At 42.9% G+C, this 139,721-nt stretch overlaps 2 protein-coding genes across 2 annotated transcripts; one reads left to right on the top strand and one right to left on the bottom strand.

Moving 5' to 3' along the window:
• Positions 1-9,565: 9,565 nt before the first annotated feature.
• Positions 9,566-13,610, top strand: GDF7 (growth differentiation factor 7; the record flags this gene model as incomplete). Its single annotated transcript, XM_080939142.1, has 2 exons — positions 9,566-9,935; positions 12,622-13,610. 2 exons carry the CDS (start codon positions 9,566-9,568, stop codon positions 13,608-13,610), a joined length of 1,359 nt encoding a protein of 452 aa, XP_080795268.1.
• A 12,772-nt stretch (positions 13,611-26,382) lies between these two features.
• On the bottom strand, positions 26,383-102,476 carry LDAH (lipid droplet associated hydrolase). The gene is made up of 7 exons (XM_080924841.1): positions 102,418-102,476; positions 91,967-92,122; positions 84,760-84,903; positions 72,409-72,578; positions 42,419-42,653; positions 35,228-35,310; positions 26,383-27,954 (listed from the first exon to the last, which is right to left on the bottom strand). Exons 2-7 carry the CDS (start codon positions 92,118-92,120, stop codon positions 27,763-27,765), a joined length of 978 nt encoding a protein of 325 aa, XP_080780967.1. The 5' UTR covers positions 92,121-92,122; positions 102,418-102,476; the 3' UTR covers positions 26,383-27,762.
• Positions 102,477-139,721: the final 37,245 nt, after the last annotated feature.

The following is a 139,721-nucleotide window of genomic DNA, read 5'->3' as shown; positions in this document are numbered from 1 at the left end:
CCTCCTCTTCCTCCTCTTCCTCCTCCTCCTCTTTCTCCTCCCCCTCTTCCTCCTCCTCCTCTTCCTCCTCCTCCTTTTTCTTCTCCTCCTCTTCCTCCTCCTCCTCTTCCTCCTCCCCCTCTTCTTCTTTTTTCTCCATTGCAGAATGAAGTGGCATCAGAAAGGCCTTTGCAAAGGAGCAGTTTCCTAGAGAAACAAGATTTGGTAAACTCCGGATATTGTGTAGAAAGTTCCAGGGACAAGAAAGGACTCAGTGGGGCCTGAGCAGAGGAGGGAGGCAGGAGTCAGGGCATGAAGTACTTGGTGTGTTTGAACTTAGGACTTTGCACTGACATTAGTCATCAGAGAACTTTGCACAGAGGAACACCCTGAGGAGCTAAGCTGTAGGCAGTGGTGTAGAGGAGCCCAGAGCAGGGAAGATGGCTGCTGGGGTGCAGAATAGAGAGCAGGTGTGAGAGCCCCAGGAGATGGGGATCTGCATGAACATGAGCAGAGGAGTCAAGATGCTGCTGTACAGCTGAGCTGCACCTCTTCTCTTACTGTGCTTGCCTCCCACACACGAGTACCATGTAAATCCATGGCCATAAGCTCAGCACTCAGAGGGTCTGAGGAAGGAGAAGCAGAAGTCTACGGCCATCTTCCACTCTATAGCGAGTTTGAGATCAAGTCAGCCTGAGGGCACGTGAGACTTTGTCCCCTTAGTGTGTGTGTGTGTGTGTGTGTGTGTGTGTGTGTGTGTGTGTGTGTGTAAAAGTTACAAAAGATGCTGCTCTGGTTTGGCTCATGTGAGTGGCTGGATGGTGGTCTCTTGTGGCTGGACATTTGGAGGACCCTGGCTCGGTAAAATGATGAGTCTGTTCTGGACAAGAAAGGTTTCAGGACCAGGGATATAGAAGCCAGTGAGATTCGGATGTGGGGTCCTGGGTGGAAAGGAGATAGTCTTTCCAGCTGCTCCTGCCCCCTGAGAGCCATGAAAAGATATTTTGAGGAGGTCTTGGAAAGTGGGGACCATAATGGGGACTTGCCACGAGACCCCAGGCTGCTAGCACGCCTGCCACTAATACCTTGTAGGCTAATGAGCTGGGCTTCCTGGTGACTTGGGCTTGTCCCATGCACTACAGGAAATTCAGCACACCTGGTGCCTGTCAAGAGCACCCCAGGATTCCTGTGGAAGTGACCCACTTCCTCGATAGCAATCCCATTTTCTGCTTCCATGGGTCCCGCAGGCTCCAGTGCATAATTATGTCCAATACCTGAAATGTGGGATCTGAACCTGATACTGTGTACTTCCTGCTCAGCGCCACAGCTAAGGCAGTGGTAACAAAGACCATGCTACACAAGATTTTCCTCCCTCCCGTCTCACCCCGGGGGGACACTCCATATGTGCTTCTCTCTGAGGGCCAGACCTCCAGGGCTGTGAGGAGTGTGAAGGACACTGAGGGTCTGCAGGGGATGTCTAAATGCTGGCCTAGCATTCTGGCATCCCGTTTGTTTCTAGTGGGGTGGGTGGTCTGAGGACCAGCCCATTTTCTCTGTCCGCACAGGAGACAATGGTCCAGGAGTCTGTAGCTCATCTCCATGTGGTGAAGTGGGAAGGACCACAGGTTTGCTGGTCATCCAGCCAGTGTTTACTGGAGCAGCTCAGGCCTGAGGCTGCAGAAGTTGACTCTACTTTGTCCCGTGGTGTTCACTGACCACTTGAGGCTAGCTGGAGATTTCCCCGAGAATGCAGGCTCTGGGGACAAGAGGACACCCTGGAGATGGAGTGTCCATGAGTAAACAGCTTGAAGTAGGGAGGGATGTAGAAAGAACTCTTCCAGGAGAAATTGGTACAATACCTAGGAAACAAAAAAAGTGAATATTCTTCTTCTAGCTTTCTCTGTGAAGAAATGTGAAACAGAACCACATTCGAGAGTGGCCAAAGCAATGGAGCGAGACAAAATGTGTGGCAGGTGCTGGAGGTCAGAAGCCACCAGTTGCTTTCTTTCTGCTTTGACTGTCACATTCCCTGTGGCTCAAAGGACTCATGAGGCCCCCTTCTGGAATACATATAGAAGTCTCTGCTGCTCCAGAGGATCTGACTTCTATTCCCAGCACTCACAGAAGATCACAACTGCCTGCAATTCTATCTCCAGAGAATCTGATGCTCTCTGCTCTCTTCTGGCTTTTGCAGACATACACACAGACAGATAGACACAGAGACAGATAGACACACAGACAGACAGACAGACATACAGACAGACAGACACAGACAGACACATAGGCAGACACAGACAGACACACAGACAGACTGACACACAGACAGACAGACAGACACACAGAGTAGAGAATACATTTACACAAACACAAATAAAAATAATTTTTTTTTCTTTTTTTGGCTTTTGAGACAGTTTTTTTCCCCTATGTAGCCCTGGCTGTCCTAGATCTTGCTTTGTTGACCAGGCTGGCCTCAAACTCACAGAGACCTACCTGTCTCTTCAAAGGAGCACACCACCATTTCCATCTCTAAAAATAAGTTTTTTAAAAAAATGTTCTGAATGGAGGTGGGGAGGCGTTTTATTATTAGGAGAAAACTCCTGTCTTCTACCTGAAGAGAGCCTTAATGCTGGAGACGTAGACAGCCATCTCATGAGTCTGAGAAGCAGACGTGAGTTTGGAGCCAACGTGTTGAGGATGGAAAAATCCGAGATCTGATGGGACATCCCTGAAGCAGAGGAGCTGGATGCTGTGGGTTATATGGAAGAGTTCATGATCCTGAGAGGAGAGAGAGAGAAGGGTAGGAGGAAGGGGGAGAGGGGAAGAGAGAGGAAGAGGGAGACAGACTGTTTTTTAAAAGCAGCAAAGATCACTTTTCACTTAATGGCTGACTTGACAGCCAACAATGCAGCAGAGCCCCCAGAACTTGTTGTTGGGGAACATGGGTTTAGGGAATAGCATCTTGGGGGACACTATGTTGAAAGAGCCCATCATTGGTGTGGGGAGAAACCAAGCTATCGGTGTTCCCCGAGATGGAAATGTTGAGTGCAACCATTTAAAGTTGTTTATGTACTTAGAATATTTTATATGCATGGTTCAAGGTTTTACAAGTAAATCCCATTTATGAATGTGACCCTTGGTGGTTTCAACAATAGAATGATACTTAGACAAGAATTCCAGACCCAGCCCTGTCACTGCGCATGTGTTCCCATAATGTACCTATTGTGTTCATTTTCCATAGTCTTGATTCACCTGAGATTAATGTGGACTTATATCATAAAATCAAATTTGTAGGTGCACTGTTCTCTGCGGGACAGCCTCAGGGTACCTTCTACAGACAGACTTCCCAGAGGTCTTTGCCACATGGTCCCAAGACCTGAGGCAGTTTCATGACTAAAAGCAACTTGGGGAAGGTGAGGGTTTATTTTCCCTTACAAGTTACAAACCATCATCAAGGGAAGCCTGGGCAGGAACTCAGGGCAGGAAGGAACCTGGAGGCAGGAGCTGGAGCAGATTTAAGAGGAACACTGCTTACTGACTTCCCATGATTTGTTTAGCTTGACCCCTGTCTTTAAAAATGTGGGGTACTGGGCTGGAGAGATGGCTCAGTGGTTAAGAGCACTGACTGCTCTTCCAGAGGTCCTGAGTTCAAATCCCAGCAACCGCATGGTGGCTCACAACTATCTGTAATGAGATCTGATGCCCTCTTCTGGTGTGTCTGAAGACAGCTACAGTGTACTCAATAAACCTTTAGAAAAAAAGAAAAAGAAAATGTCCCTCAGACATGTTGCCAACTAATTTCATGGAGACAAGTCCTCACTTGAGGTTCTCCTTCCCAGGTGACAATAGTTGTGTCAGGTTGGCAAACACAAACCAGTCTGTCCTCTTCATCTTTGTGTATCTAGAACAGGAACCCTGAGTTCTTTGACCATGGTTGGAGGAATGGGCATTCCAAATTACTGCATAACAGCAGTTTTGATTCTAAAAGTCCTTGTTGATTTTTTTTTTTTTTTTTTTTTTTTTTTTTTTGGATGCTGTCTTAGTTACTGATCTATTGCTGAGAAGAGACACCATGGCCAAAGCAACTCATAAAAGAAAGCATTTAATTGAGAGCTTGCTTACAGTTTTAGTCCGTTGTCACATGGTAGAAAGCAGACATGGCACTGGAGCAGTAGCTGAGAGCTTTACATCCTGATCTGCAGGTAGTAGGTAGAGGGGGAGCGGTAGGAGAGGGAGAGGGGGAGGGGAAGAAAGACTGGGCCTGGCTGGGCCTTTGAAACCTCAAAACCCACCCCCCAGTGACACACCTCTTCCAATAAGACCTCACCTCCTCCAACCAGACCACACCTCTTCCAGAAAGACCACACCCCTTCCAGCAAGACCACACCCACTTCCATTTAAAGAGGCTAAGGATGTTAGGCTTTGCTTGGAGAGTGTCTCATCCAGCAGCCCAGGTTGGCTGGAAAGTCCAAATCGCTTTGTTCCCTGAATGCTGGGACTTTGGATAGCGGTCAACTCTGTCAAGGTCAAAAAGGAAGTCTAAAGTAATGGTATTTTGAAGCCAAGTTCCTCTTCCATAATGCAGCGTTTGTTTGTTTGTTTAACTTCTCTGGATGTGGTCATTTCAGTTTAGTAGTCCAGGGCTTAAGCAGCCAGGTGCTGTTACATACTCTGGCCAGAAGATGGCACTATTTACAAGTCTGCAGTTTGTCCGGACTAGGAGGCACTGATGTGTACCCAGAGGAAGGCCTCTGGGAAAGAAGCTACTCTTCTATCTTCTCCCATTACCTCTCCTCCCCTCCCCCACCGGGTGGTCTAGGCCACAGAGCAGACCACGCCCAGAGGCCTGGGGCCAGGGCTTTTGAGGACCCCAGTGTGAATGCCAGAGCTGTTGCTGGGGGCAACCTGTGCAGCCTAGTTATAGGTTAAGCATGGGAAATTCCTACAGCTTGAGGAAGCCTGACCCTGGGCATACACCAGTGCTGTGCCAGAACCTTCTGGAATTCTTATTTCTGCTGTCCCAGATCTTTCTGAAAGAGACTCAGAAAGCTTTCCTAGGGGCTGAACAGAGGAGCTCATGTCATCAGAAGAGAAGGAAGAGGAAAATAGATGTCTCTGCAGGTTACCTCTTCTCTCCCTCCATCTCCTCTCCAGGAGAGCTAAACTGGTACCCTACTTCTCCAGACAGAGGACATACTCCTGGTCCCTCTGTCATGGTTCCTCCACCCTTCTTTGTCCGAAGTCTCACTAAAGCAAGCAGGAGGCATAGCCAGGAAGATTGAGGGCTTGCAGCCAGAGATTAAACGGGTGTCTTGAGTTCAGGTCTCTTGGCTTTCTGGAGCACACATTTAGCATTTTAGGTTTTCGAGGCTGCAGAGACCCAGAGCCCCTGACAGTGGCCAGGACAGAGCTTCCTGTTGCTCCTCACTTCATTCACTAGTACCCTGAGCACAGCAGAACCAGGACCTCTGGGCCTCAGTGGAGAGCAAAGGGTCAGCTAGACACAGAGACAGCTTTAGTGCCAAGTTATAAGCTACAAGTCACCTCTCTCTGCTGCAGGACTTGGTTTCTTCTCATGGATCATGTGGGCTGCAAAGCAGTTCACTTCCAAGGGACCCCCTGTTCCCGTCTCAGAACATAGGAGGGCTAGATATCTGGGTGTGGCTGGACGGCCAGGCCATGACCATCGAGGCTGAGCGGTTACAGGCAGCGCAGGTTTTCTCCAGTTCCAGTACCCAGAAGCCATCAGGACACCTCTTGTGATGGGATTTAAGATCAGATTTCAAAGTAGCATGGTCCCAGGTCATAGCAAACCTCCTACGGTCCCGGTGAGTTTGAAAACCACTTTGAAAGCTCTCATGGGTGCAATCCAGGAGAACTGCCTTCCAGTCTGTTATGGGGAAGGTTGCTTGGGATATGCAAATGTCACTTGGGCCTGGCATGGGAAGTTGGCCTAAACTAAGAAGGTTCTGTGGCTGAAGCAGGGGCTTTGTGCTCAGAATAAGCCAATAGGTTTCTGCAGGGGCAACAGACAGAGAACTTATCCCCATAGAAAATACATAGGGATGAAAATGTGGAATCCACCCTCCCTGACTGTGCTGGGACTAATCATCATAGAGACAGGAACCGAAGGTGAAGACTTCCTGTCTTGTTTGCTCCCCACCATCCCTGAACTCTGCCATCTGCCACTGGGATGCTGCGGCCACTTTCCAGTGAGTGAGTCCTGGGGCAAAGCCAAGGACAGGCACTTAGCCAGTGGCAGAGCACACCCCCAAAGTCTTCTGGCTGGGATCCCAGCTGCCGAAGGTTCCCCACACCAAGGTGGGCCCCTCAAGCATGGTTTGGGACTGTGGATCTACAAGGGGCCATCTATTCAGCAGGAGGATTTGAACAGTGAAGAGTGAACTGCTCAGGGAATTCCCTGATTTTTTTTCTGTCTTCTGAATTTTCACCCCAGAATGATGCTCATTCGCAGGCCTTGGGAGCCCTGGGCAAGGGAGCCAGAGACCTAGAGGACAGAACCCTGCTACTTACCCTCCAGGCGTTTCCCAAGCACAGTTCCCAGTTCACAGCAGAGGCAGAAAGGAAAGCCCATTAAGGACTGCCCCCATAGCCCTCCCCAGGACTTCACAGTCATTTTCTTTGCTGAGAAGATTCCAGAGAGCCAGAGGGTCATGAAGAAGATTAGCAGATGTTGGTGAGACTTTCCAGTCTCACCTCCTTAGGGTAGTGGAAGTCAACATCTGAGACATATATTATACATACACACACACACACACACACACACACACATACACACGCACACGCACGCACTAATCCCTGTCACAGGATAGAGCTGCAGAGAGGAGAAGATGACAAATATGGCAATGGGCAGATGACAAGCGGCTAGTATGACTTAAGCAGAAGAAAGAGGGAAGGAGCCAGGCTGGTCTCCAACACCCTCATGCCTTCCTCTTTTGGGGCTCTGCTTCAACGTGATCTCTGCTGACAAAAGAGATCTCTCCCACCAAGGCACTCAGAGTATCCTTGATGGTATGTTAGCAATATACACGTGTGCATTACTGGCTGTTGTTTCTTCTGCACACCCTGGCTCTCCATGAGTTTGTCTCGTGTACTGATGACTTTTTAACACACGGAAGAGTGCCTGGTAATAAGAAGTTGCTACAAGAAGAAACAGTGCAGATGGATGGGTGGATGAATGGGTCTGGACCAAGAACAAACTACGAGGTTACAGCACACTTTCCATATAGCCGGCAGGTTGTGTTGAGCCTCCCATTCCTCCCGTCCTCCTCAAGGGCTTCCGGTGAGCCAGTGAACCCACTTCTCTTGTAGACTCTGCTAGTGGCCAGAACATCCTGGGGGACAGGAACAAGCCACTGAGCCACCTCTGTTTCAGGCAGCATCTGAGCCACACACAGAGTCACAGACCAGCACATTTAGTCTCAAACAAAAGCTGTGTGGCTTACTTGAATTCACCACAGGAAGGATCACCGCTATCCTAACATCCTGAGACCCAAGGTAGCCTAAGGGCAGGGGTGTCATGTGGTCAAGAAACACTTATCACTTTACTGGGCTTCCACTCCCCGCCCCTTTATACAACTGGAGAAACAGAAACCAAGACAAGTGGCAGAGACTTGCAGGGACTGTTAGTGGCCAAAGCCAGAGATGGAACAAGGGCAGTGACAACCCAGAGCTCTCTGTTTCCTAAACATAGAATTGATTTGTAAAACACTCAAAGTCTGGACATGAGTGGCTCCTGTAGAAAGAAGGCCAGTGAGGCACCAGGACCCAGTGTCCCTCTGAGCAAAGAGACCCCTGGCTGGCCATTGTGGGTAGTGCTGGGTGGGTCGCCAGAAAGTTACACCAGGAAATCTCTGCCTTACCTAGAGCTACTTCATCCAGGCTCCCAAAGAAAGAAGCCCGTACTTATGGCTTTTGCATCCGCTCCCTAACCTGGCCATCAAAGGTAGGTTGCCATCCCAAATGCCCACCATCTGAGTACCAGCAGGAAGGCCCTGAGTAGGCAGAGAGGACAGACCATGGTCCAGGTGTACACATGCTTGCTATAGATTGAGTTAACATCAGATCTTTCACTAACTCCAACTCTCCATCTCCTTCGAGCTCCTAGACAGAGGCCTGGCCCAAGTGTCCCTGAAGGTCTCTCCCTCCCTTCCCCTCCCCTTCCTTCTCCCCTCCCTCCCTCCCTCGGTCTATCCAGAGGATGGGTGGGGAGTATAAGACTCCCCAGAGCCTGGGCTATAGTTTATTTGGAAGAGGCTTTTAGATAACACCTCGACCTGTAGACTCACAGACCCGGCTTAGTACTTTGGTATCCAGTGCAGTGCTAAAGGGTTTGGAGTCCAGGCTTTTAAAGCCTCTTGACAATTGGTTGTCTGTTTCCTGGACATTCTTGCTCTGGGGTTTGCCTTAACTAAACACACACCCTGGAGACTTCGCTGCTCAGAGCAGGAGTGGGGAGGAAGGCATGCTCAGGCGTCCCCCAAGGTCCCCCAGGCATAGGCCGGAGGTGGAAGTCCTTTCCGCCCATACTCACAGAATGCTACAACCACTCAGGCTTCAGAGCGCTACTCCGTGGCTCTGCTGCCCAGTCTCTGGACCTGTGATACTGGACTGCCACACCTGTAGTCCCCTTGCCTTTTGCCCTGCAGGCCTTGAAGAAATGTGGTCGCCTGCCGCTCCCACTCCGGACTGAAGATTGAAGGTCACCACTTTGGTTGTACATTCGAACCCTGAGACCTCTTTTGCAGGGGGGTCCGCTAGTCCCCGCTTGGCTGCCTTCCTAATTCATTAAGCCCTTTAAGATTTTGGCTCCTGCTTTGGCTCAAGATGCCCACCCAAAGCTTTTTCCTTTCTGATAGTGGGTCCGTACCCATCTGTCCCTCCAGCCACTCATTCTTCATCACAGATCCTCTCCCTTGCTCTGGCCTCCCACTATTATCCTCAGAGGGCTGTGGACGGGAGAGGGTGGCATCCAAATGTGTACCGTAAACATCCCTAGTAACTCCCTAATGAGCATTCATCAAGGGGGCGCACGGCGAGAAAGCTGGATGGGAGGGGCCCAGTCTTGACTTGGCTGGAGTCTGGCATCCCTAGCACTCGTAAGATCACGGAGAGGGCGGTGTTTCTCCGTAGAGGAGTGGGGAAGAAGCTGGGCGGGTACGCGCGACGCCCCAACTTCCAGCCAAGGAGAGCGCTGAGGTCTTGGGGCGGGGAAGGGGGGGGTGTCCTTAGTGCCTTAGGGAGGAGAGGCGGGGCACCGCCTTGTGGCGGGAGCCTCCGGCGGATGGCCTTCACTTGGCAAGGACAGGGACCCAGCTTTACTGCGAGGGGAGGCGGCTCCGACCCTGCAGTGCGCGATAGGCCTGAGTTGGGGGGCTCAGCGCTGCGGGTCGAGCGTTCAGCAGGGGGCGCTGCTCCGAGCGCTGGGCGGGGGTGGGGTGGGAGAGGAGGGGGGCAGCGGCTTGCTGCGCACACTTCCCCCATTATTAAACACTATGTTCAAAAGGCGTCGGGGGACTTCCCGGAGCCACGGAGCCCGTGTCGCGCGGCCGGCCGGCCCACGGAGCCCATGGACCTGAGCGCTGCCGCCGCGCTGTGTCTCTGGCTGCTGAGCGCTTGCCGTCCCCGCGACGGGCTGGAAGCTGCCGCGGTGCTCCGAGCGGCGGGGGCAGGACCAGCCTGGAACCCCGGGGGCGGCGGCGGCGGCGGGCGGACCCTTGCCCCAGCTCCAGGCCCTTCAGCTCTCCAGGCCGCTGCGGTTCCCGGTCCCCGCGCTGTGCGCCGCGCTGCGGGCTCTGGCTTCAGGAACGGCTCGGTGGTGCCACACCACTTCATGATGTCGCTTTACCGGAGCCTGGCGGGGAGGGCTCCGGCCGCGGCAGCTTCAGGACAGGAGCGCGTGGACACCATCACCGGCTTCACAGATCAAGCAACTCAAGGTACTTTACGCGTCTTCTGCGCACCAGCCCATCCGGTCCGCTCCTGGCCCGAGACGAGCCGGGGGGAGGCTGCTCCATTCGACCCTGAGCTATGGTCCCTCTAGCTATCCTCAGGTGCTGGAGAGAAAAAGTCGTCTTCGAAGTCATGGTACACGAACCCCTAAACCTAGACTGTGATGCCAGTCAAGGCTTGGGCTCCGAGGGCTGAGGGGGTGGGGGTTGCTCTTTAGAACAGCAGACTGGCAGGTTCCCCTCAAGCAGAGCGGAGTTCAAGATCCGCTTCTTTGGGGGAAGGGTTTAGTGGAGACTCCGGGCCTGGAGCCCTGGGAGAAGAAAGAAGGGCAGGGTTTGGGGCCTTTGAGTTCCCGCCAAGAGGGACGAGGAGAGGTGGTAGTTCCTTGTTTCCAACGGGGGACCGGGGACGATACACAAACTGAAGCTCAGGGGAATTCAGGGCAGAGAAGCTGGTAACCGATTAAAGTAAATGGCCTCTCTCGGTTTTAAGAGGGGCCCATCTCAGGCAGGCCGCTTCGGGTGGATGGTGGCTTGTGTGTGGGAAGAGAGTTTGGGCGCCTGTGTTCTGTGGCAGTAGGCCCCAGCAGCCAGACTCCAGGACCTCGGCTGTGTGGGGAGGAAAGGGATGTCTGGAGCTCAAGCATCACGTCTTAGTCTGTGTTGGGCCCTCCAAAGGTAGGATGTGGGTGGGGTTGTGGGGTAGTGTGTGTGTGTGTGTGTCATCTGGCTTTTATTAATCTCCATTGAAGTCATTAAAGAAGACAGATAGGGAAAATTTAACTAATTTCAGGCGGAAATGCAAGTAATTTTGGCCTCAATTCTGTCCAGCCAAAGGTCTAGCTTGGAAATCAGGAGGGAGAAGAAGGCAAGTAGGGCTGCAAAGTAAGGCGAGGCAGCCTTTGGTAGTCTGCAGGCCTTTGATACCAGCGTGGGAAAACAAGCCGTGACTGCGGCGTATCCCTCTTCCCAGAAACACATCCAGCACACAGCTTGTCTGCACAGAAGTCCCAGGTCCAGATGGTCCTATGGGGCACTTAGGCCCCGCGTGCATCTTCCAAGGGTCTGTCATGGCACTCCGCGCTGACTGGTGGGATCCTTACAGGAAACCCCAACCCCAGTACACGGAATCAGGGAAAACTCCTAACCCGTCCCTGCACAGGAGGCTCCCAAGCTGCAGATGGTGGGAGAATGGCAAGGGGTCTAAGGTAGCAGAAGCATCAGACTTTGTTAGGGCTGAGCGTTCAAGGTTGTAAACCAGCTAAACCCTTCCTGTGTACCTCTGCTTGACCAGCAAGACCCAAAGGCGGGCCACATTTCTCTCTCCCTCCCGGGGGAGTAGCAAAGCCGAGGAAGCAGGCTGAGGTGGAGGCCACAGAGAAAGGTCTTTGGGGGAAACGCAGGGGCTGGGAACGCGGCCCAGGACCTCTGTCTAGCTTGCAACCACCAACTTCAGTTTAGAACACAGCCAGCACACGACACTCAGACTGTAGACGGATAACACGAGGGCCTGGCGTCCATGGTTGGAGAACAAATCCCAAAGGTGGGGGGAGTTTGCGTGGTCTCTCCGATGGGGCAAAATGAAACCATATGACCCCCTTCAAAGGCATCGCCTTATCTGCTCTTTGGTGGAATTTAAACTTTTTTTTTTTTTTTTTTTTTTTTTTTTTTGCCTGAGTCCGCCCCAAAAGAAAAAGGGCCCATGACCAGAAATAAAACTCCAAGCCCGAAATAAATCACACCAGAGCAAAAGAAAAAGCAAGCCTTCACAGCAGCAACCATGGTCTCCCCTAATCTCTCCGTGAAGGGTCTCTTCGTCCCACAGTCTTTTCCTTTCCGCTTGATGGCTGCGGGTGCACCGGAAGGAGCCAAGAGCAGGGTTGATGTGGACGATGGCGACCAACAATGAAAGCTCACTGAGGACTTGGGAGAACCTGTCACTAACCCGGCTGAAGGGGCAGGGTGGGCTGGAGCGGAGGGTGTCTATGCCGTGCTGTTTATGCGTTCCGTTTCTGGACAATTCTCAGGGCCCAATTTGCACGGAAAACCGTGGCCAGCGACGGTGTCTAGGCTGGGTTGCGAGAAGAAAAAGGAACCAAAAGGGAAACTGTTTTTAGGGAATGAAGAGTTTTCCTCACAGCTAGGGGTGCTTGCAGCTCTCTGGGGCGCAGGGCTCAGCAGTAAGGGGCAAACGCCATACAGAGCAAGTTCTTGGGAAAACTTGTGAACACTTTCTGTCGTGCCCCGCCTTGTCCTTCAGGTCACTTCTGCCCAGAAGATTGGCATACCGTTTCGGCAAACGTAGGACGTTGGAGCAGGCAGCCGACCTAAAGACTAAGTCTTAATTTCTCTGGTCCTGGGGTGCTGTGGTGCGCTCTTGGACCCCACAGTTCAGCTATTAGGTGTGTGTATCCGTAGCTGTCGCGGTGGTCAAAGAATCAAAGCTTCAGGTGTAGGAGGGAAGAAAGAATCCCCCACCCTCACCCCGGGCCAGATTGACAGCTTTCCTGAGGGAACCCAGAAGCGGGGACGCCTGCCCGCTCCTAGGATCCTTTCTGGGTGGCTTTATGCATCAAGGACAACCAAACCAAACGAAGCCAAGCTGCCCTCCCCATTGCTGCGTGTACCAGCGTTACCCTCACCCTGCTGTTTCTGTTTCTGTCCTTTCCCGTAGAGGAATCGGCGGCCGAGCCGGGCCAGAGCTTCCTATTCGACGTATCCAGCCTCTCCGACGCCGACGAGGTGGTGAAAGCCGAGCTGCGCGTGCTGCGCCGTAGGTCTCGGGAGCCAGACTGGGATAGCGCGACCCTCCCTGCGCTGCTGCTTCTGTCCACGTGCCCGGGCGAGGCCGGCTCAGCACAGCGGCTGCACTCGCGGGCCGCCGAGCCCTTGGATGGCCCGCGCTGGGAAGCGTTCGACGTGACGGACGCGGTGCAGAGTCACCGCCGCTGGCCGCGCGCCTCCCGCAAGTTCTGTCTGGTGCTGCGCGCGGTGACTGGCTCCGAGAGTAGCCCGCTGGCCCTGAGACGACTGGGCTTCGGCTGGCCGGGCGGTGGCGACGGCGGCGGCGGCACTGCAGAGGAGGAGCGCGCGCTGTTGGTGATCTCCTCCCGTTCGCAGAGGAAAGAGAGTCTGTTCCGGGAGATCCGCGCCCAGGCCCGAGCCCTCCGGGCTGCCGCAGAGCCACCACCGGATCCAGGACCAGGCGCTGGGTCTCGGAAAGCCACCCCGGGCGGTCGCAGGCGGCGGCGGACCGCGCTGGCTGGGACCCGGGGAGCGCAGGGAAGCGGTGGGGGCGGCAGCGGTGGCGGCGGCGGAGCAGGCAGGGGCCACGGGCGCAGAGGCAGAAGCCGCTGCAGTCGCAAGCCACTGCATGTGGACTTTAAGGAGCTGGGCTGGGACGACTGGATCATCGCGCCATTAGACTACGAGGCATACCACTGCGAGGGTGTCTGCGACTTTCCGCTGCGCTCGCACCTGGAGCCCACCAACCACGCCATCATCCAGACGCTGCTCAACTCCATGGCGCCCGACGCGGCGCCAGCCTCCTGCTGCGTGCCCGCACGCCTCAGCCCCATCAGCATCCTCTACATCGACGCTGCCAACAACGTGGTCTATAAGCAGTACGAGGACATGGTGGTAGAGGCCTGCGGCTGCAGGTAGCATGCGGTCTCCGGAGGGTCTTGCCGCCCAGGACCCTTAGCCGAAGAGCACATGTTACCAGGCCCGAGGGACGGCGGACTACGTTCTCTGCCAGCAGAGGAGAGCACACAGTTAACACTCACATTTACACACTCCTTCACTCACGCCCATGTTTACTGTGGATGCCAGGCGCTGAAAGCCTTGGGCAGAGATATTATGCAGCTACGTGATGTCACAGCCATGCTTATTGCTAACATCGACACAAACCCCTGTCCCTTTTGGGAGAGGGAAGGGCGTCTGTGTTTCTGTTGCGGTGATTGGCACTAAATCCAAGTAGAAACGGGTTAGCATTGGATTCTCCTTTTAGTGGGAGGCGGTGTGGCTCTGCTAGGTGACTGGATTCCTCACACCGTGGGGCTGTGATACCCAGATTCTCTGGGGGGGTGGGCATCGGAATCTTCAAAACGCAAGGAACCACTGGGGGTTGGGAGGGAGCACACATCTCCTAAACAAGTCTGATGTGGTACTGTCTCAGTTTTGAAAAGGAAGCTTTATCCAAAAGAATGTGTGCTGCAAATGCCAATACCGACTTAAAAAAAAAATCAATTCCAGTTAGGAATGATCAGGAAAGTAAAAAGAACCGTTTTCTCCTGACGGAAAGCTAGGCTAGGGTCTGCCAGGTTTAGAAGCGTCTAGAAGGCAGTAGCAGGAGGAAGATAGAGCAATGGCTGAACAAGGGGTAGTGGAAGATTGTTCCAAGAGGATTTCCCGAGAGGCTGTCAGGGCTTCGGTGACTTGGGGCCATCAGGAACAGCCCCTCCAAAAGGCAATGAGTGTTTACGCTTCCTATCAAATTGGTGGTGGCCTGTGTGTGCCTTACACTGTATTTGTTGCTTTTGTTTTTGTTTTTTGTTTTTTTTTGTTTTTTGTTTTTTTGTTTTGGCAGTTTGACAGAGAAGCACACCGTCTGGACCTGCAGGGCAGGAGGAAGCGGGTCCTTGTTCCTGGGTTGTGGAAAGAGCATGTTGCAGGCCTGTCTCCCATCTCCAGAGTAGAATGTGTTTGATTTCTTGGTACCCATCCATCCTTTGGGGCCTCTTGTCAATGGCCTGTGGAACAGAAACAAGCTGAGCTGCACCTGTTGGAGGGCTCTGAGGACCACTTTAACATGACGCTAGGTTTTCTACTTTAGGCTTTGGGAAAGGAATTAATTCTGCACTTGTCTTGAATGCCAAGGCCCAGGACAGTTTGAAGGTATTTTAGTTCTTCATGGATACTCCCGAGAGACAGAAAGGATGACAATTTAGAGTCAGCTAATTTATTTAAGATTCTCAGCTGAGTCCTTTTTGTAAAATTTCCCCCCAAGGGGAAAATAACCCATGTATAATTTATTCTTGAACTGAAGATTTCTCTCCTTTTAGAATGTGAACCTATATGACTGGGGATCTCTGGCCAGAAACTGCAACACCTCCATCTTTTTCTTTTCTTTCTCTCCTTTCTTTTCTTCTTTTTCTTTTTCTTGTGCCTGGGCAGAGATGTGTATCCAGATTTCTGGATTCTGCCAGGGAAACCTACTCCTTCTGTTTTAGATGATTTAATAGTGGCTGTTCTGATGTCACAGCGGAGAATAAAATGGCTGTAAAGCTAAAAGCTGTATTAGAAAGTTTAGAAAATCAGTGAAAACTACAGTTGACTATTCTTTTTGAGAAAAATTTAGACTGGTTATTACTTTTGTATAGAAGCAAACTTGTTAATTTTTTTTTTTTTGACTAGGCCAAACAACTTTTGGGGGGAAATAACTTGATTTAGCTTGGTTGTTATACAGTAGGGAAATATTCATTGGCCCTGCCCCCTTTTAACTTGATGACCTCTTTCTAGCAAGACGTGTTGTGTGATGTTTGCAAAGTGGGTATTGCCCTGTGCTGAGGTTGCACCCACAGTAGGGTGCTGTCTTCAGAAAGGTCATCATTGTCCTCTGCCTGCCTCTGAGGCGCTCTTTGTTTACTGAACTATCTGAACTTCTCCCAGGTTTCCCTGGAATCTTTGTGGAACCCTCACTACTAGTGACAGTGCCTTTCTTCTGGTTCTGCTTCCTAAGGCCATCTTCTAGAGGATGTACTTTGTGACCACAGAAGGGCCCACCGCATGTGAGGCAGATGGGATGTGGTTAAACTAGCTTGCCAAGAGGTGGAGGAAAGCTGCTGCCTGCACAGCTGGGCACACCCTTCATCATCTGCCTGTGATCGAGGGTTTAGGAGGGCTGGGTGAGCAGGACAAACTCAGGTGTGTCCTGGAATCCCCGGCTGGATGCTGTAGTCAGCACAGACTCTGTCAGTTAGGCTGTCCCTTCATCCCCAGTCTGAGATCACCAAAGTCTCCCTGCTAAAGGAAACAGAATTCCCCATGTTGCTGGGGAACAGAGTGCACTGCTACTTGAGACAACCTGAACCACTACTTCAAGTGAGCGAAGGCTGACAGCCCCCGCTCAGAAAGCAGGGACAGGCCAGCTGGACCTACAGGCCTGCCAGACTCCAAGCTGGTCTGCCTTGCTGCTTGAAGCCATACTTTTTGGATTAAGGTAACCTCCTCCATTGGCAGGAAAGCATTTTCAGGATTCTGAGACTCTGGCCTTGTGGGATCTGGGCTTACCAAGCAGCTGGGCTGGACCTTTGCAGAGAGGGTGGTCAGCTACTTAATCTTATTGTGAGGAAAAGTGGCTATTGCTGTGCTGGGCTGTAGTGTTCGTGGTTGGCCTTTGCCCACTTCCCTGGCATTTCCATGCTCAAGTGGCATGGGGTGATAAGCTTGCGCATTGTGGATCTCTCTGTCCTGTGCTGATCTTCCCTGGCAATCATCATGGTGTCAGCAGGGACAGAAGCTGCATGTGAGTCCCGAAGAGAGCCTGGGCATGCTCTGGATGGTAATCCTCCAGGTCCGCATCTCACCAGCTACTCCCACTCAAGCCCAACACAAATTCAGCGTAGATTGCATTCCTTCTTAAAGTAGGCTATCCAGGCACATTCTTTCAAAGAGCATCTTGTGCCCCAAGAGGCTAGCTCCTCCTTTGAGTCTGCCCTGAAAAGGCTGTGGAAAGTAGAGAACACACCGTCAGGCGCCTTGATGGTTCTCCAGAGAGTGTCCTCTTGGGGGATCACATTCAGGGAGGCGGGGCCTTTCTAATGGAATCAGTGTGAGGGGCCTCAGCAGGTGGGTTGGGAGGACAGGGGTCAGGAGGATGGGGGTCTGAAAGCAGTTTTCTGTCAGGGAGCAGTGGGTCTCCATTTCCCTTTCCTAAGTGTCAGGGGTGGGAAGGGAAGAAAGGGTGTGAACGGGATGACGAAGTTGTTATGCAATTTGAGGAGTGGGTGAGACATCACTAGGTCTCCACAGGGTGGTCAGCTGATATCTCTGGTTAGTCTTAGAGTGAAGGCTTCTGTACACCAAGGAGTCAGCTCTCTCCATGGTGCAGCCTGGGCTACCTTGTAGGAGGCCATGCAGGTCTCAGGGCTCTGCAGTGCATCTCTTGAGAGACACCTGAGGCAGCTCAGTCCTGAGAAGTCACCTCCCTGCCTAGATCTTCAGCATCTGTCCCTTGCATGACAACTGCTCCAGTCCCAAGGTTCCAAGAGTCTTCTTAGAAAGTTGTTCGGACATTCCAAGGCAAAGGGAATCATCCTAGTCACGGCCACTCCACCACAGTTCCGAAAGTGTGGGTCTGTGCAGGACCATCATCTTATCTAAATGCTGGAGCTTAGCAAATGTTTTCTACCCAGGGTGAGGCAGGTGCAGGAGAGGCCAGGATCTGGGGCCTGGGGGTTGGCTCCCTACTGGTCAGGAGCTGTTCCGTGCCCCTTGGTTGGAGAGTGTGGCTCCCTGGTTCCATGTGTATCCAGGCTGAGCCTGCCAGATGACTGCTGTGAGTCCCCTCTGGTGACAGCAGAGAAAGTGAAAGCTGTGCTCTGTTGGCAGCCCAGGTAAAGTGAGGGAGCCAGGGTCTGGCTGAAGCTTACCAGCAGAGTGATTTGGTGTGGGGCATCAGATGCCCTTATCTTAGTTTATAGGACCTGGAAAATGGAGGCGGAGTTAAGCATTAAGAAGCACTGAAAGGAAAGGGTTCAGAGGAGGTTTATTTAGTCCCCCACCCCCAGCTCTGAGTTTTGTAGCAGATCTCTTTTTAGCTTTAGGCTGAAGCCAAGTTGTTGTTGTTTTCCTTCTTTTGTGCCAGAGCTAAGGACAGCACAAGGAGGCATTCCAAGTGGGGCAGTGGTAAGGGAACACTTTGTTTTTTTTTTGTTTTTGTTTTTGTTTTTTGTTTTTTGTTTTTTTTACAAATGTCAAAAATGATTGTAATATGGATTCTCTATGTTTTCTATTAGTACAGACTTTTTCCTTCCTTCCTTCTTTCCTTCCTTCCTTCTTTCCTCCCTCCCTCCCTCCCTCCTCCCCTCTCTCTTTCTTATTGGATAGTCTCTGTATTTACATTTCAGATGTTATTCCCTTCCCCCATCCCATTGCCTCCATTAAGGTGATCCCAACCACCCTTTCCCACCTCAGCACCTTGGCATTCCTTTATACTGGGAAAATGGGCCTTCGCTGGACCAAAGGCCTACCCAGTCGTTTATGCCAGACAATGCCATCCTCTGCTGCATATGCACCTGGGACCATGGGTCTCTCCATGCGAACTCATTGGTTGGTGTTTTAGTCCCTAGAAGCAGTGCTGGGTTTGGTTAGTTGATCATTTTGTTCTTCCCATGGGGTTGTAGACCCTTTCAGCTCCTCAGTCCTTTCTCTAGCTCCTTCACTGGGGTCCCAGTGTTCAGTCGGATGGTTAGCTGCGAATGATCCTCTGTATCAGTATGGCTCTGGCAGAGCCTCTCATCCGTATCAGGGGGAACCCTGTTCTTAAGAGGGCCAAATCCCATCAGTGGCTGTGAGCTCTGAGATGACCAGGGACTGAGGGATGCTCTGCTTCTGATGTGCACACATCCATCTTAACTGAGTCCCGCCTGTGCTGTGCTTGCAGACAGCTTACAACTTGGCTCTAGACCTCCTGGCAGCAGTGGTAGCCATTACAACCAAGTGTAAGTCAGCATGGGCAGTGGAAGGTGTGAGGTCACTTAAGACCAGTCTGAATTTCAAGGCTGTTTTGGTATTGTTGGTCAGTCAGTGTTCTCTCTTAGCAGCAAACCTGCTGGCCTGACAATATTCCATTTCTACTTGCTCAGTGCTGAGCTTACAGGCCTCCTCCAGCATCTGTGAGGCAAACACAGGACTGGCTTCTTTCTATGCATCGCTTTCAATGGTAAGAGGGCTGTGGTGACCACAGACACTTCCTGAGACTCGTTTCTGTGTTTGGTGAGAAGGTGTGAAGTGCACATGTTGCTCATCAGGTGAACTCCCTTCCAGAGTGGAAACTTTGCTTTCAGAGGCGGGTGGTAAGAGAGAATCTGTAGTCCAGAACTTCTTATCCCTTTCAGTGGACACTGAAATAAAATGCCTAAGGAAGTCAGAAGAGACTGAAGGCCAAACCGAATGGTGGTAGCTGGAGATGTGGCCAGGCAGGAGGTGGGCATGGGGTCGTCATTCTGGTAGTCATGTACTGTTCCATCTGATCAGCACTGGAATCCACCATCCCTAGTTCCAGTGTCTGGAGATGGAGTGAGATGCCATGTTTTGTATCTAGGGCCCTCAGACTCTCTTCTGTCAGTGTCTTGAACTATGTCTGGCTTTTGTAGCATACACACATGGTGGACCAAAACAAGAGTTGTGGGAAAGGTGTTGCAGAAGTCCTGCTGAGTTAGAAGCAAATGTGAATTGATCCCTCCAAAGCACACAATCTCAACTCACTTCGTGTGTGTGTATGTGTGTGTGTGTGTGTGTGTGTGTGTGTGTGTGTGCATGTGGCCCCATGCCTGCAAGCTACTTGTCCGCAGCAATTGCATATAACCTGTCCCTACTTAGACAGTCAGTACTTCCAGACTCCCTGACAGCCTGGCTCCTTTAAGACAACTCCTGGGCAATAGGAAGCCCTTGCCTGACTTCTCAGTGGGTAAAGTCTGCAAAACAGTGATGATCTGTTCTGGGGTTGGGGGGTGCTTTCCCTGAGGCAGGAGCGAGGTCCTTGATTCCTCCTGGGATGTAGCAGCCATTTGCTTTGGGGATTGTGGGATGGTTTGAGGGATGGGTCTCACTTTTGGAGCCAGCCTGTCAGAGTCACGCAGAGTCAACCAATCTGCACTCTGTTTAGAAACGATGATCCAGTTTGGTGAGAAGTGTCAGCATTCAACATGCTTCCAGGCTGGGCAACAGGCTAGTCTTCCAAGCTGGGAACTGAGACTCTTGAGAGGTGTTTCTCTGGCATTCCCCGCCTCTGATCAATCACAGACTAAATAGAGCACCCCTAGGGTAATTTTATTTTTGCATTTTACATTATATGGTAGGACAAACAGCTTTTATGTTTTGGGTTCTTTGATAAAGAGTCATAATTAGGTCTTTTAGCTGGAAGTTTCTTTCTTTCTTTCTTTCTTCCTTCCTTCCTTCCTTCCTTCCTTCCTTTCTTTCTTTCTTTCTTTCTCACTCCAAATGAACAGTTGACACAATAAAAACCAAAAACCCAGGCTTTAGCACACTGCCTGTGACTTACCCTTTTAGAGGATGAGGTAAGCCATTCTGAAAAGTTTGGGATTGTTTTCCATCCTGCCTTATGTATAAATAAAGAAGCAGATCCTTCCAGTCCTCTCACTGGGAAGGTGGTTGCTGAATCCTGAGCCCGCTCATGGCATGACGCTGTGTAAGCAGGTTCTGGGTGGGCAGTGGAATGCAGCTCACGGTGAGTGGCCCGCAGCTTAAAAAGTAGATTTAATCTGATTCCAATACTGTTATTTCAAGGAAATGGCAAAACTGAGCGATGGTAATGCCACCAAAGCTCAGTTCCACGCTGTTCCCTCAGCGGCTAAAGACAGAATTAATTAGTTTCAGGGGAAGTAGCTTTCATTTCGCAATGACACCTACTGTTCCTCAGAAGGTGGAGCAGGCGCTGAGAGGGAGAGGTTTTGAAAACTGAAATCTCCTTGCTGGCAGTCTTCCAGCTCGGATTTGGCCAGAGCAGAGCTCTGGAGCTTGCAGGCTACAGTCGAGCATCTGCCTCCTGCCCAGCCTGGCCATGTGGGCAGTCCCCAATGACGCTGCGCAATGCTGCTGTGACCAGACGAGCTAGCAGAGAAGCCCCTTGGAGGGCGGGCATGAATCCATGTGTATATGCATTCTCAGATTTAAGTAGGTTGTACATATGGACATGTAAATGACCTGTAAAACAGCGAACTATCTTTTCTTAACCTTTTACAAAGCAGTGTATATTTGTTAAACAGCTTGGACGCTCATCACTCACTATTTTGTACAGACAAGTCAATTAAATATTTTATTCATGACACTGCTTCTGACTGGTGTTTGGAGATGGACGTTTGGACCACTGCCGTTTAGCATCCTTAGTCTAGTTCTGCTCTGCCTTGGAATGCATCAGAAGGACGGGGTTAAAATGACGTAGCTACATGGTAGGCCCTGCCCTGCTAGTCTGGGCTGACCATGGTGCCCTCAAGCAAGAGGGTCTCAGCGCGGCATCAACGGTCAGGAGCCCTAGGCACAGGGCTGTCACTGTCACTGTGAAACTGCTGAGGTCCCTGTGCATAGCCCTGTACTCCACAAGGTTCACTGAGCAGTCCTGGGTTCAGGGGAGAAGAGCACAAGAGGCTATAGAAAAGGTCTTTCTCTCTAGGAAATAGAAGGAGTGAACAGTCATTGGAAAACACAGTTGCAAGGGAACTTTGGCTTTTGGATACTCCAGGCTGCTGAGGATCTAGCCCACCACAGAAGGCATGGGTCCTCCTGCTCTGGAGCCTGCATGGCCTAGCCTCTGAAGGAAGTCTCAAGGCATAAAGACCAGTTGAGTGGCTTCCTCTTTGAGACCAAGGGCATATTTCAGAGGATCAAGTCTTAGGGAAAATCTGACAAGCCAGCTTGGCTTTGTCCTCCACGTACCTCCTTAGCTGCCTCAGCTCCTCCCCGGCAGCTAGTGTGCTCTCTTGGCTCTTCTGCCTGACTTCTTCCTACATCTGAAGCCACTTCTTGGTGTGTGATCACTGAGAGGAACAGGTGTGAGACCTGACAGACCAGGTCCTCATGAAGGACTTGTGACCAACATGACCTTTTTGGGGACATAGGGTTCCATCACTGTGACCCACCTCTTTTGTCAGCAACAGCAGCACCTGCCCAGTTTGGATCCAGTGTTTCTCTAGTATGTTGATGGTCCCTGTGGTCATGTTTCCCTCCTACCAAAGATAGATCTTGAGACTCTGTGCTTAGTTTCATTATCAAATGCCTTTTTCTTTTCTTGAAATAATATCTATCTTTGTAACTAAATACTCTGGTAGGTACAATAAATGTGCCTTAAGACCCTTCCAGTAGAAAGGTGTGAAGCCTTGTCATGTTCATTACACTCCTAGGCTAAAATTTCAGTTTTTAGTTGTCTACACGGCCCACTCCAGCATGCTGTGGAGAGGCTCACATATTCACAAGAAAAGGGGCACTTGTGGGGAGAAAGTCAGGGGATTTGAAATTGTATCCAAATACTGTTGTAAACAGGTCTAAAAGGCTCTTCGGTGGCTGATACTGAGAAGGCCAAATTCAACTTCTGCTCCCTCCCTTGCTCTGCTGAGCACAGTCTGCCCCCGATGGCATTTGTTTCTGAGCAGAGGTGAAGGTGTCCTCAGTGCTGTTCCACCGGGGACGGGGGCTCTGAGGTCACAGATGCACAGGGCTCATGTATCCTTGGAACCTACACTCATCTGGTTAGAGGGATCAGCGGTCTGGGGAGAGATGTGTCCGCTGGGATGTGTCACCATCGCTGACTTCGGTGGGGCTGTGGGTGTCTGCCGAGTCCTAATCACATGCAGGTGTACAGTGATGGTTGGTAGGAGGAAGCCCAGATGTTCTGCGGAGCTTGAGCTGGGTAGATTTGCAGAGGTGGGAATCTAGTCCCTCTGTGAGGGAGGGAGACCTTGCAGGTGCACCCACACCCTGTGGCTCTAATGGACGCCCAGTCAGGGGTCACATTCCCATCCCGGAGAAGAGGGATTTTCCCATAGACATACCCAGGGAAAGAGATCCAGCCCGCGGTGGGGAGGTCAGAGCAAACCCTTCACCAGAATGTTTGAGGAATGCAGTACAAAATGAGAGTGCTGTACTCGCTCGGCCATGGTCCTGCGCATTGTTGCTGTAATTCCCATTTGGGGCACTCTGCAGGGTTCATGCTCGGTAACTAATAAGCCACATATTCGCTAGTTGCCAGTACCTAAGCCTCAAAGGTTTCCTAATTACATAAGAAGAGAAACAATCGCTGTGGTTGTACCAGATGAGCTGGGCTACAAGGGTTTCTGGCCTTGTTTTGTATTCCGTGCCCGGGAGTAAGAGTTGTCTCTGAATCCACTCTGCTTTGGAAATGCATACATGGCTCTGTGTGACACTTTTGTTGACATCCCTAGTTGGAAAATGCAGAGCTCCTCAAATGTGACCTCCTGACAGTCTGTCCAGCTGAGAACCTGTATTCTGTGAGAGCTTTCTTGCTAGTATGAAAAGAACTTTCACTAACATAGATAACCAAATTTATACTGAATCCCAGCGGCAGGCCCTATTCTCTGGTGATGATTGCAACTCCAGTCCACCTTCTAGAACTCTGTTGAAGGACATGGAGGAGGGGTGACAGTCGGGGCCAGGAGAAGCAGGCTCCTGCTCCTGCAGGAGTGATGCTAAGAAATCCAAGTCATGACTAATCTTCCTGGCTGGACTGGCAAGACAGAGTTAAATGGGTGCTCAGGAGGTAGAAGCAGTTGGTAATTTTTGGGCCAAATCTCAGATTGGGCACGACTGAAACCTGAAGCAGGGATGCTCAAGGCTTAAGAGCAAACATCTGCACAGAATTTCTGCGTTAGGCACCGAGCACCAGGTGTCCAGAGGCTCGGCAGAGTGAGCTTTTCTCCTCCCCAGATGCTGCCTGCTGGAGCTTCTGCCTGTTTGGAGTGTTACAGCTTTCAGTCTCTTACAAGCCTCATGACCCACCACCTCTGTTCACTTCTGCCTAAGTGGGGAAGGTGCTCACTCGCCCTTTATGCGACTCCCTTTCCCATCCTTCTGCTTTTGCAAGTTTGCCCACTGTGGCCTCCAGGAGGCAGTGTGGTGCAGTAGAAAGGAGACAAAGCCCTGGTCTAAACTAGGACCTCAGCTCCTGTCACCTACTAGCTAGTAACTATTCTTTTAAGTTTATTTTAATTATGTATATTTGTTTGTGTGATTGCAGCTTTTCATACAATCTCCCTGCAGCTGAAGCTGTAGATTCATTGTGAGCAGCTCCACAGGAGTGCTGGGAACCGAACTCAGGTCCCCTTGCACCAGTGGTTAAGTGCTTATCCACTGAGCCACCTTTCCAGCCCCAGCAGCTATGGCATTTTGAGTGACACAGGACACTTTGTACCTCAGGTTATTTGAACATTGGGCAAGTCAGAGCCTCCAAGGACTGGGGAGTCTACGTGTGACACAGCACAGGGGATAACTTTAGACGTGTCCTCTTTATGCCAAACTGACCCAAGTCCTGCCTGCTCTTTATGAGTAAAGGGCTCTCCCTTCTCCCTCGGGAAGCTTCAATTCACAGGACTATAGCAAACCGTGTCCTCTATGGTCAGGGTGCCTCATGCTGCCAGGGTGTCACCCGGAGCTGGCAGGGACCCTACAACTAATGCTTCACAGCTGCTCCCTACCTGGACCAGTGTGATCACTTACCTCCATCCATGGGGCACAGACAGGAGTCACAGCCTGTGAGACATGCATGAGTGTGATCACTTACCTCCATCCATGGGGCACAGACAGGAGTCACAGCCTGTGAGAGACATGCATGAGCGTTTCTGTCCTCATCAGAGGAGCTTTGCTCACATCCTTGGAGAAGTACTAGTTCATAGAACATGCTTAGCTCTAACCTTTGACCTCTCTTTAAGCCCCAACCTTCAAGTGGAGGAGCCCAAGTATACCCTCTCTTCTGTGTCCAGGAAGGGACCAGAAACAGAGATGTTTCATATTTTCTGAGAAATGCTGTCTCTGGCATCTTTTCTAAGCCCATCCCGAGAGAGCATCCTAGACTGTGTGTGTGGAGGCTGCATGACCCAAGGCCAGAAGGTTGAGCTAAATTAGCATGTCACACCTGAATAGGAGCAAGGTCCAGAGGCTTGGAGATCACATCCTTACAACCTGGGTGATGGCAACCTGAAGTAGGTACCTCTACTTCACTGGTGAGACTGAAGGGAGTTGCCAGTTTTTCCCATTAGGAACTGCTAGAGCAGGTTGGCCAGATGCTCTGCTGACTGCTGCATAAATGGACTAATTGTTTTATAACAAACATCTTTGATCTCCCCAAGCAAACCAACAAACAACAAAAAACCCAACCAGGGAAGTGCTGGGTATTATCCCAGCTTCATAGGTGATTAGCGAGGAGGCTCAGGGAGGGATGGAATCTTTTTGGAGACAGGGTTTCTCTGTAGACCAGGCTGTCCTTGAACTTATAGAGACCTGGGCTCTGGGCTCTTTCTCCTTAGTGTTGGGATCAAAGACATATGCCACCACTGCCTGGCTGGGATGAACTCTTAGGCTGCACTGTGAAGATATAGACAAAAGGCCTGGGATTTGAACTCAGTTTGCCCTTTACCGCCTAAAAGAAATCTTCTGTCTAGCAAACAACAATGGGCGTGGTAGAAAGCTTTCTGTTTTTAAAATATTTTATGTATCCTCCAAGTATGGCAAAGCTCCAAAATATTGGTAGAGCCAGAGGAAAGTATTCTCTGGTACATTTGTGAGAAAACTGGCAGGGGGCACCACAGTCCCTAGGTGTGTCCTGGCCTTCTCAGTGTGAAACAGGCTTAGGTTTCCACAGCGCCATCAGAAAGTCAGAAAATTAACACTGCCATCTTCAGGCGCCATCCAAATAGTTCCCCAGTTTATTTTATAATAAAAACATTCAATCTGGAGTCAGGGGTTGTTAGCTTGCCGCACCCCTTTAGTCTTATTTAATCTGAACCGTGATGGCTTTCGTAAGTATGAGAGAAAATCAAAGCACCAAGGTACGGGGTTGTGCAAGGGTCGATAGGTTGACTGAAGTAAACTGTGAAAGGACCCCAGACATGAGCCCATATGAGCTGCCTCTGGAGCTTCTTTCATGGCTCAGGACAGACTAGGAATCCCCCGGATAAAGGTTCTAATGCTTTTCACCCAGCATTAGACAGCTTTAGAATATGCACTAGGAAGACAGGGCGTGCTGTGTGTAACAAACATGCGGCAAAGCTCCTGCAAAGCAGACCTCAGCCATTCCATATCTACTTTTGTCTTTTGCCCTCTTCTTACGTTTGAGACAAAGTCTTGCCACGTAGTTCAAGATGGTCTCAAAGCACGTTTCTGGTGCCTGGGGAAGCCAGAAGAAGGTGTCAGAGCCTCTGAAGGAGGAGTTACACACTTGTGAGCGGACATGTGGGTTCTAGGAATTGGGGTGTGGGTGCTGTCCTCTGGAAGAGTAGCTAGTATTCCTAACCACGGAGCCACCTTTCCAGACCCTCTGTGTAATTCTCAAAGATTCGATTTTTATCCTAAAACCCTCTTCGAAAGGTGCAGCAACAGAGGCACATTTAAAAGCTGAATTCAGCCCAGGCAAACTGCTTCCACTGTATCCCTGCCGACAGCCCAGAGATCAGACCAGACACAGCAGTGACTGTGGGTGAGACATTTATTATAAAATATCAATTGGTGTTTAGGTGAGGAATAGGAATGAGAAACCAGGGCCTTGGAGGACAAAGAGTCATGTAAAATAATTTCTAAGAAAGATCTATGAATGCTATTCTTTTGTTCCTGTAGGTCTGATTTACCAGGATTTGTTTCTATGCATTGACTCCCACTACTGATCAAGCCTGTTCTATAAGCAAGGCACTCTGAGCATGAATCTTGGCTTCCCAGGTCAGCTCTCCAGGAGGCCTCCTTGTGCAGACACCAGTGTCTTCCTGGACTGAGAACACTCCTTGTCTGACTTGCTTTTCCCCTCTGAGAAGTTGAACTCTATGCAGAAGCCATGCCAAACAGTAAGAACTTATTCCTCTCTCACCACTGAGCTGGCAACACACCAGAACCAAGTCTTTCATCAGTGCCTTAGGTTTTTGAGAGGAAGGACCATCTCACCGTCCTTGAGGAATGATACTGTTATGAGAGCTTTTTTCTACAAGAAAATGGAATGCTTCCAAAACTGTCACTACAGACAGTTGGGTTACCGGCCTCCGAGATCTCAGGATTGAGTCAGTTAAGGTAAGGGAGCACAGCTGTTCAGTACGTTTGGAGAGAAGCATTCCTCTACTTCTCAGCCACGAGTATGCTTTTCTACTAGACTTTGAAGTGAAGTAATACAAACTTAATGGCTTGCAGCATTCTGTTCATTCACAGAATCACTTCTTTCCAATCAATAAAGTTTAGGCAAATGGGGCATGAACCTATGCTAATGTTTTTTATTCAATAATTTAAAACACTTTTCCAAAAATTATTTTCTAGGAGAGTTTCAGAGGGAAGTCACCACGAGTGGCTAGAGTGGCTCACTGTCCACGGAGCATCACTGGAGGAGCCACACTGGCCAGAAACCCCATGCCCCAACACTTCATCCCTCTCTTCTTGCTCTGGAGGAGCCTGTTGGCTATCCTGTGGCAGGATAGTCAGGATCTCCGGCAACTCGTCTGGTTGGTTGAGGAGTGTCAGGCAAACTTGAATTTTGGTTTACTGCAGGTCTATCACGAAGCTCAAGCCAGGACTGTATGAAGTCGGAACTGATTTGCCCCTGGACTGGGTTTCCCCAGAGTGCACGGCAGCACCCTCCTCTGCTCATTGCTCCTCACGGAATGAGTCATCAGCTGTGTTCACTTTAGTCTTAACACGGGGCGTGGGAGCCCGTAATCTGTAAGCCAAGCGGGTCTCAATTTTTCTTTCAAGCACTAGGATTAAACATTTACCCCTAAGCAGAGCACACCTACAGCTTCCATGTGTTGGCTGTAGGTGTTTTTTTTTTTTTTTTCTTTTGTTTGTTTTGTTTTTCTTTTCCTTGGGACAGTACTTAGTTTTTGGGCACTCTATTATTTATCCAGTCAGCAACTATGGTAGCCATCTCCTGGTTAAAACCAAGAACAAAAGCATGTGGCATTCCTTTCTCACAGAGGTGAATGTTGCCTTCTGGAAAATCGTTCTTTATGTCTTCATAGAACTTTACTGGACACCAGCCATCTGTTTTACCATAGTAAAACGTAAGCTGAAAGAAAAGAAACAGCATTTTATCTTCCCAATAGCAATTGATACCAGTGGTCTGCAGTGCCTTGAGGGCAGCACCTGTCAGACTCTGCCCACCGGTCCTAAGGGCCTCCCCCAACTCCCCTATCCACCCCCAGCCCCCAGCCCTCAGAGACCACAGGATTCATTAAGGAATGTGTTGGGAAGAAACCACCTGGAGACTGTGCGGCAGATCTCTCTAACTTACTAAAGGAACACCTGGAAAGGTCATGCATGTGAGGCTGGAGTGAAATGGTGGGGGGAGGGGGGGACTTAAGCAGACAGAGTCACTGAGACTAGTGACCATGGGCTCACTGCTTTCATACAGCCCTTCAGTAGGCACATGGACAGGTTTGCTGAATGAACACAAAGAAGTCAGATTGCCTCTGGCTTCTCAATGTAGCTGATGCAATGTGATCAGCATCCTAAGAGTCTGTGACTCTGTAAGGAGGCTCAGTATGACAGGAGTGTGTGCTAAGTGTAGGGAGAGCACATTACCTCATTCTTCAGGTGATATCAATGTGCATTACTAAGACTGTTCCTGGAGATTTATCTAGACGTGCACATAAAATAAATGTGTGTGCCATACAGATGCTACATTATGAACTACTGTACTCTATGGAAAAACTGTTAGGTACTCTATAAGTCTTCACAGAAAAGCAAAAAAGTAAAATCATATTTAGAATGTTACAGTGATTAAATTTTTTAAAAAATGTGTGTGTGTGTGTGTGTGTGCGCGTATGCGAATGTCAGTGGACTCTGTAGAATTGGTTTTCTCCTTTCACTTTTATGTAGGTCCTGGGGATCAAACAGGTTATTAGACCTTCACAGTAAAATATCATAGTAATACTAATTTATTAAAAAAAGTACAGACTATATTTTAGGGACAGAGGAGAAAATACAATGTGTCTTACTCGTAAAACACTGCTTCCCTTCACTGGCCCCGGAGAAGCAGTGGGAACAGAGGTACCAAGGGAGCAGGGCCTATCCTGGTTCTGCCTGATGCAGCTTCTGACAGCTACCAACTCTGCATCCGAAGGGATGCATGCTTAAACACTCAGAAGGCCAGTTTCTTTTCTTGTACAAAGTCATCTAGCAAGTAGCTTCTTCAAAACTACTTGGGGCCATGGTGTGACCCAGGACGTACTTTCCTCTGCAGAGGCGGCCGAGTATGAGCTCTGGGAGGCAGCTTGTCCTCCTACATTTCTGTTGCTCTCTCAGACAGATGTGCCTGAGTAGTCAAACTACACTGAGAAACAACACGGTCCAGCTCATTGGCATCCCCTGCACCTGAGGACTGAGCCCAGACCTGGTAAAAACTCAGCAACAGTTTCCCCACATCACAGATCCCAAAGTACAGTGAGCTCCCTGAGGCATCTCTGTGGAGTAGTGGACTGGACAGTCCAACCACACACTTAATATTAGTAACACCTGCCTTCCAACAACCCTCATTACAAAAGTATGCAAAAGTGACCAGTCTTTTAAAAATGTACTCAGAGGTATATCTAGGCTATGACTAATTTTATATGAGTAATAATGAATGTTTACCGAATGCCTGATATACACTGGACACTCTGCAAGGTCTAAATTATAAGTATAACCTACCATTTTAGCACAGCTATCTAGAATGTATGTTCATAGTAAATGACTTTATTGATGGGGAACGGCTCATACAATGAAGCACATGGTGGAGCTTGAGTTTGAACCTGGGCTGTGGCACTGAGGACTCTGCTCTCCAACACTTACCTCTTCTCAGTCAGGCTCCCCTAGAGAACCCAAGAGCCTGCTAACGCAACCCCTCTGGATGAAGTGCCCGAGGTCATCATGGCGGAGATAAAAACAAGCCTATCTGTTTCCAGGATGATCACGACATTCTGGCCAGGTTTCAAGTTAAACAGGCAGAACTAACACAATCTGTTTCAGAGTGAGGCCTTGGTGGAAAGGCAGTCCTGGTGAGCTGGTCCAGGGAGCACTTTCCTATGCTCCACCAAGCGGGACGTGTGCATGTCAGAAGGATTTGCATGGCCATTGTGCAAATGTCGGCACTGTACTAGGGCTGTTCCCACAAGCGGCACACACCTCTGGCGAGGCAGGCTAAGCAGAGGGTGGGAACAGAGCTAGGGCAGGCCCCCCTCCCCCAACCTTTGAGTATTTTGCCTCCTTTAAGCCTGGCCTAGGGCAGAGGTGGTACCACCTTGCCCTGCCACAGCTGCCTGCCTTCTCCCAAAGGCTGCAGCCACTGTGCTCTCTGAGAACAACTGAGGAGTCCTGTGGCCCAGGGTGATGTTTGGGGTCGGCCTGGGAGTAGCACACAGCAGCTGTTTCCATAAGCTTGGGCCAAGGATGGTCACGGCAGTTTAGAATTTCCCTCCTGAGTGAGTTTTAAATGAAAACTTCAAGTTTATAAGCAAACACAAGTTCACTTTCCTATGAAGCAGACATGGATCTCCTTGTAGTTTAGAACAATGACAGAATAAGGAAGCGCTGGTCTTCTTGTTACTTCAGATATACCAGGTGCCCGGAAAAGCACAGCAGACCCCAGAGGCTCTCACACAGATCTGGGTCATAGCTTCAAGTCACCACACAGGTGATTTTCCTCCCTTGACTTACTCTGTTTCCGAGCTCACCTTAGGCCCCTCTCTGCCTCTCTTCTCATATTCACTGGCTCCTTTCCCCTAACCTTTGACTTGAAATGGCCAAACATCAATCTGTATATGGTTTCCTTCTTTCTGTTGCAGACTTGTGTAAGTAGCCACTGAGCATGCTCACAGCTTCAGCTACAGGCCTATCATGCCACAACCAAAATGGAGCCCGGAGTCCTCTTTTTGAGCTTTACAGACAGCACACATCTGGGCATGTATTCACTTGGATAGTCCACAAGTGCCTCATACACAAGTGCCAAGCACTTCCCATAGCCCGGGGCTACTTCTCAATCCTCCCTTAGCACCAAATCTGCAGCAAAGGGTCTCAGGCCCTTCAGCCCACCTCCTAACCTGCCACTTCCCTGGTGCCTCTGAGTCTTCCTCTCCAATCTTCTCTTTCTTTTTAAAATTTTTTATTGGATATTCTCTGCATTTACATTTCAGATGTTACCCCCTTCTCCTTATCCCACACCTCCATTGTCTCCTTGAGGGTGCTCCCTTTCCCAGCCACCCTCTCCCACTTCAGTACCTTGGCATTCCCCTACACTGGGAAAATGAGCCTTCACTGGACTAAAGGTCTCTCCACCCATTGAGGCCAGAGAATTCTATCCTCTGCTACTTATGCCCCTGGAACCATGGGTTTTTCCATGTGTGCTCATTGGTTGGTGTTTTAGTCCCTGGGAGCTGTGGTGGGTTTGGTTAGTTAATAATTTGGTTGTCTGCTGTGGGGTTGCAGACCCTTTCAGCTCCTCAGTCCTTTCTCTAGCTCCTTCACTGGGGTCCCAGTGTTCAGTCTGATGGTTAGCTGCGAATGATCCTCTGTATCAGTATGGCCTCTCCAGGCACCCGTTGTCTCCTCTTACAATCCAATGTGTTACTAAAGATGTACATAGTACTATATCGCAAGTTAATTTTTAAAACATTGTGCTAACTGTACTTCACTACACGATTCTCTGTGGAAGCTTCCTGGTGGATCTTTCTCCACTCAGCTACCTGGGGCACTAGGACTTGACTATGCACCAGAGGCGGTGAGCTGTGCTGAGTCCTCGGATGATGACAATAGTTCCTTCCTCTGGGGTGGGGTGAGAGGAAGGCTGCTCATTTACATACTGTGTATGGCAAACGTGTTATAGCTTTAAACAGGGAGACAGAGAGCCAAGGGGGAGGCCTGCAGCTGGGGAAACTTCCTGAGAGGACAGTGTGGGCCAAGTTAAAGGAAAGTGGGATTTAGCCAGGTGAAGAGATGGTGAAACCTCTGATGTCACCTGGCTGCTGTACTCTTCAGACACAACTATGATGCTGCATTTTCTTCTGGAAAGAGAAGAAGTTGTCTACTATCGGAGACTAAATCAATACAGCTGTCCAATGCTGGGCATACAGTCTCCAGTCCTTGCAAGGAAGACAGTTGGCCTAGACTTCGCAGAATTAAAATTGGTCAGTTTCCCTAAAGAATATTAAAACCTCTCTGTGTGTTAAAAATGGAAATCAGTGGCAGAAAATCTGAATTTGACTTTCAAGCCAATGCCTGTGAATCAGGGTAGAAGATGAGTCCAGGAAGCTTTTGGCATGATGTGGTAGAAAGACTATTTTCAGAGTAGTTTTTGAGTGGCTTCTTGGCTAGATGGTACAAAAATACTCTGTAACTGTTTTGAAAAATGCAAAAGGTTTTAGTATCAATGCTGGTTCAATAACTTCACACTGGGCAATGTGAACAGGCAAGAAGGTTCTGAGTTCCTCTGCTTAGGTGGAAATATGGACAAGGGCATCCTTGAAAACAGCAGCTAAGGTAGAGGCATCTGCAGCCTCAGGACAGGGCTTTCAGCTCTGAATGATCCCTGGAAATGGGGAGACAATGCTCACCTTCCTAGAATGATGTGCCCTGTTAAGTTCCCTTACTTCCCTAAGCCACAGGGACATGTTATGCTGAGCCACCTTTATCAAAATTAAATTACACCACACCTCCCCCTTTTTCATTATGGAGCAGGAAGTGGTCTGTGGTGGCCTTGTGTCTCTGTGCTTTGCTTTGCTTAGGAATGCTGAGGAAGTGGGACAAACTATCTGAGAGCAGTTGTTTACCATTTCAGTGACTGGCTGTAAGGAGTTACTGTGTGATGGGAAGGCAGCTGCATACCACAAGGCTGAACAACACACTACTTGCTCTAAATACTACCAGTGCATTTAATATTACCATCACAGGGGCACGATTGTTCCCTGGAGTTGGACAGCTCATTCCTGAGCCTGTGTTAATACTAACCTTGAAATGCTGACTATCCACCAGAATATTCCCAGGTTTCTCTCAAGAAAGTCTCAGGAAACTTCCAGTCCTGCCACAGTTGCCATGAGCAGACCTCTGTCTGGTAATGATTATTCGTGCATATGGGTTGAACTCAGCACAGGAATAAGCTAGCACCTTTCTCTGACCTCTTTCTGAGCACAAGCATACAAACAGGATCCAGAACGAGTAGTAGTTTACAGCAGCTGGCTTCCCCAGGTGGTAGGCCCAGCTCTAACATGACAGGCCCTGTCATTCTCCAAGTGTGAATTTTGGAAGAGAGCACCTGTCAATCTTACTATAAAGCAGCTGAATTGCTTTTACAAACTTCCAACCTGAAGAAGTAAAATGCATTTTGGAAACAGACTCGGTTATAATTTAACTACAAAATAAAATGCTGTTTTCTGGTAATTTCACAGCTTCAATGCTGGAAGTATCTGAGCGCCCTGGAGAGCAGGCTCTCGTAGCCCAAATTTCTCCGTCTAGCTAATAACAGCCTCCTCTTCATTCAGAATGTCTAGCTCTAGGCAGCTGCTGCTTAAGAAACATAAAGACTGCATGGGTGCAAACCAGACAGACATGGCATCTTTGAAGGTCCTGTCGGAGGGAAGATTTTTAATATTGTAAAATCTTTTTTAAGCAACACATATAACACCTGCTTTCAGAAAGTTGTATTGGGAGGTTACAGACCTACGAATTAACCATGGACAAGCTTCAGTCTCATCTCACAGCTTAGGAAGAGACCCTCAAAGCCATGGTGATCTGGGTGCTGACCTGTAGGCTGTCAGAGTAAGTTGTTTATCAGGATCATTCTGTACCCAGCAGATGTCAGTGTTCCACGCCAGCTGTGCAGTTCTAAGTCAGTGCTGTCTTAAAAAGCCTACGGCAAGGTTCATATATTCTTTAAGGAAATTTCAGTAATGATGTTAAAAAGAGTATGAAGGAATGAGTAAAATTATTTTAAATGCAGTTTAAATATTTTTACTACAATATGTCTAAAATATGTCAACGTGTAAACAATATATTAATTTTTTCTTTTAATGTTTTCCTGCCTGTGCCAGGGTTGAACTCAAGCCTCGCACAATACCAGACACTAACTTTGAAACTTAACTTGCATTTATACTTATGAAACACCTCGACCTAGACTAACTTCAGAGAATGCTTGTGTGAGTGTGGGGTTTTAACCATGCAGTTCTGGGCTGTGGGCAGAGTTCAGCAGCAGGTTGTGTTGCCCTTAGAGTGTGCAAGGCCTTGGGTTTGATGGAACCAAAGCCATAGAACAGAAATAGTGCAGACGTGAGTTGGAGAGATTAAGCTGACGAGATTAACTCAGCAGTTAAGAGTACTGGTTGCTCGTTCAGAATTCCCAGGACCTATAAGCACCTATAGGACAGCTTACAACTGTCTGTAACTCCAATACCAGGGGACCTGGCACCTTCACACAGGAATACATCCAGGTAAAACACCAATGCACATAAAAATAAACAAATCTTTAAAAACACAAACAAACAAACAAACAGTGCAGATCTACCCTCTTCAGGGTGATGCAGACAGACGGTGTCCCAGAAATGCCAATGGCTGTCCGTATACTAGGATGTTTGAATATGTTCCAAACCTTGGTGGCTTTATAACTTCAGAGCCTTGTGCTTCCAAATAAATTTGTGTGTTGAGTCTCATGTTTGCAGGTGCCACATATGTGATAACTCAGAAAGCTGCTTCTGCTTTTATTTTTTGTTTTATGAACATGGTGTAGAGGTGCTTTGTCTGCATGTATGTCTATGCACCAGTATCTGGTGCTCAAGGAGGCCTGAAGGACATAAGAGCCCCTGACACTGGAGTTACAGATGACATGTGGGTGCTGTGAACTGCACCTGGGTCTTCTGGAAGAACAGCTGGTGCTCTTAACCGCTGAGCCATCTCTCCAGCAGAAAGCTGCTTTTTATGTGGCGACAAGATAGCCTTACATGTTGGAGAATGAGGAAGACAAGCTACGTGGTCATCAGGTCACATGCAATGTTAGTTCTTTCCTGCTATTTTAATTATTATATTTCAATATCACTCACTTATTTTTCAGACACTACTGAGACTTCTTAGCACAACACATTGTTAAACCAGGAAAATATTGGTTTTAAAAATAAATTCAACTAAATAAGTGGCAAAATATACATATGGAGCTGTAATCAGCCTTACTTACCCAGTATAACTCAAGGATAACAAAAGAAGTTCTGCTAAATTGGTAACTTCAGCATCTTAAGTTCTTAGCCAAGTCTAGCCTTGTATCCTGAGGAAGTATTTCTAGCAATCAACTGACATGCTTCGAATAACAACCCCCAAATGTTTACCTTAGGTAAATGTTCCTTTATGATTTCATCATCTCTCTTCACCACACGCATCATTTCTTGGCCCCCGAGGTAGGCAGCATTAGCTTTATTAAAAAAAAAAAAAAAAAAAAAAAACCCATCCAACTGTTAAACACTTAGAATATACAGAAGACACATCAATGTCCAATTAACTTTAGCAAATTCACATGCTTCATTTTTGTAGATGCCAAGTGCTATCTGACATTAGATGCCGGGGGGGGGGGGGTTAAAGGAGGCACATTGAGCTGGCTGGCAGGCTTGCAAAGGTAAGGTGTGTTTACAGAGGGCCATGTCTAAGGTTTGGCTAACCCCAGGAGGGGTAGCCTATCCTGGCCAGAAAGACCTTCAGAAGCCAATGCACCACAGAGGCAAAGAGCAGGAGCCAAAGACTGTCCCACTGAGAGGAGCTCCACAGTGGTCTTCTCCCCTGCACAGCAGCCTGAGAGACGTCAAGCAGAAGACAACCATAAAACTCACTCAATAGCTTCCTCTTTTCTCAGAATCTCTGCTCTTCACTGTCCAATGTCCAGTGTCTTAAAACATTGTTTTCACATTTTATTTGGTTTTTTTTCAGTTGTTTTAGGCAAGAGGGCAAATGAGGTCCTTATTATGTGTCTCAGAAATGGAGGAGCTATGTGAACTTATTTCCATTTGAAATAAAAAAGTCTACTTGTGATCTTCCCAATAGAAATATTTTGGAAATAAGCAATTTAAACAAACTGGCTGCTACTTTTACAATTCAGAAGTCTTCATTAAGAGATTATACTTTCTGTCTTTGGAAACATCTAGAAACATGACACACTTCAGATTTTATGAGGAAGGCTTTTTTTTTTTTTTTTTGGCTCTGTTTTACAAATTTAATTCAGAAACAGTTTTTAGAAATACTGGCTAAAGTTTAGATATTTTTTGGCCACAAGATTTTATTAACAAATACCAAACGCAAGGCAGCAAGTCACGCATTTAGTGCTACGAAACAGCAGAATTCAAGCCACACATGTGGGACCTTGGAAGGCCATGGCTGCTGTGTATTGGCTAGGTCATCTCATAGCCCACAGGAGAGCTTATGGGTCAACACACACTTCCAGCTGGTCTTTCTACCGCACTGGCAGGCTGGAGTGTTATCAAGGTGGAGGATATCTAATCAAAGCTCCTATGCCTGGTTACTAATACTCTGTAGGTCAGTGACAGAGATTCTTCTGTGAACATGTGAGCTAACCCATCAATCTCAAACCCTAGGTATTTACTCTTTGGACAACTTTGACAGAGCAACCCCGAATCATCCCATTCTTCCATCTGAAATCACCCCAGGGCTAGGTACCAGACAACCAGAGGCCACCCAGAGACTTTAGAATTTCTAAGTCAATCCTAGGTCTTCCCACTCAGGTGCCCAGCCTGCTTCATATCATCCTTCCAGGGAATCTACAAGGGGCTGTGGGTCATCTGTCCCTTCTACTTCCTAACCTAACAGGGTACCTCCCTGTGCGATCCTGTGTATGTGGGAGCTGTAAACGCTAAACTGTTTTCAACACCGATCATGTCTGACTGAAACAAACTAGCTGCATTCTGCATCAAGGACAGGTGCATCTGGGTAGCTGAATGCGGTAGCTTTGGTGGAGGTGGAGTAGAGGAGTGGAGAGGAGAGAGCTATGGTAACCTAAAGCTCCAGAGAGTTACAAAGGGTTGCCCTTGAGCTTAACCTGAGTACTGAGCTGCACAGTCATGTGACCAACAGTCAGAGTCCAGGGAAAGAACCCTCTGAAGGACTACAGGAACAGTGCCTGATGGTTTCTGCCAGCCTAGGGGGAAGCCTCTTAATGAGCAGCACAGTACACACAGGACTCAGAGTGGCCTTTGGAACCCCAGGTCAAGAAGTCAGAACCTGAACCATGGCTAGGTTAGCAGTGGCCACATTACATAGGAGGGTGGGGGGCCCGATGGCTGCCCATCAGGGTCTTCTGAGAGAAGCTGCCTGTTCTGTGAATTAGGAGAGCATCTACAATATGGAGAAAGATATGCACCATATGGCAAAAGTACTGGCATCTGGACATATTTTAAAACTTCTAGAGACCAGCAAAAAAAGAGGCTGATGACCAAACATCAAAATGAGTACAGTCTTAAATAGAGAAAAAAAAAAATTGAACACTCTGATAAGCTCATATTTCTGAAAATCAGATTTTCATTTGGGAATATACTCCAACCTATTTCCACTCTTACTTTCTTTCCTTGTCAGTTTCCATCTAAGTGAGAATACCATCTTTGTCATTCCTCAGCAACGTTCCCAGTGAGTGCAGTGGTCATAGAAGTGTAATTTCCTCAGTGAAAAACACACTGCCCTTGGCAATGACTGCCCACAGCATGGCTGAATTTCAAGTACTGTGGAGAAGGAAGGACTCAGTACAGGACGATGGAAATGGAGGCACTAAGGGAAGGCAACCTGGGAAATGTTTGCTTATTCACTTATGTTTCATCAAAAGCCTAAATGCATCTGTAAAAGCCAGTGCTGTTTCTTTGCTATCACCATCTTCTAAAATGTTTAAACTTCAAGGGATGTACAAGAGAGAGGCGAAAGGGTTCATGGCAGCTGAGAGAGGGCTGATGGCCAAGGACCATGAGGGCGTTCACTGTACAAGGGAGAATGTCTCTACTGTTTATCGCCAGACTTGGCTGGGCAGAAAAGAGTTGGTGTGTCCATCTCTTCCTAAGGAGGAAGATGACTGAAACTTATTAGCACTAATAGAAATCAAAGAGTAAAAAGTTATATTTTAAACTTTTAAATATATAAATTATTATAATCATGGTATAGAGAGGCTCTGCTATAGCAGGTGCCTCTATGTAAGTTTTCCAGAGGGCTAGAAGAGATGAGATAAACAGCTGCCCAAGCCCGAGTTTGTCATGCTAGGATGGATCAGCTGTGGTCTCAGGGAGTGGGGTTAGTTGGTTTAGTTAGGGTTAGGAAGGTGGTTGGCTCTACGAACAGGGAATCTCAGGATTAGCTTAGGGTGAGGATGTGGCAGTCACTAAGTAATCATCCGAAGATCAACAGGAAGGCCCTCATTTCCCTTGAATTCTTCCATGGGACTCTCCAAGTTAAAACCAGTGACTTCAAATTCTTTACACGGAGGGATACAGCTTCTAGTCTACAAGAGGACTGTGGGGAGCACGTTTCTTTCTAGCCAGGAGTCAATCTTTTGCTTTATTTCTATTCTTTCCCCTTCTTTCTGTTGGTGCTAGAGAGGAGGTTGAAAGAGCCATCCTGTGGCCACGGGATTCGGAATTCCAACAGATAAAAAAATGAAGCTGGAACCTCTGAATTTTCTGGGTATTTTGGTCAGAGCAAAGAGGATGTGGTGCTTAACTGTAGCAAGGGAGGAGGGAGGCATCATTGTGCATCTATATTCATTGGAGTTTTCCCTTAATGGAGGCACAAGTGTCTTGGACAAAAAGAGCCTTTCTAAGGATAGCCCCTCCCTGCACATATTCTGACTGTTTCTAGGACTGGCAAGGCTGCACAGCAGCAAAACAGTAGAAGGTAGACTTGGGGACTGGAGGGTCCTGGAGACAAGAGCTTCAGTTAGAACAGAGGTCCAACCTAGGAAGTGCACAACAGCATGAACCAGGAGGCCCTAGGAAAAGACTACACAGAACTAGACACACAGAAACCCAAAGACATTTAGCAGGGGACCTTATGTAGCCTTCCTTGTGTGCACTGTTTCATCTTCATCAGTGTTGCAAAATGTGGTATATAACAACTTAGAAAAGAAGTTTATCCATTCTGAAATTCCTCCATCATTTGGGAAGACGTTTCTTGCTTCTGCACTCCACTGTGTTTCTTTATAAGCCAGGACTGCAGTAACCACCTATGAGAGGGAGCCGCTGCACTGAGAGTGCTACCTGATGTACAACCTCATCTAAGTAACAGAGTGTTTACTACAGTGAAAAATGTAACCAGAGGTCCGAAGGTCAGTCACAACCACCACAGTTCAGACTAGAAGATAACAAACTCTTTCTGCTCCATTCTTTCTGGATTTTAGGCTGAGCACCTCCAGCCACTCAGTCCTCAGGTGGGTTTTACGAGCAGATGGAACCTGCGCACCCGAGCTGACAGAACAGATCAAATGGCTGTCTGGCTTTATCAAAGTAAAAAAAAATTATTCTAGGACCAAATGAAAATATTCTGAGAAGAAATCTGTGATCTGTAGTGAAGTCTACTATCATTAGCTCATTAAACATTTAAAAGAGTCATTTCCATATTGATTTAGGAAGGGGAAAGATTATAAAAGTTCCTTTCACAGAGTTATTTGACCAACTACCATAACCTGGTAGGAGTTCTTCATGTCTTGGGCTATGTTTCTCTTGTTAGGTAATGGAAAGGAGTTAAAACATCAGTTCAGCCTAACAAAAAGACCTTCAAACATTTTAAACAGTTAACTGTTTGACCTGTCATACTGTTGAGTTAAAATATATTTTCTTTTAGCTTTGATCAGAAAATCTAATTTAGCTGTCTGAGTGGGAGCCTATTTCTCATGAGACGGAAGCACATCTACTCCAGGGAAAATATGTAGTAGCAAACATTCCGGAGTGAATTAAGGGGGGCAAATCCATGTATAGTCTTTAAAAGTAACATTTCAGACAATCTCGTTACAATCTAATTACCCTGATGAATGCAGAGGTAATGTTTATACTATATGCTAATTGAGTTAGAGCCACTCTCTAAATGGGAAGTGACATTTCTCTCCCTCCATTGGAGAACTCTAAAGCCACAGAACCCAGCATGCTAGAGTAGAGGGTTTGGGATGCTATATTTGCTAAAGGGTAGCAGCATTTGAAATGCTTGAACATTTCAGTTTTTAAAGGTTTCAGAGCCGAAAACAACAAAAATGTGTGCACAGACTAAAGGACACTGCCCTATCTAGACGGGGCAGGATTTATAATCTACTACTTGGGCTGACAAACTTCCTCCATTTGTTTCTGTAAGGTCTCTCCTGGAGCACAGACATTACATAATTCACAAACACTGCACGGCAGCCTGCAAGTCAAATAGCAAGTTAAAGGTCATTCTCTGCAGGGCAACTAGGGCTGGAAGCAGGCCTGCAGTGAGTCCGGAGCTGGACTAAAAGCAGGACTGGGGATGAGATGAGTTTTGACCTGCCCTTCTTTACACGTATCCTGACAGGCACAGCACTGGGATGGCTGCTATGAATACTGGTTCCTTTACCTACAAGGAATATGATGTGGCAGGACTCACTAACCAGCCTTACTAACCAGCCTGAGGCCATCTTTTACGGGCATTGTCCTTCAGAAGTCATCAAAGGGATGGCTGGACAGAGGCAGTTTATGTATGTGATGATTGTTTTAAGAGCGTACTGGCGAGCCAGAGGAGAAAGGGGATGCTCTGCTTAGGATGTCTGAGACACGTGGCAATGATCACCTCATAGGTTGAACTAAATATCAAAGCAATCATGAGTGGAGGATTCCAAGAGGATGCTTCATGCTTCCTTTCCCTGTAACCAAAGTTACAGAGACCGGGAAAAAACTGAGTTCACCAAAGTACTGACCACTTGGATATTGGAAATGAAGATCCAGAGCCAAGGAATTGGAAGACCAGATGAAACAGGCAGCAAGAGAGCCGTGTGCATAGATTTGTTTGCAAGTTGGTCATATGAAGAGATGAGATATGTTCATTCTAGGTTTTAGGCTCTACTTTGAAGGTGGTGAGTCAACTTTGGCTGTGGAGAAAGCCTACAACAATGTGGCTGGAAGGCTCTGGTTGCCCTTGCTGAAAAGGGGAATATGTACTGTTTAAACTGCTTTACTTCCTTTGGATACAGCAGAGGCTGCTGGAAGACATGGCTAGGGGCCGATCAGTCAACTACAGGGAAGAACTGTTCTCACTTGTGACTTCTGGGGCCTTGTTCTCTAAGGAGGTAGTTATAACTCTTGTGTAGAAGCGACTAGAAAATGCCTTTACATAAGCACCTGCTTAGACAAAAATTAAGTGCTCCAGCACTTGGTTGCACAGTGCCCCCTGCTGTCCCTGGGGTCACCTTCCTGTCTGGATGGCAGAGTAAGGAAGAGGCATCCATCAACCTCATCGCTATCAACAAGTGTCTCCTGCTGAAGCCATGGGCCTTGACTTTCCCCTATGGCCGAGCCCTGCAGGCCTCTGCTCTGAAGGCCTGGGGTGGGAAGGAGAACCTGAAGGCAGCCCAGGAGGAGTACATCAAGGGGGGCCTGGCCAACAGCCTCACTTGTCAAGGAAAGTATACCCCAAGTGGTCAGTCTGGAGCTGCAGCCAGTGAATCTCTCTTTGTCTCTAACCATGCCAGCAGATCTAAGGCTGCCCCATCACTTGTGCTTCCCTTGTGTGTGTGCTGTTGTCTGTGAATGCTAACTCTGCCATCCCTCCCAGCCCACTGCCAACAAACAACTATTTAAGGGGGAAAAACTGAAGTGCTCATATATGTATTACACACTCACTAAGCATACAGCTGTCACTGATTACTGTACTTAGACTTTATCTACACAGAGAAACAAAAATGTTTTCTTATGTTTCACATCTAGATCTCCTCTTCTGGCCTTTAGGGACACTGGGCAGTGTAGTTCAGACACGCATGAGGGCAGAACACCCATACACAAAAGAAAAAAAATTAAGTCATTTATAAATACTAGTAAGTAATTATTATCCAAAAATACAGATTAACAAAACTATTCCCTGGTATACTCAGAAAATAACACAGAGCAAAAGCATCCAGTACCAAAATATATTAGCATGGTGATTATTTACTCTCTTTGTAATGTAAACTTTCTAACCAAAGACATGCATCAAGGCTATAACCTGCTGACTCCATGAGGCTGTTTTCGCAGACGCTGAACCGCAGGGTGCTCTGGACTCCTGGGAGGACCCCGCATGTGCTGTGTACTATTCGGGGCACATCTTGCCCTGCCATACCCACAGTACAGAACCAGGAGCAGAAGAGGACACTAAAGACCCATAAAGCTTCCTCTCCATTTTTATTCACGCTCCCCTCACCGAGTCACAAGTTCTCTTCTTACAAGAAGCTCTGTGATAGAAAAAGCTGAACAGTGAACTGCCTGATCTTCATGCACTGTCTGAGACTATTCTGCAAACATTTCCTTATACTACGAACACACACCTTAAAAAAAAAATCTTACCAAGGCAGAATGGTTGAAGAATGTCCGTCAAAGGAAGTTCAGACTCAAAGCTCATTGTTTTCATGACTTTTTGGATTAAGAAGGACTTTATTATTTCAGGACAGGGCTTAAGCAGTAAGTAGCTGGTAGCATAGAGCATGTATCGAAGCCAGCACAAAAATGGAGTGGCAAACTTGCCATTGGGCGATTCAGACATTCGCTCGATAGTCGGAAACAGCAGAAAGGTGTGGACGACCTATGAGAAAGAAACATACTTGGATGAGAAGTTCAGGAGTAGCCACACGTCTGCTCTTCTTCCTAGGCTCTGCTGACAGCGCCCAGGCTTGCAACACTGCTGAGACCTGGTCAGACCAAACTGAAGCTGACTGTGCTCTTGCCCTGTGACTACTCTGGGTAGAACCTATGCTCATTCTTGGGAGGCATTGGGGCTAACTACCAGATAATTCTTTGACTCTTTCTAGACAGTGAGAGTAAGGATTCCTGCAGCAGGAACCAGTACTGAATGGTAGTAGTTACACTGATTTGACTTTGAGGGTCACACAAGGGGTACCATTGCTGTCAGCATTTCTGTTAGCAGACAGGAAAAAAAGCATTAAACCAGCTTCATCAGAAAAACAGAAAATAAATTCAAATACTTCTGTGGATGAAAATGAGCATCCCTGAAACCATTTTAAGTCAAACACTATTTACCACATGGTCATTATTAAAACATGTGAAAATGATCTCTACAGAAAATCAGAAAAGTTAAAATAGTTTTATTACACTATCTGTTAGCAGTAATATAAATGGGAGCCTTAATAATATTAAAAGATCATAGAACAGAAGGACGAGAACAGAGGTAATAGACTTTTAAAGTTTTTATCTTATGTGTATGGGTGTTGTGCCTGCATGTATGTTCACACACCATGTGTGTGTGTACAGAAGCAGTAACAGGGCGCTGGCTCCCCATGGGACTGGAATTACAGAGTTTCGAGCCATTATGTGGGTACTGGGGACCAAACTCAGGAAGGTCCTCTTAGAAAGCAACCAGTGCTCTTAACCACCCTCTACTTTTTACTGGATTTTGAAATTTGTTTAATGTATGTGTGTGCATGTGTGTGCCATGACACACGTCTAGAAACGAGCGACCACTTGTGAGAGTTAATTCCCTTCTTCCACTATGAACTTAGGATGTCAGATCGGCAATAGGCCTGGTTTTATCTTTAAATACTGTAAGTTGAACAGACACATATAGCTAAGCATGTCAAATATAAACGTGCACATTGCATTTTACAGCAAACAGTGAGGCAGGGGAAGATGGAATGCGCACAGCCTGTCTGCACCTCTCAATGGCAGCTCCTTTCTTGCCTCTTCCCGGTGCTCAGCATCTCTTTGCCACTAGGAAGTGGCTGGCGAACTAATTTTATGTAACATAAGCAAACCTCCTAATTTTAATTAATTTATTCAATTCAACCTCATGTTTATGAACTTCATATATGTTGGCCTTATCTTTGCTAATTTTCTACATGTATGGATATGCAGACACTACTTCTTTTACAGATAGATATTGGAGTTGTTTTCAATCTTTAGTTAGATCTTAGTTTCTGATCCAGTGTTTTCTGTCAGAAGAACGGAACACAGTTCTTGCAAAGGCAGGCACTGACGGTGGCTGTCCTCAGCTGCTTCCTCTGGAGTGTCTTTATTTTCCTTATTCTTGGAAGGATAATCTCACAGGACAGATAATTCCAGGTTGGTGTTTTTTTTTCTTTCCTCCACACAAAATCTCACATCTTTCTTCTTGTTTGTGTGGTTTCTGAGAAGCTGGAAGTAACTGTTGTCTTTGGTTCTCTTTAAGTAGGGTGTGTGTTTTTCCCCTTGTCTTTCAGGATTTCATTACTTTGACTCTGTAGTTTGGACATGCATGCCTAACTATTTTAGGGAGGCGTTAATCCTGGGTGGTGTCTTCTGAGGTGTGTGACACGAGTTTAGTCATTATCTTTTAGAGTGCTTTCTGTTTCTTCCTCTCCCTACAGTTTTCCTGTTACACAAGTCACATCTTTTGCAGAGCCTTCAGACACTTTGTTTCTGGCTCTCTTTGCTCTCTGACTATAGAGGTTTCTATTGAGATATCTTCAAGTTCAGAAATTAGCCATGTTCGAGTTAGTCACGTACTTAACAAAGGTCATGTTCATTTCTGTTACAGTAGTTTGGATGGATACTATCCCCACACCTTGGACGAGTTTATGTTGGCTATTTGTTCTCTTAGAATCTTTAGTGTTCATCATAGCTGCTCAGAATTCTTGGGCTACTAATCTTCACATCCCTGCACATATGGGTCTGTTGCTTACTCCCCTTCTCACTGTGCATTTTGCTATTTAGCATGTCTTAGTGATTTTTTTTTTCTTGCTAGCTAGACATGATGTAACAGGAAAAGAAACTGCTCTAAGTATGGTGTTAGCAACACCCTGTGTATTTTAGTTGCTCCTGGGTGTGTTATTCTTGTGTATTCAGAGTGTTTTGTCTCTGCTTTCAGCCGGAGGTCCAAAGGGATATTAATTCTACAATATCTACCATGATAGCCTGACTGAGCTTTTGGGAGACAAATCTCTAAATACAGTTCCCACATGTCTAGGGCCTTCTGGGACGTTTTAACTTCAGAGCTTTCAACTCTCAGCCTTTAGGAATTAGGAACTACCAGGAAGCTTTTCTTATCTTGGCACTGGTGCCCACCAGAGTTTTAATTTGTGACTCTATGCTCTGGTAAGATGTCACACCGTATACACCCATCGTTCACTCTGATCTCTGGTGGCCGTCAAGCCTGCTTGGATTTTACATGGGATCTGGGAATCTGAAGTTGATCCTCATGAATGCATCGTCAGTACCCTGTCAGCTGAGTCACCTCTTGCTTTTTAAATAGCTGCTGTGTAATTAAAACAAACAAACAAACAAACAAACAAAAAAAAAAAGAAAGAAAGCAAAGAGAAAAAGACACTCACCCCATACAGGGCATCAATGACAGAGACAAGAGACAAAAATGATTTCACCCAATGAGCTTACCTGGAGTTACTTTCAGGACTTGTGGCTACACTAAGAAAAACTCTCTTTCCTAGCAAACTGTCCACAGATTCTCGGTGTGGGTGTGGGGTTTGTGAGCTCGTGGGCTCCGTTATGTATCTCCTGCCAGTAACCACAGCTGCATACTGTTGAACAGGGCAATGGCCATGTCATGTCTAGAGGACACTGTGCCACAACAATAGTTATCTTAACACATCCTCAGTGATACAACTTTGTGGCTTTTATTTGAATGTCCCTGCTGATTAGTGATGCTGAGCAGTTTCAGATATGTATTGGTCAGTGACATTTCTTTTTTTTTATTTGAAGATGTATCTATTTAAATTTTTTGATAATTTCCAAATTGGGTTTGGTTTTCCCTTTTTAAAACATTTTTGACTGGGAACAGCGAAGATCCAGGGACAGAAGCCTGGTGAGACTGCACTGCGAGTAGATGGGGTGCAGAGAGGGCTGGGCCAAGCTCGAGGAAAGCACGCCCCCCCACCCCGATTGGTTCAGGGGAACAGGAACTCTGCTGTAGGGACTAGGTTTCCACCCGCAGGTCCTGTGCGCGTGGACCAAACGCTCAGGCCATCTGCCACCAGGAACAGAGGAGATCCAAGGAGATGAGGGAATTGAAGAAGGAATTTAAAATGGAAATGTAAACAATAACAAAAAACACCAAAAAAAAAAAAAAAAAAAAAAAAAAAAGACAACCCTGGAGGTAGAAAACCTAAAAAAGAAATCAGTAGTCACAGACTCAAGCATCTCCAACAGACTACAAGAGATAGAAGAGAGAACCTCAGGGGCCGAAGACAACATGGAAAACATAGACAAAACAGCCAGAGAAGATGCAAAAGCCAAAAAGCTCCTAACCCAAAATGTCCAGGAGATCCAGGACACAATGAGAAGACCAAACCTAAGGATAATAGGAATAGAAGAGGGCAAACAATATCAACTAAGAGGCACAGTAAATATCTTCAACAAAATCATAGAAGAAAACTTCCCTACCCTTAAGAATGAGATGAGCAGGAGCATAAAAGAAGCCTACAGAACTCCAAATAGAGTGGAGCAGAAAAGAAATTCCCCCCAACACATAATAGTCAAAATGCCAAGTGCCCAAAGCAAAGAAAGAATACTAAAAGCAGTAAGGGAAAAAGATCATGTAACATATAGAGGCAGATCAATCAGAATCACACCCGACTTCTCAACAGAGACTATGAAAGCTAGAAGATCCTAGATAGGCATCATGCAGACCCTAAGAGAACACAAGTGTCAGCCCAAGCTGCTATACCCAGCAAAACTCTCAATCACCATAGATGGAGAGACCAAGATATCCCAGGACAAAACTAAATTTACACAATATCTGACCACAAACCCAGCACTACAAGGAATTATAGCTGGAAAACACAATACAAGGAGGGAAAACTACATCCTAGTAAAAACAAGAAAATAACTAAGCAAGAAAACCAAAAGAAGAAAGACACACAGGCACAATTCTACCTCTAAAAACAAAAATAGCAGGAAACAGCAACCACTGTTCCTTAATATTTGATAACATAAATGGACTCAATTCCTCAATTAAAAGACATAGGCTATCAGACTGGATACATAAACAGAATCGAGCATTTTGCTGCATACAGGAAACTCATCTCAGAGACAAAGACAGACACCATCTCAGAGTAAAAGGTTGGGAAAAAACTTTCCAAGCAAATGACCCCAAGAAGCAAGCTGGAGTGGACATTCTAATATCGAATAAAGTAGATTTTTCAACCAAAAGTTATCAAAAAAGTTAAGGAAGGACACTTTTTACTCATTACAGGGAGGATTTGTCAGGAGGAACTCTCAATCCTTAACATATATGCTCCAAACAAAAGAGCACCCATATTCAAAAAAGAAACTCTACTAAAGCTCAAAAAATACATTGCACCCCACACAATAATAGTGGGAGACCTCAACACCTCACTCTCATCAATTGACAGATCATGGAAACAGAAACTGAACAAGGACGCAGTGAAACTAGCAGAGGTTATGAACCAATTAGAATTAATAGACATCTATAGAACATTTCATCCTAAAACAAAAGAATACACCTTCTTCTCAGCACTTCATGGCACCTACTCCAAAATTGACCATATAATCGGTCACAGAACAAGCCTCAATAGATATAAGAAGATTGAAATACTCCCCTGCATCCTATCAGATCACCATGGTCTAAGGTTGGTCTTTAATAACAACAAAGACAACAAAAAGCCCACATACACATGGAAACTAAACAATGCTCTATTAAAGGATACACTGGTCAAAGAAGAAATAAAGAAAGAAATAAAGGATTTTCTAGAATTTAATGAAAATGAAAACACAACATACCCAAACCTATGGGATGCAATGAAAGCAGTACTGAGAGGAAAACTCATAGCTCTGAGTCCTTCCAAAAAGAAACTAGAGAGAGTATACACTAGCAACTTGACAACACAGTTGAAAGCTCTAGAACAAAAGGAAGCAGATACACTCAAGAGGAGTAGATAGCAAGAAATAATCAAACTCAGAGCAGAAATTGACCAAATAGAAACAAAAAGAACCAAGAGCTGGTTCTTTGGGAAAATTAACAAGATTGATAAACCCTTAGCCAAACTAACTACGGGGCAAAGAGAGAGTATCCAAATTAACAAAATCAGAAAGGAAAGTGGAGACATAACAACTGAAACTGAGGAAATTCAAGAAATCATCAGATCCTACTACAAAAGCCTATACTCAACAAAGCTGGAAAATCTGGAGGAAATGAATGAATTCCTAGACAGATACCAGATACTAAAGTGAAACCAGGACCAGGTAAACCATCTAAATAATCCCAGAACACCTAAAGAAATAGAAGCAGTCATCAAAAGCCTCCCAACCAAAAAAATCCCAGGTCCAGATGGGTTCAGTGCAGAATTCTATGAGACATTTATTGACGACCTAATACCAATACTCTCCAAACTATTCCACAAAATAGAGTCAGATGGAGCTCTACCTAACTCATTATTCGAGGCCACAATAACTGTTGTTCCTAAACCACACAAAGACCCTACAAAGAAAGGGACTTCAGACCAATCTCACTTATGAACATTGATGCAAAATTACTCAACAAAATCCTTGCAAACCGAATCCAAGAACATATCAAAATGATCATTCACCATGATCAAGTAGGCTTCATCCCTGGGATGCAGGGATGATTTAATATACGGAAATTCATCAACGTAATTTACCATATAAACAAACTCAAAGAAAAAACACACATGGTTATCTCACTAGATGCTGAGAAAGCATTTGACAAAACTCAACACCCCTTCATGTTAAAAGTCTTGGAAAGAACAGGAATCCAAGGTCCATACCTAAACATAATAAAAGCAACATACAGCAAGCCAATAGCCAACATCAAACTTAACGGTGAGAAACTTGAAGCAATCCCACTAAAATCAGGGACTAGACAAGGCTCCCCACTCTCCCCCTACCTCTTCAACATAGTACTGGAAGTTCTTGCTGGGGTAATTAGACAGCAAAAGGAAACCAAAGGGATACAAATTGGAAAGGAAGAAGTAAAAACATCACTGATTGCAGATGACATGATAGTGTACTTAAGCGACCCCATAAATTCCACCAGAGAACTTCTACAGCTGATAAACAAGTTCAGCAAAATGGCTGGATATAAAATTAACTCAAACAAATCAGTAGCCTTCCTCTACTCAAAGGACAAACATGCGGAGAAAGAAATTAGGGAAAGGATACCCTTCACAATAGTCACAAACAATATGAAATACCTTGGTGTGACTCTAACTAGGCAAGTGAAGGACCTGTATGACAAGAACTTCAAACCTCTAAAGAAGGAAATCGAGGAAGATCTCAGAAAATGGAAAGATCTCCCATGCTCATGGATTGGAAGGATCAACATTGTAAAAACGGCCATCTTATCAAAAACAATCTACAGATTCAATGCAATCCCCATCAAAATTTCAACCCAATTCTTCATTGAGTTGGAAAGAGCAATGTGCAATTTCATCTGGAATAACAAAAGACCTTGAATAGTGAAATCCATCCTCAACCATAAGAAAACCTCTGTGGGAATCACTATCCCTGACCTCAAGCTATAACAAGGCAATAGTGTTAAAAACTGCATGGTACTGGTACTGAGATAGGCATGTGGATCAATGGGATAAAATAGAAGATCCAGAAATGAGCCCTCACATATACGGTCACTTGGTTTTTGACAAAGGAGCTGTAAACATTCAATGGAAAAAGGACAGCCTCTTCAACAAATGGTATTGGCCCAACTGGCACTCAGCACGCAGAAGAATGAAAATAGACCTTTTCTTATCTCCTTGTACAAAGCTCAAGTGCAAGTGGATCAAAGATCTCCACATTAAACCAGGTACACTGAAACTATTAGAAGAGAAAGTAGGGGAAACCTTAGAACACATAGGCACAGGAGAAAATTTCCTGAACAGAACACCAATGGCTCATGCTCTAAGGTCAAATATCGACAAATGGGACTTAATGAGATTGCAAAGGTTCTGTAAGGCTAAGGACACTGTCAAGAAAACAAAATGGCAGCCAACAGATTGGGAAAAGATCTTTACCAACCCTACATCTGATAGAGGCCTAATATCCAAGGAATACAAAGAACTCAAGAAGTTAGACACCAGAGAATCAAACAATCCTATTAAAAAGTGGGGTACATAGGTAAACAAAAAGTTCTCAATTGAGGAACATCGAATGGCTGAGAAGCTTCTAAGGAAGTGCTCGGCATCATGAGCCATCAGGGAAATGCACATTCAAACAACCCTGAGATTCCACCTCACACCAGTCAGATTGGCCAAGATTAAAATTCAGATGACAGCAGATTCTGGTGAGGATGTGGAGAAAGGAACACTTATCCACTGTTGGTAGGGTTGTAAACTGATACAACCACTCTGGAAATCAGTCTGGCGATTCCTTAGAAAATTGGACATAGTACTACCTGAAGATCCAGCTATTCCACTTCTGGGCATATACCCCAAAGACACTCCAACATACAATAAAGACACATGCACCACAATGTTCATGGCAGCCCTATTTATAATAGCCAGAAGCTGAAAAGAACCCAGATGTCCTTCAGTAGATGAATGGATAAAAAAAATTGTGGTATATTTACACAATGGAATACTACTCAGCTATCAGAAATAATGAATTTTTGAAATTCCTAAGAAAATGGATGCATCTAGAGAATATCATCTTGAGTGAGGTAACCCAGTCACAAAAGAACAGACATAATACGCAATCACTGATAATTGGATATTAACCCCAGAAAGCTCTGAACACTCCAGAAATAACTTACAGACTACATGTAGTTCAAGAAAAACAAAGGCCAAAAAAAAAAAAAAAAAAAAAAAAAAAAGAAAAATCATTATGCTCAATCTTTACACACTAAGAAAACTTTGACTATTTCCAGGTTACATCTTGTTTTACATGTACTTCATGCTCATTGTAACTAGTAAGATTTTAAGGCATACTATCAAACCTTTAAAAAAGTCAAGTAATGACAAAAATGTATTCATATACTGTTATGCAAAAATGCTTTTAAAATCTGTACATTTATCTTTGTTTTTTAAAATAAAGTTAGTTGTTCAATTACAAAACATTTTTATATTCAACATTTATATTTATTACGTATGTGTGTGAGGGGCATGCATACACAAAGTGCACATGTGAATTATAACATGTGGGAAGGAATTGGTTCTCTCCTTCCAGCATATGGGCTCAGGGATCCAACTCAGGCTGTCAGGCTTGCTGTACCATGCCTTTATTCAAAAGCCAGCTAGCACACCTCGTCTTTCCATTTCACGTTATTTTTTTTCTTTGTTTTTTAAAAGAAATTCTTCTCTGACTCTGAATTAAGAATTTGTTTGTCGTTCAGAATGTTTTTCTTTATAATAAATTAGACGTGCTGGCTCCTATCTTCTCTACAATGGCTCTATTATGTCAGTTGTGGGTCTACTCTCTGATTTCAGATACCAATGACCGTTTGACCATTTCCTTCATGTATTTCTACGTATCAATGCACTTTCCCTGTGGGCCTTGAGAGGTAAGGTTCAAGCTCTTTTTCATCTGCTGTGGGCAGTTCCTTTCTTATAGTAACCTATTTGATGACAGTGTCCAAACGCTAAATTTGGCTAGGTGTCCCTGGAATTCCTCCTTTGTGTCTCTTGCTAATATGGAACAGGGAGGGATCTGGGAGTGAAAACCGAGGAGGGTTTTTTCTTTCTAGTTATATCTTGTTTTTTCTTGGTCCCTTCTCTCAGCTAAGTATTCAGCTATTTCCTGTAGACTTTTTCTCCCACAACAATAATTAAGATATTTTGTTTTCCGTTTTGGTCACAATAATTTGAGCTTCTCTGGCTTTCCTCCTCTATTCAGTAAGGAGGGATTGCTCCTGGAGTACCTGTACGTCCTAGACGATGAGTAAAAATGTTCTGGGAGGAAGGGGGCAAGAGCTTTGTCAGATAACTTAAAATGCTACTTTGGTAGTGATGCCTTGTAAATGTTTCCAACATGCTTTTAGTACATTTTGTACATTTTCTAAAACGTAAGAGTCTAATATGGGAATCTGGCATGCTGCTTGAACACCAAACAGTATGTTTTAGGAGTCTGAGGAGTAAAAATGGTTAAAAAAATCCTTCAGGAATTGGAGTAGCCTTTTATTAACCAATGACTTTCTAGTCCCAATCCAGAGTTCTATCTTTTAAGTAATTCTAATGCCACAATTTCATTGTGAAAACCATAGAGACTAAATTTAATGAGACTTGACAGGTTTCAAATTCGTGTGTTTGTGCAAAGTAGTTGCTGATAATGAGACAGGAAGGGCTTCTTCTATGTCCTGCTGAGGCTTCCCTGGTGGAGAGCGTCCCTTCCAAACTAAGGAGCAGACAGCTTGGGAGTAGCACAAAGATGTAGAAACTGAGACTTCTAGGTCCTGGGGGCACAATGTGGTAAGGAAGCCAGGCTGGCCACAGCTGGCCCGTCAGTATTGTTCAGTAACATGCAAGTAGATTTCTGGATGCTGGTAACTAGGAATAGTCTGCCTCTTTCTTTTCTCATTTGTGTCTAGGTTTGTATATAAAGACTTCAAGGAGTTGCAAAGCCCTTTCCCACTATTTAGAAGTTTAGTAAAATACCACAATTATTTATGTTCTAAACGTTTAGTGATGCTATTTGGTAATTGATTTTTATTTTCTAAAGAGTATGGGCTATTGATCGATTCCATTTGTTTAATAGTTCAAGCTTATTCAGGCTATTTCTTTTTGAATTTACTCATATATGTTCCCCCCTCTCCGAGTCTTGAGTCTACTTCATTAAATCCCCAAATTCATTTGTATGATGTTATTTATAATATCTGGTTATTATTCTTCAATCTCTGGACTACCAGAATTGATGTCACTACTTTCATTTCTTATATTCCCTGAAGTGCCTGAAAGAGTAAACTTTTATAACTATAAAGAAAGTCACTTCGTTTTTGGTTAGTTTTTTTCTCTTGGGGTTTATTTTGTATAACATTACACAGCTTAAACAGCTTTCTTTTGGCAAGAAATACAAGACATTCCTATTCTTTTACCTTCTACACTTTACAGTTGGAATCCCTCCCCATTCAATCTCATAATTAAATTAAAATACATTTTCATCTAATGCTAGTTAGTGTTTTAGGTATGAACCCAAAATTTCTTCTCTCAACCTCTTTCAGCTTTCTCCGTATGTCTTTATCTTTCTTATCACATTTTAATAGGGAATAATAAAGGCAGTATAAATCTATGAATACAACAGGTCACACTCAAAAAAAAAAAAGGAAAGCAAAAACTACATGACCATACCAATAATGCAGAAAAATCATCAGGCAAAATATAACATCTCTTTATCGGCCCCGCGGTCTCACTCCGCTGTGCCGCTGTTAGTATAGAGCCGTGCGTACAAACTGCGCCACTCGGCCCGCAAGCCGCCGTCTCCACACTATTCCTTTCCCAAGCCGTTCACTCCGCCTGCCCTGCTGCTTCCGTCCCGGGTGGAATTACTGCCCCGGCGTCTTCTTTCCTCCACCGCCCGTCACAACGTCACTTCAAAGCTGGTAACTTTTCAAAGGGGTTTATATAATGGATTCTCAATTCATTCTCAAACCCTCTACACAGTAATTACATCCAATAGACAAAGATACAAACTGTCCTTCCATATGAGATAAAGACCTATAGAATCCCTTTAAATATTTATATCTATCTATGTCCTATTACAGCCACCAGGATCTAAGTATGCTTTCCCTGGCTCCATCTTGATTTTTTTCCAATCTCCGTTCCTCTTCCGTTTTCCAGCTTTTCTTCGCCTACTTCTTCACTGTCCAACCATGTATCACCTTAACATCAATCTACATAACATTTCACAATAAATTAGGTATAGAAGGAATGTGTCCTCAGCCATGTATGAGGACCCTGGTGCTAACACTATGTTGAATGACTGGAAATTAGGTATGAGAAGCAAACAGAAGGTATACAAATCAGAAAGAATGGAGTGAAACCGTTTGTGGACAGTAGGACATCAAAATCTCTTGAAAGTAAAAAATGAGTTTAGTAAAGTTGCAGGATAAGAAAATCAACCTTCAAAAGAAAATTGGTAATGTTTCTATACACCGACAACAAGCTAGTCCCTAAAGGGAAGGTATCAGGAAGACAACTCCACTTTTGTTAAAGGATGAGTTTAACCAACAGGGCTGGATACATCGTCCAGCATTTAAAAGCATGGACTGCTCGTCCAGAGGACCCAAGCTCACTCCCCAGCACCCACGTCAGGTGGCTCTCAACTGCAACTGCACCCTAAAGGGTCGGACATGCTCTTCTGGCCACTGCTGCTACACCATGGGTACCCTATACTCCATGACGTATACATAAAATACAGTGTTAAAGAAAGAATGCATTTAGCAAAGGAGCGGAAGGCCTGTATGCCAGAAGTACAAAACATTAAAGATACTGAAGACATAAATAATGAAAAGCTATCCCATAATCATAGCTTTTAGAAGACCACGGTGAAAATGTTCACACTTCCTAGGGCAATCTACAGATTCAAAGCAATTTCTATCACAGACACAATTTTTTTTTACAGGAAAAAAATAGTTAAACTGTGTACAAGGCATAGAAGATCCAAAGATCCAAAGCAATCTTTAAAACAAGAAAAACAAGACAAAACAAAAAACAAACAAAGCTGGAGGCGGCACATTGACCGACTTCAAAATATCCTACAAAGCTATAGTAATCAAAAGAGGGTTACACTGACATAAAAGATAATTCGGCCAATTAAACCAAGTATGGTTAATATACAATACAACTTGTATAAAAATGTCCTTATGCAATACCACATCGTAAACAATGAACATATACAATAAAAAATAAGACAAAACAAAGAACCTTTTACAAACTTGATTTTTAAAAGGAAGATGTCAAGAACATGCACTGGAAAGGGACAGACTCTTTAGTGACTAGAACTGGGACACATCCAAAACAATGAAATCAAATAGTCATATCATTGGAAATTTAAAAAAGGATTAAAGATTTAATTATTAGACCTAAATCAACAAAACTACTAGAGGAAAAGCGAGAGAAAATTCCCATGAATTTGGTCTGAGAAGTGGGAGAGACTATCTACAGAACAGGAGGAAACATTTACAAAGCATGATTTTAAAAAAGGATAATTACCTAGAGCAGATAAGGAATTCCAACCAAGAAACTTGATTGAAAAATGAGAGAAAAGGGTAAGAAATATGGCTTGGAAGTTAAAAAAAATACTTGTTGCTTTCCCGAGGGCCAGAATTTCATTTCTAACACTCACATCTGGTGGCTCATGACTCCTTGCAACTCTAGCACCAGGGGCTCTGATGCCTTCTGACCCCAACAGGCCCCTATACTCATATGCACATAAACACACAAGTTAAAAATACATTTTGAAAAAATAAGAATCGGAACTGAATAGACATAAGTCAAAGAGAGACACACAAATGGCAGACAGGTGTATAAGAATGTTTAACACCATTAATCGCCAGTGAGGTGCATGTTAAAGCCACCGTGGACCACCACTGCCCATGGTGAGCGTGGCAGTTATGTCTGCAAGGTGGCAGAGAACCACCTGCACCCACACTGCCGCTCTTCCTGTAGGAGAGAACAAACCCTACTGTATTCTGAACATGGGAAAATATGCTAACACGTGTCACAAACATTTCACGTGGTGATGTGAAAAATAATTTTTTTTTTAGCTTTCCTGGTACATCTACAGCTAACCAGTGTGCAATCAATTAATGAAAACAATATGTTTTCAAAGAAGTCTGATAATTTAGTCTTGTTTGGAAACTCACTGTTCATTTTAGTTTCAAGTTTATTTACTTCAAAATCAGATGCTTATGTTTACCAAACTGTCTTCAGAGATTTGGAGACTATAAATGGTTAACTCAGTTACTACCAAATGAAAGGATCACACAGATTCCACACTAGCTGTGTAACCCACAGTACTTACAGACCTTTGGGCTGATCAAATCAGCTGGCAGAAACAGGAAGCAATCCATTATCTTTACAAATGATCCTTCACTGTGACCCACGTTAAAACAAAACTGCATGCAGGGGAAACTAAACACACAAGAGCAACCACAGGCTTACATTTGGTTGATCTCTATCGAAACAAATTGAGAATTAAAGTGCACTCTGAAATCATGGGAATGGACCAAAACAATAAGGAAGTCCTAATATTTGCTTTGAATGCCTCATTGCCTCGAAAAAACACAAGACTAGAGACTTTTTGCCACAACCAATGCTCAGTAGATGGGCAGGCTCTCCTCTTCTGCCTGTGGAGAACAATTAACCATTGCTCAACTGAAATGCACTTTTCTCAGACATTGTAAGATAATTCCAGTGAAATTTACAGTTTAAGTGTGGTAGAAAAAGTCACTGTTGAGATTTCTTTTATTCTTCACATAGAAACCTACTTACCGAAGAAAAGAATTGACTCAGGCCGAGGACGTGGACCTAATTCTCTAACACACACAGGGCAGCTTCCCAAACTGGTGTGTGACACTAACTTTTCCTATGTTACAGCCCTGTTACACAAAGAATGTCCACACTGACCAGCTCGGTCTGCTCCATGGAAGCACGTTCATCAGAAACCTACCAGAGTGAACCTCGAAAAATTATTTGTGGTTTGTTTGTGCATGTGGACACACACGTATAAGTCAGAGAACAACTCTGTGTAGTTGGTTCTCTCCTTCTATCATGTGGGTTCTGGGAATTAAATTTAGGTCACCCATCAGGTTTGGTAGCAAGTGCCTTTACCCACTGGTCCCAGAGGTGTTTCTTTTTAATTTTGTTTTGTTTTTCTCTTTGGAGACAGGGTTTTACTACATAGCTCTGGGTAGCCTGGGACATGCTATGGAGTAGGCTGCCCTCCAACTCAGAGAGGTGACCCTGCCTCTGCCTGCTCAGACTGGAATTAAAGGTGTGTACAATCACACCTAGCTCAGTCAAGTTTTGATAATAAGGCACAATCAGGATATTTTTGGACATTAGAAAAAAGAAAATAAGCATTTTAGGACTTTCTATACTGGCCACATTTTGGGGTCAGTGGCAGTATGCTGGCATTTGTTTTTCTTTAATTTGCCATTATTAATCACTCTTCTGAGAAGAGGTTAGGAAGCATTCCGGGGTGTCTGTGGGAATGGGAGCATGATGCTTAGATGTGGCACGCATCTCGTTAAATAGCATTAATTTTCCACAGTATCTGGGAATCAAACATGTCATAGAATTCAATATTAAAAATAGTAAATCTTAAAAGCTTTTCATACACCACCATTTGGTTAACTTATTACAGAAGCACCCACTGTTCTGGAAGAGCAACGGATGCAGCGTGCCGTGACTAAGGGAAGCCATGACAGTAACACTGGCACCGTGAGGAGAACGCCCTTACTGTTTGTTCTTTACAGTTCCCACTGGGTACAGTAGTGGTTGCGAGCTTTCTTCCTCCACGACAGGCACAGAAGAGACAGTACACGGCCTTCCTTCTATGACTGCCAGCCGTTCTCCGCAAACATGCACCAGAAGCCTGCCTTCAAGAAACAAGCTGCGGACACTGAAGTGCCGGCCTCCAGGTACTCCTGTTCTGCTTCCCCTCTTTTGGTATAAAGTCCTATTTCCCTCTCCTTAGTGAAACTCTGGAAACATAAGCACAGTGGCCTACTTGGTCAGGATGCAGTTTATAAATTCCAAGTGTCACTTAATTTTAATCATCGAGCTTACTTTTGAGGTATTATTCTTCAAACTTTCATATATCAGAACGACAGAAATATGGTCTACATTAGGCCAACACTTAGCATAGTACTGTGATTATCTGCTATTTTCTAGGCATAACATGGATGCACATTAAACATTTTCTCATTTAACACACAAAACAGCCTTATGAAGTAGGCGCCTTCCTCTTCATAGATGAAAAAAAAAACCTGAGGTTTAGTTACAAAGTAACAAAGATAAAAGCATAAACCCAAGCAGGGTGACTTGGGTGCTAATTAAAAGTAGTGCCTATGAGAAACTTCTTTGTAATAACTCCTGTGTCCTCATGATGGGACAGTTACCGCCACTACCGTCAGGCCATCTACACCAGGCTCTGAAGTCACTCAGCATGAGAACAAACTAGCGCCACATCTTAAGAAGGTTGAGGTTCTTCACCTCATTATTTTTCTACACTTCAATTACCCAAGTGTAAAAGAAAAAAAGGCCATTTTATGCATTTAATCTACAGCTCGGAGCTGCCAATTCACAGGGAATACATGAATATCTGCAGAGATTCTTCATGACTTAGTATGTAGGCATTTGAAACTTTCTCTCCAAATCACCCTACCCTCTCAGGCCTTAAGCTTTTATCTGCAGAGCTCACAATTATTTTACTTGGAGAGCAAAGTATTCGCTTGAGATCTCTTGAAAGGAATTTTCCTGATGCTGCCATCTCTAGAGATGTTTCCTGCAGATCACACCTCAGAGGCTGCTCTAAGCACAAGAATGTCTCAGGAAGCACCTGCCTCTGAGTTAAAGATACTTTCAGCTGGGTGGTGGCAGTGCCTGTGTCTTTAATACTAGCCCGTGGTTGACAAAGGCAGGCAGACTTCCGGAGGAGTTGGAGGCCAGCCTGGACTGTGGAGGAAGTTAGTTCCAGGATTACATAGAAAAACCCAATCTCAGAAAAACAGCAACAACAAAACAAAAATAAAACCATCAAAACAATAGAACCCCACTGTGCAGGTGGCCCCAGGATTCATGAGTGGTGACAACAGCAAGTCACCCTCTTATCAGCTACAAAACTCTCACTTCCTTTTCATCCAGCACTCACTAAGCTTGTGAGGTCAGAATACGTTGGCCACTGGCTAAGGAAACTGAAACAGGTCAAATGAGATTCCAGTCTTCTAAAGAGGAGATTGGGAATGAGGAGCAGCTGGCCTACTGGCTGTGCACTGGTTTGTTCATTGACAACGTTACTGGGTGTCCTTAATATGACAGATGTTGCACAGACTGACAAACAATGGCAGGCAAATCTCTATAGATCATTCCCCCTTTAACTGCTGATAGGCAGTGCTAAGCACTTCTGTACTGAACACAAAACTGCTGTTTTACAGCCTGTCCGAAGGTGCAGTAGAGGAATCCTTCACAGTGCCTCAGGCTAAGACAGAGACAATGGAGAGGCACACACAGGGGCGGGTCCTTAGCACACAGTACAGGCTGTGTATGGACTCACAGCTTCCCAGAGGTGATCTGGAAGGCACAAAGCAAGGCTTTCCAGTTCCATTTCAGCAAAGAGAGACCCATCAGGTGGGACAGCTAACCTGAGAGACAGAGATTGCATGTGAAAATTAACTCACGGACCAAACTTATGCAGAAGCTATGGGAAAAGCTTATGGATTCTCATACTAGCTGTGATGAAGAAACAGGGGGAACCGTCCTGTTCAGTTGGGGGGGGGGGGGAGAATAAAGGCCCATTAGAGACCCAGTCTGGAATAACTTCCTCCTCAAAGGTCTTTGAGGGAGCTGTTCCTTCTTGCTGCCTCCACTCACCAGCTTCAGGAGGTAGCTCTTACTGCAGGGCTGCTGCCTCATCTCCGAGGCCCTTCCACTGCCTCCCTGACCTTGAGTTCTCATAGCCTCCAAAGAGCTATTCTTGTGAGGCAGCCTTCACTTGTTGCCTCTTAGGCTTTTTCCTTCAGGGAACTGCTGTGTGGTCTCCATGGTGTGTCGTTTACAGATTTTTTCCATACAAGCAAGAAGTGAGTAGAGACAATATCACAGTACTGCGACTGTGGCAGACGCCTCTTCCTTCCCCAGAAACCATGTTTGCTTGGTCTGGATGGAATAACAACAGAAGGCAGTTTCACAGGACTCTCATTTGTTTCGGCTCTCTTCCTCTTCACCTCTGTCCTGACAGTTGCGTTCGCCCACTGAGAACCCACAAGCTGAGTGAGCGTCTAGGGAGTGTCATGCGGGGCAAGGTGCAGGTTGTACTTCTTCATATTTACAGCCATCTCATTGCCAAAGAATTCACAAAGAACGTATTCTGCCTTACCATAGGCCACCACTCTCTCCAGGGCCTTTTCCTATCTCATGGCAGAGAGACTTGAATATGGACACCTTCCCCCAACCCCAGCTGTATTAACTCAGCAGAATGAATGATGCTTATCTCTACTTGTGATATTTTAGGACTTTAAAAGCCAACTATAGGGCTGAAAATCACAACTGGATGGCCTTTGAGGAAGGGCTATTTTCAGATGACCTGAATGTACAGCAAAGGGATCAAATCCTTTAAATTAAAGTTTATTGACTTAATACAATAAATAATTTTATATATTTTAAAAAAAGGCAGCTATGGGGCAGACAAATGGAAGATGTATGTCCCGACCTTTCTGGTTATCTGGAGGCAACCATATAAAGTAGCAGAGAAGACAGCTAAGAGCAGGTTGGATAGGGCAGAGGGGAAGGTAGCAGGGAGAGAAGCTGTGGAGGCTGCAGTTACCAAAGACACTGATGCTTTGGGCCGTGACTGGGCTGAGTGTTGGGGCTTTCTGCAGAGAAATCTTTGCTCTCTATTCTTACTCCGTAGCTACCTGACAAATTACTAAGACTTTTGTAAATTAAAATAATATACATGTTGTTTCTGTGAGTCAGTTAGGAGTTCAGGTGGAGCTTAGCTGGGTCCTCAGCCAATGACCTCTCAGAAGGCAATCGAGGTGTCAGCGGGGACTGGGACCTCACATGAGGCCTGACTGGGACAGGATCAGTGATGCAGCCAACAGGTGTAGTCCCTTGCGGTGTAGGACCAATGGCTCTGGTTTTTGCTGGCTGTTGGCTCAATGTGCTTCTAGCTTCTTGAAGCTGCTGTACTCCCTTGCCATGTAAGCAGAACAGCTAAAAGCATGGCCATTTGCTTTTCTAGGTAGCAAGAGGGACAAACTTCAGCAAGACATGCTATCTCCTTACGTATGGAATCCACACAGCTCCTCCGTGTTACTGTATCTTATTGGTTAGAACTGTAAACAAGGGGACGACTACGTACAAAGGCAGATGTAGGAAGTGGTTACTATGGGGGGACACCCACAGTCTGCTCACCAGATTCCCGGTCACTTTCTTCTTCCTTTCATAGTATTTTGCACAAAAGTTGGTGCTGTGAAAATTACATCTTTAGCTAGTTTGAGGCTACAATATTATTCAGTTCAATCTTGTAGTAGTTGAATTGCAATCGTTATTTTACATATGCCCCGCTGTTCTCTCTTCCTGACAACAGAACAGATGGTTTCTGGATCAAGGCAGGTATCAGAGTCTTTACGCAAAGAGAAGAAATCAGTGGAACTTAAGAACATTGACAAAGTTAACCAGCAGAGCTGCTGACACGGTGCCTGTCACATGTGTTCTTTAGTTTAATTCAATTAGGAAAAGAAGGAAGGCTTGTCTTCCTTTGGGGATATTGGAGAAATGTAAGGCCCCAAACTCAAACTTGCAGGGGTACAAAGATGAAAAAAGGTCAGCATCTTTTCTTATGTTTGTAACAAAATTAGACCCAAGCTATAAGCTAACAAGTGCTAAGCCAAACTGGAAAGATAACAGGAAATATGTTTCTGTTTTTGTTATAACAAATGATATATTTACACATGAGTATTTCCTGTATCTCTGAGAATATTTTCTTCATAACCCAAGGAACGGATTAGTAAAGTTAGAGGTTTGATCACCCTTTATATAAACTGTTTCCCTCAATTATAGAAAATAGTGAAAACAAGGGACTCATCACTCCAGTGAGAACAACCGTAAGCCACCTGGGGCCTCTATGTTCAGACTGTAAAAACTGTATGCAGAAGACACATGTCCTGGGTTCAGTAACAGTGGTTGTCCATCTGATAACTGCAGAGCTCCAGTCACCAGACACACGGCACTGGTAATTCCACAGACACTAACTGGTTAAGTCCCTGTCACACACTGTATCGTCACAGTTGTCACTCTTTCCAGCCCACTATCTGTTGCTATCCTTTGCATCTTTATTTGGGAGCTTCGAGTTCTTTTTATGGATTTCTAGAAACCCTTTGTAATAAGATGCCAGTTACTAAGTGTGTTGTATAACAACGCAGTGGGTTCAAACCCCAGCACTGCTCCTCACTGGCTGCCTGGACCTGAGTTCATTACCAATGTTCTTCTGAGTCTCCCTTTCCTCCCCCAGGAACAGGATAATAAAAGCGTACGTTACTGAAAGGATTAAAGAACGTTCCTCATTATAATGACCACAGTAATGAGAATTAATAAAAACATTACTTTTAAATAGCCACCAGGGAATCGCATATTTGAAACAAAATTTATATTTTTAAAGTAAGAATGTTAAGAGTTCAAAATTTCTTTTATTTCTCTATTAAGTAAAAATAAACAGGAGGATACTACAGTATTTCCTCGGTTCTAAGCACAGGGAAAATGTATATATGTATGTATGTGTGTGTGTGCATGCCTGTGTGCCTGTGCATGTCACAGAGCACACGTGCAGGTCAGAGCACAGCTGTGGAAGTCCTCTCCAATCACATGGTTTCCAGAAACAAGCCTTACACTGTCAGTCTTGGCAGCAAGCCTTTGCTCCCTGAGCTATCTCACTGGCCCAAGTTAATTCTCTTCAAAGTACCAGGCGAACTAGTAACTCTCACCACAGACATCCTCAGAATGCTTCCCTCTCAGCAATGTTGCTCAGGAGGCCACTTGGTGCACTAGAAAAGCAGTCAGTGTGGTACAGTACATGAAGTCCCTCTGGATGCTTCTTTACGGGTGGGTACTTTGCTTTTTAAACTGTTTTTCCTATCTTTCTGGAATCTGAAAATACCTTAGCTTTTATAATTAAAAGTTAAGTTTTAAAAAGAAATATTGTAAAAAGAAAGTCTGAATACAAAGAAAATCAAAACATGGATTGTAGCTGACATATCAAGGGATTGCCATTAATTCTGAAACAGATGTAAGGGTGGACCCCTATGACTGCACCTCAGATACTCCTGGAAACGGTGAGGAGAAAACAGCCAAGTGTTAGGACCTACACAGCTATGGGTGATGGGTTCTTGTAGATCCATTACATAATTATTTTAGTTCTGAAAATTTCAAGTATCTTAATTTTTATAATTAGGATTTTTTACATTTTGAAAAATGTTGTGGTAAAAACAAAATTATAAGTGAAGAATTTTTTTTATTTATCCCTTGCCTTCTATAATAGCATATATTGCTATTTGGCTGAGATGGTTTGTGCTAAATATGCTTACTTTTTAAAAAAATTATTTTTTATCTTGTTTTGAAACAGGGTTTTAATTGATAGCCCAGGCTGGTTGGCAGTGGCTACATCAGTCTCAAACTCACAATAATCCTCCTGTCATGATGCACGGACATTCTCAGCTGTGGTAAGGAAGTGTGGCATCTGTTACATGTGATACCATCACTTTTGTGTAAGGAAGGAAATGAGCCATTGGCTAAGTACGTACAAGGACCATAAAGGTGTATTCAGAATCAGATGGAGTACACTATACCTGTGATCTCAGTATTCAGAGTGCTGAGGCAGGAGGACTCAGGTTAGTTTGAGGCCAAGCTGGGCTACACAGTGAGTTCCAGACAGTCTTGACTTTAGATAAAGACTCTGCCACAAGACAAAACAAAACAAAACAACCCGGAAGCATATTTAGCAATTCACCCTCCCAGTGAAACATACGGTAAACAAATGTAGAGGAAAGGGAATCCTAAAGAAACTTCTGTTAATGGCTAATTTTACTTTTATAGTATGAAACATTTTCAAAAACTTTAAAGATAAAATTTAAGATTTTTTAAATATTTTTAGAAATAAAAGTAATTTCTCCTGGACCAGAAAGTGGTATCACAAAAACTGAATGAACACAAGAGGTGCTCAGCCAGCAGCCACTTCGCCTGTCCTGCCTTTTAAATGCTCCTCACCGAGAGCTGGCAGGACGGGGAGACTCTCTGCATCTGGGTGTAGCCCGAGACCTGCGCAGTGCTCAGAAGCCCTCAGATGAAACCTGTTAGATAAAACGCAGTGCTGACACGCTTGAGGAATGTTCTATTATAAACCCGTTTTCACTTTCTTGCAGCTTTCCAAAAAAATGAGCCTTTCGTGGTGAAATTTTCCATGCTTAGTTTCAGCCCAAAGGTGATTTTTTTTGCAAAGTTTGAGAAAAATATATTAAATAGTTTTTGAGTTATGAAAAGATGAAAAAAAAAAAAAAAGAGACCACATAAATTTTCCACTTTGAAAGCAGTTTCAGGATTTGCAAAAATATTCAGATAGCTAACAATGGCTGAAGTTGAAAAGTTGAAATTTTCCATGTGTCCAGTTTTCAACAAAGTAGTTTGGGAAATTCAGAGGATATTCATACACACGCATAAACAAATATATACTGGATCTGGCAAGATTTCTCAGTGAGTAAAGGTGCCTGCTGCCAAGCCTGCTGACCCGAGACCACATAGCAAGAAGAGAATTGACTCCTGCAAGCTGTCCTCTGACCCCCACATGTGTGCAGCGATGGCATGTGTGACCACACACATTTGCATATCCAGGCACATGAAAGACATTTAAGATGTGAAAAATGTTCATGGCTGACCAGCTGATCCCTGTGGATTCACACACCAGGACTGCTAGTGGCCACATGACAGATGACTGTTCACCGCTGTACTGTCGTATGTGCCCCATCTCAATTCTGCAAGTCTGATGCTGTTTTCAGTTCAGTTTTTGCCCCTAGCTATGCCACTATGCTAACTTCCTTTATTCTCTGCCTCCACAACTCCAATTCTCTCTAAACCCAGTGCAAAGCAAACATTCACTTACTTCCCATTAGACTTGTCTATGTACTTGAAGAACTCAGGCACCGAAGAAACAATAGTATACGTAAGTCAAAGGAGCTGGAGAGATGGCTCAGTGGTTAAGAGCACCAGCTGCTCTTGCAGAGGCCTGGGATTTGATTTCCAGCACATGTGGACTCACAATGGACTGTAATCCAGTCTCGGGATCCAACAACGCTGGTCTCCTCTGGCTCTGCATGCATGTGATACACAAACACACACAAGCAAAATACCCATACACATACAAATAAAAATAAAAACAATGTTCCCTCGACTAGTTTTTCACTTCCTACACTGAATTTCTCCCCATAGGTCAGCTTTTAGATTAATACCTATCACTAAAAATTCTGCAGCTTCTGTCTCTTGTTTCACTAACAGTGGACTCTCCATGGTTACCCCTAATTGTTAATTCCAGTAAAGTGGTGCTTCCCACCTCTTAACCTTATTAGCCAGCTGTTGGCTTGTTTCAGCTCTAAGTAGAGCTCTGTCTCAGGAAGAATTTAAATGGGGCTCAGCTGGATGGCTGTGTGGCTCCCTGTATCTGCTGGGGGTCCACTGAGAGTGTTCAGTGGTCTAGGAGGGCTGCTCTGCTAAGTGCCTCAGGACCCTCTCATGCCAGCCAATGCCAGCACAGCTGGACCGTTTTTATGGCAGCTACCTACTGACATGGAGGAAGGAGGTTCCCACACTTCTGAGGCCTGGACTTGGAGGTGCCAGAACCTCACCTCCAGGTCACTGCAGTGACTTGCTGAAAGTAGGTCAGGTGCACAGCCGCAATGGCAAAGAGGAAAGGAGAGTAACTTCCTTTTCTGAGGGATGAGTGACAGGGAAGCGGGCTTCTCAGTCCTGCATCTCACTGCACCTTTCCTGACCTCCTTTTCCTTCTCTCAGCTTCTGTGCTCTACAGGTCTGGATGAATGGTTTTCAGAACTTTAACTCACAATTAGATATACATTCCAGAATGTAATCTGAGATAGAAGCACACATTTATAAAATGAGAAACAAATGTCTCAGGATAAATACCTATATTGCAATAAAAATATGCACAGTTCTGTTTTTTATAAAGTGCTGTTTTGTCTTCCACAAATGCATCTCCCCTCTTGGGAAAGGAGTAGACTTCCCAGCTCATGGACCAACACTGGTCACATGACTTGCAGTGGCCTGAGAGGAGAAGTGTGTCCTTCAGGAGACTAAAGTGCAGCCCCTTTCTACCCTCTCCACAAAGTCAGAGTACACCAGACAGAGGCTGCCCATCAGTTTGCATTCTGGAGTAAGGCTGTACAAAGGGTACTAACAGACTGTACTAATGTGTTCAAGAGAACCTGAATTCCATGCAAGCAAGAAGAGGCTTTGCTCAGGCTTGTGCCCTGTGCCTGCACAACTGTGGCACGATCTAGTCTTCCTCATCCACCTAGTAACCCTCGGTAATGACTGAGGATGCATCAGTGGGCTGTGTGCAAGAGTCTGGGGGACACTGTATTTAATGCATCTTTCACTCTTCCTTTCCAGCAAATGAAACAGTTCCTCCAGGATCCATACGTCTTTCCCTCTGCTTGTGTGCTGCATCCATTGTTGCTCGCTTGGACTAGCACACATGCCTATCACTTAGTTGTTGGCTTTTTACTGTACCTTGGTCTTTCTGTTTCCTTTTCTTCAGTGAGAACTGAGCTTATTGGATGTCTGACATCATCACCCATGATCCTTTGGTGGCTTCTAGCTAACCTACCTGCTGTCTATCCCCCATGACTAGCCCAGCTCTGAGTTCTGACAGTTCTCTTTAGATGGATGGTGCTGGAAGCCAACTGAACATTATACCTGCTATTAGTTTCTCAGGGGCCCAGTAACAGAAACACATTTCTCTTCTCTCCCTCATAGTGTTTCACTGTTTAGAAGGCTAAGTGACTCCCACTTTCTACCTCATGGAACATGTACTTCTAGAGGCCTGCTCAAACATTCCAGCTGTGAAGAAGTTCTGTTCAAAAATCCCTGCCAACGGGGCTGTTTTTCATCTTAAGAGCTGGAAGAAGGTTCTTCCCTCAACACGGCCAGAACCTCTCAGCTCTTCCCTACTTTGCTCTCACTTCTTATCACTAGATCTAGGGACAGGGCTCTGGCCACAGCAACTGCAACACATTAATCATCCCCTTTCCCCTCCCTGAAGGTTAGACTGACTACTGAACAGAACACAGCACTGTTACAGGTACTGCTTGATGCACGCCTGACGGCCAGGAAGGCACCACAGAGTAGGGCTCTTCATCACAGACCGTCTTGATAACTGCGCAGTAGGCAGAAGGTCTGAGTTTATTTTGCCCTAATATGGAGGAGATGTGCTCTTGAAATCGACATGTTAAATAACCCAACTTGCCATTCTTACTCTCAGCAAAGTTTTCCAAGCTACTCAGTTGCAGTAATACATTTTAAGTGTAAAATTCTGAATATCTGAAATACTTAATGAAACAAGAGCCCAGTGTATTGGCTCACCCCATGAGCAACCCTGGAGAGGCTTACGTAGGAGGACTGCCTGGGCTATGGAAGCTCAAGCCTAGCAAGTCAGATCTTGTCAAAACAAAAATCAAAACACTGAGAAAGAAAAGCAAAAAGAAACAGGGAAAGAGGCTCTGAGCTGTAACAGCGACTGCACTTCATTTTGCCAGTTTTTCCTCTGGTATCTTTATGGAGCACTGTTCATCTTTACTGACACACAGTATAACATGGCCATCAGATTCTTCTGCCCATAGCAAGCAACAGCGGTGTGTTTTAAGAAGAGAAATGGCCCCTAACACTAAGGGAGGAGGCAGAAACCCATAAAACGGACAGCCAGGACACATTCTTAAAAACAATAAAAATGGCTCAGTTCCTTAAGAATTTTCAGAATACAGGCAAATCTCTTGGCCACATTTTATCCCAACACAGCACCACCAGGAAAACAGCTGCTGTCACTGCTTTGAAAGTATAGAAGTCCCCTCTGGCCCACAGGCCTTGCTGTAGAAAGCTAAGGAAACAACACGTCTGGGGCAAGGCTTCGCAGCACCTGGACAAGCTGCACACACGCAGTCTAAGCTACCTGGAAGTGCCAGGAAAGGCAGACACTTTTGTTCTGAAACAGCAAGCTCTCTGTTACTGTGCACTTTCTCCTGGGAATGCCAAATAACACAAATTTAGGATCTGCTCTCTCTGAAAGATATTATCTCCAAGCGCCAAGTAAATCCCTAAAGTAAAATTACTTGAAATAGCCTCACAGTCCAGTCCACAGCCCAGGTAAGTTCTAATCTTGACTTTAAGGAGATAGGATTTCATCAGATGGTACCTTCTTACCATGCAGAGGGCAGATGCTGAGAAAGCAGGTTCTAGATAACAGGAAAAGACTGCCACCTTTCTGCTTACATGGCAACCATTGCATCTTACTCTTAATTGCTAAGGCAGTGGCTCTCAAATGGTGGGTTGCAACCCCATTGGGAGTTAAAGGACCTTTCACAGGAGTTGCCTAAGGTCAGGCCATCAAAACAACACAGGTATTTACATTATGACTCATAACAGTCACAAAATTACAGTTATGAAGTAGCAATAAAAACAATTTTGTGGTTGGTGTCATCATAACACGAGGAACTGTATTGAAAAGTTCTAGCATTAAGAAGGCTGAGAGTCCGCTGCAGAGCCTCCTTTAGCTACACATAAATGCAGTTGTGCACACTGTAGGCACACACCATAATCTATCCCCCCAAAGGCTAAAGAACGTTCTTGGACCCTCTTTATAAACAGATGTGCCTTCCACTTTAAGATTCTTCTCTTCTTCCTTCAGATAAAAGGAAAGAGGATCCCTCTAAAAGCAACTGTGTTTGCCATTGCAAGTCAGGGCGGCTACTTACCAGTCTACGAATTAGCTTTTATAAAGAAAAAAGAATCCCTATTCTGGACATCACTTTCAAAGTATGTGACAAGCTTCTATTTCTAAAATTTTATACATCAAACTAGATTAAAGAGAGAAACAAAAAAAAATTAATCCCACATTTTAAAAGAGGCAATTATTTTGCACTGAACTGAGCTATAAGTCAGACAATATATCCAGCATTATACAGTAAGTCTCTTAAATAATGTAAGAACAAAGTTGTCAAAAATTATACAGAAATATTGCAAAGTGCTGAACCAAACAAACCAGCTACCAAACTGCAGTTATGCCCTCAAAATCTTATGGGAGCCAAAAATTCCAGTAAAAACAACAGAAGAGATGGGAACACAAGTTTCTTATTATCACACTTCATATGTTATAAAACATAACAGCTAACTTATTTTTGGCAAAATGATTAGGGATTGCAACACCCTGGCTTCCACAACTTACTTGATTGTCAAATGCATCTTAAATGGAGCGTTTCATGTTAACTTCAGGCATGAAGGCAGTGTGCTGTCTTAGAGACACTGAGATTTCAACGCCTCAGCATGGATCACACCAGCAGTTATTAACTGGCCCAGGTGTTTAGTAGTCCAGAGGCAGGCAGGATGTTGTGGTGGAGAATTTCAACAGTGTAGACGACTGAAACCAGACATAGCTTATTTAAAAAAATACTTATTTGCATGAGTGTTATGTATGCCTGCCTGCATGTATGTATGTATGCATGTATGTATGTATGTATGTATATACCATGTATGTATGCATGTATGTATATACCATGTATGTATGTATGTATATATGTATGTATGTATATACTATGTATGTATGTATGTATGTATGTATGTATGTATATATGTATATAGTATGTATGTATATATATACTATGTATGTATGCATGTATGTATATACCATGTATGTATGTATGTATATATGCATGCATGTACCATGCATATGCCTGGTACCTGAAAATGTCAGAAGAAGGTGTCAGATTCCCTGGAACGAGAGTTACAGATGGCTGGGAGCTACCATGAAGGTTCTGAGAATTGAACCCAGGTCCTCTGTAAGAGCAACAATTATTCTAAACTGTGGAACTATCTCCAGCCCCAGATAAAACCTTTGAGTAATTAAAACACAAGTTTGTACACACAATACCTTTATCTCCCTAAAGGTGCCTTTCATGTACAATCACACATATTATTTTTTAGTATACCACTCATGTCTGAGAGTCTTTTCTCTTTGTGTGTGATAAATGTATGTGTGTGTAGGTACATATGTGCATGATGTGATATATGTATGTGTATGTGCATATACATATGTGCATGTACATGTAAAGGCAAATGTTGATGCTAGGTGCCTTTCTTAATTGTGGTCTTAGTCTTTGAGACACTCTCATGGAGTCTGGCACTCACAGGTTTCTTGAGGATGGCAGGCTCACTTTAGGGATCTACCGTCTTTGCTCCCATAAAACTGGGGTTTACACCTGGCTTTTACACAGATGCTGGAGATCTAAACTCATGTCCTCACGGCTGTGGAACAGTTACTTTACTTGTGGAGCCATCTCTTCAGCACCATTAAAGAAGAGGAAATACAGTTTCATAGCTCTCTGAAACTTTGAATCATAATATATCTTTATGAACAGATTGTGTTAACCTTATGTTTCTCCTTTTCCCTCCCCTCTTTCCTTCCCTTCCTTATTTCCATCTTCCCCACCTCAATTCAAGTGTTCACAGGAGACTACAACCCTGGGAAGACACGCGTACAATCCTGTCAAAGACTCTGCAGTCTGGGACCCGATTAAGCTGTGATCAGATTTCTAACCAGAAACTGATAGTAAACATATATGGTTTTACAATTCTGGTCTGGGGCGGAAACTAACCAATACAGCAGTTGCCTAATGACTAAAACTAATCTAGTATTATTTCCATAACAACAATAATAGATACTTGAAATCCTAGGCTACACTCTTAATATTTTACATAGAGTCTCACAAAATCCTTGACGCATACACGAATTATTTTCAGTGTGCTGATGGAAACACTGTGATAGAGACTCAATAACTTGGTCAAGTTTACACAAACAAAAAGTGTCAAAAAATGATTTGAGCCTAAGTGAGTACGAGAGACAGCACTCACAGTTCCTGTGTGAAGAGAGGTGCTAACACACAGGTTGGTGCTGAAAAATATGGCAGACACGTATAGTGTGAGAGGATTCAAAGACAGAAAGGGGATTGTGAGTGATGTCAAGGCTAACCTCAAAAGCAAAACTGCTCCTGAATCAAAGGCCTTATCTAGGGCAAAATACAACTCAGAAGTACAGACTCAATGACAGAATGATCTTCAATTCACTGATTCACACCTAGACAGAAAAACACACTTCCTTATATCCAAAAGGGGACAATGAAAATCCGTTAGGCATTAAAAACACTCAGGGAGTCTATAGTTGTACTCTTTCCAAGTGCTGGTTTAAGCACTGAATGAAGCAAACTGGCAGGAAAGGAGGCAAATTCCTAGTGGGATCCAAGACCCCGCTGGAGATATTTTATCACATGGACTGAAATATTCACGGGCAGGGATGCTGTGAAGGGAACCCGTCCTCTTGCTTAGTTGTCTCAGCCATAAGATTCCAGGCCCTTTGCTAAAAAACACCCCATATCCTCAGGATGTTTCTCAAGAGAACACCAAAGTGGTTTTATATACACACATACCAAATGAAGAAAGAACTTATAAATCGCAGCCACTCAATGGGTCATGTTGAGATACCTGTGAGTTGAGGTGCACCTTTATGTAAAGGCTCTTAAAAAGCTCACTTTAAGCTGGAAGCCGTGACTTCAATGTCTCAATACATAGCACACAGCTGCACTTAAGAAGCAGCGGAGTGAGGCTGTGGGTGCAGCACAGTGGTAGAGTGCTGGCCTACCATGCTTTAGGCCCTAGTTTCATCCCCAGGACCATAACAACAAACAAAAGACAAAGAGAGCTAGTATTTGTGAATGAAAGGATGCATATGTATTTGCAAACTACAAAACAGAAAAGAATCTAAACTCGTTATCTACTTGACATATTCCACAAAGACAGGCATTTACCTGTTGATGATGGAGGAATATTTTCTTATTTAAGTTTTTTTGGAGATTTACCGTTTTTATTTTATAGTATGTGTGGTTTGTCTGCACACATATCTGTGTACCTTCTGCATGCAGTGCCTGTGGAGGCCAGAGAGGCCACAGAATTCCTGAACTATGGTCATAGATGGTTGAGAACCACCTTCTGGGAATCACAGTTGTTGGATCCTCTAGAAGAGCAGTCAGTGCTCTTAGCCACCGAGCCATCTCTCTAGCCTATGGATATTTTCAAAACAGAAAGAGTCCTTCCCATGGCACTCTCAGTGGCTGTTCTTAAACATTGCTTCATAAAAGTACATTAAACATGACATCTGAACTCCAGATAACCCTGGATTCAAAGACATAGAAAACCCCACCATTATCAACTGGAACATTATGGAAATTTCTTAAATACATCTTTGGTAATAAAGAGATAAGGATAAAGGGAGATACCACATTCTCCTTCCCATGTTTTTGAAAAAACATTAAAGTAAAGATGAAGATTTTCTCAAATACACAATCAGGCACCCCCAATCACCTTCTAAGGCATACTTACTGGCAGCTCGGGGGCACGGTTCATCACATGAAGAGCTATATAGCTGCCGACGGAATGGCCAATCAATATAATCTTCACATCCTTTGGCACATGAGCTCTCAGAAAGGCTATTTTGTGCTCTATTTGACCATTCAGACCATAGATGTCCTCAATTTCTTGAGCATTTGGCTCTACAAGCAAAAGTATGAACATGCTTTAATTAATAAGTAAACAAGCTTATTAAAGTAGAAAAAGTATCTACAAAAAATGCTGAAAGTTAAAAGCAGTGACTCAGAGTTAAGTAGTTACCATTTGTCATAAGCCTGTAGTACACTAGCTACAGTGACAGCACCTAAGTTATAGTCATTCACCCTTACCACAGCTGGAAAAGAAGCATTACCTGAAACATCTCAACCCACATTGTGCATGAGACTGACAGCCACAGACCTATGAAGCAGAGGAGGTGAGATTCAAATGAAGGTTTGTTCTCAAAAATCCATGGATTTTCAACTAGTTCATCAACTATTCTTAGTTTAGGCCAGGAGTTTTCTAGTTTGATCATGTGACAGAATACTTGGGACAGTCTGCTGGAACAGACAGCTGGTCCCTGACACCAGAGTTTCTGACATAGTGGTCTGGGTAGATGTCCAAGAATTCTCTAAGCTTCCAGAAGATACACATATGCTGATTCTATTACACTCCGGAACCACTGGATTAAGCTTATATCCAGTGAATGAAGAAAACACACTATACTGCCTATGTTAAATAATCTGTTTATATTTAAAAACTTAAAGACTTAAATAGAAACATAAATGTTAACTCATACAGTCGTGACCTGACATGGCCTTCCTTGCTGTTCTAACTCTTTCTAGAGTCTTCAAGACCTAATTAAAAACTACATTTGCTTAATACCACTGACCCAGAAAGATAAACATGGCATGTAGTTACTTACAAGTGGATATCAGCGTTAAGTAAATGATAAACATGTTCTAGCCCTCAGACCCAGAGAGGGTAAGTAACAAGGGGAGTTCCAGTGGGGGCACATGAATCTCCCTGGGAAGGGGAAACAGAATAGATTCTGCAGGTGGACTGGGTATAGGCGGTGATGGGAACAGGAAGAACCAAATAGTGTGGGGAGGGATGAAGTGGAAGTATGGGGAGAGATGACTGGAATGGGAGGGCATGGGGGGTGATGTGAAAACCTGGAGCAGTGGAAACTCATGGCATCTCTGAGGGTACCCCGAGTAAGGACTCCTAGTAATGAGGATACGGAGCCTGACAATCCATCTTCTGCTGGAACCACAGCCCAGCCACCTTTGACCCACAGTTTGTCCTGTATGCTGATGTGCTGGGATGGTGGCAGCAGAGAACTTGTGGGAGTGGTCAAACAATGGCTGGTCTAATTTGAGCCCCATGCCACCAGGGGGGAAGCCATGCCTGGCACTTCCTGGATGACCTATGGTAGAACCAAACACAACTGGAAAAAAAGGAAGGAAGGAATAAAAAAGAAAAAAAGAAAAGAAAGAAAGGATGTTCAGAGAGAAAAGAAAGTATGTGCTGATATAGTCTAATATATTCATAGATCAGTCCAGTCAATCATAAGAGACCACCTCTGGCAGCTGTTGGGAGCTGGTGCTGAGATCCACAGCCAAAGATTAGGTGAAGAGAGAGCCCAGGTTGGAGGTCTCATCTGGTCAGCACACTCAGAGCTTGGGGAACCCCTGAGGAAGAGGGGAGGAGCAACTGTGGAGCCAGAGCAGTTGAAGACATTAGAGGGCATGGCAGGCAGAATCAGTTAAGGGGGCTCACAGTAACCTACATGGCAGTCATGGGGCCTACGTGGGTCTGCGTTAGATCCTCTGCAATATATGCCATGGTTGTTGGCTTGGGGCTCTGGGAGGACTCCTGATAGTGGAACTGGGAGTGTCTCTGACTCTTTTGCCTGCTCTTAGGACCCTTTCTTTCTTCTGGGTTGCCTCATCCAGCCTTGATGTGAGGGTTTGTGCCTAGTCTTATACAGTACCTTGTGTGTTCACTTGATGTCCCTGAGAGACCTACTCTTTTGTGGGGGAGAGGCGATAGGGGAGTGAATTTGGAGGAGATGGGCGTTAGGGGGAGACAGAGAAGAGTAAAAAGTGGAGAAGTTGCAGTAGAAACATATTGTATCAAAGAAGAATTAAAAAATAACAACAACAACAACAACAAAACTACACTTGCCTTCAAGGAGATTATGGTCTAGGAAAAGGAGAAATAGATTTTATTTATTTTGCCAATGAGCATGTATATGTGGGTGTGCATGTTTACATGTGTGTGGGTATAATTACAAAGCCCTTAAGAAGTACCTCAGAGGGCTGAAAAGTTGGCACAGTGGTTAAGTGCACTTAGTGCTCTTTCAGAGGTCCCGAGTTCAAATCCCAACAACCACATGGTGGCTTACAAGCATCTGTAATGAGATCTGATGGCCTCTTCTGGTGCTTCTGAAGACAGCTACAGTGTACTTACATATAATAAAAAAAAATAAATGTTAAAAAAACAGAAGTACCTCAGAAAGGCAGTGATCATCTGTACTCAGAAAAGTGCTAGTATACATCTTTCCAATGCATTCAAGAGAAATAGTCCAAGGACACTACTACAGATGTATACATTTAGTTATATATTTGAAATTGAGCATAAATCTATATATACCTTCTATCTATCTATCTATCTATCTATCTATCTATCTATCTATCTACCTACTACCTACCTACCTACTACCTACTACCTACCTACTACCTACCTACCTACCTACCTACTACCTACCTACCTACCTACTACCTATCTACCTACCTACCTACTACCTACCTACCTACCTACTACCTATCTACCTACCTACCTACTACCTACCTATCTGAGCTTTGGAGTCATGTTTGTACCGGGCGGTGGAGGAAAGGAACAGGCCAGGGCAGGTGTATCCACCCTGGACGGAAGCAGCAGAGCAGGCGGAGTGAGTCACCCAGGAAGGGACCTTGTGGAGAGAGTAGCTTGCAGACTGTGTGATAGAGACCGTGTGCTTGGCTCCATACTGGAGCGGTGTCTGAGGAGTGAGACCGCGGGGGCCGATAAAAGGTTAAGCTATCTTTTTAATATGTATCACAACATTGGACACACTGAAGGTATGAGAGATGGGCATTTGCAATTATTTAAAAAACAAATTAAAAAAACCTATGAACTTCAAGCGTGTTTTAAAAATAATTTTAATGATTATTCTCCAAACAGACAGTTTAGTCAAAAGTCATCAAGTTATGCTTTCTACTTGATGGGCATGAATGATCCACTAAGGATCTCAATAGGATAAATATAGGGATCAGGAGGGAAATACAAGAAACAAAATACAGGAAGAACAAAATGCTAGAAACGGTAAACAAAAGCAAGAGGCACAAAGTGTGATATTTGAAAAGTGTGAGGAGTTTGAAGGCTATGACTGGCAACAGGGAGAAATGAAACAATGTGTTTAGAAAAGAAAGTCACAAATTGAGCACGTGGGACATTACACTAGGGCATGTATACAGACGACATAGAAAGAGTAGCATGCTTGGCTGTAGGGTCCAGGATGGGTGTTACCGTGCCAACAGCCACCAGTGTACCAGAGACTATTAAATGCACTTAGAAAGATGCTGGGGATTTTAGACACAACATCCAAACACTGATGAGCACGTAGGTCATCCTGAAGACCTCTTATTGGAAATGCTTTCACCAGAACTGCCTAGATTTCAAGTCTGTCTCTGGTTTGAGGATATTTCCCACTGAATGCACTTGCTGAGCATCTCTCACTCAAAAAAAAAAAAAAAAACAAAACAAAACTCTGAAATCTGAATGAGGCTCTTTAGTCCTCTTACCAGCCTTAGAACTGTAACAATGTGCTTAATTTCTAGATTTTTCTCCAGCTCTGCACTTTAACTTGAAAACTTGCTTGAATTTCTAGTGACCATGAGCCCAGGCCTGACTGTCCTCACCTTTGGGCGCATCTTTCCTCAAAGTTCTTCTGCTATGTACTTTCCTGGGAGGAAAAAACTTTACAAAGCACTCTTTCTTTATCTGTACGACTATTTGGTGTGGTTTTGTTTCTTTACAATTGCATTAGCCAAATTCATCATTTATGAAAGACTATATAAAATTTTAAGGTAATGTTTTCATCTGCTAAAACTAAACCAGTGTAATTCTGGGTTTGTGTTTTATATGTTTTGAACAAAAGACTTGAAGTAGTTGATAATAAATTTGCCACCGTGTAAGCTGTTCTAGTAAGTCAAAGCCAAAAAACATTTTAAACTCCCAACTTGTTAACATTTTGGTTTAGTTTCCTTTGTGATATCAGAGAACATCTGCTCTGTCCTTATATCTACTTTATGGTTCTGTCAATATGCTGCAACCAGAATATTATTTCCAACTGTTCATAATCTTAACACGTGCTAACGTGAAGCAAAACACGTTGCCAACCTTTGATGTGCTGCCATAGCTTGCTTTCAGCTATTACGCAGTTTTCACACTATACCTTGCATGTCAGGCCACCTGTACTTAGGATCCTAATCTCAGATGGGCAATGGTGCAACTGTCCTGCTGTGCTATCCCATCTGCTATGGAACACACTTGTACATGTGACCTCTACATTACCTCTACTAGGTCACGTAGGTTGGTAAGGCCATGGCTACACCTGGCTTCATAGAACTTTTGGGATACTCAGGGTACAGATATAAATGGTCATCTCAGAAGGTGGAGATGGGCATCTCTAGTTCTAGTTAACTCTCCTATCATCGCCTAATTGGGGATCAGTATGTTAGTCCTCAGTGGTGATAAACTGCTCTTTTACCTGGCTACTCAGTATCTGCTGGCCCGCTGGGCTAATGCCTCTAGATGGCACTGTTCTCATTAGGTAGCAAAGAGCTCAGTGTAACTGCTAAGTCATTAACTCATTAGCAAGTACAGAAGCAGTCTAAACAATAAACACTGAAATACAGTTATACGTAAGCAAGCATCAGTTTAAAACACAAATTAAATACAGTCTCTAGAAACTCAGACTCACAGCAGACACTTTTCACTGGTTTTGTGCACCAATATTTACTTAGTAGAGAAAAATCCATGGCCAAGGTATTGAAGATGTGGTCCTAGGACCAGCAGCATGAAGGCTTCTGGGAAGTTGTTATAAATACAGATTCTCAGATGGTGTCCCAAATCTATTGAATCAGTGGCTCAAGGGGTAGCTATTTATGTTAATAAACAACATTGCTGCATGTCGAGTTTGAGAACCCTGATATTGGCTGATCCCTTCCATCTGTTCACAGTTCCAAAGTTGCTACTCAGATTGTGTTTATTTGCTTCTGACTTTAGTTCAGCTTTGGATGGTTACTGTGACTGCTGCTGTTGCCAAAATTAAGAATTCTCTCTATTATATTATATATATATATATATATATGTCTTCTTCTCCATGATAAGGATGTAGGATTAAGACATGATGGCCGCTGACGACTCACAATTTTGAGCAAAGGGATGGATAATAATTAGTTTTCACTGAGGAGCCACTAGTCTTTTACATTTAAAGAGTTTCTTGTACCCAGCAGATAGTTGGATCTTATCTACTCCGAGAGACTATCCTTTAAAGTAATCATATTCAAGCTGATTACCAATACAATTAGATAAATGATCATATACAATTTAAAAATTTTAATTATGTGTATATATGAATGCCTATGTGTAGGTACGTGCCTATGAGGACAGGTGCCTTGGGAGACCAGAAAAATGTCCTGGATTCCCTGGAGTTGGAGTTACAAGTGATTGTGAGCTGCCCAGCTTGGGTCCTCTGTAAGAAAAGTCCTCTTAACTGCTGAGTCTCCCTTTCATCTCTGCTGAGTGCAGTCTGATTTGATGCCACCCCTCCATTTTTTTTTTTTTTTTTTTTTTTTTGCCTTTCTCTCTTCTACATTTTTGGTCTTAATTGAGTATAATTAATCATCCCATTCTCTTTTTTGGTCATGTCATGGTCATTATATTTCTTTAATTAAAAAAATTTATTATTATCATCATCATCATCATTTTCAGCAGTTGCCCTAGAATTTACAGTACTTAATGTAAGCTGAATGTAAGTAATAATGTATCATTTTACCTTTAGTTTTGTTACATAACAATGATCTTAACTGTTCTCCTTCATCCTTTATGCCAGTGCCAATACTCATCCCATACTAATACATACATATACATTATCATCACTTACTAATCAAGCAGTTATTTAGAATAAGGAACTTTAATTTCTTCCTCACTTTCCTTTCTCTAAATATTTTTATTTGTGTATGTGTGTGTGTGTGTGTGTGTGTGTGCTAGCGCATGCACATGCACACCCACAGAGGTGAGAGAGAGTGTTGGATCCTCTGGAAGCAGACAGCCAGGTAGTTACAAGCCAATGGATATGGATTCTAGGAACTGAGCTCTGGTCTCTAAGAGCAGCAGGTCTTAACCGATCAGCCACCTCTCTAAACTTTTCCTTTCTTGTTACAGATTTGAGTTTCTATCTCCACCTCACTCTTCTTGTAAGGTAAAACTAAAGCAAACGGTCTGCTCTGTGTTTGCCTAGAAAGTCATTACTTTCATTCTTTTACTTTCCAAGAATACTTTTATTAGACACAAAATCTGGGTTGATGATATTTTTCTTTCAAAACTAAGTATTTTACTTTATTTTCTTCTTTGCATAGGACAGGAAGATTCTTAGAAATTGTGTTGTTGTCTTTTAAGGGTTCTATTGATTTCCCTTAATTTCAATATGTGACACACAGGCAAAGATTCTCAGTATTTATCCTGCTCACTGTTTTCCAGGTTTCCTATATCGGAGTTTCATTATGTGAGTTAAGTACTTCCACTACTTTGGCTCCATCCTCTCCACTCTCTCCCCTCTCTCCATCCTCTCCACTCTCTCCATCCTCTCCCCTCTCTCCACTCTCTCGATCCTCTCCACTCTCTCCATCCTCTCTACTCTCTCCATCCTCTCCACTCTCTCCACTCTCTCCATCCTCTCCACTCTCTCCATCCTCTCCACTCTCTCCATCCTCTCCACTCTCTCCATCCTCTCCCCTCTCTCCATCCTCTCCCCTCTCTCCATCCTCTCCACTCTCTCCATCCTCTCCACTCTCTCCACTCTCTCCATCCTCTCCACTCTCTCCATCCTCTCCACTCTCTCCACTCTCTCCATCCTCTCCCCTCTCTCCACTCTCTCCATCCTCTCCACTCTCTCCATCCTCTCCACTCTCCATCCTCTCCACTCTCTCCATCCTCTCCACTCTCTCCATCCTCTCCACTCTCTCCATCCTCTCCACTCTCTCCATCCTCTCCATCCTCTCCACTCTCTCCATCCTCTCCACTCTCTCCATCCTCTCCACTCTCTCCATCCTCTCCACTCTCTCCATCCTCTCCACTCTCTCCATCCTCTCCACTCTCTCCATCCTCTCCACTCTCTCCATCCTCTCCACTCTCTCCATCCTCTCCACTCTCTCCATCCTCTCCCCTCTCTCCATCCTCTCCCCTCTCTCCATCCTCTCCACTCTCTCCATCCTCTCCACTCTCTCCACTCTCTCCATCCTCTCCACTCTCTCCATCCTCTCCACTCTCTCCACTCTCTCCATCCTCTCCCCTCTCTCCACTCTCTCCATCCTCTCCACTCTCTCCAATCTCTCCATCCTCTCCACTCTCTCCATCCTCTCCACTCTCTCCCCTCTCTCCATCCTCTCCACTCTCTCCCCTCTCTCCATCCTCTCCACTCTCTCCATCCTCTCCCCTCTCTCCACTCTCTCGATCCTCTCCACTCTCTCCATCCTCTCTACTCTCTCCATCCTCTCCACTCTCTCCACTCTCTCCATCCTCTCCACTCTCTCCATCCTCTCCCCTCTCTCCATCCTCTCCCCTCTCTCCATCCTCTCCACTCTCTCCATCCTCTCCCCTCTCTCCATCCTCTCCATTCTCTCCCCTCTCTCCATCCTCTCCACTCTCTCCATCCTCTCCCCTCTCTCCATCCTCTCCACTCTCTTTATCCTCTCCCCTCTCTCCATCCTCTCCCCTCTCTCCATCCTCTCCCCTCTCTCCATCCTCTCCCCTCTCTCCATCCTCTCCCCTCTCTCCATCCTCTCCCCTCTCTCCATCCTCTCCCCTCTCTCCATCCTCTCCCCTCTCTCCATTCTCTCCACTCTCTCCATCCTCTCCACTCTCTCCATCCTCTCCACTCTCTCCCCTCTCTCCATCCTCTCCACTCTCTCCCCTCTCTCCATCCTCTCCACTCTCTCCATCCTCTCCTCTCTCTCCCCTCTCTCCATCCTCTCCACTCTCTCCCCTCTCTCCATCCTCTCCACTCTCTCCATCCTCTCCCCTCTCTCCATCCTCTCCACTCTCTCCATCCTCTCCACTCTCTCCATCCTCTCTACTCTCTCCATCCTCTCCACTCTCTCCCCTCTCTCCATCCTCTCCACTCTCTCCATCCTCTCCCCTCTCTCCATCCTCTCCACTCTCTCCCCTCTCTCCATCCTCTCCCCTCTCTCCATCCTCTCCACTCTCTCCCCTCTCTCCATCCTCTCCCCTCTCTCCATCCTCTCCCCTCTCTCCATCCTCTCCACTTTCTCCACTCTCTTCACTCTCTCCATCCTCTCCCCTCTCTCCATCCTCTCCCCTCTCCATCCTCTCCACTCTCTCCATCCTCTCCACTCTCTCCATCCTCTCCACTCTCTCCATCCTCTCCACTCTCTCCATCCTCTCCACTCTCTCCATCCTCTCCACTCTCTCCATCCTCTCCATCCTCTCCACTCTCTCCATCCTCTCCACTCTCTCCATCCTCTCCACTCTCTCCATCCTCTCCACTCTCTCCACCCTCTCCAATCCCTCCACCTTCTGGTATTCTAATTATGTAGATGTCACACCTTTGAAATTGTCCATAGTTCCTGGATATCCCGTTCTTTAAAAATATTATTTTTTCCTATTTGCATTTTGGGAAGTTTCTACTGATGTATTTCCAATTTCACCGATCCTTTCCTTAGCTGAGCTGGGCCTAATGGCAAGCCCATGGCAGCCATTTGCTGAAGTATTTTCTAGTACTTTCTTTTTATTCTTTCTTAACCAGTATCCAACTATCAACTTGGATTACTATTCTCTTGTGGCATTCTCCAATTTTCATTAGAGTCTCAACATATTAACTGTCCGAGTTATTTTAAACATTCTATCTGATAAGCTTAACATTGGCAAAAGGCACATCTGAATTTGGTTATGGTTCACAATTTGTTGTTCAGTCTTACTGTTTTTCTCTTGCCTTTTACAAAGCCATGTAACTTTTCTGACTAAAGTTGAACATGATGTACCAGTACCAGGAACTTAAGTGAATAAATAGATTCCTGGCATGTGGCTTTATATTAAGGTGGCCAGGAACTGAGCTACATTTAATATTTATCAGAGGCTTTGATATCATCCATGTCATTGTTTGTTCATGCCCTAAGACCTCCTTAGTAGATCCTGTAACTTGCAGCACACACACCTTTGTTGTATTCAAAGCCTATTAACATAGTGTTTAATGGGGGGGGGGGGAGAGGAAGCATTCTACAATCGTAATATAGTCTCAGTATATTAACTACAATAGTTAATATAGTCTCAGGGGGCCTGAGATTCTGTGCTATGATCATAACACATGTTTTTCAGATCATTTTCCTTCCCTGTGTTAGGCAAGAAGGCTAGGAGGCTCTTCCCTTGTGTTAGACAATGTCTAGCAGGGAGGGTCTCATTCGTTGGAGAGTAGGCTTTTGCTATTGAGAATTCTTTGGGAATAATGCAAAATGATGTCCCTTCCCATTCCCGACCCAAGAAGACCTTGAAAGATAGTTTCAGATAATCACTGTGTCAGCTTTCCTGCCATGAGCAAGTATTCACAGAGACTGGCTCATGGTTTTAGAGACCTCAACCCACAGCTGTCTGGCCCTGTTTCTTTTAGGGATTGGGAAACAGACTATCAAGTCAACAAGTAGTAGAACAAAGCTCTTGGTTTTCTGGGGACTAAGGAAAAAGAGAAAGGAAGAGGACAAAGAAAAAAATTCCTCCAAGGTCACGACCCCAATGAACTAAACTACTTACTCCAAAAAGTTTTACCACCTCTCAAGATTCCACTACATTATGAATCCCTAAGTGAAGTATATCCTTCATGAGGGAGGCACCCTCCTGACACACACCTATCAAAGGCCCTAATGTATGTTTAAAAACTGCTTCCTGGAGACTAACCCCTCAGTGGCAGAACATTTTTTTTGGGGGGGGGACATTTAAAATCTAAACTATAATTGGGCATTGGCTTATGCCTACAATCCCATTACTAGAGAGGGAGAGGCAGAAGGATTGCAAGTTTAAAGACATCTTGAGCTATTTAGTGAGGTCCTGTCTTAAAACATAAACAAGCAAAGCTGGAGAGATGGCTCAGAAGTTAAGAGCACTTGTTGTTCTTGCAGAGGACCTGGGTTCAATTTCCAGTACCCACGTGGTGGGTCATAACCAATCTGTATCTCCGATCTGACCTACTTAGGCACCAAGCATATTCACGATGTACATACATATATGCAAGCAGAACACCACACACGCATAAAAAAAAAGAAGAAGAACAAATAAAAAACAAGCAACGAAACTAACAGCAAAGTCCTAACACTGCAATAGAACTGAAGTGGGAGTTCCTGGAGGGAATATTCACGGGAGCCTGGGAGAACCCTGAGAATCTCCACTCTCAACCTGTCTGCATTGCACCTCTGTGTGCTCTACCGGCTAAGGCTTTTTCCAAGTGAGCTGTTCTTTCACAGTAGTGCCACTGGGCCAGGTTGTCCATACCCTGGCCCTGCTTTGAGTGCCTGACATCTGGTTGTGAGAACAGAAGTGGTAGAGCCCAAGCCTTCAGGTCAGAGACAAAACTGGACGACTACTACTTATTTTGGAAGAATTTTGCATTAGATCCTTTCCTTGTGCATGATGTTTGCCAACTAGGATTTCTGAACAGTAATCAGCAGTAAATAAATGTTTAGCAGTAACTTTATGAAAAAATTAAGTATATTAGTCAAGTCTAAGATACACATTTCATCATTATATTTTTACAAAGGCCAAACCAAACTAAACCAAAAACCCATAGAAGATAAGCCCACCATGGGACAGTTCTCACAGGCTTAATTCAACTTGCACTAGACTCCTGGGCTTCTCTACTCAACATTAACTTACTAGAGAATCTTTCAGTGCTAATGTACTAATGCTTACTTGTTTTGAAGTTAACAATTTTTGTTCATAATTAAATCAAAGCATTATAGTTTATAATATTCTTTTCCAATTTTAAATTATAAACCAGCAATTTGAAACATTTTATTTAGCATTTGTATTGTCTAATTTTACCTAACAGATACATATCATTTTAATTTGGAAAACACAGTATTTATTTTTAAAAATGAATAAAATCATGGAACTAAGAGATCATCTATAAACTATAAAGTTATAAACAAGATACATTGGTATTATTTATCTACCTGAATACACTAATGTTCAGAATGTATTCAGAAAGGTTCACATATATAATCATAACCACAATCATTTTAAAACAGAAAACAATTACATCTGATATGATGGTGAGTGGCCAGAGTACAGTTAAAAATAAATTAATCAAAGCTAGCCTTGAATATCATCTAAGATCATTTATAAAGAACAGGTTTGTGTGTTGAGATCTGTATATTAATGTCTAAAAGAATCAGGAATATATAATCACAAAGAATACAAAGGTAAAATGTTACTTTATCTTTAAATCAGAGAGAGTGGCTTGTAAGAACTGGGAGTGAAGCATACAATACAGCTCCTACCTCCCTCAACAACCAAGGGGAAAGTCCCACAGTAAAAGACATAAACTTGATGTGTGCAGGGAATTTAAATTATGTATTCTCTCACTTAAAAAGCACATTAGGAAAGCAGACATCTGAGAATTCTTATGGGTAACATGCAAATGCTTGCGATACTACAGTAACATTCCTTCCCTAACAAACCATCGAAATACTACAGTAACATTCCTTCCCTAACAAACCATCACAATACTACAGTAACACTCTTTCCCTAACAAACCATTGCAATACTACAGTAACATTCCTTCTCTAACAAACCACCGCAATACTACAGTAACATTCCTTCCCTAATAAACCATCTAGCACATCACCACACAGAAACCCAGCTCTCCCTTTTCAAACTTATAAAAATGTGGCCCCTGGGGTCTAAAGACACAACAGAGGTTTTTGCTTGCTAACTGTGAGTGCTAACAGGCTTTCTAGAAACACCAGTACCTGCTGATTGTCAATCTTAAAGGTGTTAACAAGGACATACCCTGTGGTGCAGTAAGAATCTTCTTGTCTTTGGGAGTCGTGGAAAATCCAGCATGGGAGATGATCCATACTGGGAAGCGTCTCTCCAACAAAGAGTACAAGGCCTTTGCAAAGGGCACATAGAAGGGGGAATGGCCTGGGTTTCCTAGGAAAAGAAAAGACTGTAGATTAGAAAGAGCAATAGACCTATGCAAGGTAATGTACAGGCCAGAAGTTGGCTCAAAGTTTTCTCACACCGTTCTCTACAAATCTAGTAACATTTACACTTAGGTATCACAAGAAAGATCTTGAAGCCACAAATCAAAGCACAGAAATGTCCTTTTAAATCACTCTTATGTGGCTTCTCACTGTTACCTGGATAAAGCCCTAAACCACTAATACTGTTTTTATGGCATTTCAAGATCATCTCGGTTATTAAGCTGCACCAAAGTAAACCTAAATCAAAACAACAACAAAATAAACGAACGGCAGTCAAGTCAATGATGAAATCTTAGGAAACTTAAGGGAGTCTTCTCAGTGTTTCTTGTCATTTACAAGTATTTGTAGTGTGTATCACTGAAATATACACTATATGTGGTTTATTGTGTGCATATAGAATTCACTCTTGACATGGGTTAGGTGGAGAGGAACCGAAGAATGAATACGGTGCCCCTGCAGGTGAAAGGCAATGAAGCAGAATGTCTAGCCTCAATCACCATCTGCACACATTCTTCATTGCTTTGAGTCCTTGCCGTAGATGGCTCCTTATTCCTCCATTCTGTCAGGTTTTCTCTATTTAGGCTGAACACAGTCTATGATAATGGCATTGAATAATTGGCATCCACACCTGGTGTTCCTATCTTGTAGTTCCTTAGATAGGCAGCACAGTAAAGTGGCCAAGAATTTAGGCAGCCTGGGCTGCAGCCTGGCTTACCTATGGACTGTAAGCTTTGGAAGTTATTTACTCTGTCTTGACTTCTCATCCATGAAAAGGGATAATGTACAAATGTACATGATGCTAAGTGAATTTATAGATGTACCACATTTCAACATGACCTGAAACAGCTATATAGGTGTTAACTATTCCACTTGCACAGCCTTGTCTACCTATCATGGTACTCTGTGATGGCTTCCTCGTTCAGGTTGTTATCATGTTCCTGGAGTATTCTGACTGAAAGCTTTAAGTTCTGAGCACCTTACAGTGGTGCTAACTGGTAACTCTGCCAAGTAACATGAAAACTTTCTCAAAATCGGTGATGTGCTGTTTGGTCAGCTTGCTGGCCACTGTGCAGTTGCAGATGAGGGAAGGAAAAAGAGCACCCATGCTGTCTGCGAGTGTCTGCCTCATCTTCATAAATGTAAACCCTCCGGACGGGGATGCTGCTGAGCATTAAGAAGAAAACAGCACTCAACATCTTCCCATCTCAGAGCCTGTTTCATAAGACCACTAACTCTAACACACTCCCTGCTCATCTGGAGCATCTTCTGACCCAACATTAAACTTCTGCAGGAACTTCTTGTTTTGGAATCAAATAACTCAATGTATTTATTTTGTCATTTGGTTCTTTGATAAAACATTCCATCCTATATACCTTCACACACACACACACACACACACACACACACACACACACACACACACACAGGTGTGCATGCTCATATTTTAGTAATCAGTAGGGCAAATCCTTCCTCTTTATTTAAAACTTTCTAGGCTGGTCTCAACCTTTAGTTCCACTTTAAAAATTATCTTTGAGATTCTGATTGAAATTATATTTAATTTACATATCATTTATTATTATTATTTTTTAGTTTTTTTTGGGACAGGGTTTCTGTGCAGTTCTGGCTGTTTTGGAACTCTCTCTGTAGATCAGGCTGACCTTGAACTCACAGAGATCTGCTGGCTTCTGCTTCCCAGTGCTGGGGCTAAAGGTGTGTGCCACCACTGCCTAGCTTACATATTACTTTACAAAGAATTTACTTGAGTGTAGCCTCCCAGGAGTGTGTTCTATCCCCAAATCACGTTTTCATGGCAGTTAAACAACACATGCTAGAAGTATCACTTGCTAATTGACCCTCTGAACACAGTAAGGTCTTATCTGACCTTAGTGCTTTACCTGTTCAGACTCACTTAGTCTTCATCTGGTGTAGCAGGGAGAACAAACAGGTTGTGAAACTTTTGAGACAAGGGAAAGTCGTTTGGGAAGAGGGAATTGCAACTGAGAAAATGCTCCCACCAGACTGGCCCGTGGGCAAGCCTGTACTCTATTTTTTTACGGATGATTGATGTGGGAGTGACCAGCTCCCAGTAGGTGGTGGCAACCCTGGGATGGTGGTTCTGGGTGCTATAAGAAAGCAGGCTGATCAAGTAAAGAGGGGCATGGCAGTATGCAGCCCTTCCTCCATGGCCCCTGCACTGGTTCCTGCCTTGAGTTCCTGCCCTAATTTTTCTGAATGATGGAAGACAAATCTATAAGATGAAGTAAACCCTTTCCTCCCCAATTTGTTTTTGGCCATGGTGTTTTATCATAGCAATATCAACTAACCATTAGAAAATAGTAGCTGTTAGAATTATTACAACAATTCTAAGTAAACACTAAAGTTACTACCACATGATTTAGGTGTGACCGTTCTGGAGACAGGTTCTATATAAAAACGCTGAGTACAAAATAACGGTACAATATAGAAAGGTCTTTTCTGCCTGTCCTGATATATGTTTGAGCCCATCCTCTTACTGATTCTAGGATCTTAATGAATTCTTCTTACTTTAATATACTATTTATTACCATCAAGTAAAATGCCAATTACGTTATACTCAGTTTCTCTCCTCCAGGTGTATAGCTTCCACTGTGTATTATTTTAACATTACATTTGTGTTGAGAGCTCACTGTATGGAAGTCACTGTGCCATACACAGGCATGCGAGGGGCTCCGTGGGGTTTATACAGTATGAGAGAATATACACATACAACCAAGTAAGATGATTCATGAGCATGACAACTCCTACAAAACAATCAGGATGTTGTGACAGGCATAGTATGACTTAAAAAAAAAAAAAAAAAAAAAAAAAAAAAAACAACAACAAACCCAAGGTCTGAGGAAGTGACTTTTCTAAGGTCCAGAAGGTAAGACAAAGGCAGTGAAGAAGTAAAGAGCTTCCTGTTACACTCAATAGCATCATGACTCAGGAACACAGACTGAAGCCTGGATGGCACAGGCTGAGGGGGAGAAATAAACCAGTCAGCACTTTGAGGACGGCAGTAAGAAATTTGCCTTTTAGTCTAAGAAACATAGGTGGCAGTTAAGAGTTAAGGCATGATTAGGCTTTAATCATTTTTTTAATTAAAAGAATAATTAGAATACATTATGGTTTTAGTAATACACACGAGATAGGCAACTTCCTATAAGATACAAACACCACAGCTTATTCAAGAAGAATTCAATAATCTCAATGGGCCCACTATGAACTAAAGAAAGTCAAGCTTAAAAGATCTCATGAACAAATCCAGACCTACATGGCTTCACTGTTCAATGCTGCCAAATACTATAAAGTTTATAGGTGTTCTTCAAGATAACATGCAGTGAAGACATAGCTATCCACCCATTCTGTGGGGTCTATACCAGTCTCATACAGAAACCACATGTAACGTCTAGAAAAACAGAACTACTGGTCAGTATTCCAATTTGAAACCAAAGGCTAGCAAATTAGAGTCATTGAGATGTTTAAAAAAGTACATTATGACCAAGCAGGGTTGACTGCAGGATGGCAGGATTCATTTAAAATTTAAAAATTAGTTTTACTTATCAATGTTTATAAACAGAAGAGTCACATACTCATCTTAGAGTAAAAATGGAACACATGTTTGTCAGGAGTATATTTAGTAATATAGGTACAATTTTAAACATACTAAACATGAAACACTGAGTCAGAATTCCTATACTCTGTATACAGTCTTTACACCTAGTGACACTAGTCTCTGTCCATTAATGTCTATTTGTCTATGCATTTGTCATCTCCTTCCCCTTTAAGACAGGGTTTCTCACACTCTAGCACATCCTGGTCTGGTACTGACCATGAATGGAGGGCTGTCCTCAAACAGAAAGCAATCCTCTTGCCTCAGCCTGCCAAGAGCTGGGGTCACAGCCGTGCACCACTGTGCCAACCATGTCTCCACCAAATGCATCTACCTCTGAGCAAAGTTCTCTCCACCTCTGCCGAGGTTCTGGGATCCACTTGCCACTGGCTTCACATGGCACTGCTCCATCTCGGAGGACTGGGCAGCTCTGAGCGCTCTACTCATTCTCGTAGGAACCATTTCCTGAAAATGAAGGTCCTATACAATCACAAGAGGATGGCGTCTAGAGAGCACCACACAGTGCAACACGAGGAGGCGACTGAAGAGAACATGCCTGGAGAGGCCACAAAACTCTAGATGCCTTCACCTGCAAACATACACCCCAACTTTCGCCACAGTTTATGTAGATGAGGTCCCAAAGAAAAGGTTATGGAATCCTGCCAACGTTGGAGCAGAACAAGCCTAGGCCTCTCAGGAATCTGACAGAAATTCCACAGAGGAACAGACAGATCAGAAACTCTTCGTGCCACAAGGAAAGAGACCATGGGACTAGGAATGTGTCACACTTCCCTCCATCTGCGGTGCACCAGTCAATGGCTTCCTCTCCTTCCTCAGCACATAGGAAGCATGGCTTCCCTGTGGGTTCTCGGCCCCTTGAATCTTCAGTAGAGCTCTCACTACTGCAACACCTCACACACCTCAATGGCAGCAGCGTTTTTTTGTTTTTTTTGTTTTTTTGTTTTTTGTTTTTGTCTTTGCAGGATACACAGAAGAAATGATGAGTAAAACGAGCCCCTCTAGGTTGGGGCATGCGGCAGGCTGGGTACCTCACTCAGCTACTTCACAGACCTTAAAACCTACTCTGCCCATGCCATCCCAACCCTTCGCAGTCACTCACATATTCCCTGAGAACTGGATGCTTACGTGACGGTGACGCTCCTGTCATGCACATGTTAAGTGATTGCAAAATCCATCTGGATCGAGTCCCTACCTCTGCCCCATAATTCATTACAGTTATCAAATCCAAAAGGGCTTATTGGCATTAAGTTTAAGCAACAAATTCGCCTCTATAGAACGACTGTGCCACCCCCAGATTTCTGCATCAGAAATCAGTGGCAGGGCAAAGGAACCTGTGCTCTCAGGTGTTGATGTTCATCCCGGCACTCGTAAGAACGGCAAGTGTAGATCCTTCTATCAGCTGGAAATGGCTAACATCCTAAGCACCCGGACTTTGAGGATCCCAGGTCCTTTTAGACCTTACCCTCAATATATCTGCTATCCCACTGTGAAGCTGCTCAAGGACTCATATAACTTTTGTAAGTTAATTCCTTTCATTCAGTACAGAGGCTATTCTATTATCCTCAGGCCTGTCTCCTCACCCTCCACTAGGGTCCCTATCAGAGGGTAACTTCAACCCTCAATAGGAGACAGCCATGGGGCGGGGCAGGGACTATTTCAGTTTCCTCTTGAATCCTTTCATAGTTTGTCCATTTTAGTTGCCAAATTTCCCTCCTTCCAGTTTTAGGAACACACTGCCCCAGGTCCATGGTCATGAGTCTATTATTTTCTGTGCCCCATCTTCACCAAACCTCTGCTACACGGATATAACTTCAAACTCTCATGAGGTAGAGTTTGTTCATTTGAACACATGCCATGAGACCGATTTTCAAGAAGAATCTTAAATCCTTCAAGACTGTAAGTTTACTTCCAGAAAAGGTTATGGTAAAGAGAGATGCTGGGTTGGGACTGTTAACTCAGCCCAACCACTCTGCTTTGCCCAGGTCTCTTAAGACTTGAGCATAGGTTGTCATGGATCTTGGGGTTCTTAGTCCTAGGAAGAGTGCAGTAGCTAATCATTCTAGGGGTGTGGACAAACCCTACCTCTGTTTGTAATGAGCCAGCCAGTTTTTCCTATCTTCACTTTGAAAATAAATGGGTAGTAAAATATTTGAGGGGAAAAAAAAACACTAATGAGAACCTGCAGAAAAAGGAAGAGTAGAAAACAAATGCAAAAACCAAAGAAAATGATTGATCCTATGAACCAGGAGACCACAGCAAGAGTGAAGAAGGAAGGGCTAGAATCCGTGTACATAAAGGTGGGACGGTGCTGCTGTAATCCTAGCACTTGTGAGGCTGAAGCAGGATGATTGTCAGTTTGAGGCCACCTTAGGTTACAGACCAAACCAAAGGCTTAGTGGTAGCTCTTGACAGTCATGTACAAGGTCTTAGGCATAAGAGTCCTTGGTTTAAAAGGCCCACTAAAACCTCAAATCAGTGTAGAAAATGCCAACCACACCAAAGTGCTTCACTGTAGAATTCTGAATTCCCAGAACTATGAAGACAAATGAAGAAACAGAAAAAGTACCTTGACTAAGAAAATAGGAGCAGGGATGAGTCTTAGACATGAAGGTGTTTCATGAACAGGGAAATACACAGAGCTAACCGCACAGATAAGGGGACACAGACGGACTCAGCTGCAGAAGAATCTGATGTGGAAACAGCCCTGCAGACCAGAAGGGCAACAGCAGTCCTACTGATCTAATGAATGGAGCGAACCATTTAATGAAGCGCCTAAGGCAAGAGGGAAGAGAGCACAGGGCTTCCAGCTCAGGAGACTATCAATAAAACAAAGCATGCACAAGGGTAGTGTTGTTTGTATAATCAAAGGAAAAGACAGTTTGGCCAGGTTCATGATGATGAAAATATCTGTTCAACCACGTAAATATGTGAAATAATGTAAAATACAACTCAAAAGAGTCTTGCCATGGTGACAAGTAGAACTCAAGTCCAAAGCTTATTGCGTGCAACCAACCAGATATTTCTGACAGTGACAGAGCAAAGTGACAGACAACCCAGATGAAAATCAGAGAGGAAAAACTCCCCCTAAGCACATAAGCATCTTTAAAAAGGTGGAAAGAAGTTATTTAAAGTTTAAACTTTGATAAAGCTTTAAATATTAAAAAAAATTTACAAATCAAATTGCAAAACTATGCATGTGGTATCTTCTCCATAAGACAAGGCATCTCTACATAATAGCTAATGTAAAAGATATAAACGTAGAGAAAACTAAAGACACACACCCAGAGCAGTAACCATGATGATTAATGGTAATAGTTTTATTTCAGAGGTTTTGAGAGTCGGCAACTTTCGAACTTACCGGGGATGATGAAGATGAGCTGCTTTGGCTTGCTGACATCTTGTTTATCGAAGAGGTTAGTCCAGGGCCCACATTTAAGGATCTGGGTTTCAACTCCACCACAGAGAAAGAATTCCTCATGCACAGGGATTCGCTCCTCAACTTCTGAGGCCATTTCTAAACAAAAGGGTGGAAGGCGATGAGAACCGAAGTACGGAGCCAGCAGAAGGCAGGTGTGGTGCTGAACAGCTGTAGGCTCAGCACTCGGGAGGTGGAGGTGAGTTCAAGGTTAGCTTCTCAGCTAGTGTGGATTGTAGGGGGCCCTCTCTCAAACCCTGCACCCCCACAAAAGGCAGTAAAATAGAAAACCTTAAGCCAAAGACAGTATTGAAGAATAAAAAGGGGGAACTTTTAAAAACCATGTAGAAGAAAATGCCAAAGGCATGCCAAAGACACCATGACTATTCAGCTATCTGCATTAAAGGGCTGAGAGACAAACAAGGGGACTCCCATGAAACACCCAGTCACACGGTCAAGCACAAAAAGACCAGAAAGGAGCAGAAATCAAGTCAGATTAGCATTCTCATCGCCCCGGTCTCCAGTTGGGAGTGACAGTGCCCTTGGAGGACATCTACCTCCCTAGTCTGGATGTCTCTGATGGCCCGGTACCTCACCTGACAGGGGACCTCTACCTTCACCTGGCAGTGGTTGGTGAAAGGCTCAGTTCTCCCAGGATGAAGGCCAGAGCTCCTTAATGCTCAGTCTAGTCACCCTCTTCTTTAAAGCTTCCGTAAGCACACTGCTTTGTGTAATGGAAACACTACGTCACTGGACTATGAAATAGGGGACGTGAGGTAACAAGCATGATTAATTCGCTGAATAACTTCATACATACAAACTGGTGATCCTGAATTGTTTATGTAATTCCTCCATTGCCTTTTTTGTTCCATCTGTGGGCACTAAGTCTTTTAAAGAATTATTATTATTATTATTTTATTTACTTACTCACTATACATCCTGTGCAATGTCACCCCCACCCCGTTACCTCCCCCATCCCTACTCCATCCCTCTCCCTCTTCTTCTCTGAGCGGGTGGGGCCTCCCTGCGTATCCTGATGTACCCAGCACATCCAATCTCCGTGAGGCTAAGTGCATCCTCTCTCCCACTGAGGCCAGACAAGGCAATCCCTGGTGCTATTAATGATGCTCAGCTATGCTTGTAGACAGCAGGACACTAAGTCTTAACGCTTCAAAACTCTCACCCAGTGTTTTTCAACCCTCCTAATGCTGCGGCCTCATGTTGTGGTGACACCCAACCATAGCATGATTTCGATGTTACTTCACAACTCTAATTTTGCAACTGTTATGAGTTGTAATGTAAGTACCTGATATGCAAGGTGTCTGCTATGGGGCCCCTGTGGAAGACGGGGAATCACTGTGCTGGCCCCTCAACTTCAGCCTGCCCCCTCCATCTATCCTGTCCCTTCCCCAGTGCTGCTCTCCTGTCACCCTGCTCACGATTTTATCCCTCAGTTCCTTCTGGAATGCTTTTCCTCCACTGTCAGTGACCAACTGCCTGCCTGCCTGCCTCCTCCCAATTCTAGCCCCATTCTCATCCCAGCACTCACAGCTCTGACCCAGGCTTCTGCACGGCTTTTCTTTTGTGGGGGGAGGCCATGTCGAGCTTTTGGATGAAGAGACTGGAGAGTCCCAATGCAAGGTGCCTTGCAGGCTCTTGCGAGCTTGCACTTCCTCCCCCTGTGCTGTTAGCTGTGAAATCCCCCAACGGCAGCTGCTTTCCAGCTGGAGAAGACTGTTGGCAAAAGATACATAGCAACCACTGGAGTTTCTTTCCACTGGCAGAACTAAGGGCTCCCAGAATGGAGTGACTGGAGGACAAGGATGCTGCTAAGAACCGAGGCTCCACAATAACGTTCCAAAAGGTCAAGGATACCCAGAGTGGAAAACACTGCTCTAGTGAGAGTGTCTAAGCAGTCCCACTTACACCAGCCAGCACTGGGCTGGTCGCTGGGCTTTCTCTAGCTCTCCTCACAGGAGCAATACCCCAAGTGGCTGCCCATAGGCCCTCCTCTAGACAGCTAGTTGCTTGGTCTTTGTCCTCCACAGTGGCCTGGAAATGCTTGTCTCAAGCTGTACACAGGAATGCTCTAGGTTGCAGCGGAGGGAGGTCTCTTCAATTTCCAATTCCACTGACACTTAATGTGTGCTCTGATTTCCTCTGAACTTACCTCTGGGACCCAACCACACTCTCTAGGCCTCAGACCTGCAGCACCCATCTCCCAGTCTTGGTCCAGAGTGACTGGGCAAACCAGCACACCTCTCTGCCATGTACTAGGGCTGCAAACACAACACCGATGAGCTCTGAACATCAGTTCTATCCTTCCTTACATAGTTTTCGCCAGCTCTCGGGTAAATTCTTGGAGTTCTCTTTCTATAGTGTCCTCTGAATATTTCCTACCCGAGACTCAGTTTAATTGTGCTTCCCACATGAAACCTCCGTCAGTAGCCAAGGAAAAGAAAAGCTCTTGCTTCATATTACCTGTTGTGATCTTTTAAAGACAATGTCTAGTGGTATGTGTTTGGTGTGTGTATACATGTATATAGGTGTGTGTGCTTATGCACAAGCATGCAGAAGCCAGAGGGGAACACCTAGTGCTTTCCTGTATTGCTTTTTTGCCTAGTTCCCTTGAGATGATCTGTCACTGAGCATGAAGCTCACTCTTAGGCTAGGCTGGCCAGTCAAGCAGCTCCAGAACCCTCCTGTCTGTAGCCTCCTATGCTAGGAATACAGGCACTCTGGCCACACCTGACTTTTAAGTGGATATTGGGGATTTGAACCCAGATCCTTAATCCATGTATAGTAAGCATTCTCATTTCCCCAGCGTACAGTCATTTTCTCAAGTGGACACTGGTTAGGCAGCCAGCTAAGCTGAAAACTTAGTGCAAGCACTCAATATTTTCCCCTGGACTGACCATCTTAATTACGGCGAATGCAATGCCAGTTAGGATGCGGTGTAATGCGAAACTCCACACATCTTAAAGCCATCACAGTCACTTTGCCTCAGTTTGAAGAAATGATTCTAAAACAAACAAAAACTACAAAAAAGTATTTCTGTAAGACTGATGTAAAGAATGTGGTTTACAATAGCCAAGGTGCCAAGGAACCCAAGCAGTCACTCACGGAGCTGAGTAAATTGTGATAAAGCACTGTACAGGCAGTCAATTGTATAATGTCTAGTATAGGGGATGATCACTATACTCCATCAAGACGGCTTTGCTAATGTCCTTTAAGTTTCCCTTTCCCCTAGGAAAAGCACTAGGTGTTCCCCTCTGGCTTCTGCATGCTTGTGCATAAGCACACACACCTAGTTTCCCCAGTCTTAGGATCTGTTGCTGTCCCTTTATTTACTCCCTTTGTTTATGTTTGCATTACTTTTACTGTCATTTCTGTGAATTTAGGAGGGAAGGAGAAATAAACACACACATTCAAAATTTCACGTTTAACCAAAAGTCTTAACTGGTTTTTCGTAAGCAATAATGAAAAGCATCCCTGCTGCCAACTGTGTTTGTTGACTAAGTGTCAGTCACCTTTGCATACAGACTTATTCTAGTTCACAGTGGATGCCACTCTAGCCTTATCTCAGAAGCTACTGTAGCACAGCAAGTGCATTTATGAGGGCTTTCTGACACAATACATCAGAAACACAATTACACAGCTTTATACAAAATGTCAACACTTCACCAACGGGACGTGAACAGGTGTGCCCAAGTTGCACAAAATGTAATTACACTTGGTTCAAATCCAGCCTGAGTCCTGAAGCAGCCATTAAACACATCTGCCTCTTAACTACTTAATTACAAGTAAATGACCCTTTCTGAGTTTGATTACCTTCGAGATTTATGAGAGTTCAAGTAGATTAAAAAAATGTAAGCACAGTCTATAAAAACTGGAAAACAAAACCGCAAGTGCAAACCAGTTGGAGCAAAGCAGCGTCCCCACGGCAGCTTCCCTTCACTTCCCTCGTTTGTCTTACTCTCAGCACGCAGTGAAGGACAGAAAATCTTACCTAAGCGGTAATTCAGTTCTGCAAGCGACAAAAGGCACTGTATGACAATTATATGTTGCGGAAGAGTGACAGTCCCACCTTCAGCCTCAGCCTATGAGCAGGCTTAGATTAAATCAATTTGATAAGCATCGAGAATCAGGCTGGATGAGAACCAAAACCACACCAAGTGTGATTACACTGTATGCGACTTGGGCAAACCTGTTTTTCTAAGGACAGGTGCTTATGTGTGTTAATGATTTTTGAATTTTATGTAGCAACATCATTTTTTCAATTTAATCTTATACAAAAAATAGGTAAAACAGAAAACTGGCATTTGATTGGTATGAATCTTAGAAGATCAAATCGGTATTTTCATTATCTTTATTATAATATTTATTATGCAGAAACATAAACCACATTCTAAAGCCAATGAAAACAATATGGCTGAACTGCTGAACAAAAATATTCAAAGTGGAGTTGTATGTGTGTATTATTCGGCTTCAGTATCCAAATATCTGCTGTTTATTTTAGCTACTTAGAATTCCTACAATCATGCAGGAGTACCGTAACTTTTTAAAAAGCTTGATGTTTTTAGGATGTCCCGAGAGGCTTCGATTACATTAAACATCAAAAGAACACAAGGGAGTTTCTGATATCCCCACTTTCTTTCAGTGTGTGTGTCTTCACTTGTTCACATGTACGGCAGACAGGCCAACTTTAGATGTGTCTGCCTACTGCTTTCCAGAACCTCAGTGTTTTCATATGGCGTCCCACTGAACTGACTGGCTGGCCAGCAAGCTTTCGGGACCACTGTGTCCCTTCCGACTCTTGCTCTGCAGAAGTTTCAATAGAACTTTGAAGTGAGTACTTGGGATCTAAACTCGGTCCTTTTGCTTGCACAGCAAACTTTATGCATTGACTCCCCCACCCCCCAATCTGCAGGAGTTCAGTTATTAACTATATCTAATAATAACGTGTATTACTTATTACGCGCATCCGGTGGCTAAGAAGCCTCTAAGAAAAGCCAATTTTTATGCACACTGTCAAACACACTCACCACTTACTGTCCCACCCTGAAACACAGCAGAACTTACACTTCATATGTGTCTGATTCTTGAGAGGAAACTGATTTGTGTGGTTCCTGGGCAACAGCATTTAACCTAGTTGTGAAATATCTGGTGACTGGACATGTACAGAACCTTCTCAAGGTTCCTGTCAGACATACAAAGTTTGTCTCGTATGGAAAGATGGCATGTGAGGGAAATATGAAAAGTAGCAGAAGCTCTGTTTCAAACACCAATATGCTGGCTATCTTTATGTATTAAACAACAGAGGTGAGCCTGGCAGTTGGTTCTCATTAGAGGTTTGCTGGGGATTGAACCCAGGGCCTTGTACATGTCTTCTACTACTGAATAATGTTACCAGCCACTCAAGGTTTACTTTTAAGTCTCAAATATAGTGGATCTGGTTTTCCAATAGCCGAATAGCTTGCTTCCAAAAATCTTCCACTGATGACAACTAGAAAATCCAGGGAAAAGCTTTTCCTGTTTGCTAATAAAACAAAACCAAAAAAAAAAAAAAAAAAAAAAAAAAAAAAAAAAACCCAAAAAACAAACAAACACAAAAAACAAGAACAACAACAAAAACCTCAACAACTATAAAAAGAATTCTACAAGAATATGTAACAAATTTGTATAAAAAGAAAAAATGTAATATATGAGGAAGGAGAAAGCAAAGAATTGATATAAAAATATAATTTCAAATATCTACAATATAGAGCCTGTCTACAGACCATCTCTATTCTCTCTGTTCCCCAGATCGAATCCCGCGGGCTTTTCCCTAGCACTGCAATAGATCAGTAGCTGCAGGCTCCCTTCCCAACTGCCTACATCTCTTGGATCCCATGGAACCACAAGGAGGATCCCTTTCCTCTCCTCACACACACTAGTTGCTGCATCACAGCCTCCAACACCAGCAGGAATTCCCAGTGAAGATACCAGCTGAGCAGGGCAGTAAAACAGGCAACACACAGTCTAAATTACACTCTCTGAAAATACAGAGAAGAAACAGAAACCAAGGAACAAAACACCCAGCCAGCAAAGGAAAATCTAGAAATCAACATCTCGACCTACAATCACTCCAAACCAGATGCCTAAGTGCAATTGTAAGAACATATTAAGAGCCAGGACAGACACTAGAGCCCAACTATCCTAGCTCTCAGCGGGTTCTAAATATTCCAACATGGTAGAATCACAGAAAAACACCTTAAAACTAGCCATGTAAAGATGGCAGAGGTCTTTAAAGAGGGAATTAATAAATCCCTTAAAGCAAGTCAGGAAAACACACACACACATTATACCACCACCACCACCAAAATAACAGAAATCAACAATCACTGGTTATTGACACCTCTTAATATCAATGGTCTCAATTTTCAAATAAAATGCCACAGGCTAACAGAATGGATTAGAAAACGGAATCCACCTTTCTTCTCCATCCAAGACACATACTTCAACATCCAGGATAGGTATTATCTCCGGGTGAAAGATAGAGAAAAGATATCCTAAGTAAATGGACCTAAGAAACAAGCTGGTGTAGCCATTTTAATATCTAACAAAATAGACTTCAAACTAAAACTAATCAAAAGAGATGGGGAAGGACAATACAAAACTAACAAAAGAAAAATTCACCAAGATGTTATTTCAATTCTTAACATCTGTGCCCTAAACACAAGGGCACTCAATCTTGTAAATAAAACACTTCTACAGCTTAAATCACATACTGACACTCACATACTGATAGTGGAGACTTTATCTCTTATATATCCCACTCTCACTAATGAACACCATCCAGCCAAAAACTAAACAGAGAAATACTGGAGCTAACAGATTTTATAAACCAAATGGACCTAACAGGTATTTACAAATCATTTCACTCAAACACACACACACACACACACACACACACACACAAAAACCCACCTTTTTCTCAGCACCTCACAAACATTCCAAAATTGAACATACACTATAACACAAAGCAAGTCTCAACAGATATATGAAAAATGAAATAACTTCCTATATCCTATCAGACCACCACATATTAAAGCTGGATATCATCAACAACAGAAACAATAGAAATCTTACAAACTCATGGAAACTGAACAATCCTCTACTGAATGAAAACTTCGTCAAGACAGAGATAAGAAAAAAATTAAAGACTTTCTAGAAGTCAATGAAAATGAATACACAGTAGACCCAAACTTAAGGTATAAGTTGAAAGTGGTGCTAAAAGGAAGTACAAAGCACAAAGTGTTTACATAAAAAGACTGGAGAGATCTCAGATGGTTTTAGCACAGAATTCTAACAGATTTTCAAAGAAGAGTTAACACCAATACTACTCAAATTATTCCACAAAATAGAAACAGAAGGAACATTGCTCAATTCATTTTATGAGACCACAGTTATCCTGATACAAACCACATAAAGATTCATCAAAGACAGAGAATTACAGATCAATTTCCCTTATGAAAAATACTCAATTAAATACTTGCAAACTGAATCCAAGAAAAAAAAAGAAAAAAGAAAAAAGAAAAACAAAACAAAACAAAACAAAACAAAACAAAACAAAAAAAAAACCAAAAACCACCCATCGTTATAGAACTCGAAAGAAAAATTTTCAACTTTATATGAAAAAAAACAGACACATCGATCAATGGAATGGAATGGAAGACCCAGACATAAACCCATACACATATAGACACCTGATTTTTGGCAAAGCCAAAATTATATAATGGGGGAAAAAAAGAAAGCATCTTCAACAAACAGTGCTGGTCAAACTGGATGTCTGCATGTAGAAAACAAGGAAAAAGGAAAATGTGAAAAAAAATCCAGCTAATAGGGACTGAGGTAAGGAAGAGGTGGTCTTTCAAACAAACAACTCAGGCTAACTAGATTTCAATATGGAAACACAGAGTGCCACATACAATTCAAAAACGATAAGAGAACATTAAGGCTTCCAAGCAATGAGTGTTTACATTATAACATATCTTTTGATCCTTGGACAGTCAAACATTATTTAAACAAGATATAGTGTACCTAAACCACAACATAAACACGTTTTAAAATGCATTCTTTAGATTAAGAACCTGCATTTGCCAATAGACACTGATATAGTCAGAAGATAGGAGAAGAGGCACACACTCACATAGTGGTCTGGATATAAGACTATTGTTAGAATATTCTCCAGCAACATGTTTAAATCCCGAATGCTACTCATGTGTCATTATGCACATGTGTGTGTGTGAATGTAGGTTTACAGTGTTCTGACTGTGATTTTTCTTCTCATTCTCTTAATTTCTCTGTATACTATCTATCTGAACATACAATTACTTTTTTGTGAGGCTAGGGGTTGAATCCAGGACTTTGTATATTTTAGGTAACTGCTCTATCACTGAGCTATGTCTTCAGTCCATACTTTTTGTGTGCATTTTACATACAAAATAGATTTCACCAACATGAATACAGACAGAATTTGTGAAGAACTTCTATGAATAAGAGACAATCCAATGAAAATGCAGGCAAAATACCACAAGGGCTTTATAAAGAGAGAAGAGCCATAACCAGGCTGCTAATAACCATACGGGTTTTCTAAGGGTCAAAGAAAACCAACATGGAAACTATTATCTGAGTATGTTGGTGCGTGCCCATAATCCCAGAATCTGGGAGGCCAAGGCAGGAATGCTGTAAGTTTGAAACCAGCCAGGGCTACTCTGTATATAAAACTGTCTCAAAAACAAACAAACAAAAAACAAACAAGCAAGCAAGCAAATCCCCAAAACCAAACACCCAACTGTTGTGGTTCATGCCTATTTTCCTAGCACTGGGGAGGCAAGAGAAAGATCAGAAGTTCAAGGTCAGTCTTCTGACAGATGATCTGTCCCCCAAAACAATATAAAACAAAAAGCTTAAGTGTACTGCTGTTCAAAAGGGACAGGTTTGCAGAAACACACAAACACACACACACACACACACACACATACACACACACAGACATTTTAGACCAGTGCTGGGATTCTCTTACTCCAGACTATGACAGCCCTAAATATCAGGTTAAGGATTTGGGAAACTACTAATTCTGGAATTATCTTCCAAGAGACATGCACTGATACCTGTTGCAGTTAAAAAAAAAGTTCCTAGAAAATACAGGGTATTTCATTTATTCTTGCTACATGGCACATCACCATAAAACTTAATGCCTGTAGATAATATGTTATATCCTCTCAGACTGTGTAGGTTAGACATTTATAAAGAGTACAGCAAAGTTGGTCTTGGAACAACCCAAAGTAGAGTTAGCCAAGAAAAGCTCAACAGCTGGCTTTGACTTGTTCACTGGGATACAGGCACACCATACAACATTTTAGAAAGTGACCTGACAGTTTGCCTATGATGATCTTACCAGTCTCTCCTATTAACATCCCAACTTCTTCATCAAAGTAGTGTAGAAAAATGTTGAAGGCACCAGGAATGTAGTAGTTTCCCAAAGTACGAAAGGGCTTGATTAAAGTATTCTTCCAAGAATACAGCAAAATTCAGAAAAATGTAAGGGCCCACTAAAGTTCAGAAGCCACTGCAAGTACTCTATAAGAAATAAGAGCAAGTACTTTAAAAATAAGAATTGAGAGAACAAAACTAATGGTGTGGACCAACAGCAGAGTAGAATCAACGAAGAACACAATGAGAGAACTTGGATAGATCCACAAAATTACAAACCTGAATTAGTAAGAAACAGTCTAAAAACTCAGCAGTAGCCCAGGGGCCTGTACGACAATGACAAATGACCTAACATTCATGCAATCAGAGTTTCAGAGAAGACAACGTGGGGCTAAAACACACATTTGAAAAAAAAAAAGTGTATCTGGAAACTTCAAATTTGAGAAGGACATAACTTTACAGATTCAAGAAGCTGAGCAACTCTCAAGCTGGAGAAATGTATACTATACTACAAGCCAGGCATTTTGAAAAATCTAAAAATAAAGAAAAAAATGTTAAAAGCAGAGAGAAACAACACATTGTCTGCAAAGGGTAAAGGTAATTTTAATGTCAGCAGATTTCTTGGGGAGAAACCACGAGGGACAGTGCCGACCACAGATGCCAGTGCCGGGAGCCCCAGCCACACTTTGATTCATTCCTAGCTGGCTCACCGCCAGCACACACTTATCCTTTCCCAAGGAGCCTCTGGCGACCTTGCCACAGGTGTGGTGAGTGTAGTACCACCGCGTTCCGCACGGCCCAGCTGTACGGCTGGGTACCCGGGTGATAGCAGCTCCGTTATTCTGCCACCGCCCCACGCGCAGCCCGCGTGCCCTTCCTCAGAAAAACCACACACAGTGCTGGCAGCACCACCTCACCTGCCCATCCACAGGGTTTCTGGGTTGTCCGCGGACCTCTTGACAGACCTTTACCGTAACAGGAAGTCCCGCCTGTCGTGACGTCACAACACCGCGCCGGTCCCGGAAGTTGAGACCCTTAGAACGCTTTGCGTGCGAGCATCTCGAGTGTGAGGATTTTGGTGGCAATTTGGTGGGTAGGTGGTTTATAGCCAGCGAGATTGCTGGGAGCACATAGAGCGTTTCCAGCATTTCACTCGAATTTTACCCGCTTTTTGTTCTTTGTCGTTTCGATAAACGAGTTTTTCCTCAGCCGTCCTTTTCTTTTTTTCTCGACATCTGCTCATTTTTCCCTTCTTCCATCACCAGTTGCTCACATGAATACAGGAAAGTTGACACTCAGTTGACCTTACCGCTAGTATTCAGCTTTAGATACTCCGCTATTTAGGATAATACGACTGTTCCAGAGGTATTTCCAACTAACTACAAATTTCAAGATCATATCCTCAACACTTGGTACATTGTAGGCAATCGGTGTATTTCTATTCCCCCAAATCCTGGAGCCAATATGGCAGTCTTATTGCTAGAAGAAACATGAAACTTAGAGAGAAAGCATAGTAATGATTACTCACACATGGAGCTTTGTTTGCTCTTGTATTCAGTACCTCAGTGATAGTACAAACATTCCTCATATCTTAACTTGAAAAGTCTTTTTGTATATTAGTAGCCTGTGCCCATGGACGCTGAAGAGGACACTGGATCCTCTGGGACCTGAGCCACAGATGGCTTCGGGCCACCATGTGGGTGCTGAGAATCAATCCTCTGGAAGAACAGTGCTCTTAACTACTGAACCAACATCCAACTAGTGGTGGAATGTAAACTGTGAAATATCTCCATTACCGGTCTTTGTTAGTCTACTTTCCACACCCAGTTGGTAACATTTAATGAATATAGGGAAAGGTAGTCATTGTGGTAAGAGTTTTTCATGAGCCAAATTTCAAACCCTCAGCAGTTCAGTGTGGTCAGTATTAATAAGTGATCACTAGAGTTTGGAGACATAAATATATGAAAATAGATGGTTGTGTCACAGTGACCATATGATATGTACAAGGTGGTGTGAGTTTTATGTGTGTAAATTTCCTGCCAGTAACGTTGTTAAACTGCATATGACAACACTCAGGATTATTGACCCACCACTGGTATCTTTCTGGGTATCTTTTCTACCTTTCTTTCATCCATAGACTACATGACAGAATGCACTGATGCAGGGTTTCTTTTAATTCTTGGATATACATCTGGGATGCAGAATCTCAGTGATTTATGTTTCTTATTTCACTGAACCTGTGCCAGGAATAACTGAAGGTTCAGTCCCTAAAGCAACAACACTCCAAACTTTATAGTTGGCTTGAGATTATTTCTATTAACTCCAGTGTAAAAATAAGGTGTTGAGAAATTGACTTGCCCAAAGTTAGTTGGGAGAGCTAGGCTCAGGTTACTTGCAGCAACTTCTGTATTGTTCTTTATATCTTCTCTGGACCATCTACTTTTGGAATATACATGCTCTTAATAAGTTTTCATATTTTTTGCACATTATGTTCACTTTGCTATATGGCCAACTATGACTGTTGTAGCTTATATAACTATCAGAGCAGGGTGCTCTCTGAAGCCTGCAGACACATTTGGCATGTGTCAGGGAAGCTACAATGGTGGAGATATTACATACTGTGGTTTGGAAATAAAATACTCCTCCTTCCCGATGAAGCTCATGTGTTGAACACTTGGTTTTGCCTGCAACAGTGTTCAGGGGTGGAGCAACCGAGAGGTGATGTGACCATTATGAATGTCCTCTCTCAAGTGGCTGTTAGAAATTGAAGACTGGTTCAGGGAAGCAGATTAGTGAAGGAATGTGCCATTGAAGGATATGGCTTCTTTTTATCTCTCCGTGCCTCCTGGACAACTTTGTAATAGCACACACTCTCCACCACGATGCTCTAACCTCACCACAGGCAGAAGCAGTGAACTGAAATGTCTCCAGCTATAAGCCAAAATAACATTGTTTATTGTTTTTGTTTGTTTGTTTGCTTGCTTGCTTGCTTTGAGGCAAAGTCTCTTTACCATCATCGGCTGGTCCCTAACTCACTATGCAGACCAAACTCACATATGTCTGCCTGCTTCTACCTTCCAAGTCCTCGTATTAGAGGCATTTCTCACCATGTCTAGACAAAATAAGTAACTCACCCTTTAAATTTATTTTGGCAATTTTGGCACGGTGATAAAAAGTGACTGACACAAAGTGACTTCTTTCTTTTCTGTATGTCCTTTTGTTTTGTTTTCACATCAGTTTCCAGTTCCCATTAAAATAAAATTTGTGTAAATCATCTACTTACTGTCTTTAAGTATGTTAACATCAATGGGCATTGTTAATGCCTTCGAAGGAAAGTCTAAAATTTTGAACTGTAGTCCCCCTGCGTTGTTTGTGTTAGTACTTCTTATGTTTTAGTATAGGTAAGAGCCACCTGGTTTGCTAAGGCAATAGTTTAGTTGTCTTGGATGGTGTTAGGGGAAAGATGAAGAGAGTTGGGGGCATATGGTTCATGGAGGTGCGGCAAGGCCTGGGGGCAAGGGAAATGCCTCTGAGGGGCCCATTTTGGGAATCCCTTCCCCCTGAGGGACCAGCCACACAACGGTATAGTACAGAATAGAGTTTATTCAGGCCATGGGAGAGTTAAGAGGGTGGAAGAGGCAGGGGGGGGGGGAATAGAGGAGTAGAGGCCGGCCATGAGCACGTGGAGGGAGATGGGGGAAGGGAAAGGGAAGAGGAGGGGTAGGGTTGGGAGAGCAAGAGAGCCAGGAAGCAAGAGAGGCCAAGAGAGAGAGGAGGGGGCAAACAGCCCCTTTTATAGTGTCAGGTCACTGGGGCGGAGCATACCTGGCTACTGCCAGGTAATTGAGGGGTGGGGTTTACAGAATCCCAATAGATGGGGCCTATAATTGGCAGTTTGAACAAGTTTTCTTGTGTTGCTGTTAAATATGTTAGGGCATATTTTGAGTGATTCTTATTTTTCTAACACGTCTCAGGGGTAAGGTAATAATCTTCACTTATAGTAGCAGGTACATGAAAATTTGCATAAATATTATGCTTTATAATATATGTCTTACAAAAGATGTTTCAGAATATTTCTGGGGAAATAGGTTTGTACTAGAACATTTATCACAATAACTAGATATTGTTCTGAGTACCAGGAATGAGAGAAAGATCTTTTCTCTCCTGTGGGTAAGGATAAAAACAAACAAACAAATGAAACAAGTGATGGTTTAAGAAATAAGCAATGCAATTGGTGTAAATGAGAAAGAGAATGCCTAAGTTAGGCACCACTAGAAAACCATCCTGTCTCATTCCTAATGATCTAGTGAAAGATAATTCCAGACTCCATCTCATCCTTTGTCTCCTTTAATCTGGCTGTCATGCACCACTTCCGTTTGCCTCCACCCCTTTGTCTGAAATGTCTTCATGGGTATACTGGCTGTTTTTCTGTGTGTCAATTTGATACAAGTTAAAGTCACCAGAGAAAAAGGAACCTCAGTTCAAGAAATGCCTCCATGAGGCTCAGATAAGGCATTTTCTCAAATTTTGATCAATAGGGGGACCTAGATTACGGTGGGTAGCACTATCCCTGGGCTTGTAGTCCTGGGTTCTCTAAGAAAGCAGGTAGTAAGACATGTGGATCAAGCCAGTAAGCAGTACCTCTCTATGGTTTTTGCATCAGCTCCTGCCTCCAGGTTCCTGTCCTGTTTGAGTTCCTGCCCTGACTTCCTTTGGTTATGAACAGCAATTTGGAAGTGTAAATCGAATAAACCCTTTCCTCCCCAACTTGCTTTTTGGGCTGTGGTGTTTTGTCAAGGCAATAGAAATTCTATCTAAGACAGTAGGCAATCATGTTAACTTTCACTTATTTAAATGATGTTGGAAAGAAGATAAATTTAAGTTCACACTGACAACCTAGAACTCTCCATGAGCTCCAAGCTTGTCAGTCAATCAAGCCCATGAAATAACTCCACTTGAAAGGCATGATAAAGTTCGTGTAGTCCATCCACAACTGTTGATTTGGAACTTCATTAGTTATATATAGATGTACCCTAATATAAAATAAAGACAGGACCTGAAAAACAGTTTGGAGCTGAGTCACTTTTGGACATCTATTTTATTATTCTTTGATCTAAAGGGGATGGATTATGTGCAAGAATCTGTGGCCAAGGAGTTATAGGAAAGATAAAAATTAACTTTTGGGGTGGACACTTCATTACTTTATACTTGGCAAGGTGATGACCATTCAAGATGGTGTCTGTGCCAACAGCCTATGTCCATGAGTAGTTGTTGCTACCTACTATCTACCCATTTTCCTGTGAAGGGCACATTATAAGAAAGAATGAACTTTTCTTGTTTGTTTCTAATATTCTTGTTAATGGAATACAGCATTCCCTGTCAAGATTGTTGAAGAGGGACCATGACCCCACCGACATTTTCTTTCTCTTGTATTTTAATCCCAAATACCTAGGGGAAGAATTTATGACTGGCCCACTCTGGGTCCTGTGTCAGTAATTGTCCCATCATCAATGACAAGTGCAAATGGCCATGTTGTTTCTCTGCCAGCGTAAGTGAGTCCTAGTGAGTGGACAGATATTCCATACAGGAGCCTATTAGAAACATAGGTGGCCATAAAATTAGGTCACTGTCTACTGGTTTTAGTGACATGCTTTTACATAAAAGAATACCATTGTTCTTCCATACTTTATTGGCATTCCAAGCACTCCTCAAGACTAGGGCTACACGAGAATCCAAAGATAAAGTTCTGGACATTACAGACACAATAAACAATTTGAAGAAATTAACATATAAAGACAGTATAAGAGAAAGTAAAAGTATGTTTCAAACTATTTTTTTTAGAGAAAAAGAAGGTGTAAAGTTGGCTAGTTAGGTAGGATGTGGGGGGGGGGAAGGGAAACCATGAGGAGAATATACTGCAAAAAATTATTTTTAATGAAAAGTTGATAATATATATTCTTTGAAAAAATGGCTTACTTTAAATCTAACTCACTAAGCATAAATAAAATAAAAATAAATTAAAATGTTTTTATAGAGATATTTGATTATTTAAGTTTTTATAACATATGAACCTTGTTTTCTTTCTTTTTAAAAAATTATTTATTTTATGCATATAAGTGCTCTATCTTCATGCACACCTGTACACAAGAAGAAGACATCAGATCCCATTACAGATGGTTGTGAGCTACCATGTGGTTGCTGGGAATTGAGCCCAGGACCTCTGGAAGAACAGCTAGTGCTCTTAACTGATGAGCCATCCATCTCTCCAGCCCCATTTTCTTTATCTTAATTTAATCCTTTTGTTTTTCTGAGAATTTCACATGTGAATGGTGTGTTTACATCATTTCTTCCCTCCTCTCCCTCCATTTTCTCTCACGCCCTTCTCAGGTTTTGGATTTCTTCTGTAATTATTTTTACTCCTACTATCTCTCGATCTCTCACAGGAAAACCCTACCAGGCCCACTTAGCATTTTACTTATATTCATGTGTTTAAGGCTGACCACGTGGGATTAGGTAGTCTATCAACGGACTTCTTCCTGAAGGAGACTGGGTTTTCCTCTATCACTAGCCATTTGCTATTTGTAAATATTTAGCTTGTGAGGCCATGCAAAATTTCCCCTATTCATCTTGACATGTTGAATTACCATTCATGTAATAATGAAGGAGTTGTTTAGGCAACCATCTTGTTGAGATTTTAAGGATGCAACCTCCCTGTCATGTCTAGGAAATATTACCTAGCGGCAGTTGTCCTGGTCCCTTATCTCTTAGAAAATTTCCACATCCTTTTCCACATGTTCCCTGAGCTTCTTTAGTGAGGTGTAAGAGCCACACTTATCTGTGGGTGTAAGGTCACATATTTATAATACAGTTAGAAATGATATTGCTTTAGAGGTAGTAACTTCTTCTGTAGGGCTTATGATCTCTTCTCCTATGAGAAGGTTTGCAGTTCCAGTAATGAGTTTTCTCATTTTGAGTGAGCCTTAAGCTCAATTAGACAGTGGTTGTTTACTCCCAAGATAATAGTGCTACTATTGCACCATTGGGGATTGTAATGGCTTGAAAGAAAATGGACCCAGTAGGTTTATAGGGAATGGCAGTATTAGGAGGTGTGGCCTTGAAGTAGGTGGGGCTTTGTTGAAGAAAGTATGTCAATAGGGGGTGGGCTTTGAGGTTTCAGAAGCTCAAACCAGACCTAGTAGCTCACAATTCACTTCCCTGCTGCCTGTTAATCCAGATATAGAACTCTTAGGTACCTTTCTAGCACCATGTCTGCCTACATGTCACGATGCTTCCTGCCATGATGATAATGGACTAAACTTCTGAACGGTGAGTCAGCTCCACTGAAATGGTTTTCTTTATAGAGTTGCTGTGACATGGTGTCTCTTCACAGCAATAAGACACTAAGTAAGACAGAAATTGAACCAGCAAAGGGGTATTGCTATGATAGGCTAGACCAGTGCTGTCTTAGGCTTTTACTGCTGGGAACAGACACCATGACCAAGGCAATGCTTATAAGGACAACATTTAACTGGGGCTGGCTTTCAGGTTCAGAGGTTCATTATCATCACAGCAAGAGCATGGCAGCATCCAGACAGGCATAGTGCAGGAGGAGCTGAGAGTTTTACTTCTTCATCTGAAGGTGTCTCAGACATGACTGGCTTCCAGGCAGTTAGGATAAGGGTATTAAAGCCTAGGCTCACAGTGACACACCAACTGCAACAAGGTCACACCTCCTAATAGTGCCACTCCCTAGCTCAAGCATATACAAGCCATCCACAGGTGCTGTGGGTGATTTGAACTGTGGGGGCCTGCTCAAGATGTTTCTGAGGAGAATATTAGTATGTGGCCTAGAGACCATTCTTGTGATATTTTGGCAAAGAATGTGATGTTTTCTGCTCTTGCCTTCCCCCCACCTCCAAATCTGCTTAAGACTAAATTGAAGAAATGGATTAACAGTGTTAGCAGAGGACATTTCAGAACACTGCACTATAAAGTGTGGTCATTCGTGTTCAGTCTTTTGAAGATCTATAGTAAAAAGGAGCAAGCTGAGCAAGGGGAAATATAAAATGTTCAAGGACTTGTAAAGAGGCTTCAGGAAGTGGAATGGAGCTAAATCCTGAGTTCAAGGAGATAAATAGATTAAAGAAAGCCTGATGTTAGATGAAATAAAGGGAGTGGTGACCTCAGAGCAAGTTCACCCAGTTAAGCTTTCAACTTGTGAAAAGGAATTAATGAACAGCTTAGAGCCAGGTGTGGTAGTGCATGTTTTTCAGCCCTCTGGAGGAAGAGACTAGAAGATTTCTAATGTTCAAGAATCAGCTAGGTCTACAGAGTGAGTTCTAGGACAGCCAAGTTTAGGCACTGAAGGAAACCATTAAAAACAGAGTTCTGGTGAAGATGGTTTTGAACAAGGGGGGGGGGCAGGAAGTGGAATATAGTGGTTTGAAAGAAAATGGTTCCCATAGGTTCATAGGGAATGGCATCATCAGGATGTGTGGTTTTCTGGAATAGGTCAGGTTTTGTTGGAGGAAGTTTATCTCTAGGGAGAGGGCTTTGATGTTTTAGAAGCTCAAAAAGGCCTGGTGGTTCACAGTTCACTTCCTGCTGCTTGCTGATCTTGATGTAGAACTCTCAGCTACCTCTCCAGCACCATATCTGCCTGCATGCCACCGTGCTTTCCACTGTAATGATAATGGACCAAATCTATGATCTGTAGGCCAACCTGTCTTATAAGGGTTTTATTACTGTGAAGAGACACTATGTCCAAGGCAACTCTTACAAAGAAAAACATTTAATTGGGGCTAGCTTACAGTTTCAGAGTCCATGAGTTCATGGGGGCCAAACCTGTTCAAACCACTGTATTCCATAGGCTGGTAGTGGTAACAAAATGCAAAATGCATTTAGTCCAACTTCAGAGATCCCCATAGGCTATCACAAAATAATAGGTGTTTCAAAGTCTCAAGTTCAAAGTCTCTTTTAAGATTCATACAATCTCTTAACTGTAGTCCCTTATAAAATCGAAATCTAAAAACAGATCACATACCTTCAATGTCACAGAATATACATTGCCATTCTAGAATGTCATAGTGAGGAAATACTGGACAAAAAAAAGCAAGACAGAAAACCATCTGGGCAAACTCCAAAATCTGCATCTCCATGTTTGATGTCCAACTCCTTTCAGCTTTGATGACTGCGACACACTTTCCCTCCCCTGCCCCCTTGGACAGGTTCTATTCCCCGTTAACAGCTTTCCTTGGCAAGTATCCCATGGCTCTGGCATCCCTAGGGTATGTAAGGCAACTTTACCTTTACAGCTTCTTGTTCCAATGTCTGAGATTCAGACATGATCATCTGGGCCCTTCCAAAGGGCCTGGGTTACTTCTCCATCTCTGCCCTCTGTTGTAGCACTCTAGGCTCTGGTTGATTCCACTCTAACTGTTGCTGCTGTACTTGGTTGTCATCCCAGGGTACTGGCATCTTCTAATGCAACTAGGTTTCACCAGTAGCCTCTTGTAGGTTGTCTTCATAGTCTTAAGACTCAAAGTCCTTACATGACCCTTTTAGTCTCTAGGCCTTCAACTGTAACAGAGGCTGTACCTTTACCAGTGGCCTTCCATGGCCTCTCACAGTGCCAGGCCTCAGCTGCTCTCCATGATCTCTTTATGCCTTCAAAACAATATCACCCACATGATTCTTACAGATCACCAGCAAGAGGTACCACTTTGGCTATTTCTGAAACACAGCTTCTTTGTGCTCTCAGTAAACACTTTCCAGAGGCTTTACCTCAGTGATGCTGGTCTCTTCGTAATGACAGATAATCTTTTTAGCTCCAGCTAACCAATATCAGTTGTCCCAGTTACCCCTTCTATTCTTGACTCTAAAGCTAAGGTCATGTGGCTGAAACTGCTTGCTGGGACTGGAACATGGCCCCCTTGTTCTATTACTTCATCACCAACTTTCTGTTTTCTGCCTCCTTCATTGTCTAAGTTTAGAAGTCCTGGAACTTGCTCTGTAGACTGTTTTTGAACTTTTGAACTGTAGACAGAGATCTACATGACTCTGTCTCCCGAATGCTGGGATTAAAGGCATATACCACCACACAGGGAGTCAAGTTTTCATGGCCACTGTGCTTCAAGAATCCTGTTTCTGGGCTGAAGAGATGGCCCAGGTTAAGAACACTGACTTCTCTTTCAGAGGTTCAGTGTTCAATTCCCAGAAACCACATGGTGGCTCACAACCATCTGTAAGGGGATCTGAGGCCTTTCTTCAGGGGTGTCTGTAGACAGCAACAGTGTACTCACATATATAAAAATAAATAAATCTTTAAAAAAAAAGAAGCCTGTTTCTTCCAGCTTCAAAATCTGTATCACGTGTGTGCCCTTCGTTTCTGGATTGTAGTTCATTCTAGATACAGTTAGGTTGACAACCAAGAGTGGCCATTACAATCCATTCCTGTCAATTTGATACACAATCATATCTTCTTACGTCAAAATGAAAACAATAACCAGGTCAAAATAATGCTTAGATAAAACTAACTCTTGTTCAACTGCAAACACATAAACAATAAGCGTAGTTAGGTAGAATCTTGCCCTGAGGTCACCACTCCCATAATCTGTTTATCTCCTTGAAAATAGATTCAGTTGCATTCCACTTCCTGGTGAGCCTTTAATACTTGAACAGTATGTTTTGTACTTTTCCTTCCCCAGCTTGCTCCTTCTTATCAAAAGGCTCTTCCTAAGAACTGTAGTAATCACACAACAAAATTTATACCAGGCTGATTTTCTTTGCTCATGTAATTAATCTAAATCTCTCCACTTTAGTCTCAGGCAGACTCTTCAGACAAGGGCAAAAACAACCAAATTTGTCACTAAAATATCACTAGAATTGTCATTAGGCCACAGGCTAAAATTCTTCTCTGAAACCTCTTGAGCCAGGACCCCACAGCTCAAACCACCCTCAGCTCCACTGTTTCCATGCTTCTACTAGAATGGCTCATGAAGCCACATGTAAAGCATTCCACTGCTTTCCAAAGTCCACACTCCTCCAAACGAAAGTGTGGTCAAGCCCATCAGAACAATACTCAAGTCTCCGGTACCACCTTTTACCTTATTTTGGGTTTCTGTTGCTGTGAAGAGATACTTTGATCAAGGTAACTCTTATAAAGGAAAACATTTAGGTGGGGCTAGCTTACAGTTTTAGAAGTTTAGTTCGTTATAATCATGAAAGCATGGCAGTGTGTAGGCAGACATGTCACTGGAGGAGCCCAGAGTTCTACATCTTGATCTGAAGGCAGCAAGGAGGAGACTGTCTTCCTCAAATAGCCTGGAGGAGAGTAGAGTCCACACTGGGTGGAGCTTAAGCATAGGAGTCCTCAAAGCTCACTCCCTACAGTGACACACTTCCTTGAACAAGATCACACTTCCTAATAATGCTAGTCCCTGTGAGCCAGGCATCCAAACAGGTGAGTCTATGGGGGACAAACCTATTCAAGCCATCACACAGCCCCAATTAAATGTTTTCCTTTATAATAGTTCATATAGTCATGGTGTCTCTTTACAGCAATAAAATTCTAGCCAAGACAGGGATATATTGCTGGGCCAGCCATTGTTATGAAAGGAGAAACCAAGGGAATAGGTAGCAACTGGGTAGAGAGGAAAAAAAGAGTAATTCACAAAGAGAAGGAAATAACATACTAAGGAAAATTTAAAAAGCCACAGAGAAACATAAACTTACTTAAAATACATGTATATTATATATGTGTATGCACATACACACAGATAGATAGATAGATATTAAATGAGTTATATTACATAGGGTAACTCCAGAAGCAATAGACCATCTTACAAAAAAAATATAAGTACTGTATAAAAGAAACCTCCTTCGATGTTGGCTAAGGAAGTTGGTGTCTAAAAGACTCTCCAAGCAATATAGGTTATTACCAGTTTCCTTGACTGCCCTCTTGAGCTTGAAGGTAGATCCTATTGTTGAAGACAACTCATACTTTGTGCACAGGAATGGAAGGAATCAAGTTGGAGCTGACCTGAAAGTATCTGTTCTTGATGGCTAGCTCTCAGTACTAGAAGGTGTTATACAAGTTGACAAAAATATTACTATAACTGAACAGTTCTATGTGATAGCTAATGATATAAAAGCCATTCAGGTAGATAGTCCTAAAGGCAAAACTTGGGAATTCTCACTAAAAATTGTTCTTATTGTATTGTCTTTACAGAGGCATTAAAAAGAATTGAACAAAAGTCTGGCACAATATTTAGATGCCTCTGCCATAAAAAATTCACAGTATATACACATATATTAACATGTGTATACATGTGTAAGACTATTTTAGGGAGACAGTAAAATAGTATTTTTAAGACATTCAACCTAATTAACCATGTATAATCTCACTGTGACTCCCAATGTTTTGTCTTTCTCCATGCTGGGTCCATTAGTCCTTTCCAACGAGTTCACACCATGCAGAAGCTTTTAGTGGCATCACAGGCTAGAGTGAGCATAAGAAAAATATGGACATTGTAGATCAACAAACAGGCCAGAATTAGTTACAGATGGACATCACTTTACAGTAGAGTATGTTCCCATTTTATTGAGGTCTTCAGAAGCTTATTGCACCATTCAGTGATTTTTTTTTTTCTTTTTGTGGGCTACTAACAGTACTTCAGGACTTTTACAAATCATTTAATTTTTTAATAGAGAATTCGTATTCTTCATTAAAATAAAGATCAGGTTTTTCATAGATCCAGATAGCCTTCCATGCAGCTCATCTATTCAAATATGGGAAACACATGGTGGCTCTTGGGAGCTGCTAACGTCCTAACCTTGGGAACTGCTTCATGCTACATTTCATGGTTAAAGGGGCATCACCGATGTGCTGGAGACTGTGATATGGAGAAAATTATCCTGGGTTGTTTAGATAGGATTGAAGAAATGACGAGGACCAGAGAGGGAGGAGGAGGGCCAGAGTCTCAGAAGCAGTGAAGGGGAGATGCGATGTGATGGTGAAGGCAATGACTTGCTGCCATGATGACGGAAGATGGAAGCCACAGAGTGAGGAATGCAGGAGTTTCTGGGGAAAAGCAAGGAAAAAAAAAAAAGAATCTTCAGAGGGAGTCTAGGCCAGCTAGCATCTTAATTTCAGCTCATCGAATTAAACTTTGAAGTTCTTAATTTTTGAGCAGATGTTGTTTTAAAAGACTGCATGTGTTTCAGCGGCCACAACAGACTAATAGATCAACCAGACAGCTGGCCAGACCACTTCTGCTTTAAAAATAAGTGGATGATATTAGCTGGATCGATGTCACGCTCTTGAGTCCTCATTACTGTCTGCACACTCCTGTGGTTTTCCTGCTGTGGCACCTTTGCCTTCTTAGATTTGGAAACCTTTAAAGGTCTCATGCTTGCCTATCTCTTCTCAGACTGGCTCCCAGTCAGAGAACTGTAGTCATGCTCTGAGTACAAAGTTCAAGTCCACTCAATGATCCATTTTATTTATGATTGTCTGTGGAATCCTCAACTAAAACTGACAAAATGAAATTGAGCTTGAAAAGAAATGGTGAATTCTGATATCTTTAAGCCTCCCAACTTTCGGTTCTGGAGCCATTTATTTTTAGGAATGTTTCAGGAAGACCAGGAACACATGCTGTGTCCTCCCCTTCCCCACCCCTCTCCTCTCATCCCCTCCCCTCCCTTTCTTTTCTTTCTTCCTTTACTTCCTTTTTCATTTTCCCCTTTAAATGTTGAAACTGAAATATCAATCGCAAAGTATGTTGATATAAGGAGGATGCATTAACTTTTTGGGCAGTCCACACCTGATATTCTATGTTTGGAGAATGTCTTATGTGGTGAGTCCTATTACATTCTAAGCCCTGTGCTAGGCCTACTACGGACTACCTCCTTCTAGTCAAAGAAACGAAAATAATTCTGTGAAACTATGCTGATTGTTGCCAGTGACCCATGGACAGGATGAACTCTTAAGAAAACTCTGGGCTTGATAAGGAGGTTTCTGACTGAAGGCAGTTCTGGATTCTTGCCTTGAAGATAATGTTTGGGAAGTTGCCTGAAAGTTGCTTTATGGTCAAGGTGGTTAATTTAAAAAAGAAAAAGGAAAAAAAAAAAAAAAGCTTGAAATGGCATGCTCCAGCAACTCCATGTTGTCAACTCTACTATAACAACTAATGTCCCTTTTGCTGGAAATGGTGGCAAATTCTAAGGAGACTGAAGCAGGGCACTGATGAGCTCAAGATTAGCTTTGCAGAATTCTTGCTACAAACAAACAACAACAGACACCGAATGTGATGGTGGTGATGGTGGTGGTGAAAAAGCTGAATGTACTATTTTAACCTTAAACATTTCAAGGTTTATGCAGCTTCTTCTGCAGAATTGTCTCAAGCTGTTTCCTAACTATTTTAGGGTACCTTTCTGGACATCTTGCACCCGGAGCCCTAAGATCTCTTCAAAATCTAAAATAGTATTTTCTAGCTGACTCTGGTGGCAAAGGCACAAGTGAGCCAGCCCCTCTCTGTGTTGGCTGTAGCACTTGGGAGACTGGGCCAGGCAGTGCCGAAGAGCTGGCCTTGTTGGTATGGGTGCGGGAGAGTTGGCAGGTTGACCAACTCAGCTACTACCCAGGCCCAGCTCCAGAGCTGGAGTTGGCCCACCCCATCATCTACCCTATCTGTGAACTGCTGGAGCTTATAAACTGGCCAGTCCTGTAGACCCAAAGCTGCAGTATCTCCATGACACAGGGCAGCAACAGGATATCTGAGAAGATCCCCAGTGAGGAGTCAGTATTGGTAGTGTAGCAGAAGCTAGAGGTCTTGAGCCACACCAATGACTCACTGCATTGAACGTTTGCAAGTAAAGATGTTTGGACAAAAGGGCATGCTGTGGGACACACAATGACACACTGCAGTTTCCGCAGCAAGATTTTATTTTATTATGATTTTTTAATTGTTTTATTTTCTAGGAGGGGGAGGTTGGAAGGGCAGAGGTGGATATGAAGGGATCGAAAGATGAGTGAAATTGGGGTGTGTGATATGAATTTCACAAAGAATCAATACAACATTTAAAACTAGTATTTTCTTCCTTAATAACCCAGAAAATCCCTGCACATTATTTATTTACATTTTAAATGTTGTCCCCCTTCCCAGTCTCCTATCCACAAACCTCCTATCCCATTCCCCTTCCCCTTTGCCTGTAAGAGGATGCTCCTTCACCCACCCACAGACTCCCACCTCACTGCTCTAGCATCCCCCTATGCTAGGGCATCAAGCCTCCACAGGACCAAAGGCCTCCCCTCCCATTGATGCCAGATAAGTCCATCCTCTGCTACATATATAGCTGGAGCCATAGACCCATCCACGTATACTTTTTGGTTGATGATTTAGTCCCTGGGAGCTTTGGGGAGTCTCTGGTTGGTTGATACCATTGTTCTTCCTATAGGGTTTCAATCCCCTTCAGCTCCTTCTGTCCTTCCCCTAGCCCTTCCATTTGGGGTCCCTGGGCTCAGTCCAATGGCTCGTTGTGAACATCTGCATCTGTATTGGTCAGGTGCTTGCAGAGCTTCTTTAGGGGACATCTATACCAGGCTCCTGTCAGAAAGCATTTGTTGGCATCAGCAATAGTATCAGGGCTTGGTGTTTGCAAATGGGATGGATTCCTAAGTGGGGTGGTCTCTGAATGGCCTTTCCTTCAGTCTATTACCCATTTTTTTGGTCCCTAAATTTCCTTTAGACAGGAAAAATCCTGGGTTAAAGATTTTGAGATGGGTGACCATGCCTATCTACTGGAGGTAGTCTCTACAGGTTCTATCTCTCCTTTGTTGGGTATTTCAGCTAATGTCATCCCTGTTGGATCCTGGGAAACTCTTGCTTCCCTGGTGTCTGGGACTTCTAGTGGCTCCCCATTTCCACACTCTCACTGTTACCTATTTCTACTCATTTTCCTGACCCTCTGGACTTCCCTCCTCTCTCTTTCCATACTTGATCCTGCCTCCCTTTTCCCTCCCTCTTCTCTCTTCCTCCCAGACTCCTCCCTCTCTCTCCCTCTCATGATTATTTTGTTCCCCCTTCTAAGTAGGATTGAAACATCCCACACTATGGTCTTGTTAAGCTTCATGGTCTGTGAGTTGTATTGTGTGTTTAGTGCTCCAGTATCACCGTCCTTGTTTCCTAGGTCATTGGAGGCTTCTGGCCCTTTGAATCATTAGAACTGACCTATAGTGTAGCTCCCATGTACTCTATTCATACAACAGGTTTTTGTTTGCTGTAACATTTCCAAACAGTTTCCTAATTACAATATTTTAGCCTTAGGATGAGCCTCTAACAGATAAAGGTTTTAAACTGATGCCATTATTACATACCATAAATTAATAAACACCATTTAATATCTTGTGTTATCCATAGCTTATTCGATTTCTTAGACATGGACTTGACTTCCTGTATTATTCTATCTCCAACCTGGAGCATTTAGGGGAACACTGTACTTTATTATTGGTGTACTATAGTCTTATGGTTACTATAGTTACAGGAATGGCAGACTTCCTGGTGAGCTGTTTTACACTGTACAACAAAGATACATTTTAAAATTGAAAACTAGAATGCACAAGTCTACTTCTCTCTTCCTGTTATACATACTAGAGCCTAAGGACCTTCTTCAGGTTTTGGATCTGGAAGTCCTATCTATTTGGTCTCTGGCAGCCCCACCCCTTCCATTACAACATGGCTACGAAGCCACACACTGTATAAGGTCATGATCTGCTGAGAACTAATCAAGGTCCTGTAAGAATTACTTTAATCCCTCCTAAGGTCATGCTTCTGTTACCTAATTACCCTGAACTAGGTCCCACCTTTTAAAGGCTCTGTCATACCCTCCCCAAACTGAAGACCAAACTTTGGGGGTATAAACGATTTAAGATTTCAGCCTTTGAGTATGGTATAGCCCCAGACTTATTAACTGTTTTTTCTGCATTCCAGCCTTCTGGAGAAAATATCCATCTTTCACATCAATGGTTCCTGAAAGATAACCAAACATCACTTGCTGATATTATATCCTCTTGTGAGGTAGAAGCAAGATTTTTCTGATGGTTCTATGTTTTAATGGACACACACCACAGGCTAATGATTAAACCTAGTGGATTTGAAGTGAAAGACTCTAACAAGGCTTGAATACATTTTCTACTTTCAGTCTTTCTGTGAGGAATGACCTTAATTAGTATAACATTCTCGATGTCTCTTAATCCTCTGCTTACTCTGCCCCAAGGAAAGCACAGCAACCTGGCTGGCAGATGAAGTTTAGAAGACTTAACTATAACAGATAATTTAATTGCTTTCTTCTCTTTGAAGTTGGCTTCCCAAAGGGAGGGGGAAGATCTTGTCTTTTCTATAATACAAAAATAGTCGGTCAGCTGCCCACTGCAGCCAAACACTTCCTTTGACAGCATGGTTAAGTCCTTCTAACTCTGAAGGCCACCTGACTGTTCCTTTTGACTTCCATTGTAACTATGGATCCTAATATGGCCTTTCTCGGGAAAGGTTTAACACTTTGGTGTGTGCAGGCTTCATTCCTATTTATGCTTCTCATATGCATAGAAATAAAGGGTACTGCCCTGCGGTGGGTGTGGTCCTGTCAAAGACAGAACTGTAGTGCTATTTCAATATGTCATTATATGTGCTAATATTTTACCTAGAATTTTTGAGCTCATTTTCTGAAGAAGGACTAATTTGTATCTTTTAGGGCTCTAGAGTTCATTCAAATTTTCACCAAGATGATACTACGCTCATAAAAAGAATTCAAATGTTTTTCTTTTATTCTATGTTCTGGAGAAATTTAAATAACATTAGAACTATCAATAGTTTCTGCTTTGCTTCAAGATTGCCCCTTTACTTCAGGGTTCTTTGATTTGTTCACTTAGGGCTGAGGAAAACAGACACACAGGAATCCTTTTTTTAAAATTGAACAACTTTATTTAAAAAAACAAAGATAAAAATACAGATTTTAAGCATTTTTGCATAAAAGTATATGAATACATTTTTGCTAGTACTTGATTTTTTTTTAAAGATTTGATAGTGTACACTAAGATCTTACTAGTTACAATGAGCATAAAGTACATGTAAAACAAGATGTAACCTGGAATTAATCAAAGTTTTTTTTGGTGTGTAAAGATTAAGCATAATGGTTTTTCATTTTCATTTTCATTTTTTTTGGCCTTTGTTTTTTCTTGAACTTCATATGATCTGTGAGTTGTTTCTGGGGTGTTCAGAGCTTTCTGGGGTTAGTATCCAATTATCAGTGACTGCATATTATGTCTGTTCTTTTGTGACTGGGTTATCTGACTCAGGATGATAATCTCTAGATGCATCCATTTTCTTAAGAATTTCATAAAGTCATTGTTTCTGATAGCTGAGTAGTACTCCATTGTGTAAATGTACCACAATTTTTATATCCATTCATTTACTGAAGGACATCTGGGTTCTTTCCAGCTTCTGGCCACTATAAATAGGGCTGCTATGAACATTGTGGTGCATGACACACAGGAATCCTTAAATCTCTTTGCTAACTTGTGGTTATTTCTCAGTGGCTCTCAGCCTTCCTAATGGTGCCACCCTGTACGACTTTATTAATACTTTGTGCTGTGGTGACCCTCAACCATAACCACTGAGCAATCCCTCCAGCCATGAGTCTTTGATTTTATGGTACACTGTAGCTGTAGTTATGATTTCCTTGATACTGAGTATCTGATGAGAAAAGTTTTCTTATTTCAACCCTGTTATATTAACCCAGGGACAAAAAGATCACTGTCTCCTTTTTACAGTTTTAATTATATCTCAAGTACAATTAAAAATAACTTATAATTAAAATTATATGTACCTTTACAAATGGAGTTTCCTATGACTATCAGAAATGCAAACAGGTTGAAATCTGAATATAATTAAATTTTTTCTAAATTTGGAAGAAAAGTATTCTAGCATTTTATTGAGGATATAATGTAGGCTATAAAGTGGTTCCCAACTTTCCTAATGCTGCAGCTCTTTAATGTGGCTCCTCATGCTGTAGTGACTCCCAACCATAAAATTATCTTTGTTGCTACAGCTATAAATCATAATGTAAATATCTGTGTTTCCCAATGGTCTTAGGCAACCCCTATGGAAGGAACATTCGAATTCCCCAAAAGGTTGTGACCCACAAGTTGAGAACCACTGATCTACAAGTTAGGCACTATTTAAAAACTTCAATGTGAATCTTATACTTTCATACCACATACATTTAAAATTTTTATTTATTTATTATTATTTTATGTGTACATAAGGGAGTGTGTGTGCCATGATGTGTGTGTGTGTGTGTGTGTGTGTGTGTGTGTGTGTGTGTGTAGGTCAAAGAACAACTTTATCAATTTGATTTTTCCCCTTCCACCTTTATGTAAGTTCCAGGGATTGATCCCAGATCCCAGGTTTTTAGGAGAAACACTTTTATCCACAAAGCCATCTCTGTGGCCCCCACATCACATGAGTGTTTTAACATTATGTCTCCTAGACAAACCTATGACAATACAACAGGTGTTAAAAATACTTGGAGATAGTGTGTTGATTCTTTTTCTTTACTACCTTCTGTACCAAGGTTGTTTTCTGTGGAAAATCTGGGACAGTGAAAACTTGGTTAATTTTTTGATTTTGTTCTTAGAAATCCCAATTTTTCTCTGTGGTAGTACAAATATGAGTTTTAGTAGGCTAATCTCTGAGGAATCAGATATGCCTAGGGAAACTAATCTAGAGAGGAACTGAAGCTGAGGACCATATGATTCGCATTATTAGTACTTTCTGTGTAATAACTGTACACATTGTTATCATTAGCAACACCATTCCAATCAGGAATATCAGCAAGTTCAGAAGAGATCATTTCTGAATTGTCTCTATTACACTGTGATCAAGAGGAAAAAGTCCAAGTCCGGGTTTTCCTTTAGTGTTGTTTCTGACGTTTTAAAATAGACTCATTTTCTGTGGTTTCTGTGACCTGTTACATGTGTCACTGGATGGCAAGGAGGCCTGTCTCTCATTAGCACTTCCGCTAGTACTTGAGAAAAATATCCTGTGAGGAAAAAAGAAAGAGAGAGAGAGAGAGAGAGAGAGAGAGAGAGAGAGAGAGAGAGAGAGAGAGAAGGAAAGAAAAAGACTCCAATAGTTTCTCCCTGAATTTAAAAGCATTTGATTTTTTTTTTTTTTTGATTTTTTGAGAATTTCGGGGAACACCATCTCTAATTTTAGCTCCATACTCCCCACAGATGATAAAGTGAACACTCTATCTGACTCGAAACATGTTTCTCTTTGATCCTAAAAATGGTTTTTGATTAAAAAATTGGCTCTCTATTATGTTAAGGGTGAGATAGGATTTAACTGCCTGTGGGGGAAGGAGACACAGCTATAAAAGACAGAACAAAAGAATAGGTTTGAGATAAATCTGTTACTCAACAGAATTGTATTTTACTTTTGGCAAACATTTATTAATTGTACATAGTACTATAGTTGATCAGCTCATGCTGATGAATGTTTTGGAAATAGGATGCTGAAATCCATTATTCACGTTTTCATTTTACACCCTCACCTTTTCTGTTTACCGACATCCCTATAATCTCTATGAAACTTTCTCTCTATCTCTCTGTCTGTCTCTGTCTCTCTGTCTCTCTGTCTCTCTCTCCTGTGTGTGTGTGTGTGTCTAACTTTGCAAGACAGTGCCAGTTATTCATTTTTTCCTCTTTTTATTTTCTCCCAGCACCAAAGATGTTTCTTAACTTCTCTTAGTGTTTCTATCGCTGCAGCCAAACACCATGATCATAAAGCAATTTGGGGAGAAAAGGGTTTATTTGGCTTACATTCCCATATTACTGTTTGTCAGTGAAAGAAGTCAGGACAGGAACTCAAACCAGGCAGGAACCTGGAGGCAGGAGCTGATGCAGAGGCCATGGAGAAGTGTTGTTTACCTGTTTGTTCCTCATGGCTTGCTCAGCCTGCTTTCTTATAGAGCCCAGTACTACCAGTCCAGGAATGGCGCCTCCACAATGGCCTGGACCATTGTCTACCAATCACTAATTAAGAAAAAGCATAATAAGTTGGATCTCACAGGAAGCATTCTCAACTTCATATGGAATAGCAAAAAAAAAAAAAAAAAACCGGGATAGTGAAAACACTTATTAACAACAAAATAGAAGCATTTTCTCAATTGAGCTTCCCTCCTTTAGATAATTGTAGCTTAACATAAAAAGTGACCAGCACAGATTCTGTTGGTGGCTCTCTACTGGGGTGAACCATTTGGGGGTAAGATACAGTTATCCTTATACCTCTCCCTGAGCGATAGCCATTCTAAAGCATGGGTTAAAAGATATTTTAGCTAAGAATTATCAGCATTGGTCTCATGCTTAAAATCACCCATCAAGCCAGGCATACTATATAAACCCACAGTCTCACCAAACGAGAGGCTGATTCAGGAGGATACAGGATGAAGGGATCCTGGGCTGCATAGTGAGTTTGTTGAGATTGTCTAAACAAACAAAAGAAAATAACAAGTCAGCCTGGTCTATTATCCTGGCCAGTCTCTGCCTAGTGAAGTGAACACACATTTCCTGCTGCAGGATATGAAAGACATAGCAGAGATGGAGGATGAGGAATCCTTGTTTTTGTCTTTGAAAATGAAGCCAGTGAAAGTAGTGGAAATTGACTAGTCTACAAGCTGGGAGGGCTGTAAAGGTAAGAGAAACTTCTGTGTCTTCCGTAGACTGGCAGTACCGGCAGACAACAGAAGATACTATTTGCTGAGAGCCAAGGAGGGAGACTTGGTGGGATTAGAATAGACGGTGGAAAAAGCAGGGAGCATGGTGGTAATTAAGTGTCTTTCTTGAGTGAGCAGCTGAGGTATATTCTAGTAGGCTATGGAACCAGCCTAGGAGTTCATGAACACACGAATGAAACCAGAAAATGTGGAATACTGCTCAGGAACAGGAAGAACAAAACTATGTGAGTTTTCAGGAAGGTGATGGAACTTCATGTTAGCTGAAATAATCTTGGAAAGGTAAATATTGCTTCCTTCATATATAGAATCAGAAATGAAAAGTAGAGGGGAGTGGGGATGAGCAACTGAAGGAGGGAAGCAAAAGAGGGTAATAGGGGCATGATAAAAATACATAGTATATGTGTATGAAAGTAACAGTAGCAAATCTCATTATTGTATGCTCAATAAAAATAGATTCCAAGAAATAAATTTATAAAGAGTTTTTCCATTTCTAAGTTGTCATAAGGTTAAATGTGAATGGAGAGGGGCTCAGGTGACTGACTGCTGCAAGTCCCAGCTATAGACACATTTATATTCAATAAAAGCTTCTGTCCTCTTTGGCTTAGCATTTGGGATAAGGTGTACTTATAAATCTGGCATTTCCTCACGTCCCTGTGATGGACCTAAACATGGTGATGGAAATAGTCTTATTATGGAAACAGAAAACCAAATCAAACCAAACCAAACCAAACAAACTCTTCACTTTCTCTTAGTGATTATACCCACACTGAGAACCATAAACCACATTAGAGGTTTTTATAAGGAAGGGCTAAACCCAGAAATGACCCTGGGCAGAAAAGCCGTGTAAGGAAAGAAGTGGAGGCTTTGAGCCATTGGAAGGATCAAAAGAGGGCATGCTTTTACTGCTTGGGCAGAAATCCTAAGGACGAGCTGTGGGAGTCAGGGCTGGATAGATTTGGAATTCACCTGACAAGAAAGTGAGACAATATTGGTCATTATGGAGTCAAAGAATGGCTTACGAGAGCCAAGAGGACAGCAGCAATGGCTGGCTGTGGGAAGGGGACCCAGAAGGCTGATTTGAGAATTTCTTTATAGAGAAGAGAAAGAAGGCTTAGAGAGATTTTCTGAAGGTCTGGTGACCTTTGTGAGATGTGAAGGATAGCTCAGGAAAGTGGATAGGTGATACCTTTTAAAAGTGAGGGTAGACAGAATTTCTGCTTTGAGAACTCTCTTTTACTTTAGGATATTGGTAGGTATAGGGTTTGGTATCAGATCGATTTCATTTTCAATGTTGCCCCGATTTGTCTTACTTGGTACTCAAAGCAATCATGAGCTAGGCATGGAAAAATTATTTTTTAAAATTGAACAATTTTATTTTAAAAAAACAGATATAAATATACAGATTTTAAACATTTTTGCATAGAAGTATATGAATACATTTTTGTCAGTACTTGATTTTTTTAAAGGTTTGATAGTATACATTAAAATCTTACTAGTTACAATGAGCATAAAGTACATGTAAAACAAGATGTAACCTGGAATTTGTCAAAGTTTTCTTGGTGTGTAAAGATTAAGCATAATGATTTTTCATTTTTTCTCTTTTTTTTGACCTTTGTTTTTTCTTGACCTTTATATAGTCTGTGAGTATTTTTTGGGGTGTTCAGAGCCTTCTAGGGTTAGTATCCAATTATCAGTGACTGCTTATTATGTCTGTTCTTTTGTGACTGGGTTATCTGACTCAGGATGATAATCTCTAGATGCATCCATTTTCTTAAGAATTTCAAAAAGTCATTGTTTCTGATAGCTGAGTAGTACTCCATTGTGTAAATGTACCACAATTGTTGTATCCATTCATTTACTGAAGGACATCTGGGTTCTTTCCAGCTTCTGGCTTTTATAAATAGGGCTGCTATGAACATTGTGGTGCATGTGTCTTTGTTGTATGTTGGAGCTTCTCTGGGGTATATGCCCAGAAATGGAAAAACTGGGTCTTCAGGTAGTACTATGTCCAGTTTTTTGAGGAACTGCCAGACTGATTTCCAGAGTGGTTGTACCAGTTTACAACCCCACCAACAGTGGAGAAGTGTTCCTCTTTCTCTGCATCCTCACCAGCATCTGCTGTCATCAGAATTTTTGATCTAAGCCATTCTGACTGGTGTGAGGTGGAATCTCAGGGTTGATTTGATTTGCATTTCCCTGATGGCTAAGGATGATGAGCACTTCCTTAGATGCTTCTCAGCCATTCGATATTCCTCAATTGAGAACTTTTTGTTTAGCTCTGTACCCCATTTTTTAATAGGGTTGTTTGATTCTATGGTGTCTAACTTCTTGAGTTATTTGTATACCTTGGATATTAGGTCTCTATCAGATGTGGGGTTGGTAAAGATCTTTTCTCAATCTGTTGGCTGCCGTTTTGTTTTTTTTGACAGTGTCCTTAGCCTTACAGAACCTTTGCAATCTCATTAAGTCCCATTTGTCGATATTTGACCTTAGAGCACAAGCCATTGGTTTTCTGTTAAGGAAAATTTTCCCTGTGCTCATGTGTTCTAAGGTTTTTCCTACTTTTTCTTCTAATAATTTTAGTGCACCTGGTTTAATGTGGAGACCTTTGATCCACTTGCACTTGAGCTTTGTACAAGGAGATAAGAAAGGGTCTATTTTTTTAACTTTATTTTAAAAAACAAAGATCAATGTACAGATTTTAAGCATTTTTGCATAAAAGTATACAAATACATTTTATAAGGTTGTAATTAAGTATTTGTGGGTACATATACATACACATATGTATATATGTAACAATAATATAGGAAAAGAGGTTATTAATTTGAGGAGATAGGAGAGAAACTGGGAGGGGCTGTAGGAAGGAAAGGGGGATGTGATACAGTTCTATTTTGATTAAAATATATTCTTTTTTTTCCCTTTTTTTCTTGATCTTCACACAGTCTGTGGGTTGTTTCTGGGGTGTTCAGAGCTTTCTGGGGTTAGTATACCATTATCAGTGACTGCATATTATGTCTGTTCTTTTGTGACTAGGTTATCTCACTCAGGATGATATTCTCTAGATGCATCCATTTTCTTGAGAATTTCATTAGGCCAGTGTTTCTGATAGATGAGTAGTACTCCATTGTGTAAATGTTCCACAATTTTTGTATCCATTCATCTACTGAAGAGCATCTGGGTTCTTTCCAGCTTCTGGCTATTATAAATAGAGCTGCAATGAACATTGTGGTGCATGTATCTTTGTTGTATGTTGGAGCATCTCTGGGATAAATGCCCAGAAGTGGAATAACTGGGTCTTCAGGTAGTACTATGTCCATTTTTCTGAGGAACCACCAGACTGATTTCCAGAGTGGTTGTATCAGTTTACAACCCCACCAGCAGTGGAGAAGTGTTCCTCTTTCTCCACATCCTCACCAGCATCTATTGTCATCTGAGTTTCGGATCTTGGCCAATCTGACTGGTGTGAGGTGAAATCTCAGGGTTGACTTGATTTGCATTTCCCTGATGGCTAAGGATGTTGAGCACTTCCTTAGATGCTTCTCAGCCATTCGATATTCCTCGACTGAGAAATTTTTGTTTAAGTCTGTACCTCATTTTTTAATAGGGTTGTTTGATTCTCTGGTATCTCTCTTTTTGAGTTCTTTTTATACCTTGGATATTAGGCCTCTATCTGATGTGGGGTTTGTAAAGATCTTTTCCCACTCTGTTGGCTGCTGTTTTGTTTTCATGATAGTGTCTTTAGCCTTACAGAAACTTTGCAATCTCATTAAGTCCCATTTGTCAATCATTGACCTTAGAGCTTGAGCTATTGGTGTTCTGTTTAGGAAATTTTCTCCTGTGCCTATGAGTTCTAAGGTTTTCCCTACTTTCTCATCTAATAGTTTCAGTGTACCTGGTTTAATGTGGAGATCTTTGATCCACTTGCACTTGAGCTTTGTACCAGGAGATAAGAAAGGGTCTATTTTCATTCTTTTGCATGCTGAGTGCCAGTTGTACCAACACCATTTGTTGAATAGGTTGTCCTTTTTTCATTGAATGTTTACAGCTCCTTTGTCAAAAATCAAGTGACCATATATGTGAGGTCTCATTTCTGGATCTTCTATTCTATTCCATTCCATTGATCCACATGCCTATCTCTGTACCAGTACCATGTAGTTTTTAGCTCAATTTCCTTGTAATATAGCTTGAGGTCAGGGATAGTGATTCCCGCAGATGTTTTCTTGTTGTTGAGGATGGATTTCGCTATTCTAGATTTTTTTTTCCAGATGAAATTGCACATTGTTCTTTCCAACTCTATGAAGAATTGGGTTGGAATTTTAATGGGATTGCATTGAATCTGTAGATTACTTTTGGTAAGATGGCCATTTTTACAATGTTGATCCTTCCAATCCATGAGCATGGGAGATCTTTCCATTTTCTGAGATCTTCCTAGATGGAAATTTTTTTCCTACAACTTTATTTAAAGAAAAAAAAAAAAACAAAGATACATGTGCAGATTTTATAAAGCATTTTGGAATAAAACTATATGAATATATTTTGTCAGTACTTGATTTTTTTAAAGGTTTGATAGCATGCATTGAAATCTTATTAGTCACAAGAGTATAAATTACATGTAAAACAAAATGTAACATGTAAATAGTCAACGTTTTCTTGGTGTGTAAAGATTAAACATAATGATTTTTAAATACCAAAAATTGCCACAGGCTCTCTTCTTAGCTCTTGAGTTATTAATGACTTAAGATCTAGGTGTACCCCACTCTGAGAAGGTGCTATACGCTTATTGTTTTATGTTTTGTAATAAGCCTGAGGCTTCCACTTTTGGGCCTTTCTTTTTTTGAGCTTCATATGGTCTGTGAGTTGTTTTTTTGGGTATTCAGAGCTTTCTGGGGCTTGTATCCATTTATCAGTGACTGCACATTATGTCTGTTTTTCTGTGATTGGGTTACTTCACTCAGGATGATATTCTCTAGATATATCTATTTTCCTAGGAATTTCATAAAAGTCATTGTTTCTAGTAGCTGAGTAGTACTCCATTGTGTAAATGTACCACAATTTTTGTATCCATTCGTCTAGTGAAGGACATCTGGGCTATTTCCAGCTTCTGGCTATTATAAATAAGGCTACTATGAACATGGTCGAGCATGTGTCCTTATTGCATGTTGGAGCATCTCTGGGGTATATGCCCAGAAGCAGAGTAACTGGGTCTTTAGGTAGTACTATGTCCAATTTTCTGAGGAACTTCCAGAGTGATTTTCAGAGTGGTTGTGCCAGCTTACAACCCTACCAACAGTGGAGGAGTGTTCCTCTTTCTCTGCATCCTCACCAGCATCTGCTGTCATCTGAGTTTTTGATCTTACGGGCATGAAAATTAAATTAACTATTATTCTTAATCAAGAGTATATTTAGAGACCTTAAGTCATTCAATTATTCAATGATCCCACCGAAGTTGACAATGTTTTGTTTTAATCAATGAAGGGAATGGACATTTTATGAGGGCTACAGAGATACAGGTGTGTGAGCAATTCTTTGCTAGAGAAATGAAAGGACCACAACAAGCTGTCTATAAGAAGAGGCAGGGCCTCATGGCTACCATCAATCCTCATCTACCCACAAGAGATGAGTATCATGGACATAAACAATTCAGTCCTCATCTACCCACAAGAGATGAGTATCATGGACATAAACAATTAGATACCCAAGTTCAGATATCTGGACTTGACTCAGATGCTAGTCTTCTCTAGTAAAATTGTATCATTTTTCACAGAGACCAAATGTAGAGTTCTAGCTTAGATCTTCACCTTCAACAGTCTAATGTGTGTGATGCTTCACATTATGTGGTAAAGTAGCTGCAAAGGATTTCTTCCAGAAAGTCAGGGAGAGGGAGGAGTGAAGGAATTAAAATTTGGTTAAGCTTTACTTGGCGTCTGAAAACACACACACACACACACACACACACACACACACACACACACACACACGGAGAGGGAGAGAGAAAGAAGATGTATAGATTGAAAGATAGATGATAGATGGTAGATTGATGGATATAGATGGAGAATACTGATGCTGCTATTTGTTCAGTGTCTTGGCAACCCTGAGTAATAGATACATTTTTGTTTCATTAGCTCATTGCTATATAACAAACAACTCAAAGATTTAGTGCTTCCAGCCATTTGTTTTGCTCACCAATTTACAAGCTGTTTAAAAATTCTAGATGAATGGTTTGCTTCTGCTTGATGTGGTACAACTCAAATGTCCAACTGTGTAGGTGGGGCAAAAGCCTCCATTTTAAGCTGGCTTCCTCTCACATGGCCATGGCTGTCTTTGTATGTTGAATGTCTTTGTCCTCCATGCATATCCATATGTTGAAGTCTTGGTCCCCAACTTATGACACTATTGGGAAGTTGTGTGTTCATTAGAAAGTATGGCAGAGCAGAAGAAAGTCAAGTCCTTGGGTGCTGCATGGCCTTAAAGGAATAATGGAGTCCTGTCCTCTCTTTGAGTCTCTTTGTCTGGTCAGCTTCCTCTGCCACATACTTCTACCCTGATGCACTGTCTCAGTCATCCACAAAGCAACAGGCTTCACAGATTACAGACCTTTGAAACTTTGAACCAAAGCAAGTCTACCCTCTTTTTCCGTTGTGTCTAGTATTTTGTTATAGTAGTTGAAAGCTATTTTACATAATTGGCCAGGGGGTGTAGCCAGAGCTGTTGGTAAGGAGCTGAGCCCCCATTTCTTAACATGCATTCCTTTTTGCAGGTAACTTGGGTTTGCTCACACCATGGGGACTATATTCTAAAAGCAAATGGGTCAAGAATAAGAACCAGGCAGATGTGTCATCCTGTCTGACCTGGCCTTAGAACTCATACAGCATAGTTTTCAACCCAGACACAAGCCCACCTGGATTGCAGGAAGAAGAAAATCTTTAGTTCCCAGATAAAATGCATGGTGTTCAGGTGAATATGGATTTCAAACAAGTGATAAAGTGGCTTGTAAGGATTAGGACATCACATGAGACATTCAGGTCATGTCTAATGATTAAGATATCACATGCAATATTTGGGTTATGCTTATACTAACAAGTTTGGTGGGCAGGTTTCTTGAGTTTTATTTGTTAGATCTGTACTCTAATTTCCCCCTAGCAACAGGAGAAAGGTCAGAAATCATGCTATAGTGAGAGGACTGTGATGATATTTGGAAACAACTCTCTCTCTCATTGCTTTTGATTCATCCCATGTGTAAACTATGTGGATTGTCAAGAACAACAGGTCTTATTTCTCTAGAAATCAATTTGAAGTTTATAATTTTATCTAAATTAGGTCCAAGGGTAGGTGGGGGTCATGATGTGTTGTTTCTTTAGTACAACTCCCTTTTATTTGAAGACCTATAGCAAGTACAGACATGTTTTCTGTCCCCTTTCAGTTGGCATGTGACAAGGAGGTGAGTAGAAGACAATAGCTAAAGACATTTCCAGTCCTAAGTAGAAAGAACAGCAGTGACTCATCTAGAAAAGTTCTGGAATTCTGCCATTTAAAGGCTGTAGGTTCTTGACTGATAGCTTAATCCTTTTGCCTAGGGATGGACCACTGGGGGCTCTTGGCTCTAGGCTCTTTGTACTTCCTACCAAGGTACATTTCTTCTCTAAAAATGGCCTGTATGGGATCTGATTAATATTCTACCCTTGTTTCTTGTTTTTTAGTAGTTTGACAGTTCAAAAATCTCCTTTCTGTTTGTTCCACTTCTTGTTTTCCATCTAAATTTATATCCCTCATTTTAAAATGGTGTGATATTTCTGTATCAGATTGTAATCCTCTTTGTTAATACAGAGGAGTCATCCACACATCTCAGTAAGATTGTCTCTACCTGAGTCCTATGAAACATCATCCAGACTGTGCCCTTAAAACTCTTAGGATCTCTGTTGTTCCACTACTCTTTCTTGACTTTGTCTTCAAGCTTACAAAATGTACGAAGTCACCTCTGTCACCTTTGGCCAGATTTGCCTTTTATTTGTATTTCCAGATCCACTGTTCCAAATCACTACATACAATCTGAAGGGTTAAAATAACAGGTTGTGTAACAATTCTGGAGATAAACTTTCCAAACTCAAGGCATTCACAAACTTTGCCCCATTTTGTATAATGGACTTTAATTCTTTTAACTTTGTTTGCATATAAGTGTGTGTGTGTGTGTATGTGTGTGCTTGCGTTCATGTGTTACAGTTGCACATGTGTATTTGGTCTCTCCACCTTTGTGCACATGCCTGGAGTCTGAAGGAGGACATTGGGTGTCTTCCTTTATCACTTCATAGTATTCCTTGGCGGTGCTGTCTCTCCCTGAGCCCAAAGCTTACAATGTTAGATAAACTGGCAAGTAGAAAGCCCCATGAACCTTCTGTCTCTGCTCGTTACAGCACAGGAGTTACAGGTGCTCACAAGGTCATTTCAAACTTACATAAAAAGATGCCTGATCAGATCTTCATGGTTGTGAAGCACGCCCTGCTATCCTCTGAGCCATCTCACCAGATGCATCCTCTAGAGGCTCTAGAGGAGACCCTCTAATATCTTTCTTGTTTCCCATATCACATCTTCTGTGGTTTATAGACACATCACTCCAGTCTCTTTCATCATGTGGCTGTTCTTTTATATAATAATGGGAAATTGTCAACTTCACAAGTGAACCTTCATACACTTGCTTTATTATCCTATTATCTACATTCTGGTCCTTGGCAAGAAAGCAAACAGTACCCTCTAGAACACATTTATAATTCTAGCGCAATCTAAAAGTAGCTACCACATTTTGTTTCCCAATCTCTGTGGTCTTAACACACAGCATTTCTACAACTTTTCTGAACCTTTGATTGCACAGACATCTTGGGACTTATAAATTGATTCTCTAACTTCTTAAATTAATACATTACTCACTCTAATATATGCATGTTTCTAATGAATTTGAAGTCAACAATTTTAGCTAGAAGAGCAGATACGTAATGTGTCTGTCTTTCAGTATCATTGCTAGAGATGTACAGTCTGAATCTGATTCTTACTGATGGTGTTAACTTGGATCATTTGGATAAATTGTTGGTTCACTTTACAATGATTTGATTGCTATGTGTTTTTCAACTGATAAGCATTTTATATGTAAAATAAAATGCACAAAATAACCATGAATATAAGTTTATACATATATATTTTAAATATTTTATTTATATAACATTATAGATATTTATTTTTAACTCAGAATTCTAATTATAATGTTTTATGTTTTCTTTCTTTTTATTACAACTTTATTTAAAGAAGAGAGATACATGTACAGATGTTTAAAGGCATTTTGGCATAACATTATATGAATATTTTTGTCAGCACTTAATTCTTTTAGAGGTTTGATAGCATGCATTGAAATCCCACTAGTTACCATAAGCATAAAGTACATGTAGGACAGAACATAACATGAAAACAGTCAGAGTTTTCTTGGTGTGTATAGATTAAACATAATGATCTTTGAATACCAGAAATTGCCACAAGGCTATATTCTTAGCTCTTGGATTATTAACGATTTAAGGTCTAGGTGTACCATACTCTGAGAGGGTGCTATACACTTATTCTTTTTTTCCTAAGAAGGACTGAGGTTTTCACTATTTGGCCTTTGTTTTTCTTGAGCTTCATATGGCCTGTGAGTTGTTTCTGGGGTATTCAGAGCTTTCTAGGGCTAGTACCCAATTATCAGTGACTGCATATTATGTCTGCTCTTTTGTGACCGGGTTACCTCACTCAGGATATTCTCTAGATGCATCCATTTTCCTAAGAATTTCATAAAGTCATTGTTCTAATAACTGATAGTACTCCATTGTGTAAATATACCACAATTTCTGTATCCAATGTTTTCTTATTTCATAATAAGAAGCCTGTTTTCTTTCAACAGGAACATATTAACTCATTTGCTTAACTCTATTATGTGTTTAGATAACTCCAAAGTTGTTTCATTTAAACTACTGTTCAAAGCAAGTGTGTCACAAAGAGTTAAGGATTTTGTTAGTTCTTGGGGTGAGAGAGTTATCACTTTTGTACATAGCAGCATTTCCTAATAGCTGAAAACAAAACTCAGATAAAAAATAAGCAAGCCCTTATTTTAGTGACAGCATTTATGTTCTGGCTGGACCTGTTCTAGTGATGTTTTGGAATGTGAAGATTTGAAGCTAACTCCATAGACCTCTGAGCAATCATGTTGCATGGCTCCATTTAAGGCAAACTGTGTTCTATCAGCTCATCTGCAATCTTAAATTCTCCAAACATCACTCAAAATTCTGTTATACCCTGGATTTGGTTTTTAAAAGTTTTAGATGAACTGTTGTTTAAAAGAGATCTGACTAGGGAAATGGGATAAAGGAGACTCTTAAGAGAGGGTGGGGTGGTAGATAAAGGGCAAAATTGCTGCAAGGATGGCTGCAAAAGACTCATAATGAATCATACTATCAACTATCTGAAATTCCCATAATACATATAATTATGTGTATAAATATACACATATAGTTTAAATAAATAATTTCATCTGTGCTGACAATGCTCTCTCTAAGAGACAAATTCTATCTAACAAAATGCCCAATACCAGGCATGAGAAGTCCTCTTTTGACTTTTTGGTCTGTTGGTCAGCTGGGATTATGTGATTTAATGAAGTGGTGGCTGTGGGTGACTTAGGTTGTACCTAGATAATAGGATTAGTATTGGTGAAGCAGTAGTAGCCATAAAGAGCCTGCTTATAAAATATAGGCTACTATTCTTGCCCTTGGTTGCCTTCTTTATTACTGAAGATATCATGTACATCAGACACAGGACACTGAGGCCCTTGATTTGGAACTGACATGAATGCCTCCTCTTTGAGCACTAGCTTTCATGGAACCAGAGGACAACATGCAGGCTTCCAAATAAGGGAATCAACCAATAGTTCTACCCAGCACTTACGAACCACAACAATGACCAGCATGACACAATAACCCTGGGCATGTAGTAGGGGCACATATACCTTGACAGTAATCATAAGTGTTCAAATTGGACTTACGATCTGATCAACAAGAAGGAAACAATGCTGGTACTAGAAACCTAACCAGTTACTAAGGGTTTGTGAGGTCATGGATCTTGAAGGAGGACCTACAGCAACTACTAAACCAGCATAATCCCAAACTAGACTCTAAGTATTTGTTGTACTACGTGAAGATACCTGTAGTCCTTACCCTTCATCAAGGAAACCTTTATCTTTGCAATAGATGAAGACCATTACCAAAAGCCACAACCAATCAAAATGCACAGTTGTGGAGCTTAGTCCCAATAGATATGCCTATAAAACACTCTCCTACCTAAGGCCCAGAGAACATTGTGGAATAGGGGGTGGAAAGATTGTAAGAGCCAGAGGATCAGGGAGTTTGCTGTGAGACTGTCTCCTAGTCATGTCTGAAGCTACTCCATAAAGTCTCACCAACATGACTGCCTAAACATGAGTTGAACAAGAACAATAACAACAGACATGCCAAAGTGGACATAGAAAGGCCTACAAGTCTTCACAACTACACAAAATAACTACAGGCAACTAAGAGATACTGTGAGTGGGAAAGAGATAACTTTCTCCAGGGAAAAGTACACAGATTGGTTATCAAATACCAAATGGTCACCCATGGAAACATAGCATAAGAGTAACATACAGACCGAGCAAGTTATACTTAGAAATAGGTATGCATGAATGCATTTATGTATGTGTATGTATGTAACAACAATTAATGTAAAAGAGGACTTAAATTTGAAAGAGAGCAAAAAGGTATATAGGAAGGTTTAGAGGGAGGAAATGGGAGGGAGAAATGTAATTATATAATATCTTAAAAGTAAAAGAAAAAATGTTGGCTGGGTATGGTGGCACATGCCTTTAATCTCAGCACTTGGGAGGCAGTGCCAGATGGATCTTTCTAAGTTGGGTGGTCTACACAATGAGTTCCAGGACACTGAGTGTTACATTCTGAGACCCTGTCTCAGAAACCCAACAAAACAAAGCAGGAACGTTCATGAAATTTTCCAGATTAAATCATATCTATTACTAAAAGTATATCTTATAAAGTGTCATAATTTTAAATGACTAGGTATAAAAAGTTGAAAATATCACTTTGTTTTAAAAATAGGAAAAATGGGGGCTAGGAGATTGCTGACTCCCTAAAGTGCTTACCACAGAGCACAGAGACCTGAATTTAGTCTTCCTCATTGTCATGAAAAGCTGAGCATGAATGGCATGCACTTGTAATCCCAGTCCTCAGCATGGGACTCTGACCAGCCAGAATAGTTTAATTAGTGAACCACAAGCCTTAGTGAAACACAGTGTCTCCAAAAACAGTATGGGATCTAGTGAAATGACTTGTTTGACAAAACACATGGTTCAATCATTAGGGCCAGAGTTTGAATCTATGTTGCCCATATAAGTACCAGTGGGCATGACATCACACCCATAATTCCTAGAGTTTGGAAGGCAGAAACAGGGGATCCAAAACAAGCTGTCTAGTAAGGCTAATTGAATTACCAAGTTCTGAGATCAGAGAGAGGCTCTGCCAGAATATATAAACTAGAGAGTTATTGAGGAAGATATCTGACTTCAACCTCTGGATTTTGTACACAGTCACACATGTGCACATGCATGTGTCCACAAACTTACAAAAACATGAAAATATATGCACACATATCACATTTGCATACATAATGCAAACACATGGGGAAAATAAGACACCAAATGGCCAGTTCTGAGGAACTATGCCTGAGGTTGTCCTGTGGCCTATGCACACACATGCACCTATACACATAGCCACCTTCAAACACACTTACACACACATGCACACATATAAATGCAAGCAAAAAATAAAAATAGAATCAATGTTCCTGTAAAATTACCCTAAACTTTAGTGTATAAGTATGCTCTCCAGGATTTGCTCTAATTCACTTTCTGGATCCCAGAAGCTGTGCTGGTCTTTGTAACTAGCACTCTGCAAGAGTGTTTTCTTAATACATATTTGTGGATGGAAAGAATAGTCAGACAGTACAAAACAATGCATGAGGATACGTTAGCAAATCTCTTTGATCTAAAACAGTTTAGATGTTGGTCAGTTACCACAATATTTATAATCTGAGTAGATTTCAACATGGAGCAATGGTCATTAAGACTTTGGTTGGTCCTCTGGAAAAGGGGAAAGTTGTCATCTTCATAGCTGGATAGCAATATTGTGGAAGGCATAGACAATAGTGCCAGGTTGTTTTGAAATTGCACCTAGCAATGTGAAACATCAGCCAAAATTATGAATCAAGATCAAAATAAACCAAACATATTGCAATTCCCTGCTGTCTGATGGAAGATATTGAAACTACCTTTCAAGCCTTGTAGTTGGCTTTAGACTTCATTCATTGATGTGGTTCCTGCCCCACACCGACAACTGTCATATGGGGCAGGTGTTTCAAAGAAACACTATCTTTTAAAGGCATGGTAAGGATTCTGAACTTAAAGAGGAATAAAATGACCTTCTAATGTTTTCTGGAATTATATCCAGAGTTCAGATTAAAATTTATATCTCCTGGCTCATCACCAATACTGCTTCTTATTAAAAACATCAAAATTATACAAAAATGACAAATGCTTCTAGGCTATAAGATGCAATTAAGACTATTTAAAAAAAATCTATAATAAACATTGGGATGACTTTTCTTGGGGTAAAGCAAATGGGTTAAGCTTTTAAGTTTGGATATGATGAAAATATAGCATTCTGAAATAATAGTAAACTCTTATGGAGGAAGTAGTAAATATCAATGACCCACTCAAATATGCAGCAAGTCATGGGGTCATTATAAATTCTTCTCAAAGTTTTCTCTTAGACATGTCTTCCTTTCTGATTCCACCCAGATTGATGGTAGCATTTAGGATAACCAATGCAAGTTTCTATTTTGTGATAATCCTCTCTTCCAGGTGGCAATCTGTGCATTAGGTGAGAAGATAAAGGAAGCACAGGTTGAAATAAGACATAGGTTAAGCTCAGAAGGCATGCCATTGTTAGTCATCATTAACGGAACATTTCCTAATGCAGAATCTGGTCCAGCACCCTTATCCTCTATAGGAAAGAAGTCAAGTTAGCACTCTGCTTTAATTTATCAAGCTTGAAGTAGATAAGTGAACAGAACTTTCCAGGACACTCAATGACTGTCCTTTTCATGTCTGTTTTTCTGTCTATTGCAAGGCATGCTTAGCTCTTGCCTACTGAAGAATAGAATATTTTTTATTGTCTGCTATGAACTTAGAAATTCATTCTCTAGCTCATCTGGTTGTTTACAAGATGAATACAGCACACTTGTAGAAGTCCATTTAACCCAACAGAAATCACATCTATCCTTTAAAATATAAGTTTTTACTATGTTGATCCTTCCAATCCATGAGCATGGGAGATCTTTCCATCTTCTGAGATCTTTTTTAATTTCCTTCTTCAGAGACTTGAAGTTCTTGTCATACAGATCATTCACTTGCTTCGTTAGGGTTAAACCAAGGTATTTCATATTTTTTGTGACTATTGTGAAGAGCGTCAATTCCCTAATTTCTTTCTCAGCATGTTTCTTCTTTGAGTAGAAAAAGGCAGGCTATTGATTTGTTTGAGTTAATTTTATATCCAGCCATTTTGCTGAAGTTGTTTAACAGCTTTAGGAGTTCTCTGGTGGAGATCTTCACATGAAACCAGGTGCACTGAAACTATTAGAAGAAAAAGTGGGAAAGAGCTTAGAACACATAGGCACAGGAAAAAATCTCCTGAAGAGAACACAAATGGCTTGTGGTCTAAGCTCAAGAATTGACAAATGGGACTTCATGAAATTGCAAAGTTTCTGTGATGCTAAGGATACTGTCAAGAAAACAAAATGGCAGCAAAAAGATTGGGAAAGAACCTTTACCAATTCTACATCTGATAGAGGGCTAATATCCAATATATTCAAAGAACTCAAAAAGTTAGACTCCAGAGAATCAAAAAATCTTATTAAAAATGGTGTACAGAGCTAAACAAAGAATTCTCAACTGAGGAATACTGAATGGCTGAGAAGCACCTAAAGAAATGTTTAACATTCCTAGTCATCAGGGAAATGCAAATAAAAACAACCCGAGATCCCACTTTATACCAGTCAAAATAGCTAAGATGAAAAACTCAGGTGACATCAGATGCTGGTAAGGATGTGGAGAAAAAGGAATACTCCTCCACTGTTGGTAGGATTGCTAGCTAGTACAACTACTGTGAAAATCAGTTTGGCGGTTCCTCAGAAAACCGGACATAGTACTACCAGAGGACCCAGCTATTCTACTTCTGGGCCTATATCCAAAAGATGCTTCAACATATAGTAAGGACACATGCTCCACCATGTTCATAGCAGCCTTATTTATAATAGCCAGAAGCTGGAGAAAACCCAGATGTCCTTCTACAGAAGAATGGTTATAGAAATTGTGGTACATTTACACAATGGAGCACTACTCAGTTACTAGAAACAATGACTTTATGAAATTCCTAGGCAAATGAATGGAACCAAAAGCTATCATCCTGAGTGAGGTAACCCAGTCACAAACCAAACCCAAACACTATTGCTGATGCCGAGAAGTACTTACGGGCAGGAACCAGTTATGGATGCCTCCTCAGAGGCTCTGACAAAGTCATACAGATAAAGTTGAGGAAGATTTCAGCTAACCATCAGACTGATCATGGGGACTCCAATGAAGGAGCTAGAGAATGTACTGAAGGAGCTGAAAGGCTTTGCAACCTTATGGGAAGAACATCAACCAACCAAACTCTCCACGACTCCCAAGGATTAAAACACTAAACACTGAGCACATATGGAGAGACCCATCCATGGCTTCAGTTGCATATGTAGCAGAGAATAACATTGTCTGGCATCAATGGGAGAAAAGGCTTTTGGTCCAGTGAAGGCTTGTTTCCCCAGTGTAGGGGAATGCCAAGGTGCTGAGGTAGAGATGGTGATTGGGAGAGGGAGCAACTTCATAGAAGCAAATGGAGGGGAGGGGAGGATGGGATCAAGGGAAAAGGGGATAACATTTGAAATTTAAATACACAGAATATCCAATAAAATAATTTTAAAAAATCTGACATATAAAATAATGATAAAACAAAATTCACTAAAAATTAAAAAAAATATAAGTTTTAGATAGTGGTAACTCTTAAATCTTTTGTTTTCTTTAAGATTTTATTGATTATTTTATTTATTTACAGTTCAAATATTATCCCCATTCCTGGCTTCACAGTCTGAAAATCCGCTATTTCACTTCTCCCCCTGCTTCTATGAGGGTGCTCACAGAAGCTCACTCCTGCCTCACTGCCCTAGCATTCCCTTATGCTGGGCATCAAGCCTTCATAGGACCAAGGGCCTCCCTCCTCAC

Source organism: Micromys minutus (genome assembly GCF_963924665.1).
Source record: "Micromys minutus genome assembly, chromosome: 1".
Lineage (NCBI taxonomy): Eukaryota > Metazoa > Chordata > Mammalia > Rodentia > Muridae > Micromys > Micromys minutus.
This window is presented reverse-complemented; position numbering and strand designations above follow the sequence as displayed.

Bases quoted from the DNA above. Each gene is read 5' to 3' on its own strand.
- LDAH (XM_080924841.1), bottom strand. From the start codon at position 92,120: ATGGCCTCAGAAGTTGAGGAGCGAATCCCTGTGCATGAGGAATTCTTT. The intron at 84,904-91,966 runs GTAAGTTCGAAA...TTCTTTTCCTAG, and splicing joins GCTCATCTTCATCATCCCCG to GAAACCCAGGCCATTCCCCC. The intron at 35,311-42,418 runs GTAAGATTTTTT...TTTTTAATAAAG, and splicing joins TCTTCAACCATTCTGCCTTG to CTAATGCTGCCTACCTCGGG.